This window comes from Falco rusticolus, chromosome 4 (genome assembly GCF_015220075.1).
Source record: "Falco rusticolus isolate bFalRus1 chromosome 4, bFalRus1.pri, whole genome shotgun sequence".
NCBI lineage: Eukaryota > Metazoa > Chordata > Aves > Falconiformes > Falconidae > Falco > Falco rusticolus.
Window position 1 is genome coordinate 25,931,840 of NC_051190.1, and position 123,218 is coordinate 26,055,057.

Below are 123,218 nucleotides of genomic sequence, written 5' to 3' on the forward strand. Positions count from 1 at the left end.
CGTTAATCCTGTGCCCAGGGGCTCCGTGCGCTCCCAGGCCTGACCTGCCTCCCGTGCCCGGGCAGGACCCCCCGCTGCCCTCCTCGCCCGTGGCCGTTGGAAAGGCAGCCATGGCAGGGGGACCCCTGTGCCGCCGGCTGCTGCAAACCAGAGTTTCCACATCCCTGTTCCTCCATGGTGCCCAACCCTGTGGTGGGGGAGGCAAAAGCAAACCCGCCATGCCCGCAGCTCTGCGCATTTCAGGGCGCCGGTTTTGGCTCGGCGGGCAGGGCAGGACGCGGACGTTGCGCTGCACATTCTTCTGCTCTGCAAGGAGCAGCCCCACTTGGCAGGAGCGCAGAGGGAGCCGCAGATATGTGAGGCGGCCTCGAGCTCCTGCTGCAAATGCCTGGCTCAGCCCAGGAGGAGGGACGGGCTGCATGCCCCACTCAGCCCCACACAGCCCCACCACCCAGTGTCCTGGCTTGGTCACAAAGGTCCCGGTGCCCTACAAGGCCACCGGGGCAGGGGCTGCCCCATCCCGGGCCTGTGCTGTGTCCCCGGGTCCTGGCGCTGGGTGCAGGAGCCTGGCAGGAGGGAGCTGAGGGGCACAAAGGGACCTTTGTTGAGGAGCTTCATTTGTTATCAAGTGGTAGCAGATGTGAGGGAAGCCCCTGACCTGCCTGGGCCCCCGGGCGCGTGCGGAGCCCCAGCCCCCAGCCCAAGGAGACCCGCAGCAGCTCAGGCCCCCCATGCAGCCGGATGCCGCCAGGCTGCAGGATTAAAGGGCAGATTAGACGGCGTTTTGTGCTGGTAACCCAAATGTCCTGGATTGGCAAGTGGGGGTGGGGAGAGGAGATGGACCCAGCCATCCCCGAGGGGGGGTCACCCTGTAGTTGTGGGCTGCGGAGGGCAACCTTGGGCTCCAACTCAGGGGGCGTGGGCCAGCACAGGGTGGGCAGGGGCCATCAGGACCTTCTGTCCCTTTGCCACAGGCACTTACCTGGGTCTGCAGCTATGGGTCTGCAGCTATGCCCATGCCCTGCAGTCAGCAGTGCACTGCAGCCACCAGCGCACCATACCCACCAGTGCACTGCAGCCACGGGTCCCTGTGCACTGCAGCCACCAGCACACCATACCCACCAGTGCACTGCAGCCACGGGTCCCTGTGCACTGCAGCCACCAGCGCACCATACCCACCAGTGCACTGCAGCCACGGGTCCCTGTGCACTGCAGCCACCAGCGCACCATACCCACCAGTGCACTGCAGCCACGGGTCCCTGTGCACTGCAGCCACCAGTGCACTGCAGCTGCCTGTCCCTGTGCACTGCAGCCACCAGCGCACCATACCCACCAGTGCACTGCAGCCACGGGTCCTGGTGCACTGCAGCCACCAATGCACTGCACCCGTGCAGCTGCCTGCCACACCGCCCGGCAGTGACCAGCACGGTAGTGACCAGCTGAGTACCAGCCTTTTGGACCAACGTTGGTTTGCCAGAGCCGGGACCTCCTCAAGACTTTTAGACAGTAACTCATCTGGGAGAGAGAAATTTGGGCGTGATTTTGTGCGGGCGACGCTGCGCTCTGCTCCGACCAGGTCCCATTAGCATGTCAACGCCTTCTCCATTGCTGGCCCTATTTCTTATCTGGTTCATCAGCATCCTCAGCAGTGTCAGGCACCCTCCGCACCTTTAACGTCTCAGTCATTGAAGTCATAAAAAAGTATAAGAGGACAAATGTCACTGGCCATTGTGTCTACAAAAGTGAAATTAGGCAGTAGTCAGGGCTTTATGCAAAGAAATTGCAAGGCTGCTCCAGCCTGGTTCCCAGGATCAGGCACCACAGGCTGGCGGTGGGCGACTGCAAGGGCCAGGCTGGGTGGCGGGCTGGGGGCGGGGGAAGGGCCCTCCGCAGCGGGGCCGGGGGCCGCGGCGTGCCCCGGGGGAGGGTCTGCCGGGCCCGCCAGTCCCCGGCTGCGGCCCCAGCCGTCCCCGGGCGGCACCGCCGGGCGCCGGGTCCGCCCCGAGGAAGAGGAGGCCCCGGTAGTCTCGCTCGCCGCTCCCGCCGTGGCCGCTGAGACCCGACAGCTCATTACACGCCACGGCTGCGCGGCGGCGGCCCCGCGGGGCGTCCCCGGGCCCCGGCACCTTCCCCCGCGCCGGGGAGGGGGATCCCCGTGCCCCGCCCGCACACACCGGGCCGGCCCCCTCCCCCTCCTCCTCCGCTGCCCACCGCGCTCCCGGTGCGGCCCCCCCGCCCCGCCGCGCCCCGCCCCGCCCCGGGCGCCCGCCGCCGCCGCCGCCGCCCCCGCCTCCGGAGCGGGCTGGGCGGGGGGGCCCGCGCCGCGCCGTGCCGTGCCGTGCCGAGCCGAGCCGCGCCGAGCCGAGCCGCCCGCCCCTCGCCGCGCCGCGGAGGATGCTCGGGCCGTGAGCCCGCAGCCGGCAGCCCCGGCGCCGCGGAGCCATGGGCAAGGACCAGGAGCTGGTGCAGGCGGTGAAGGCGGAGGACGTCGCGGCCGTGCAGAAGCTGCTGCAGAGGCCCAAGCCCGGCAAAGCCAGTGAGTGCTGCGGCGGCGGGGCCGGGCCGGGCCGGGGGGCGCCGCGGGAACGGGCCGGCCCGGGCGGGGGGGCACCGGGGGGCCGGCGGGGCTCGGCGGCTGGGGGCACGCATCCTGCCCGCTGCTCGCGGTGCCCGGCTGGGATGCCGCCCTGCCCGGCCCCGGAGCATCCCCGGCCCATCCTCGGGGAGGGGTGGTGCCGTGGACGTGCCGGGGACCCCCGGCGGTGGCTCGGGGTGGAGGGCGGGCGGGGGGGGGGGCTGGCGGACGAGCATCCCCGGGCGCTGCGCGGGAGCTCGGCGCTGCACAGGATGGCCCCGCCGGCCCCGGTGCAACCCCCGGCAGGGCCGGGTACCGGCCGGGCTGCCCTTGCCCTGCGCCCGGGGGCAGGTCCCGAGCCCCGGGGGGGCCGGTGCGGGGCTGTGCACCCGGGGGGCTGCCCGGGGCAGGGGCAGGGGGTAGGTGCGTGTGCCCGGAGCGTGTGCGCACGGGGCGTGCGGGTGTGCAGCGGGGCTGCCGGTGCCCGCACACGTTTGCACGGCTCCGTGTGTGTGTGTCAGGGTCTGCGTGCGCGTGTGTGTGTGCCTGTGTTTGGGTGCGTGTCTGTGTTTGTGTATCGGTGTGTACCCTGGCATATGTGTGTTTGGATGTGGCTGTGTTGGTGTTTCTCCGTGTGGGGGTGTTTGGATGTAGCTCCACGGGTATCTCCCCGTGTGCATCTCTGCGGTGGGCTTTGCACGTCTCTACGTGTGCACCCGCGTGTGTGTGCCCAGGCGTGAGGCTGCGGGGGTGTACGTGTGTCTACGTGTGTCTCTGTGTGGACGTGTGTGTAGCTCCAGGAGTATCTGCTCTCTGTACCACAGAACTGCTCTGTTGAGGCGCTCCGCCTGGGGCTGAATTATTCATGGTGCTGATGCAGCCGCAGGTTTCAGGCCTGGTGCGTGGGGCCGACCTGGGGGGCCAGGGACCGTCCTTGGGCATGGGCAGGGACCACAGGGAGCACTTGTGTGGCATCAGCTCACTGGGCACACAGCCCCTTCGCCACCGCGCCCTGTGTCCCTCCCTCCCAGGGCCCAGTGCTCCCCGACCCTGGGCACCCCCGTGGCCCTGCAGCCATGCAAGGCTGGTGTGGTGCCCCCGTCCCTGGTTGTGCAGGGTTGCTGCTGGCTGAGCAGGGTCAGTGTGGTGTCCCCTGTGTCCTGGTGCTAAGCAGGCATACCCCATGTCCCTGCTGTAGTGCAGGGCTGGCGTGGCATCCACCACATTGTCGGTGCCACACAGGGCCATTGCGGGGTCCCTCGTGCTGTGCAGGGCCAGTGTAGTGTCCCTCGTGTCCTGGTACCGTACAGGGCTGGCATGGTGTCCCCTCTGTCCCCAGTGCCATCATTTCTGTTGCTGCCAAGGGACTGTGCAGGGGGAGGAGAGGCTCCAGCTTAAAGCCCCCGTCATCCCAACCTGCTCCAGGTGCTGCTGCTGCCGTGGCCTCTGAGAGTGGCATGTGGGGATGGGGATGACACCTGGCCTGTGCCCAGCGCTGTCCCCCACACACCCCTCTCCAATCCCTGCTGGCCTGGGTGCACAGCTGGTGTTGCTGTGGCAACGGCCAGAGGTGCCGGAGTGCCACCACCTCCTCCTGCATCCCTCTCCTTCCCAGCCCTGCTTTGCTGCATCTCCCACCCTGGCCGCTCTCCCGCTGCAGAGCCCTCCAGCTGCCGGGCGGGATGGCCACGGGGACCAGCGGTGCTCCCCGTGCTGGGCTCACAGGCAAGGGACAAGGGACACCCAGGGAGGCCGAGCCTGGCCAGCCTCCTGTTGGGGAGATTCCCACTGTGGGCCTGGATGCTTGCCCTGTGCCCTGGCTGGGCTGCGTGTCTCCGGCTCTGCTGAACCCGCTGGTGCTGGGCTGCTCTGGCGTCGCTTCCCTGCAGGACCCGGCTCTCCTGCCCGGCAGCAGGGTGCATGTGTGGCGGTGGGTGCCGTGCCCCCAGCCTCGGGTACCTGAGCACCTCTGGCTGCAGTGGCAGGGCTGGGGGAGCGGTGCACGGTACAGGGTGAGAGCACCAAGCAGGGACTGTCCCCGTGCTGTGGCATCCCCATGTTGCCCTGTCCCCTCCGCACGCGAGTCCCACGCGTGCCTCCGGCACTCTCTGCGCTGCGTGGCACCAGTAAGATTTGTAACTTAGCTCTGTTATCTGGATAATATCCTATTCATGTGGGGTTTAATAAAAGATTTTAAAAATCCCTGCGTGAATTAACACGGGTTGCTATGGCGATGTGGGGCCCGATTTAGCATGTGGAGTACGAGTTTGTGGGGCCCGGGCTGGCCGCAGCGCGCACCGCGCTTGCTTCCCGGGCATCCATAATTGATGAGGTTGTCTGAAAGTTACGCAAATCAGATGCAGGGATTTGGCAGCAAACTGTTTCCCTCCTTGTCCCCTCCTCCCTGGTGCTACCTCGAAGAATTGTAGTGACTTGGCGTTTTCCCCTCGGTTCCCCAGCTCGGGCACCATGGGATGGGACGGGGCCCTGGGGTGTCCCCAGCAGCAGCCCTGCCGGCCGCACCGTTCCCAGCCCGGGCACCTGGGGCTGTGGGCAGCGGGGCACGGGGCTGCGATGCGCCGTGCTGGGGAACCATGGTTCCTCATCCATGCTGTGTTGGAGCAGGCTCCTTCCCGGTGAGGCCAGTGTGTTTGTTCACTTTGGAAACTGCTCCTGTGTGGTAGCCACTGGTGCCGTAGGAGAGACCTCGAGCCAAGGGTCAGAGCTCCCTGCCCCAGCTTTGCCTCATGCCAGGCTGCGGGGGCTTTGCAAAGTGCTTCCACATGCGGCAGCTTGGTGTGGCTAAGGAGATGTCCCAGCATGAGGCCCCGTGGTGCCAGGGCGAGCATCTGGTGGTGGCAGGGGCCGGCTGCAGTCTGGCCGTGCAGGTGGGAGCCAGGGCAGTGTCCTGTGGGGCTGCACTGCCCACCGCATGCCTGACCCCTGGTGCTGTCATGGTCCCCCAGGTTGCAGCTGGGGCTTGTGTCCCCGTGTGTTGCTGGAGCTCTGGGTACCTCACTCCGGGACACCCGGGGCTGGGTGAGCCATGCTGCCTGGCTGGGCTTGGGAGCTGGGCATGGTGTCCCACATCCCCTGCACCCTGCTGTGCTCGGCTAACCCAGCCCAGCCTGGCCCCACTGCCCAGGGGTGTGGGTGCCAAGGTGTGGGCAGCTCTCGTGGTGCCCCTGCCCTGGATGGGAGCGCCCCGTTCCCACGCTGCCACCTGCGCAGGGCTCTGCATCCTGCCCTGCGTGTTGCTGCCAGTACCCTCGGCATCCCAGGGCTTATCCCAGCCAGCCCTAGCTTCGCTGCTGTGCGTGGGGAGCAGGTCCTGCCCTACCCGGGGAGGGACCCCAGTCCTGCTGGCACCACCAGTGCCGCCCAGGCCCCATGGCTGCCTCCGGCCATGCTGCTCCCAGCTCCGGGCCAAGCATGGCAGTCAGAACCCACTACAGTGAAAAGACCAGGACAGGAGCCAGGCGGCCCCCGGAGGGGCGTGCGTGGTGTGGGCAGCCTGCCTGGGAGTGGGCAGCAGGGCAGGGACCCCAAAGCTCAGCAACCACCCTGAGGCTCCTCACCCTCTGGGGAGCTGCCATCCTGTGAGGACCCATCCCTGGGTGTGAGTGGAACTGCAGCCGCTGGGCAGGATCGCTGCTTCACCAGCACTCCGGGATGTGGGGGCAGCGGGAAGCAAGAGCCAGACCCCTTGGGGACATGGCCTCCCCAGGCAGGGCCTTGCTGGCTGCTCCTGCCCTCTGGCACGTCCTCCTGCACAGCGGCCAGTTAATTCTGGGTTTTTTTTGCTTGCATTTGATTGCATTAATAATCTCCTCTGATAACAGTATTTAATAAAACCAGGCTAATATGGCGCAGTTAGGAAATGTCTTTGACATTTTACAATTCAATTTCCATGCAGTAAAAGGCAGGGCAGCTGCAAATCCAATTGTGGTGCAGTGCCCAGGGCGCGTGTGGCCAGCAGCCGCCGGAGCTGCCTGGTTCCCCCCCGGCCCTCGGGTAATGCAGGAAGGTTCCCTGGGCCACAGCTGCTTCTAATGGCCCCCACTGCCACTGCCTGGGCACGGGTGCTGGGGCAGCCCCCCCTTACTGGAGGGGAAGCCTGGGCAGGAGGGAGCAGGCGGTGCTTGCCAGGATAGCGGAGCCCCTGGGTGCTGCCAGCCTCTGGAGCCATTGGTGTGGGAGAAAGGGGCTGTGGTGCCAGATCCTGTGGGAAGCTGGGGAGCTGTAAAGGGGTGCTGGGCCCCCCGTGCATTCACTGTCCCATGGCTGGGTGCTGCTCCAGCAGTCCCCTTGATCCCCTCAGCGTGGGTTAAGCGGTGAAACTCCAAGGCGGTGGCTGGGGTGTGCGGGGCGATGCTGTCACGATGCTGTCATGGGGTGATGTTGGTGCATCCCAGGCACGGGGCCTGGGGCTGTCCGGGATGGCAGTCGGGGCCGAGCAGCTCCTGCTGCTGCTGTGCTCAATGGTGTGTCAGCAGGTCCCTTAAACTTCTCGGGGTTCCTAGCCGGTGTGTGAAACCTCACTACTGGCAGGACTTGGCAGGCTGACGCAGGCTGGTGTATGCCAAGTTTCCTTACAGAGGGGGATTATTACTCAGCCTGGGGTGACATCTCATTATTTTACATTTTCTTGCCTCTCCAGCTGGGCTGGAGTTGTGGGTGCAAACCCTCCTCTGCCCCCTGCGCCCCCGGTACAGCTCCCATTTTGGTGCCACCGTGGGGTCCCTGTCCGCAGGGGGATGCTGCAGAGGACCTGGGGCTGTTGGCCACAGTGGAGCAGCAGGGCCATGGGCTGGCAGCTCTGCTCCCAGCTCGAGACTCCCTCGCTGGCCTGGATTTTCTCGCGGCAGTCCTGAATTCACCTGGCTTTACACCAATTAGCCCTTTGCCAGCGGCAGGTGGCCCCTCGTGCCCAGCAGTCTCCCGCAGCCGCCGGCCCTGGCTATCTCCCGCACGAGGACCTCACTGCCAGCTGCTGTGATGCTCCTTGCTGCCCATGCACTGTGGTGGGGTGATGCTCCCAGGGGTGGCTAGGGACGTGGCAGGACCAGGCTGCACCCGTGGGTGCTCAGGGTGCTGGTGGTGCAGCAGCGTTGGGTGCTGTGGGTTCCCTGAGCTCCCCTCCACAGCCAGCGCGCTGCCAGCCCATTGTGGTTTCCAGTAGCCAAGCTGGCGTCTGGCTCCTCTCCCCTGCGCTGTGCTCCCTTTAACCCTTCCCTCCCCTTCCCAGCTGCCGGGAAAGGCTGCCATCAGCCCCTTCCCTTGGTGCGCCCCCAGCCCCTTCCCGCTCCCCCTGTGCCTGCGGGGCACCGCATGGTGATGCCTGTGGAGTGCGGCTCTGTGGTGCTGTGCCAGGGCCTGGGTGGGTGCCAAAGCGGTGGTGGGCCCTTGGTGATGGTATCGTGGCAGGGGGGAGCTGTGGTATTGCCGGTGGGGTGAGCGGTGGAGGGGGCCGCCTGGCTCTGGGGCGATGCTCAGGGCTGTGCTTGCCCATGTTTACCATGGCATGTTTCATCCCAGTGCCAGTGTGGCATGTGCCGGGAGCGGTGTGTGCTGCTGCGCCGGGGCTGGGCATTGCCGGGGCTGGGCGCCGCTGATCACCCTGAAGAGCCGGGGCTGGTGAGCCCCTGGGTGGGTGCTGGCTGTGAACTTGCTGCACACTGCCCTTGCCAGCTGGTAGCTAAAGGTGCCTTTCGCAAGCATTCAGGCACTGTTGGGAGACTGTTGGAGAACTAATCTGTTGGTATTTAGTATTTAATGGCTGATACTGTTTCTGCTGGGCCAGGCTCCCACGGGCGAGGGAAGGGTGCTGGGAAGCAAAACTCGCTCGGGAGCACCTGGGCTCATGCTGGTGCTGCTCCATCACCGTTTTGTGACCCATCTGTGGCTGAGTGTGCCGTGAGCATGGGCTGTGCCAGGCTGGTTGCAGAGCCAGCATGCAGTGCTGATGTCCACCTCTGCCCCGGGTTACCATCCCACCCCGCAGCTGGGACACATGGGACTTGCTCTCCAGTCCCCTCTCCCCAGAGGGACAGGGCCAGTGCAGCCTGCCTGGTGCAGGAGCGATCCCACCGGTGGGCCGGCTCTTCATGCCGGGCTGTGAGGGATCTTTAAGCCGTAATGAAATGTTAATAGTATTTTCCAACTCAATACGGGAGTAGAAAATGAGGTGTTTAACGCTGGGCTCCGCAGCGACAGGAGCAATCAGCCTGAGAAATGGGAAGCCAGGGATGCAGCGCTGGCCTCGGCTTGGCCTGACAGCCCGGTGCTGCCAGACCTGCTCTGCTGATGGACAGGTACCGGTGCCTGGCATGAGCCTTTGGCCAGGGAAGCAGGGTGCCGGGGTGGCATAGGAGCACGGCTGGCAGAGGAGTGCCAGCTCTGCCTGGGTCTCCTTGGGTCTCACCAGCAAGGTCACTACCTGGTGGGAGCCGAGCAGACGGAGGTGGTTTTGGGGCTGGGGTCCCCCGGGGTGCAGCAAGGTGATGGGACCCTGGCTCTGTGCCCTGCCACAGCCCGTATCAGCTGGAGGAGGGAGTAGGTTGGAGATGGTGACCAAGTAGCTGCCGTGGGCACAGCCCAGACACTGTTTCTCCCAGCACCATGCCTGCCAGCAGCGGGCCACTCTGCACCAGCCCTGCACTGCCAGCATGCCTGCGTGTGCCCCTCTGCACCTGCGTGCATCTGTGTGCGTGCATCTGCCCCTGTGCGTCTGCGTGTGTCGCGTGCTTCTGTGCATCCCAGTGCCCACATCATGTGCCCGTGTGCATCTACCCTGGGCATCCGTGTGCCCGCATCTGTCTCCACTGGCTGCTTTGGCAGTGCCTCCTGCCCGGCCTGGCGTGGGGCTCAGCACCGGGGATGGCTCTCAGCAGCAGTGGCAGCAGCTGGCTGATCCCTTCCAGATGTGGCTGCCGGGAGCCCAGCTCTGTGCTGCCTCCTCGCTGAGGCCCACATAGGTTTTCGGTCCGTGGCTGCCGGAGCTGTTGGAGCAGACAAAGCAGCCGCCTGCCCGGCTCCTGCATTGCAGCTGGGCTGTTTACGGCACGCTCCTCGTGGCTGTGCGGCTCCGCAGCAGCTATTCAGCTATTCTCCTGGCTGCCTCCGCTCCGGCGTGCGGATCCTGGGGCTGCCTCTGACTAAGCCTCAGCCCCTGGCAGCAATGAGCCAGGCGGTCCTGCACTGCCCCTGCCAGCCCCCTGCCAGCCCCCGCCATGCTGGAGACACTGGGGATACTGGGATGGGTCCTGAGAGCCCTGCCCTTCCTCTGCAGCGCTGCTAGGCTGTCGGTGGCAGTGTGAGGCCTCTGGCTGGGCTGCCAGTGCTCAGGGCAGTTGCATGGCATCGCCTGGCTGCACATCGCTGCGCTGCCCATGCACCCTGGCAGTAACTGCATCGTCACTGAGCTGCCAGCCCGTGCGCCCACAGAGCTGCCCATTGCCGTGCCGGTCCTGCTGCGGGCACTGCTGGGAACGCCACAGCGGTGCAGGGGGGGTGTGGGTGGCCACGGTGCACCGGCACGTGCAGAAACCAGGCTGTGTGGACGGGGACAAACGATGGCACTAAAGGCAACATGTTTAAAATAGACCCTAGGGCCTGTTTTACCCACGTACGGTGTGGGAGCTCAGCACTGCAGCAGCGCCTGTTGCCCTCTGATTTATCTGGGCCACCTGCATGCACACACATGCACATGCATGCACACAGGCACGTGCTCTGTGTCCACCGGGGAGCTCCCCGCCACTTCCCAGCGACATTGAACTGGGTTCGTGGGAGGCCAGATGACAGTGACTGCTAGTTAATGATGCTTTAAGATACACAAAGCCACTGATCCCTCTCTGCAGGCCAGCATGGCTGGGGTTGGCCCTCCCTGGCCCCGCAGAGGAGGCAGGGATGGGAAGGAGGTGGGGAGGGTGGGGATGGGCAGGATCATCTCTGCCACGGGGTGGAGGTGAGTGGTGCCAGCATCTGCCCCTCTCTGCTCCCGTGTCCTGGGCGGCCTCTGCTCAGGCACTGAGGATGTGCGGTGCCAGTTGTGCTGGGATGTGGACGCAGTGATGGATGGGTGGATGCAGACTGGCAGTGGCCCTGAGCAGCCACATCCCATCCCCTGCTGTGGCAGCCTCACTGTGCTGGTGGTGACTCGTTCCAACCAGGCTGATTACTGAAAATTACCTGTTTGCCACCACCCCAGCGTGGGGAGAGCAGGCTGTCAATTAAGGCTCTGTGGAAGCGACACCAACATGCATTTCCGCAGAGACGAGGGTGGGCGTATGGCTGGCACCGGGCTGGCAGTGATGGGTGCGATAGGGCTGGCGCAATGCTTGGTGCTGGTCCCGTGGGGCTGAATGTGACACCTCCTGTCCCACCTGTGGGGCCAGAGCCGATGCATCGCTGCACTGCCTGCCCCCCTGCCTGTCCCTGCTGCCAGCTTCCCTGCATCCCCAGCTACACGGGGCCGAGTCACCGGCAGCCTTTGCAAGGCAGGGCAGCACGGCACTGTGTGTGGTTCAGGGGTCAGTGGGTTTGCTGGCAGCCCGGAGTGGGCAGGGGGCTGCCAGGACTTCACAGGCAGCAACCCTGTGCCCGTCGGAAGCATCTGCAGAGCCGGGGGGCTGCACGGCTGACCCCCAAACTGGGGCTGAGGGAGGCCCTGCAGTGCTGGGGGCGTCTGGCTGATGCAGTGTGGCTCGGCCAGGCTCCACAGCACCACACAGCAAAGGTCAGGTGAGGATACGGCTCGGTGATGCAGGGAGAATGGGAATGCTCGTGGGAGCCACTGGTGGGCACCTCTGACCCGGCACGGTGCTGGTGGGCACCATGGGGTGCTGGGTCACCTGGCCAGCTTCAGTCCTAGGATTTTAGTGGGTGGGCTCTGCCTTGGGTACCCACGTCCCCTGTCCCTGCCTGCCCAGGCAGCCCGTAGGCTCAGCCACTCGTCCTCCCTCAGAATCAAAAAGTTTCCCTTTTTTAAACAAAAAAATCACAGAGGAGTCCCCACTGCCTCTTGAAAGCTGTATTTAAGTTGCTTCATCCCGGCCTCAGGGGACAGCCCTGCGCTGCTGCAGCACCATGACTCAGGCTGCCATGGCCTATTGATTTTGAAGGGAAGATTTCTCCGCTCCCCAGGGAAGGTTCCGTGCAAGGGCTGGGTGTTCCAGACCGCCAGCAAGTGTGCGGGGCACAGGGCCAGCATCCCCCAAAAGTGCCTTGGGATTTTGGGAATGGCTTGTGATGGGCACTGGGGCACCCAGCTGTGGGTGTCCAGCTATGATGGGCCCTGTGGTGTCCAGCTGTGGTGAGCAGTTGTTATCCAGTTGTGATGGGCAGTTATCCAGTGGTGGTGGGCATTGGGGTGTCCAGCTGTGGTGAGCAGTTGTTATCCAGCTGTGGTGGGCATTGGGGTGTCCAGCTGTGATGGGCAGTTGCTATCCAGCTGTGGTGGGCACTGGGGTGTCCAGCTGTGATGAGCAGTTGTTATCCAGTTGTGGTGGGCACCAGGCTGTCCAGCTGTGGTGGGTTCTGGTCTCAATGGGTCCATCCCATCTCTGCCACCTCCTTGCCCCAGGCAATCCCTTCCCATGCAGCCAACAGCCTTAGAGCTTCCCGGTGCATTATTTATACAGTCAAAATCGATCAGAAGATGATAACAGCTTCATTAGCATCTGAACATCGCTTCGGCCTCGGTGCTTGGCACGACCTTGGCTGCAGGAGTACAAGCTTTTTGCTGTCTGACAGTGGTGAGGACTGGCTCCCTGCATCCCCATCTCCATCGGACCCAGCTGGGGCTGTTCCAGTCACCTCCGTGGGGCTGTGTGTGGCCACACACTCTGCCCGTGCACACGCCCCCATGGGGACCCCACAGCAGGGACCCCCTCCTTGCTGTGAGGAATAAGACCACTTGTGCCAGGGCTCCTCGTGCAGCGAGTGCTTGCAGCGCCTGTTGTTTGTGTGGCGCTCGTCAGCAAGGATATAATTAAGAGCAGCTATTTTGGATGCTTCCTTTATCCGGCAGCTCACGGCAATGCTGCTGCAGGGTCCTCCCCCCTCCTCCTAAACAGGAGCTTTGCCTTGAATATCTTTCCTGTGGATACTTGGTGTCATCCTGCTTGTGGGGTTCCTGGGGGTCCCTGTTGTGTGTGCAAGGGGACACGTGAGGTCCTGCTGGCCACATGGGCTGTGGAGGGGGGAAGTGGCAGGGATGGTGGGGCCAGAGGAGAGGGAGACCACTGCAGTGGGGTGATGGAGGGGATGGGGAGGAGAATTTGAGGGGTTGCCCTGGCTCATTTGCCATTGCTGCCAAGCTGGGAGGGGGCAGTGACGGCTTTCCCCTCATTAAGTAGATGTTGATTTAGCGGAGGCTGGAGCCATCTGCTCGGAGCAGCCGCCGGCTCCCAGTGAGCTGGCGCAGCACTGCTGGGGGGAGCTGGGCGAGGATGTGCTTTGTCAGCGGGGGCTTGGCCGGGAGCCCCTGCGCCCCAGACGGGCATCGATCACTGCTGGCGCTGTACTGGCTGCAGATGCAGGGGGCTGGTGCATGAGCACGCCAATAGGTGCTGTGTGGCCCCGCTGCTGGGAAGGGAGAGGAACTGAGCAGTCCCTCCATGTGTGGCCGTCGCCTCAGATGTGTTCAGGGACAGGGCTGGAGCAGCTGGGCATGGAGGTCTCCCTGTGGCATGTGCCAGGGTGCCCAGAGCTGTGGCTGGGCAGGGGGTCTCCCTGTGGTGTGCACCAGAGTGCCTGGAGCAGCGGTTGGCCGTGAGGGTCTCCCCATGGCGTGCACCAGGGTGCTTAGAGCAGTGGTTGGCCATGAGGGTCTTCCTGTGGCACGCACCAGGGTGCCTGGAAGCAGCAGTTGGGCACGGAGGGTCTCCCTGTGGCATGCACCAGGGTGCCCAAAGCAGTGCTTAGGCATGAGGGTTTCCCCGTGGCGTGCACCAGGGTTCCTGGAGCAGCAGTTGGGCACAAGGGTGTCCCCATGGCATGCACCAGGGTGCCCAGAGCAGCTGTTGGGCACAGAGGTCTCCCCAAGGTGTGCGCTGGTGTGCCCAGAGCTGTGGTTGCAGGGGGTCAGGGTGATGCACAGCCAGACCCTGGGGTCGGACAGGGCAGCTCCCTGGTACCCGCCCAGCCCTGCACGTGCAGCCGATGCGTGCGTCACCTGCCATCGCAGTGCCCGCCCGGGGCTGTCGCTGCAGTGGGGCGGCAGGCACAGGCCGGCACGTGCCAGGGGAGGCCGGTGCCGGCGAGGAGCTCGCTGCATGCAGAGCGCCAGGCGGAATTCAAGCGTGCATTTAGCTACCGTGATTCTTGTCTTTAAGTAAAGGCATTTCTGGGAGTAGCGGCTGGGCTGAGCTCCCCGCGGCGGTGTTTACTCGCAGCAGACGCTGTTTGTAGTCGGTGTCTATGGCAGACGGCAGCGGCAGGAGCCGTGGGCTGGAGCCGGACCCAGTGGTGCCAGAGCTTGCTGGAGGCAGCGCAGCGTTCCCCTGGCCTGGGGCCTGCCTGACCCTACTCAGCACCATCAGGCCTCTCAGGATGCTCACAGGGTGCAGGGCGCCCCAAGAGCTGGGGGGGGGGGGCGGCTGTGCCATGGGGCTGCGATGCAAGGGGAACCCTGTGCTCCCACGTGGCATGACCATTACCTGAGCAGCCCATGGGGAGCAAAGAGGGGACACTGGGGTGTCACCAGTGTGGGGCTCAGGCGATCTGAGCAAGGACCCCAGTGCTGGGGTTGCCATTGTCCCTCTGTGCTGCAACATCTGCCTGATGGCTCCGGCATCCACCTCTGAACGGACAGGGCGGGACGGTGCCCGTGGGTGCTCGTGGGTGCTCGGTGATCTCTGTCACCCTGCCAGCGATCCCAGCAGGGAGGATGGCCAGGGACATGCTCGGTGCCTGCTGGCAGCGTGGCTGTGCAGGAGCCCTGTTCTCCTCCCCGCCGTGCCTGTCTCCTTTTGTGGCTGGTATTTTTAATTGGCAGCGCTCTCAGCTCCTTTCCCTCTCCCTTGTTAGCGGAGCAGTTTTCCTTGTGCGTCCCAGATGTTAACAAGCTCTCCCATGTCTCGGTGCCCCCAGACAAGCTGCAGATCCTGCAGTGGGGCTGATGTGGCCCTGGGCTGTGGGTCTGGCAGCATGTTGGGGTGCCCATCCTGCTCCCCCTGCCCAGGGAACTGGGAGCACCCAGCTGCAGCAGGGCTTGCCAAGAGCCTGGTTGGGCTCCATGCTCTGGCTGCAGCGCTGCGACCTTTTTGCCAGGCTTCCAATGCTGTGCTGTACAAGTGCGCTCCTTCGTTACAGGAGGGGCTTAATTCCTGGGCGGTGGGACCATGAGGTAAGGGTTTTGCTCGCAGCCCCTCAGGAGCTTTGGTGGTGCTGGCTGATGTGGCAACTGCTGCTTTCCCTGCCCTGCCTGCTGCCTGTGCAAAGCTACTGTCCCTCAAGGGTCCTGGTGCTGGTGCAGACACAGGGTTGATTCTCCACTGGTACCATGCCAGCTCCCACCGTCTGGGACCTTGGGCTGGCCCTGCGGGGATGCCAGCCGCTGCACCATCATCAGTACCACCATCCACACCTCACCATGCTGCCAGGCAGCTGGCAGCACGCACCCCAAAGGAGGACATGAGACCACCTGGCTGCTCCCCAGGGGACCCAACAGACCCATGCTGCACCCAGAGACCTTTTCCCGGCAGCACTTGAAGTCATGCTGGGGCCTGAGCTCACCGCAGCCCAGCACGGGGCACTGGTAGGCTGGCGGCCACTGCCAGAGCTTTAATGAAAGTCAAACCGCTGCGTGGCTGGAAGTCACTGACTAAGCACTTGGCACGGGTGTTGATGGAAGTGCTAAACAGATTTTGGCAGCCACAGCCTCTCCTGCAGGTGCAGGGAGGAGAGATTCACTGCTACGGTGTGTTCGGCTGATGCTGGTTTGGCCAGTGCTGGGGGCTGCCGGCACACACCTGGGGGTCGGTGTCGCGGGGCGTAGCAGTGATGCCAACGACGTCACCGCTGCACCCCGCAACGCCGATCCCCAGGCATTGCTCCATCCCAGCCCCTCGCTGGGAGCAACCCGTGGGAAAGGCCAGGCACCGCAGACCTGCTGACATCCGTCCGTCCGTCTGCAAGGACCGGTTAGCCGGAGAGGGGCCCCTCTCGGGGCCGGAGATTGGAGCCAGTGCCGGGCACGATGCCGCTCCTGCGCCCGCCGGCTCCTTTTGTCCACTGGCCATTTGCATCCCTGGGGGGTGGCTCGGCCCCCTTCTCCTGGGATCTGCTTTTTGGCGCGGGGCAGCAGCGGAAGCGGTCCTGGGCTCCTCTCCACCGGCACTGAATGGCACCTTTGTTGGGGAGCCTGGCGGCAGCTCGGGGCTGGCGGGGACCCACTCGGCCCCGTCCGCTGCGGTCGGTCCCAGTGCCGGGGGGCTGTGCCCGCCGGCAGCGTCCAGTCCTTCCGAGCACAGGGATGCTGCAGCAGGAATGGGATGTGGGGGCTGTTCCCTGGGCCTGGCCACCCCGATGGGGATTTGTTGCTGGGGTGGTTTGTTCGTGTGTTAATTGAACTGTGGGCTGCCGGGGCAAGGGAGGCTGCGTCATCGTGTGGGGCTTGGGCTGGTGGCACTTGGTTTGCTGGAAGGAGGGTGAGTGGGGCTCCCTGCGGGTACCCCACAGTGACCCTGTCCCTCTGCATGCCCTGGGGACCCTGCAGTGCCCTGTCCCTCTGCATGCCCTGGGGACCCCACAGTGCCTGGTCCCTCTCTGCACACAGGGACCCTGTGGTGCCCCTGTTCCTCCCCACACCTTGGGGACCCCATGACGCCCCATCCCTCTGTGCACCCAGGGGACCTTGTGGTGCCCCCATTCCTCCTCACACCGTGGGGACCTCACGGCGCCCCTGTCCCTTCCCGCACTGTCATCCCACAGCCACCCTGTGGCACCACGTGCGGTGCTGGGGAGGTGGTGGATGGAGACTGATTGTTGTGGCTGTTCCGAAGTCATGCTCTGTAGCTCTTGCCCATCAGCACCAGTCCGTGTCATCGTTAGCAAATGTCCTGCAGCTCCGACTGTCGAGTGGCCGATGGAGCGCGGGAGGGAGCCGGCACTGGGTGCCAGAGCTTGGGAGTCTCTGCATGGGCAGGGAGAAACCCCTGCCACTGCCGCAGCTGCCCCTCGAACCATCCACCACGTGTGGCCCAGGCAGCATTGGCTCAGCCTGGCACCGCTCCCCGGGCTTGTGGGTCAGGGCCGGGCACAGCCGCCTTCCCTGCTGCCGGTGGCCCCCGTGCTCCATTTGCTGACACAGCCCTTTGTGCCAAATAATTGAATACCACAGTGGGATGCTGACAAGGAGATGCAGTACAGGGGGAGCGAGCAAGGCCATGGTCATGGTGCACCGGGAGCGTCCCTCTGGCCCTGCATCTCCTTTCCCTGCCTGAAGTCACCCCTTCCAGCCGGCTTCTCCCAGCGAGTGCTTGTCGCTGGCACTTGTCCCCCGCACGCTTCCTGCTGAGCTGCCGGGGAGGGGACGGCCACCCCTTCTCCCTGCCGGGCCGTGCAGCCTTAGAATTATAAGCTCAGGGCAGTGCCAGTGCCGGCTCGCTGTGGTGGCCACGGGGGCTGCTCCGTGGTTCCTCACCCCGGGGCTCTGCCATGCTGCAGCCACGCTCCCCTTCCTCCTCCTCCTCCTGCTGCGGCTCCCCGCTGGGGGCTGCAAGGAAGAGCAGGCTCACTGGAAAGCCTAACTGGCATTTTTCGGTTAAATCTTATGTAAATCTGGCTCCATCCTTCCTCGTGGTGCTAATTGGATTGCCCCGAGGTGGGTGGTTTATTTTCCCACGCAGGCAAGCCTGGGGCGGGAGTGGGGCAGTGCTGGGGGGGCTGCAGGGGCAGGGGGCACGCTGGGGCACAGGGGAGCGTGCCGAGCTCCCTGCTCTGCCAAAGCAGCCTGGCCCGGTGGCTCGGTGTGGCACTGGGGCCATGCCAGAGCCCCAGTGAGTCGAAGGAGCCAGGGAGGGAACCCCAGGCAAACCCCCCGCAGCCCAGGCAAACAGAGACCCTGGTGCCGGGAGAGTCCCTCGGACCCTGCTGCCGCCAGCGGGGACCCCTCCACCCCGAGCCCTCCGGCCTGCAGCTGCCTGCAGGCTCGGGCAGCCCTGCACAGCACCATGCTGCGCCCCAGCCCAGGCTGCAGAGCTGCAGGGAGCCGAAACCTTGGTGGGGAGGGAAACCTGGAGCTGCAGCCGCGTCACCTCTCCAGGGCACCCTGGGTCCCTGCCCCAGCGGCCTCCCACGCTGCTCTAACGTGCTGTCCCCTTCCCTCCCTCCTAGAGCTCCTCGGATCAGCAAAGAAAGTCAACGTCAACTTCCAAGACACCGACGGGTGAGTGGGAGCCCCGTGCCCGGGCATGCATGCAGCGGGGTGTGTGGGCAAGGGTGCACATGCTGTGGGGTACAGAAAAAAAGGGTGCGTGTGCCATGGGGTGCTGTGGGCAGGGTTGTGCGTGCTGGGGGATGCATGCATCACAGTGGGCAGGACTCTCGTGTCTGTGTGGGCATGCTGGGCTCTCTGGAGCGATGCAGTCCAGATGTTGGGGTCCGGATGGACGAGGGCTCTCATTCCTGTTAGCCAGTGTGGCTGAGCCTTGCCTGCACCCCTGAGCCAGTGGGCTGGCGTGTAGCAGCTGTGGGCGTCAGGGGAGGCAGGAGGTGAGGGCTGAAAGGCAGAGGGAGAGCTGTGCCCTGGGGGTGCCTGGCTGGCCCTTCCCCAGCTCTGCTGCAGGCTCGGGGCTCTGTGGGTGCTGTGCAGGGAGCAGCTCTGCGGGGCACGGGGCAGGTGAGCTGTGACCCCGCTGGGCTGCTTTGCAGCTGGCATCAGGTGGGGGGTAGCAGGGGAGGGGGCTCTGCGCCTGCTAATTCACACTCATGAAGCTGCTGGTGCAGGGTGGCAGCCGGAGCACCGTGGAGAGGGGGCAGCGGTGGTAGTGGGGAGCACTGCTTGCAGAGCTGGCCAGCAGCCGCTCCCGGCCCCCGGCTCCCCCTGCCCCGTGGTCCCCCCATGGAGTGGGGCAGCAGGATGCGGGCCAGGGTGATGCCACTTGGGTCCCCAGGGACAGCTCTGTTGTGGCTGTGGAAATGGCAGTGAGCGGTGGGGCCAGATAGGGTCAGGAATGGGAGGGCATGCCCTGGTGACACACAGCCGCAGCGGCCTCGGTCCCTCCTCATCGTCACCCTGAGCAGGGCCCTGGCACCGGGGCGGCGGCAGTGGTCATCCCCTGGTACCTGCCGGTGCATTGGCTCTGCCAGCCTATGTGTGTGCACGTGTGTGTGTGTGTGCATGGGTGCATGCAAGCGTGTGGCTGTGCAGCTGAGTGTGCGTGTGCATGCAAGCGTGGCTGTGTGAGCCAGCGTGCATGGCGGTGGGAGCGCGCATGCCAGCCAGCGGTGGGGCGGCCGCATGGTGCTGCCTGCGTGGGGCAGAGGCTGGAGGGCGCAGTGTGGGCAGGGTGAGGGGGTGCATCACCCCACAGACCACCTCGTGCAGTGGCTGCCGGAGAGGTTGTGGAGGGCTGTGCGTGGCAGCAGGGCTGGGGTGGCAGTTGGGAGCTGCAGGCAGGGCCCCTGCTCATAATCCTGCCTGCAACTGCCTGTGGCTGCTGGCTGGCTTGGGGGTGCAAGAGCAGCCCTGCAACTGGGGAGCAGCCTCCAGCGCTGCTCCTGGAAAGGATCTACTTTGGGAGAATGCGGGTCAGAGCCAGGCTGCAGCCCATGTGTGCTCTGCTGTGCCACTGGTGTGCTGTGCCAGCTTGGCCAGCTGTGGGGCTGTGCCTCCGTTTCCCCATCTCTGCTGTGCTCGCTGATTCCTGGGCTGGTGAGCACCGTAGGTGTGCACCGTGCTGGTATCCCCGCGCTTGCCCGGGGGACGATGCCCTGCCCAGCGCGTGGCCGAGTGGGCCATGCCGGGGGAAGGCTTCGAGGCAGCCCCGGGGAGGACTGCGATTTGCACCATCTTGAGCGGATTTGAGCAGGGCGCTGGAGCGGAAAATGTTGACATTTCCCGGGCAGACGTTGGGGATCGGCCTCCTGCGCGAGCTGTCTGCTCACATCGCTGCTCCCTGCCGGGGGATCGCACGCGGCAGCTCCGTGGGGAACGTGGTGGCTGGAGTGTGGTCCCGGGTGGGGATACGTCCTCCTGCCTCAGCTGGGGGTCTTGGTGATGGGGGGCAGATGGGATCGCTGCCCTACTGTCTGCCTCTCGGGCACTGGGCAGCTGTGGGGGCTGGCAGGTCCCGCTGGGGTCCGCAGCCTGTTCCTGTGCTTCGGTGACACTGGGGTGTCCCTGGGGATGGGACGGGGATGCTGTGTGTGCCCAGGACCCGGAGCAGTGGGGTGGCGGGCACCAGCGCAGCCGCGTGGAGGATGCTGCCGGCGGCAGCAGCAAGTAGGTCAGCTCCTGGCCTGCTTCCCAGCAGTGAGCCTCCTGGCTCAGCCGATGCCGGGTGCTGCGAAAGCAGAGCGGGGTGCAGGGCTGGGGGCTTTCCCCACCCTATGGCAAGACCCAGCAGCAGACAGGGGCACCGCTGCCATCTGGCAGCCTGGGCCCCCTGCCTTGCGATGGTGCCCGTGGTCATGCTGCTAGGGCCAGGCTGGAGGAAGTGGGACAGCAGTCCCCTGGGTGGGACCCCCGCCCCATGCTTGTCTTGCCCATCACCTCCAGCTCCATCGGGTCTCAGCGTCCCCAGGGAGCATTTCATCTGCATCCGTCTCACTCCAGCATCCCCTGATCCGACCCACCAGCTGCCGCTCCCAGCTCGGCGGCATCCCCAGCCCTGTGCCCCACCACGTGGGCTGGGGGGGTCTGTCCTGTGGCTGCAGCATCCCAGGGTAAACTAAATAAAGTGATGAGCTGGAGAGCAAACCCACATCTGCCCTGGCACATCCCACCCTCTGGCCCTTGTTGTATGCCGGGACACGGCCGGCTCATGCCTCGGCCCCAGATGGTCCCTGCGGCAGCTCTTTCTCTGGATGCCCATGGAGGGATGTAGAGGTGGGGTGGCCTGGGGAGCTTAGGGACACGTGCATGTGGGAGGCAGAGTGAGTGCCCTGGGGTGCTGTGGTGGCTGCAGGCTTGAGGCCATGCTGCCAAGGCTACGGAGGGACAGGGACGACCCCTGACACCGTGGCCGGTCCCCAGGTTCTCGGCTCTGCACCATGCGGCGCTCAACGGCAACACGGAGCTTATCTCGCTGCTGCTGGAGGCGCAGGCTGCGGTGGACATCAAGGACAACAAAGGTGAGTCCCTGGGCCCTGGCTGTGGCCCCCTGCCCCGTGCCCCTCTGGTGCGTTGGCATGCCCGAGGGGCTGACAGGTGCTGTCCTGCACGCCCGCAGGCATGAGGCCCCTGCACTACGCGGCTTGGCAAGGCAAGAAGGAGCCCATGAAAATGGTGCTGAAAGCGGGTTCCTCTGTAAATATCCCGTCGGATGAGGGCCAGATCCCCCTGCACCTGGCAGCACAGCACGGGCACTACGACGTGGTACGGTGGGGCCGGCGGTGGTGGCTGGGGGGCTGTGCTGCCCTCGCTGCCCTCGCTGAGCTGGGATCTCACTCCTCCGCAGTCAGAGATGCTCCTGCAGCACCAGTCCAACCCCTGCATCATGGACAATTCGGGGAAGACGCCCCTGGACCTGGCATGCGAGTTTGGCCGGGTCGGGGTAAGTCCTCACAGGGCTGGGACCCCCGAGAGGAAGAGCGGGAGGGGATGGGGGCATAGCGAGGTCCCTGGGGTGCTGGAGCAGCCCGGGGGCACAGGGCAGCCCCTGGGATGGCTCGTGGTGGGGACCTGCGGTGCCACCGCTGCCGGGGGTCTCTGGCTGCTGGAGGAGGGGGAAGAGTAGGGAGGGGAGGTGGGGGGCTGGGGTGGCCACAGCCCCGGCAGGCGGCTGAGCCGCCCTTGCAGCCCTGCTCCGTCTGTGTTTGCTGAGCCAGGTGGTCCAACTGCTCCTGAACAGCAACATGTGTGCTGCGCTGCTGGAGCCCAAGCCAGGGGATGCCACCGACCCCAATGGCACCAGCCCCCTGCACCTCGCCGCCAAGAACGGCCACATTGACATCATCCGGTGGGTGCCACGGGTGGGGAGGGCAGCGCCGGTGGGTGTCCGCGCCCCCTCCCCCCCCCCCATTGCTGACTCCGCCGTCTGCCTGCAGGCTGCTGCTGCAGGCTGGCATCGACATCAACCGGCAAACCAAGGCGGGCACGGCGCTGCACGAGGCGGCCCTCTGCGGCAAGACAGACGTGGTGCGGCTGCTGCTGGATGTAAGGGCCCCCCAGGCACCCCCACCTAGGGAGAGGCTGCGGGAGGGGAGTGACCCTGCGGCTGAGGGTTGCAGAACAGCGTGTGCAGCTCTCCCAGGGCATGGGGGTGAGGGTCCCAGTCGGGGACACAGCAAGGCAGTGAGCTGTGCCCTCCAGCTGCTGGTCCTGGGGTGGGCCGGGGGGGTCCTGGAGGGTGGCAGGGGGCAGCCTCCTCCCAAGCCCGCTCCGTGCCGTTGCAGAGCGGGATCAACGCCCACGTCAGGAACACCTACAACCAGACCGCTCTGGACATCGTCAACCAGTTCACCACCAGCCAGGCCAGCAAGGAGATCAAGCAGATGTTGCGGGGTAGGGGGGCCAGGGGGGTGCCGGGTTGGGGGTGACAGTCCTTGCAGGGTGGGCGGCCAGTGACGCTTCCGCTCTGTCCCCACAGACGCCTCCGCCGCGCTGCAGGTCCGGGCCATCAAGGACTATTGCAACAACTACGACCTGACCAGCCTCAACGTGAAAGCCGGGGACGTCATCACCGTGAGTGCGGCTGGGGGGGGCCGGGGAAACCCCGCTGGTGGCACCGGCCCCTGACCCGGCCCCTGCCCGCAGGTGCTGGAGCAGCACGCGGACGGGCGCTGGAAGGGCTGCATTCACGACAACCGGACCGGCAACGACCGTGTGGGCTACTTCCCCTCCAGCCTCGTCGAGGCCATAAGCAAACGAACAGGCAAATAATCCGCGACCCCCCCCACCTCCCCCCACGGGGCTGCTCCCCAACACGCAGCCCCAGGGAACCCTATTTCGGTCTGGCGGTGACGGGGGTGTTGGGGGTGCAGCTGGTGAAGCCAAGCTGGGGTGATGCCCGCGTCATGCATGTGGGGTCAGTGCCTTCAAGTGTGTGGGGCTGGTGTCCCTGTTGTGCATGTAGGGTTAGTGCCCCATGACGTGCATGGGGCTGGTGTCCCCATCAGGCGTGTGGGGTCGGTGTCCCCATTGTGCATGTGGGGCTGGTGTCCCCATCAGGCGTGTGTGGTCAGTGTCCCCGTTGTGCATGTGGGGCTGGTGTCCCCATCAGGCGTGTGGGGTCAGTGTCCCCGTTGTGCATGTGGGGCTGGTGTCCCCATCAGGCGTGTGGGGTCGGTGCCCACCTGGTGCAGGTGGTGCTGGTGTCGGCAGCCCAAGGGTGCTTGCGGGGCAGCCCCAAGGCCAGGCTGGCTTTGGGCTGGTGGGGGCATTGGTGGTGGTGGCAGGAGGTTGGTGCATGGGGAGAGCCGGAGGCGTCACTGTGGTCCCGAGGAGATGGTGCAGTGGTGCAAACACGGGACCTGGTGCTTGGGGTCTGAGCAGCAGGGCTGGGCATCGGTGCCAGGGACCCGGCGCTGCCCCACAGGGATCCTCTCCCTGGTCAGGGATCAGATCCTGCTCCCCTGCCCTGCGGCTGCCTGTCCCTGTCCCCATCCCCATCCCTGTAGGCTCCTGCTGGTGTGCGTGGTCCCCTGGGATGGCCCGTGCTGTGCCCGCTGCCAGGAGCAGCACAATGGGGCTGATGCTTCTGCGGGCGGCATTGAAGGGCCCCACACTGACCATCTCACTCCCCTCCCAGCCCCACACGATCTCGGGGGCAGCCACATCAGTGGGGCACGGGCAGGGAACAGCAGCATTTGATGAAGATCCCAAGGGAGCAGCGGCAGGAGTGCCTGCCAGCTGCCGGGCACTGCCACACAGGCTGCGGAGCTGCTGGACAGGCAGGGGTAGAGGCTCCCTCCGGCCATGGGTCCTGTGCCGGTACCGCGGGATGAGCTCCGTGGCTCCTGGGATGCAGCTGGCTCCGCAGCAGTGCTGGGGGGGTCGTAGCCACCCCACCACCTGCAGCCCTGGGTCTGTGCAGCGGGCCAGCAGCGTGGGGCGCAGGCGGTGGCTGCACCAGGGCTTGGATGGCCAGGCATGGGATGCTGGCACTGCAGACCCCAGCCCAGCTGTGCCTGCAGCCCCTCTGCTCCGGGGATGCCGTCGCGAGGAGCAGGACCCCCAGCAGCCCGGCTGTGGGAGCCCCGCAGCTGCAGGAGCCCCATAAGCTGCCACTGGCTCGGGCATAGGGCTGCTCTGGTGCCCGTGCCCCGCTGGGGAGCCATGGGTGTCTGCGGGATGTGCCCGTGGGCTGTGCCCTGCCGCCAGGCTGGGCCATGCGCTGAGCTCCTGCTGCTGCTCCTCAGCTCGGCTGCGCAGTGGTTGGGTCTCAGTTCTGGCTTCTCCACGTTCCTTTGGTTGCTTTTTTCATTTGCTGCTTTTTTTTTTCCTTTCTTTTTTCCCCTTTTTTTTTTTTTTTTTTTTTTTTTTTGGCGGTGCTAAGCGTGTCTCTATTATTTTGATTCTTTTCATTTTGTCTCTTGTTATGTTTTATTATCAGGTTCATGGGAGACTGTAACAATCCCCCAACAGTACCAAAAGATCCCGCTCCCGGCTTACGGGGCTGCTGTGCTAAACGGTGACGCCTCGTCCCATCCGTTCCATTCCCTGCCTCCACCTCCACCTCCACCACCACATTCCCATCAGACTCTTTTCAGTTCCTTTGGCTATCACAGGCTCTCCCCTAGCAGTGCCGACGAGCCGCGTTATGGACAAGGTAGTTCACCGCTCGCTTCGTGCTCTCGATGGATTTCTTTCTTTTCCTTTGAAGTGTCTATCGAGTCTTTTCTTTCTGCTCGGCCTCTCTCCCTCTTGCTGTGGTGTGTTTGCACGCGGGTGCGTGCAGGCGTGTGCAAGTGCGTGCACGTGGGTGCGTGTGCATGTGGACATGTGTGTGTGCATGCAGGTGTGTGCATGTGTGTGTGCATGCAGGCAGGCGTGTGCGTGTGGGTGCGTGCACACATGCATGCCATCGGCCCCCTCCCCTGCACGCCCTCTCCAGCGCTGTGCAGCATCCGCAGCCCACGGCTCCGCTGCCACAACATCCGACCCCTCATCACCCTGGTGTCCCTGCCTGTGGGGCAGGGCTGGGGGCAGCGCTGTGCCCGGCTGTCCAAGCTCTGTCCGCAGCCCCTGCTCTCCTGCCCACCCTCTCTGGGTGCATGGGGACCCCCAAAAGCACTCCCCAGGCTCGGTGCCAGGGGCAGGGCAGGGTGGTGAGGTGCCCAGCCAGGAGCCACAGGTTCAGGGACCCTTTGCCCGCTGCAGCCCCCGCAGCCAGGTGTGCAGCACGCAGCGAGCCACTCTGGCCGGGCTGGGGCTGCGGCACCGGGCGTGCTTTCCTGGGGGATGCTCTCGGGGCTGGCTTAGCGCAGGCGGTGCCCAGCTAAACCCTGGGGCCTGTCCCCACGGCATGGGCAGGTGATGGATGCTGTAGGGCTCTGTGTTGGGAGCGCCCGGAGAGCAGCTATTTGGTGGGAGGATTGCAGGGGTGCACCCTGTGCCATGCCCACCGGGGCTGCCACTGGCTGCCTGGGGGCTGGGGGGGGGTTATTGCATGTGCCCGGTGGTGGTGGCGTGGCAGGTTGTGATGGGAGAGCACCAGGCTGGCCATGCTGGTGATGGGGACAGGGGAGCAAAACTTTTCTCCGAGGTTTTCCCTCCCTGCTGGGTCGCACGGAACCTTTTGCCTGCACAGGCAGCGTGGGCTCCTCTCGGTGTGGCCGCGGCACGTGCAGCTCAGGGACATCCCAGCCGGATTGCGGCGTGGCAGTTCGTTCCCCCTCGCGCTCCTTTGGTGACTTTATCACCTTGTATCATCCACCGCCCCCTGCTACAGCCTGGCTGCTAACGGGGTGAGCGGCTTGATGAGTGAGGTCGGCCCTGGCAGTGGCAGGGTGGCAGTGCCCTGTGCCTGGTGGCCGGCACTGGGGCCAGGCTGAGCCGGGCTCCCCGGTGGCTGGCAGCAGGACTGCGGCAGGGCCGGGCCGTTGTCCATCTCATCTGATGCCATTTTAAACCCCGGGCTCAGTGCTGGGTGCCCCCGGCCAGCCCCGGTGCGAGCAGGACCCGGCAAACGTGGGCAGCACGGTGGAGCCGCTGGAGCAGCAGTGCTTTGGGGGTGACCCTCGAGCCGTGCCCGCTGGCAGCGCCGCATCCTCTCACCCACTGCGGTGTCACCCATGTGTTGCCGGCTGCCATGGGGCACCCTGGGGAGCACAGGGGGGACAGCACCCGGTGCCAGGCCCTGCGCAGCCCCCACATCCTACCCCAGATGGGTGCAGGCAGCCGCAGGGGCATGGGCAGTGCCATCTTGGCCAGGGGACAGTGCGATGGGGACTCTGGTCTTCCCTGCTTGAGTTTTCCTGGTTCCCTTTGCTCCTCTGCACTGGATCATGTCCCCATCCTGCTCTGCACAGGGGTGACGCTGTCCTTGTCCCCTGCCTAGGCTGAGCTGGGGCACTGGGAATCCCTCCACAGATTCCCAGCCGGTGGCAGTGAGGGGATGCCCTGCAAGACGAGGTCCCAGGGCTGGTCACTGTCACCCTGTGCCAGCAGTCTGGGGGGACAGGCCCCCAGGACAGCAGTGACATCTCTGGGCATGGCTGAGGACCCCCCACCTTTGCTGCGGGGTTTCCCCTGCGTGCAGCAGTGAAGGGCCCTGGGGCCACAGGTTGCCTCACCCCGTGCACACCGCCGGAGCCCGAGCCATGCATGCCTGACAGCTGCTCTCTCTGCTCTGCCATCAAGGGTCCCGCGGGGCCGACATGAGCCCATCCCACCTCTCACCATCGCAGGGCGGATCGGCTGCGCCAGCTCCCGCGGAGGAAATCTGGGTGCTGCGGAAACCCTTTGCAGGTGGGTGCGCGCTGCTGGGACCCTCCTGTCCCTGGGGGGAGCAGGTCCCAGGATGTGGTGGTGGCTCTGGCAGGGCATGGCTTCGCTGCAGCGTTCCCCGGCCCGGCCGTGGGGCTCGGTGCCCTGACAGCATCTCCTCTCTCTGCGCAGGTGGTGACCGCAGCAGCCTGGGCAGCACAGGCAGCGTGGCCTCTGCCCGCAGCTCGGGGAGCGGGCAGAGCGCGGGCAGTGGGGCGCACGCCCTGCACGCTGGCTCTGAAGGTGTCAAGGTAAGGCAAGCCCCGAGGTGGCTGTGCCAGCCTGCAGTGGCTCTTGGCTCCAGTCCTGGCACTGGCCCTTGCCCCAGGGCAGGTGTTTACTGCCTTGGCAGCTGCCCCTGCTCCCCGCTGGGATCGATGCTCAGCTGGGTGCTGTGAGGTCCTACCAGCACCCAGCGTGCCACCAGCCACTACTGTCACCAACGGCAGCCACCATCGTGTCCTTTGCTGGCTGGACCCCGGTGTCACGTCCCACTGGGCTGCAGGGGCTGCCCGCACGTGCTGTGCCTCTGCTGCTGCCGGCAGGTGCCTCCGCACCGCACGGTGCCCCCCGTGCTGGCTGCCAGCAGCATGCTGTCCACTGCAGCTCCACGCTGCACAGAGCCCCTGCCTGCCGCTGCCAGCACACAGCCCCCTGCACGCCCCTGCAGCATTGCGTGCTGGTGCCGGCATGTTGCCCGTTGCACCCTGTGCGCTGGGCACTGCCCATGGCAGCACCCGGTGCCGGGGCTGAGACACCCGTGAGCCCCCCTCCCCTGGCATCCTGCCCGCGTTGTGCTGGAGCAGGCTGGGCACGGCATGCGCCCACCCCTGAGCCAGCAGCGTGCTGAGGGCCGTGGGGGGCTCCGCTTTGTGGGCAGGGAGGGCCTCCCAGCCAACGCCGGCAACCTGTGCCAGGCACGCGTGGGGCTGCATTCGGGGTGCCGCCGGCTCCTGCTGCCTGCCAGGTGCCATCTGTGCAGCTCCCCGAGCCGGCTGCATCCCTCCCTGCCCACCCGCGCCCAGGCTGGCGGCGGGGTGGCCGCCGCAGCACCCGAAGCACCCGCAGCACCCGTGGCATGCGCCCACCGGCCCCCGCCGCCTGCCTCACTCCTGGCTGCTCCGTCTCCCCCCTTCCCGGGGTGTTTTTCAGCTGCTGGCAACGGTCCTTTCCCAGAAGGCTTCTGCGCAAGAGTCTGCCGTGGGCGATGGGCCGGCCAAGGCGCAGGACATCCCTGCAGGTGCGTGCTGCTGGCCGCCCGGCTGCCGGAGCAGGAGGAGCCCTGGCCCTGCCGCGGGCGTGCCGTGGATCCAGGGATTTGTCTTTTTTTTTTATTGCCACGGCACCCGTCGCCAGAAGAAAAACGTGTGGGTAAAAAATGACTCTGTCGCCTTTCGGCTGCTGCCAGGCCTTCTCCTGCCTCGGTTAGTGAGGGCCCCGCGGGGGGCGGGGGGCGGCGTGGGCGAGCAGGGGACGGCAGTGCTCCTCCCCGGCCCCTTCCCTTCCCTGGCCCCCCGCCAGCCCCGCCGGAGCCTGAGCTGGGGTCCCCCCCTCCGCCACCGCCATCCAGGGGGCTGCGGGCGGGGGCTGCCCTGGCAGCGGGGAGCATGGCCATGCCGCGGGGGTGCCCATGCCGTGGGGGAGGCACAGGCTGGTGTCGGCGGGGGGCGGGGGGGGGTTGCAGACGGGAGATGCACGTGCGAGGAGGATGCACACGTGGGGGATGAGTGTTGGGGGATGCCGGGGCTGTGGAGATGCACACGCAGAGGGGATAGAAACCCAGGCAAGGGGGGATATGCACGTAGGGCGGGGGGGATGCACACATAGAGGGGGAATGCAGACGTTGCCGGGGGGGAGGGGAGGGGGAAGCACATGTTGGAGAGATGCACATGCAAGTGGGATGCAGACATGAGGGAGATGCACATGGCAGAGGGATGCACATGTGAGGAGGGTGCCCACGCAAGTGGAATGCAGATGCCAGAAGGATGCACATGCAAGGAGGATGCACAACACACACACATGCACGCGGCGGGGGATGCACACACACGCATCGGATGCACACATGCATGGAGGATGCAGTTGCAGCGAGGGGAGGGGGCTACTCTTGCTGGCCCTGATCAGAAATGGGAGGCAGAAATTTCTGGGCAGCCTACATCACCCCCAGGGCTGCCAAAGGCACCAGCTGGAGGTGCCTGTGTGGGGGTCCTGGGGGATGAGGCAGCTTATGCCAGCCTGCCCTCCCCAGCCAGGCCCCTCGCTGTGGGGCACAGTGGTGGGATGAGCCTTGTCCCGGGTTGGTGGCATGGCCAGAGGAGTAGGGACAGAGGGCTTTGGGCAGTGGGACCCTCTGGCCGCTGCCTGGGGGAGGTGGGCAGCCAGGGAAACCCGCTCTGGAGGAGGGGGCCGGCTGGGTCCCTCTGCTTGGGGCTGCACTGGGTGCACTGCACACCCCAGCCGGGCTGGGGGCTCGCCTGGCTCTGGGTGGGTGGGCAGGGGCAGGAGCACAGGCTGCCCCAGCGGTGCTGTGACACTCGGGAGCTGTGCACAGCGTGGTGCTGGTGGCCGGGCGCCCTGCAGAGCCCGGTGCAGGTGCAGTCCTCACCAGGATTCGGTGGTAGGGGCTGCACCCCAGGGGGGCATGATGCCCTGCATACCCCTGCCCGTTCTAGGGGAGCAGACCCTGTGTCCAGGGCACCCGGGGTGCTCGGGGCTGCTGTGCCAGGGTGGGTGTTGCTCCCCCGTGCCCGCCCTGGCCCTGCCAACCTGGGGGCCGTGGCCGTGGCATCCCACCCGTGGCGAGGGCTCGGCTCCCCAACTCGCTTGTCGAGCCCGGGGGTGCGCAGCCCCGGCCCTGCTGACTGCTGCCTCTCCGGCAGGTTCGTCGAGGTCGCAGAGCGTGGCCAGCTCCCCGTACGCCCCCCAGCCCCCAGCCGAGCCCCAGCTGAAGAAAATGGAGCCGCCATCGGAGGGGAAGGTGAGTGGGAAGCACTGGGGTGGCGTGGGGAGCCCCACGGTGGAGCACAGTGCTGGGGGAGGGACCATAGGCATGGCCACATCGTGGGACCCCCTCACCCCCAGCTGCAGGTGCTTTGGCAGCCCAGTGATGCGACCATCGAGGCTGGCATGGCTCTGGGTGCGGTGCCTGTGGGGTGCTGTGCTGTGCCATGAGCCAGCACTGTGAGTCATCCCTGCGGCTGCTGCCCCCCCCCCCAGCGGCACGGCACCAGCCCCCTGCACACCCCCAGGGCACAGGCGCGTGCCAGGGTGCCACAGGGCCATGCAGCCCCTCTGCAGTGCTGGCTCCCCGCTGGGGTCTCCTGCAGGCACCCGGATGGGTGTGGGGACAGCCTGAGGGAAACAGGCAGGGGTGGCAGCCTTGGGGACAGGGACCTGCCATGCTGTCCCCCTCGCCCAGAGCTCAGAGGCCGTGTACCAGTGGCTCTGTAAGTTCCAGCTGCAGCTCTACGCGCCCAACTTCATCAATGCTGGCTACGACATCACCACCGTTAGCCGGATGACGCCAGAGGTGAGGCCGTGGGGCTGCTGGGGCTGGCCGGTGCTGCAGGGAGGGAGGCACGGCCAGTATGGAGCAGCACTGACCCGCCTCTCTGCCCCAGGACCTCACGGCCATCGGTGTCACCAAGCCGGGGCACAGGAAGAAAATCGCCTCTGAGATCAACAACCTCAATATCCCCGAGTGGCTGCCGGAGTACAAGCCGGTAGGGGCTGCACGGGGCCAGGGATGGTGAAGCCACGTCCCAGGTGGCAACTAGTCCCCTCCACCGTGTCCCCTCCAGGGAGGGGGTTGCACAGGGGGATGAGGCTGGGAGTCAGTTCACCACCACCAGACGATGCCTGCGTCCCATGGTCCCGGAGCTGTGCATGTCTCCTCCCAGCAACTCGGGGATGGCATGGCTGGTGCTAGCTGTCACCGCATGGACATGACACTGTGTCCCCTGCCCCATCAGCTGGACACAGCAAGGGGCTTCCCACGGGACCAGGGCTGGGCATGGCCCTGGGAGCACAGGGACAAGGGGAGTCCCTTGGGGCTGTCCCCCGGTGAGGTGGGATCACCCGCGTATCAGGAGTGCTGCCATACTGGGGGGTGCCAGGGCCAGACTCTGCTGCCAGCTGGCGCTGAGCTGTGCCCTGTGCCCCCTCCCCGCCCCCCCCCCCCCCCCCCCCCCCCCCCCCCCCCCAAGGCCAACCTGGCGCTGTGGCTCTCCATGATCGGCCTGTCCCAGTACTACAAGGTGCTGGTGGAGAATGGCTATGAGAACATCGACTTCATCACCGACATCACCTGGGAGGACTTGCAAGAGATCGGCATCACCAAGCTGGGTAAGGTTCCGTGCCATGGCGCTGGCTGTGGTGGCCTTGGCCCATGGCAGCAGTGCTGATGCCCCGTGCCACCCCTAGGCCACCAGAAGAAGCTGATGCTGGCAGTGAAGAAGCTGGCGGAGCTGCAGCGTGCTGAGCTGGGCAAGTACGAGCCAGGCACGCTGAAGAGGAAGGCAGCAGCCGCGGCATGCCCGGAGGTGCTGGCCATAGAGTCCCCCCCGCCGGAGCCACCCGAGTGCCAGTCGCCCAAGATGACCACCTTCCAGGACAGCGAGCTCAGCAGCGAGCTGCAGGTGGCCATGACCGGTGAAGCCCCTGAGGAGCCCCCCGAGAAGGCCGTGAACACCGCAGCCCCCAGCTACCGCTCGCCCCCGGGGCTGGGTGGACGCACCAGGCTGATGAGCAGCTCGCAGGAGCTGCTGGGGGATGGCCCGCGCACCCCCCCTGCCTCTGCCATCTCCAAGAGCCAAGAGTACCTGGCGGAGGGGGCCGGTGAGGGTCCCCCTGCACCACCCAAGGAGGGGCGCCCGCCCCGGCACGGCCACCCCGTCAAGCGTGCCAGCGTGCCGCCGGTGCCTGGCAAGCCCCGACAGCCCTTCTCGCCCTCGGCCGGGCAGCTGACGCCACCGCAGACCCCCGGCAAGCCACGACCCCCCTCCCCGCAGGGCCTGCCAGCACCCCACGCTACCGCCAAGGTGAAGCCCACCCCGCAGCTGCTGCCGCCGGGTGAGCGCCCCGCGTCGCCCCGCTCCCTGCCCCAGTCGCCCACCCACCGCGGCTTTGCCTACGTCCTGCCACAGCCCACTGAGGCCGAGGCGGGGCCCCCAGGGGTGCCCGTCCTGCCCGTCTCGGTGCCGGTGCTGTGCCTGCCGCCGGCAGGTGAGGGTGAGGAGGAGCCAGGGAGGCCGAAGAAGCGGGCGCACAGCCTGAACCGTTATGCCGCCTCGGACAGTGAGCCGGAGAGGGATGAGCTGCTGGTGCCGGACGCGGGGCCATATGCCACCGTCCAGCGCCGTGTCGGGCGCAGCCACTCGGTGCGGGCACCCGCCGGCGGCGACAAGAATGTCAACCGGAGCCAGTCCTTCGCCGTCCGCCCCAAGAAGAAGGGGCCCCCCCCGCCACCCCCCAAGCGCTCCAGCTCTGCCATCTCCAGCGCCGGCATGGCCGAGGACTTCCCCAAGGAGGGTGAGGGTGAGGTGGGCGCCGGGCCCCCCACCGCTGAGGGGGAGAGTCGCCGGGAGCAGCGGCGGGCCAGCGACCTGGGCGGCAGCGTGGACACGGGCAGCGCTGGCAGCGTGCGCAGCATTGCAGCCATGCTGGAGATGTCCTCCATTGGTGGTGGGGCCCGGGCGCTGGCACTGCAGAAGCCACCCGGGGCCGGGGCGCCAGGGCCCGCCAAGGCACCTGAGGGCTACTACCTGCAGCCGGGGGCCCCCCTGGGCAGTCCTGAGCGTGCCCGCGTGGCCACTGTCCTAGCCACTGTCAAGCACAAGGAGGCTATTGGACTGGACGGGGAGGTGGTGAACCGGCGCCGGACCATCAGCGGCCCTGTCACCGGGCTGGTGGCAGCTGCCCGCCGCGAGCGTGCTGACAGCATGCGGGCAGAGGCGGACGCCGATGGCCCCGGGGAGCGGTTGCGGGTTGAGCGCGGCGGCTCCCCAGATGGCATTCCCTTCGCCGAGGAGGGCAACCTCACCATCAAGCAACGGCCGCGGCCCCTGGGTCCAGCTCGGGGAGAGGCGGGTGAGGGGCTGTCCCCAGCCCACCGCCACGGGGAGCTGGCCAAGGTGGAGGCCAGCGCCACGCTCAAGCGGCGGATTCGGGCCAGGCAGAGCCAGCAGGACGGTGTCCGCTTTGTCCTCACCGAGTCCGACACCGTCAAGCGCCGGCCTAAGGCCAAGGACAAGGAGCCGACGCTGGAGCCGGCCTCACTCGCTGTCTACCAGAATGGCACCGGCACCGTCAAGCGGCGGCCGGCCTCCGAGATGAGTGGGGCTGAGCCACCCCCCACGCCGCTGCCCACCGCCCGCCCCGATGGCCCCGAGTACGCCCCGCCGCCTGCTGAGCCCAAGAAGCCCTTCAAGCCGCCGGTGTCCCCCAAGCCCGTGCTGATGCAGCCGCCCCAGAAGGTGCCTGGGCCACCGGTGCCCATCCCCAAAAAAGTGCCCATCCCGAGCCCCGGCAGCCCAGGTAGGTGCCCTGCCATCCCCCCTGGCTGGGACGGGAGACCCCCGGGGTGGACACTGGGGATCCCACAGCCCTGTCACCCTTCTGCCCCTCTCCCTTCTCTCTGCAGAGGTGAAGCGGGTCCATGGCACGCCGCCCCCCGTGTCCCCCAAGCCTGCACCACCCCCCACGGCACCCAAGCCCCCCAAGCCCCACGCTGCCATCCAGTCGGTGAGCGCCAGCTCCACACCGGCCCCGTCCCCTGCCCGGCAGCTGGGTGCCACCGCCACCAAGCCGTCCAGCACGCCGCCCTCGCTCTGCTCCAGCCCCGCCAAGCCCCTCTCGCCCAGTGCGCAGCCCCAGCAGGTGCCAGTGAAGCCGCCTCGTTCCGCCATCGCTGGGCCCTCCGTCGACAGCGCCGGCCCTGAGCTGGTGCAACAGAAGCTGGAGGAGACGAGTGCGTCCCTGGCCGCGGCGCTGCAGGCGGTGGAAGAGAAGATCAAGCAGGAGGACAGTCAGGCAGCAGAGTAAGGAGGTGCAGGGCGGTGGCGGGGGGTGCTGTGGGGAGGGCACAGGGTTATGCTGTGCCACTGGTCTGCATGGGGATGGCGGGGGTCAGGGGCGCATGGGCATCGTGGGCAGGGGATCAGGCTGTGCCACCACGGTGGGAATGGGGCTGTGCTGGGAGCATGCTGTGCTAGAGCATCCCAGGGCCCTGGCTGGAGCTGTGTTGGAGGGTTGACGCTGGGGGACACCGTGTCAGAGCAGCATGGGCAGGGGGACCTGGGTGTGCGTGTGTGCTGGGGGCTGCCCTGGAGAGGGGACACTGAGCTGGAGCATCCTGCGGCTGGGCTGGCCCCAGCCATGCAGTGGCCCTGGGGAGGGGACGCTGGGGCCACGGCGCTGAGCAGAGCTGGACGTGCGGGCTGTGGGGCAGGGGGGCCGTGCAGTGCCACTGTCCCGTGCGTGGCACTGACTCATCCCCGCCACTCGCCCAGCTCGGCCGTGGAGTCAAAGAGCACCGTGAGCATTTTGGACGACATCGGCAGCATGTTCGACGACCTGGCGGACCAGCTGGATGCCATGCTGGAGTGAGGGGCGCCAGGGCCCCGCGAACCTCAGGGCTTACGTGGGCACAAGGGCACAACGATCCACGACCCCCCGGCCCCACCGCCCTCCCCCCGTCCCCCTTGTACAGCCGTCCCCTCCTGGACATCCCGTCCCTCGGGGTTTGCACAAAGAAGAAGATACCTCAGGATTGTGCTCACGGACTCGGCGCCGGCTCTGGCAGGACTCCCTTTTGCAGAAGCAAAAAAAAAAACAAAAACAAAAAAACCAACAGAAGAAACAAAGCAACACACCCCGGACCGAAACACCTCCCTGCCGGGGCTCCGGGGGGGTTTCTCGCCCTACCTGCCCGGTGGCCGTCGCTGTGCCCATGCCCTGCCGGCCCCGGTGCCGCGCGTTGCCGCAGCCCGAATGTAGCACAAGCCCTGCCCGGTGCGGTGGCCCCGGCGGTGCTGGCTGGTGGCCGTGCTGGTGGCGGGTCCGGGTGGGCAAATGCACTTGGGTTTCTTTTCTCCTCTTTTTTTTTAATTTTTCCTTTTTAATGGTTCTTTCTTTTTCCGTTGTTGTTGGCTGGGGATGGGCAGGGCGCAGGATCGCAGCAGGCTGGGGGCTGCCCCAGGGAGGGATGCTGCTGCCCGAGGGGCACGGGGGCCCAGCCGTGGGGCTCCCCTTCGCCAGGGCTTCGCCTCGGCCACGGGGTTTGGGTGACGGTGGTGGCAAAGCGGGGAGCGAACGCCCCGTCTTGGGGCCCTCGGCGGCGCGGGCGGGGGGCAGCGGGACGTGCCCCTGCCCGGCCCCTCCCTGCCAGGGGAGAGGACGGTGATAAGCTATAAAGAAGTATTAATTTATTGGAGGGGAAGAAAAAAAAAAAAAGATATAAACCAATTTCCCCCACCCCAAAAAAAATAAAAAGAATAAACTTTAACAAATATATATTTAAAAGATTTAAAAATATTAGCAATTATATATAAAGCAGTTTAAAAGAAATCAAGAGAAAACTGGATTTTAGCTTGAGAAAAACTATTAGATTATACTAAGCTGTGTGTCTTGTGGCAAACTCATTCTAAGAGTAGCACAATATTTACCTTTTCTCTGGGTGGAAGGTACGTGCAAGCAGTTCTGTTCGGGTCTTTCCGTTGGGATTCAGTGTCGCGTCTTTATTTTTACACCGTTAAGAACTCAAAGGATGTGCCTTGTTTTATGGAGGTTTTTGTTAATTCTTATACTGGAGGTGTTTCATTTCTGTTGGAGTGTCTTCAGGTTCTGGTTTAATTTTTTTCTTTTTAAGCATTTGTTTGGTGTGCGCGTGTGTGGGGGTGGGTGTGTGTGCACGCGGGGGTGCGTGTGCTCGCGTGCGTTCTGCGGGACGCACCGCTGTATATTCATGTATAAACTGGAGTTGGAGTCTGGTTCAGTCGCTTGAGTCCTGATGAATGCATTTTTTGCTTGTGGTTTCAAAACGAAGTGTTGCTGTTCCTTTCTTTTCTTGAGACGTACAGAGTGGTCTCTCCCTTCGCCTTCCTCCTTCCCTCTCCCCCCCTTCTCTCTCCCCCGCCGCCCCGTCTCTCCCGTTGTGGTCGCTGATCCAGATGTGTTTGGCACAACTTTGAAATTTCTTTTAAAAAAAAAAAACAACAAAAAGACTTTAAAAATAACAAAAAAAAAAAATCACCCGCCTGAAAATATCTGTTGAAAAGAAAAAAAATATGTATCTAAAAAAAAAAAATCCATAAAGTTCTACATGATGGATATATACATATATATATTTTTTATGATTAAGTTATGGACTCTGTATCGTATCCCATCTGTCAAGCTATGCATCTTGGTGCTTCTCCCTGCTCTTCTGTGCTTAGATTTCACCTCTACTCGTCTTATTCTTCCTATTCTGAATAGTAGATGGCTCGTGATGCTGTGAAGAAGTTTGCTCCTATACGAAGTCTGGCAACAAATATTTAAAGAAAAATAAAAAAATAAAACCCCTGCCACGCTGCCACCACTGTCTGTGTCCAGAAAACATCAGCTGGTACGTGCAACGACTCCCGCTGCGCAGCTGGGGCTGGGGCTGGCGGGCGGCCGGGGCAGGTCCCGGGCCGTGCTGGCACCGTGGGCACGGGCTCTTCGGTGTGGTCGTGTCTTGCTGCGTGGTCTGAGGCCGCCCTTGGGGTGCCCCTGCCTGGGCCAGGCTGGGTGCCGGTGCTGCAGGGTGTGTGGCAGCCTGGCTGGCTGGGAACTGCTCTCTCCCCAGAGGTGCCCAGTCCCTGCGCCCCATTTTTCACAGCAGTGCTGTGGCCGTGCCCGCCGCTCCGGGGTGGCCAAGCACAGGCTGGATGCAGGAGCTGCCGCAGGACCCGTGCTGGCCGCTGGCTCCCCCAGGAGCCTGCAATAACTCACGCCGGCCAGGAACAACTCTTTCCACTTTTATTGTCAATGAAGAAATAATCAAATCTATATTACAATCTTAAAAACAGTAGAAAATGTGAGTAAAAATGCAACGGAGGGTTTTTCTCTTTAATGTGGAGACCATTATTACAGGGTGGTGAACAATGGGCTTGTGTTATTTGAGAACTAGCTGTGGCATAAAAATCGTACCTGGCTACTCAAGAAAACACCTCTTCCCAGACAGATCAGCCTGACATCTTGGCAGTAAAATTAAATACTAGAGACAGAAAAGGTTCGGGGTCCCAACCCAGGGCAAGGCCTAATGCTCAGTTCTACCATCTACAAGGGGACCAGCCTCCCAGCGTCACCTCCCCGGCCCGGCTGGCTCACAGGCTGAACTGTTCAGTCCCATCACTGGCCAAGGCTGCACTGCGTCTGCACCGGTGCCCCATGGGGCTGCCCAGCTCCGCCCAGCCCTGGCCCCACAGGATGCTCCCCAGCTCGGGGGACGCAGGCAGAGGAGGGCACTTGGCTGTGCAGAAGGTGCTGGCACCAGAACGGCTTCCTCTGCATTTCCAAACACGTATGGCGGATCTGAGGGAACATTTGGAGCATCCGTGGGCCAGAGCCATCCTGAGAGCTGCCAGCCGTGGTCCTTGCGGGTGGGGGAACCGGCCGATGGGCAGCAGCAGGCAGTGGTCGGTGCGGAGAGGAGCTGCAGCAGTTACTTCATAGTGGTGTTAGTCACCCAGCAGGCCGACGGAGGGGAGGAGTTTTTGGTCTTTCAGTGTGCAGGACTAGTGTGGCACTCTCGCTAGCACGTCCAGACCTGCGGAGAAGAGACAACAGGAACCCATGGCAGTGACTTCTGAGCAGCTCTGTGGGTTTCTCTTCACCCCCTTTGGAGCTTCCCTTTGGGCCTCCAACATCCACAACACCCTCTGTCAGGATTTAAACCTCCCACCCATTGAGAACCATCCTCTTGTTTCTTTGAAGACACCTCCTAACTCCTTTAATGCCCTAGTTCTAGTACTGGAAGAGACCAAACCAACGCTGAGAAGCCTGAGGAAACTGACCTTTACAGTGCTGTCCACGGCGCCAGAGAAGAGGCGGCCCCTGGAGACTGCGAGGGCGGTGACGCTACCCTGGTGTCGCAGCAGTGTCTGAGTACAGATCATGTTGTCCATGCTCCACACCTGTGGGCACAGGGGAGGGTGAACCAAGTGGACAGCACGGTGCTCTGGCACAACCCCGAGCACTGGCAAGGAAGGGGGCATGCCGCGTGCCACGCCACGTGCCACAGGGTTCAAGCCCGGGGACAGAAATTAAATACGAGGCCCTGTGGCATGCAGGGATGAGGAACCCCTGTCCTTCCTTCCCTCAAGGCTGTCTGTGTTTTAACAAACACACAGATGCAGCTGCACAGCCCCAGACACGTACCCTGAGAGACCGGTCATACGATGCACTGAAGACTTTGGTTTGATCCGGCGTGGAGATGACAGCGAGGGCATAGACTGTACCCACGTGCCCGGTCAGCGTGCGGACTTGTTCCTTTGTCTCTATATCCCAGACCTGCGGGAGGAGCGCAGGGCTTGGAGATGGCACTGGGCTGCAGGCCACCAACTTCTCCTCCAAGAGGTGCTTCCACCTCCATGCGCACTTCTAGGGTGGGTGCTGTGCACCCACGCTCCGTGTTTGCCATAAAGGGGACAGGCAGAGCCAGGTGCCCACCTCCTTGCCCCTCGCCCCCTGCCTCAAGCCGACAAATGCATCAAACCCCACAGCCCTTACATGGATGAGGTTCTCGTAGGTGCCACACACAATGTGGTGGTTTGTCACAGCGATGGAGTAGACGCTGCCTCCTGACGTCTGCAGCACGTGGACACACTCCAAGTTGCGGATGTCCCAGATCTGAAAGAGATGCCGAAGCAAAGGCAAGATGAGACCCGTGCAAGGACTCCTCTCCAGGAGGGAGCTCCCTTGAAGCAATTCTCCAGCCCCATATGGAGTCAGCCTGGCTCCCTGTGTGCCCAGATCACATCTTCAAGGACAAATCTGTCCAGCCAGAAATGTTGACTACTGATTGAGCATAGCTGCGCAGCTTTGAACTTCCAGGCTGAAAAAGTCACACCCTTTGTGTGTGACTACGCACACACATGTGCACACACAACCCAGTCCTTGATAGCACTAAAAACTGATGCAGACAAATTATCAGGGATTTATTAACACTGAGGAGGGCAACTTCAAATTCTCTTTGTGTCTCCCAGATGCTGAGAGGTGAACTATTCATCAAAGCCTGAGCCAACACAGATGAGGGCATTTTAGAAACCACATAGAGATTTATGGTAACTCTGCAGCCAGACAGTGACCTTCTCCTCTTATCAGCAGCACTGTCAGCGCAGATAACGCTGCGGCAGCTGTGGAGGCAGCATGAGGTGCCACGGCTGCGAGGCCGCGTTTTATCTTAGCGAGCATCCTCCAGCAGCTGCACTCCCAAGGACCAGGCAGAGCCCAGCCTTTGTGCCTGCAAAGATGCAATCAGCACAGTAAAATCTAGTGTGTCAGCAACACTACAGCAGTGCTTTCACATCCTAGCAGCTACCTTTTGTCCTGCTCCACCTACCCATGCTGCAGAATACAGACAGACAGAGGCTGATGGTTTACAATTGCCACGAGTCTCAGGGTCCCACCTTGATTGTTTGGTAAGATCCGCTGTAGAGATAGTTTTGAGAAGCCACCAGCGCTCGCACCCAGTGATTGAGACCTGTCAGCTCCTTCTTCAGTTTGAGCTCGGTACCTACAATATCCCAGACCTGTGGAAAGCACCAACACAGACAGACAGGAGAGTCTCAGTGGGACCGGGCAGCGATGGGGCAGAACAGGTCAGCCTCTAGCTCGAGGCCAGGTGCTGCCCAGCCAGCCAGCACAAGGCCCTAACAGCTCACAATGGGGAACCTTGGGTTGGCTCTCCTCCCCGGGGGGGAATCGCCTGGACCCACTGACTTGCAGATAAAACACACAATAACTATGCTTAACAAACATGTTCCCTGGGGACCTGGGAGAGCCAGCTTGGAGACTGCATTATCCCTGGCAGAGCCACAGGCTTGACAAACTTAAAACCAGATCTACAGTAAGAACTGCTCTGGACTTCCACTCCCAGCCTGCCCACAGAAAGCTCCATTCCCACAGCTCCCAGGAAACCGTGGCCAAAACCCCCAGCACGCAGGGACTGACAGAGCTCACCCATCTGAACTCACCACTCCAAGCAGCACTGCTGGCCTGCTTGGCTCATCTGGCAGAAGGTGGCTGAAGACAACAAAAACAAAAGGCCCCAAGTTCTTCTTCTGCTTAGTGCCATCTCCTTGCTCTTCCAGCCCTGAGTGCTCCTCTAGATAACTGAACCACTCCAGGCCCCAGATAAAGAAAAGAGCATGCACCCTCTTACAGATGGACGGTCCCATAAGCCTCTCACCAGGAGCTGGAAGCAGAAGCAAGGGAATCTAGCCAAGGCTCTAAAGGGCAACTTGCAAAGCTGTTCCCTGATTTCTGCATGCTTTAGGTACAGGATGCAGATTCAAGAACCTTTGGAGGGGGTTTCAAAACAGGCAGCCTGAATTCCCAGCCAATTCTGGACTCCAGACCAATTCCAGATGGTCTGAGTAGGTCTGTTGGAGGCCCAAGGACACACATACTCAGGAACTGCCATGATACTCCACTTGCAGTCTCAGGTTTTCACAGTTAGTAGAAACAAAATCCCAAAACATCTTTTGGTTTCGGCACAGAGCACGGGCTAAACCTCTGCAGCACTGGCTGCTCTGTGTAGCTGTGCTTCTTCTGTAGAGCTCAGAAAAGCATAGTAACAAGGTCACCTACAGACCAAAATGCCGCTTTTCTTCTTGTTTGGATACTGCTGCTAACAACTGGTCCCCAACCAGACCGAGAGGAGTCACCCCAGAGCTCTACCTTGATAGCTTTGAGAGAGCCGCTGAACAGCATGTTGTGCGAGGAAACCAAAGTGCAAACAGGATTGTCATGTGCTCGGATCGTGTTCACTTTCTGCAGGTTTTGAATATCCCAGACCTGCAAAGGAGGAGAAGAGTGCCCATGAGGGCATTGTACCGAAGCCCTTCCTCTTTGCCTCTGGAGGCAGGCAATCGCACACAGGTAAAAACACAGGCCCTTTTGTACGAGCCACTATCCTGGCCTGATCAGGACTGACCACCCTGCCCCAGCGCCGAGCACCAGCCTCCTGCTCACCACACTGGAGCAGGAGCGGGAAATCCAGCCTGCAGGGAACACCCAAATCCAACCCATGAGAGACTTGGCTGAAGGCAGTGGGTAAAGCACACACGGGTTATCAGTCTTACGCCACTGGCAGCTGAAGAGCCTTATAGAAAAAGGGATGCAGGTCCCTGCTCTACACCAGCCTGAGGCTGGCCGGTAGATCTCACATCCCAACTGCGAAGCAGAGCAGGGGTCCTGGGTACTCACAATTATGGTGCAGTCAGCAGAGCCGCTGTACAGCTTGTTCCTGTAATGTCACCAGAAAACAAAAGGAGGTCAGCAAGGGAGAGCAACGCATGCAGGGTCCCAGCTCGTTCCCAGGCACCGTGCTGGGCGAGGAGCTGCACTCCCACGGCCTCGCTGGGCCAAGACTAAATACACCAACGCCTGGAGCGGAGCCCAGGTCTCGTGGGGAGGCCAGGCTGGATTGGTCCTTTGAGCAGGAGGCCAGGCACCCTGCTGGTGATGGGGGAAGGAAGCCAGGACAGCAGAGGAGGCCAAAGAGATACTCGCTTTGTCGATTTTTCAAGAGCAAAAAGAGGCGAGATGTGCCTCTCATGCACAACCTTGGCATGTCGAGGACCAAGGATGGGAATCAGAAGGACATGCTCAGGAGCCCCAGTGCTCTCCCCCTGCTCTCCTGCAGGGGCAGGCGCCCCTCTCCACTCACCCCTGGATGCAGAGAGCCAGTACAATTCCATCATGACCCTCCAAGGTCTTTTGGCACTTGTATGTAGTACAGGTATCCCACACCTAACAGGAAACACAAGTCAGCAAAGGGTCACACGCCGGCAGACAGAGCAGCTGGGGTCCCGGCCAGGATGTCAGCAAAGCCACAAAAGCACCGAAACAAGGAAACAGGCTGTCACCTGGGCACCTGCCTTCCGGGCTCCCAGACAGAGATAAGCTTGTCTAGGAAAGGAAATTTACTGCAAAGGGTCAGGTTGAAGTTAATGAGACACTGGACAGCAAAGCAGCACGCTTCAGCCCTCTCCAGCTCTGCCTTTCACAGCCCAGGCCAGCAGAACACAGGGATTCGGAGAAAGGAGCTCTCAGACTCCTCCTTTAGCAATTCACACCCTGCCCTAGGGCTCCAATGGCACAGCACAGCCTCCTCTGCCACTGCAAAGGTTTTCCCCACTGGGCACACACCACTCTCTCAAGAGGGAACACAGGAACATGGTGCCCAGAGGACCCAGGACAGGGGAGAGAGCTGTTTTCTTTCAATAAAGTACAGCAATGCCCATTTTCTTCTGCGTGGCTCTTGCTGTCGCTCAAAGACCAAAGACTCAAAGACTAAACCAAAGCTCTGCTCCCGGCAGGGCTAGTTGTGGTAGCCCACGTGGCTCCCCAGCCCAGCCAGCAGCCACCAGCAGCCAGTGCGGTGACACTGGGAACTGTTGTTTAGGTTGCAATGGAGCAGTGCTGTCAGTTCGAGTTACTGAAAACAGGACAAAGAAAAACAAACACGCCATAAAATGGAAAAAGGACACATCTGATCAGGGAAAAATATTTTTTTTCTAAGATGGCTTTTTATAACAAGGGAAAATAAAATCAGAAGCCAAATAGGTTTGAATGCCCTAAACACCATATAAAGCAAAACCACCAGCAGCAGGAAGGAGATTCTAATCAGGGCTTTGCAAAAACCACTGTTTCTTTCTCAATCTCACTATCACATAACATTTCCTTACAGAGAATTTTGCCCAGCTATAATTGCAAAGAATCATTTAAGATTCTTTGGGAAGTGACATCCCCCCACCCCCAAACTGCAACTCCACTTCTGTCCCACCTGAAGCACATTTTCAAATGCAGAAGATATACAGAAGAGGCAAGCTCTTACCTTAATGGTTTTGTCTGAAGAGCCACTGAAGAGCAAGTCTCCTATGGAGTAAACGCACAAACACCAGACAGGGCCCTGGTGTCCCACAAAGGTCCCCTTGCACTTGAAGATCTGCTGAGGATCATAGGCTACAGAAACAAGAGGGCAGGTGAGAGGTGGGAGAACAGTGCTGCGCCATGTCACGCTGAGTTCGGAGGGGACACAGCTCCCTGCACTGGCCTGGCAGGTGCTCCTTGCGCTTCACGTTGTTGCAGGCCAGAAGGAACTGTGAGACCCTCCCAGTCTGGCTGGAAGATTTTGTGTCCCACCCACGCTCATTGACTTAACGCTTCGAGCTTCGGGACTCATCTCCCTAATGCAGCTCCCAGGCTGGACTTAGGGAGGCCAGAGATGCAGAGCCCATCTGACATCCCTCCCCAGCAGCTAATAACCCTGCAGCGCTGTGAGTTCCCCTTCAGCCAGTGCTTCTGGCAAACTCTCCCACCAGTATTTTCTTCCTGCAGCAGTGCTGGCCCTGTGAACAAATTACTGCTGCACCCAAAGACAACTGTTACTTTGCGTATCTGTGACCTCACCTAAAAGGGCTCATTGGGACATCACCCCAAACCCAGCCTGAGAGGAGAAAAGCACATGCATACTCACATCCAAGGATGCCCATGTTGAGCCGAGCATTAATGTGGGAGAGCTCATCCTGAAAAACAGAACAAGCTGCATGAGCTGCGGAGCCATCAAGACCAGCCTGCCTTCTGGGCAGGGTTTTAAGACTGCCCCCTCCACTGCTAAAACCACCCCTGCCTTTGGACAGGTCTTGACTCCCTGTGAAGGCCCTCCCTCCGCAGCTGACTCATGCTCCCATCAGGAGTCCCCTGCTCTAGGACTCTATGCTTACACCCCTCAGTCACCTCCCTCCAGAGACCACAGGGCTCTGACAGCAACTCACACCTGCACTCAACTCTTCAACATTCAGGCAGGCACAGAAATACCTTTCAGAATATACTGTCCTTGCTCTGCCATTCACCAGACTGCTAAAAATAATCAAATCGGTTATGGGGACTGCTTGCTCAGCTGGGCTTTTGAAGCCCACCTTGCTGGAGAAGAACTGGAAGGTCTTTTTGTAGTCTCCTTCCACAGTCCAGTCCCTACTGCATCCATGGGGATGCTTAGGGAAACCAGGTACAAGCAGTGGGATGCAGTCTGCCTGAACTAGGGAGGAATGCCTATCCAGCATCAGTGCTTGAATAATGTCCAAAATCATGAGACAGCTCTCACTCCCAGCTTGTTAGCAGGGATCTGCTTATCTTCCCACTTCCTTTGCAGGCACGGAGAAGGGCATATTGTCCCTGTATAAAAGGTACAGGAGTGCTAAGGCTTTGGAGCAGAGGGCTCTCTCCTTGCTGCAGGGGTCCTTTCCTCTCTTAATACATTTCCAGACCAGCAAGAGGCTGAGAAAAGGCAGCAGAACCAGTTAAAAAGGCAGCCCAGATGCAGTGACCAGAACGTGCTCACTGAGCTGCCTTTAACTCAGCCAAGGGGAAACCTTCACCCAGACAAACACAAACCAAACCTCGGGTGAGCCGTGCCAGCAAGCAGGAGGGAACCACAAAGACTTCCCCCACTGCAGGAGAAACCTAACTAGTAGTGGAGCCAGCCAACTGCACGCGATCCCTTACTCCGCCCCAGGGCCCAGCCCCCTCCTCACATTCAGCATGGAGGCATCCCTGCGGAATTCCATCAGGTCCTCACTCAGCTTGCTCTGGTTCTCGTCCAGCACATCTATGAGAGATGGACAGGCCCATAGTCACGCAGAGTCAGCGACAGCATCCAGGGGAGCAAACAGAGATCACCCACTGCCACCCAGCCTCTGAACCAGGCGAGGCGGGAGCAGAACACACTGTTGTTATCAGCAGGGAAAAGCAGGAGGGTGACTGCTACTCAAATGCAAATTGTACTTGGATGCTGAAGACCCAGCAAATTTTGGAGGCAGGACAGGGCTAGGCACAGCAATGGTGTCCAAGAAGCATGCTCGCTCCAGGACGGCTGCATTGTTGGCTACTCAACTTGCTGATTATTAGTGGGGCCTGTGCCCATGGACTTCACAGAAATAAGTCACAGGACTTGCAATGTGAATGGTGACTGCAGGATTAAGGTCCCGTGATGTTCTGGCAGCAGAGAAGTCAATGGAACCCCTATTTGTTCCTCTGTAAGGAATATCTGAACCTCCTGAAACCTACTCAGCACCAGTTTAAAAACTGGAATGAATCCTGTAATGCGCCAGCCTAACAGAGAGCTGCCCTGTCCGTAGAGCTCTGACCACAGCGCTTGCCTGGTGCAGACTCACCAAATTTAAGCTCCAGGTTCTTCTCCAGCTGGTCAATTTTCTCTGAGAGCTTCCCCAGCATGGAGCGCAGGAAGGCAATTTCTTGGTCCTTCTGGGCCATCGCCACCTGCATCTCATGGAAGCGATCATCTGTCTGCTGCAGGAATTCCTTCAGACCCTCAAACTTGCACGTTTCCAAGTGGGTCTCATAAGTGTCTTGATTTCCTATGAATGTACACCTACAAGGGAAGGCAAACACTGGCTGAAGCAGGGCTCACACTGGAGACCTCCTTGCTCAGCTAGCTCCTCAGAGGGAAGTCTGAGGACTGCGTGGGCCCCCAGCTGCTCTGCTCCTCCTAACAGGAGCAGTGGCAGTGCAATTCACCATCCCGCTGGGTGCAGGCAACTTGCAGGGCAACACAGGTGGCCAAGCAGCTCCCATTCTTCAGGCCAGGGCACTGGCCCCAAACTGAATTGTCTGTCTGACTGTCTGTCTGTCTAGCTAGTTGCAAGGAAAAGCAGATCTTGGGCAAGAGACAGATTGTGGCGTCAGTTCATGCGCTCACCAGGAGCCCAATCTAAGAACTAGCAAAACTAATGGAAAAAAACTGCAGCTGACCTCAGCAGACACTGCCTTGGGCCTGCAGCACAGCAAGGAGTCAGGGCTGCTCTGTCAGGACTTGCCTTGCTCTGCTTCTGCCAGGACATCTCCCCCTGGAACAGTAACCTTAGCTGTGCATCCTGCAGGGAACCCCCAGCCCGGGCTGCACTCCTGCTCGGGTGACAACCAACCCTCTCAGGCTGATCAGCACTTCCCTTGCCCTGGGAGAAGGACTGGTCTGAAAGTCACTGCCATGGTGCTCGAATTATTCTTGTACTCATCCTCCTCCCTGCATGGCCCTGGCCACATCCACTGCTCTGACTCTCCTCCAGCTGTTTCTTCTGCCTACACACCTCACCCTCCTCCTCGGCGGACAGCAGGGCTTACAGCTGGGCAGTGTGACCTGCCTGTTCTCAACATGAGGCTCGGGGGCTGCCTTCTGCAAGCCCTGCAAGCCTCCTTTCAGTCTCAGGCCAGTGCACAGGACAGGGTAGAGCTGCTCAGAGTCCAGGGGGCTATCTCAAGGCTGAAGTAACCAAAAAGCAGCTCAGAAATGAGCTCAGTACACCCTTCTCACTGAAAAGCATCAGCTCCTTACCCGTATTTGGAGTGGGGACACTTTATGTGCTCGCACTCTTTCAGATGTGCCTCCAGGTTCATTTTCAGGAGAGGTGGGCAGTTTGGGTTATTGGGGCAGCGAACTGGCCTGTAATCACAGCTGCTTTCATGATCTCTGCCCATGGAGAGAAGCAAAAGGAGGGAAAATCAGCGATAAGCAAAAATTAATGAAAACAACACAGATCCGTCAGGAAAGGAGCAAACCAGCCCTGTGAGACTGTCAGGTGATCGAAAGCCTCCTGTTCTAAGACTGCAATTACAGCTTTGAATTCTCATTTGGCCAGTAAATTGAGAACAATAATAAGCCACATTTACGCAGGGAATATCTGCTGTAGCTGATCGGCTGAGCCTTCAGGCAGCTATCAGCCACAGGCAATAGTCACGTGATACAGTGAATGCATTTAGGATGGGGAGGGAGATAAGATTTCAGATTCCTGGGATACATTTAGGATAACTCCTCTTACAAAAGAATCCCAAGGTCTCTGCTTGACCGTAGCCACAGTTTTTCAACCCAGATGGGCAGGTGGCTGCTTTCACAGTGTATCCTCTGGCCCAATGCTGAGACACCCAGGTAAGCTGCAGGCAGAGAACAGCATCCTTTCCCTGAGACCAGTCCCATCTGCCACCACCCTAAGACTGAGACCCAGCGGTAAGAATTGTCCCTTCCAGTCACCCTGCTCATTCCCACAGCCCTGCACGCCCCAGAAGAGGACTGCTGGCAGGACCTGCACTGTCCCCAGGAGCCGCAGGGCAGCTCAGATACAACAGCAGATTGCTGGTGGTGGAGCCCTTTCCCTGGAGAGGCTGCACGCTGGTAACAAGCCACTTACTTCCTGGCACTCAGTTTAATTGTAAACGGACATCCACGGGGGTCCACCTCGAAGGCAGCGGGCTTGCTGCTGGCTGCAGGCCGGCAGCCATACTTGCAGTGAATGAAGAGCTCCCCGATCTGCTCAGCCACCGCAATGTTGTTAACTACTACGGTCAGTTTGGCATTGTCCACGGGGCACTTCTCTGCCAGGTAGGGAAGCAAAAGAGAGTGTCAGCAAGAACTGAGACACTGCAGGAGCATTTCCAAGAGCCTCTGCGTGGAGATTTTATTCTTTTGCATTCTCTGGCCGAGATGGCCAACTCCCAGATGGGTGGCAATGGACCCAGCCATGAATATTCATTCACAAAAGGTCCGCAAGTGCTATCTCTGATTTGTTTTGGGGCTTGGTGAAAAGTTAGTTTATGTTAATCCATGATAATTTGAGCTAGCTGCCAATCAAAGAAGGCCACGCTAATTGAGACTACCTTGTGCTTATTGGAGCCTGAGAGTATTCACAGGCAGTGACCGCAGCCTAGCAGATGCCCCATACATAACCTATTCCCCCCTCAGGTCTGGGGCCCAGCTCCTCTGCTGCTGGCAGGGTGCTGCAGCCCAGGGATGCTGCAGCAAAGCAAAGACAGGAGCTCTGAGGGTAGGAGCAAAACTGAGCAACTCAGAATTGCAACTGCAAAGCCTTTTGATACAAATCTGTTGGTTGGGATAGATACAGCACAACATGGTTATGGGGGATTAGCATGCAAAGCAGAGGAACACCTCACATGTGGAAGATGAACATCTTAAAGCAGGAAGAGCTGCTGTTTTGCTGGACTCCCTAGGGAACCTCCTCAGGGCTCGCTGTTCTGGTAATACAAATGGCCTGGCTTTGTGCTGAACGGCTTTCCAAAAGGGGCACAGGCTCATGCTGAATAAAGTCCTTTTTGTAGTGCAAAGTCTAAACCAAGCAGGAGCTGGTTAGGCCAGGCCAGCAGCCAGGCGCTTGGGCTCCATCAGGTTTCTGGAAGAGCTGGGTGAGCTAAAGCAGCTCTGTGTGCTGCTGTGCACAGGCTCAGCCAGCGGCCAGAGAGCTGGCACTGACGGGATCGGGGAGGAGGGGTTTGATGGGTCTTTGCCAAACACAGCCCCCTATTCCTTAGACAGGCAGCCACAGAAAGCTTTCTGTCTGAAATCAATGGGTCAGCTCTGGGCGAGACATGTATTATCCTGGGATTATCCATTGCATATTCCAGGATTTGAGAACATCCTGTGCCCAAGAGCCAGGCCCAGCCCTCCAGTGCCCATGCTACAGCGTTTACCATCAGAGCTCGGAGCTGCAGAGCCACCCATGCCCCAGCCCTTCACTGCTGCAGTGGCAGCCTGTGACCAGCAGCTTGTTTTAAGACCTTCAGAGATCTTTCTGCGGGTTTCTTGTTAAGCGAAGGCAAACAAACCAGAAAATAACAAGCGTTTTGGCTGCATCACACAAGTGTAGTTCTGTACTCACCAGATGTTAAGGCACATCTTCTGCAAAATGTGTGCTGTGGAGACAAAGAGGAACAGCAGTGTCAGCGTAAACAATATTGGACAAATTATTCCCTGTGGCTAATGATGAGAAAGGTGGGAGATACCAAAGCCTGTGGCTCAGGGGCCTCAGCAGCTGTTCTGCTGCTTTATAGCTCAGCATGCTCTTGAGTCTGCACCACAGGGCAAAAACCAGCTGCTTGCTCAGGCAGCTAAAAGTGCAACATGGGTCCTGTCGGGTCCTGCTCCTGAAAAGTATTAAGCACGTCATTTGAAGCTTTGAGGGTTCTGCCCTGTTCAGGCTCAGGCCACGATCAGGGTGCAAGCCAAAGCCATGGACATGTTCTGCAACACTCCGATATTCCCACCTTCCAACTCTGCATGGGGCTTCTCTGCTTCACCCTCCACTTTAGTCCATGTCATTCCTCTCATTTCCCTGAGAATTCCTCAAGGGGAAAAGCAAGGGGAAGCCTGGCCTCTCCCTGTGCTTGGCCAGTCAGCCCACCACCTATATCCCTCCATAGCTCTTCTAACACAGTCGAAGCTGTCCTGCTGTCAGGTGGATGAGACAGCTGGTTTGTAAGCCCATTAAACGCACTGTAATTTTTGTCACTTTAAACAGCTGTCTATCCCTTGATTCTTACAACAGAAATGTATAGTAAGAATTTAACTTGATAAAAGTAGCAAATACAATTTAACATGCTAATGAAAATACAGAAAGGAACAAAGGCTGCAGCATTTTGCTGATCCTGAACTTGCCTCGTGGGTTCTCTAGAGCCTCCTCAGCCACGTTCCCCTGCCACAGGGCCAGTGCTTGGCAGCAGCGCTGGAGAGGCTGCAAGTCACCCTTCAGAGCTGTTATCTGCTGCCCTGCTCACACGGCCTTTTCCTGCCCTGCACAGCTGCACCGTGCTCTCTCCAGAGCTGCCAAACCAGGACTGCAAATGAAGCCAGTCTGCTTCCTGCAGATTTTTTTTTTCCCATCTTAACCAGTAAATCTCAGTGTCTCCATGAAGAGCTGCTTACTGAAATGGTGCAGCGAAACCACACCAGCTTCCAGCACCTTTGGGGATAGCACCCTCACTGCAATAAACAATCCTGCTCTCTGCTTTTCTTGCTACAGCTCCATCCTAGTAATCAGAAGCAAGTCAGAAGCATTAGAGAGCCCGTCACGAAGCCATCTTTCTTCACATGTAGCACAGAAGCAGGAATAATATACTGTTTCTATTAAATCCCAGTAAAATGGAATACAGAAGAACATTCATAATAGTCTCTGCCTTTCATTAGAGGATCTCAAATCCCTTTGCAAGCATTAACTAAATGAAGCTTCAAGCCATTCTTGTTTTATAAGAAACTTTCTTCACAATGGAAGAGCAACTATTCCCAGGGTGCCCAGGAGGCAGCAGCACTCTGCAGAGCCCTTCAGGACAGGGAACGAGGAGCCTTAGACCTTACTGAAGCCACACCAAGGAGACCGACCGAACATGGCCAGGACAGCTCTCCTGGGAAACAGCGCAGAATTTTAAGCAAGCCCCAGGCTTCTCTGGCTAACTGCAGAGTGCCCACACACCCCACTGCAGACTGGTTCAGAGCTGCCTTGTGGGGAAATGTAACACGTCCAGCGCCTCTGCTCCTACACCAGCCTGGCTTCCCCGCGCACGGGCTGCCTTGTCTTCCCTCGCTCAGGCTGACAGTCACTGGGGAGAGTCAGGGCCTGGCTATAGCTCACGTGGGACATCTGTGGAGCCCACACTCGATATTTGGAAGGGTATTGCCTTACCCCACAGGTTGTGATGACTGGATCCTTAAACACACTACAGCACAGTTGGCAGCACAGCTTCACGGACGGTTGTTCAGCAAACACCAGTGGCTCCTGAAAAGGAGGAGAGAAAGGGACAGAGAAAGCACAGGGATTAGTCCAAATGCAAGAGCTTCCAGCTCTGCAGAAGGAACAAAACAGCTTTTCAGCAGTGAGCCCTGGGGAGCCTGGGCACAGGGCACGCTAAGGATTTCATTATCTCAAAATAAACTTCAGTATGGACCTGCTGACCTCCAGTATGTAAGAGGCAGGGGAAGAATGAACTTGGGAATGGCCAGAGACTCTCAGCTCATCACAGACTGGGGGCCACCAGCATCGGGCAGGATCAGGACTCAACAGCGAAAGGGACAGACCAACTGCTTTGCCAGAGTGACGTGAGTAACCAGAACTGTGTGAGCTGCTCTGTCTGGTACTTGGTTGCACCGAACAATGTATTGTCAAAAATGTCCCCTGTACTAAGCCTGAAGTTTAAGTGAATTTTAAACCAGCTTGCCCTTTTGCATTTCTGAAACATCTTCAAGGAAGGGCTCTTTCATTCTCTTATGAAGCAGAAACAACATTGTTTCTGCCACAATGGGCCCATCTCTCCAGTTTTGTTTACCAACTAAGACTGCCAGAATGCGGGTTCTGAGCACGTCCTCCTGGAGCAGCACAGCTCTCCTCTCCACACCAGAGCAGGGCTTCACATTTCAGAGCATTTCAAATCAATCACTGCAGTTCAATCTGTCTTTTCATCCTGTGCTGCTCTCAGAAATGCAAACACAACCCCCTGGGTTCTCAAATATGAAACACACACTTTTATCCCAGATCTGTGGCAAAATGCCACCTGACCTTTTATGCATCCAGTCTGGTGTTAGTTACTGGGTCACAAGCTAAGCTCAGCTTAAAAGTGTCCTCCCCCAAAAACAGTCACATGTGGACAATTCCTTGCACCCTCCTGGGGCTTACAGTCAAGTCAGTGGGGTGCCACACAGCCCTAAATGCAGGATAGGGCTCTTTATCAGTGGGGAATTGTATTAGTCTTGCTGCCTGGGGCTAGACCACCAGTCTAAAGACTTGCAACCCCCTACAGCTCTGCAGCAGAGCCAGGGAATCACACACAACTTTGCAAAGCCTTGCAGCAGAAAAGCCACACATTGACCCCTCTTTACAGATAGGGATATGGTACACAACAAAGCAAAGTAACTCACAGAAGTTGGTGCTGGAAGCAAAATTAAAACCACGAGTCCTGACAGCCAGGGTTTTAGTTGCCAGACATCACGAAAAATCTGCCCATGATAGCTCTATGTACTCACAAGCGTCCACTAAGTTTCTCTTTTGACACTGAACTTCCTAATACTGCTCCTTCAGACAATCCCAAATACCTACTGGCTCCTCCTCTTCCTCATGGAGTGAGAACGTCGAGCGCAAGGACATGTTGGACTCAGAGTGCAATGAACGGACGGAGATAGCAGAGTCAGAGCGGCGTGGGGTGCTGATCGGAGGCTTCAAAGAGATAAAAACCGGAATTATCACAAATAATTCCCTCCCACTCCAAAACCCTATGTACAGAGACTTCAAGTTCAGTCCCCCCCTCTTCACAAAACTCAGCTGCTCCATTTGTTCATCCACTCTGCCAAGCTGCATTGAGTGGCCCCCAGAAGTAGTGCGTCTCACTGCTGCATGCCCTTCCCAGCAGCTGGGAACACTGCACCATGCCCAGAGACAGGACAGGCATCATTCAGGTTTAACTTACTAAACCAAGTCGACATCTAAATTCCAAACACGTAATCTTCTCAAAGGTGCATTCGTTTGTACACTTACCGTGCTCACCCGCAATGCAATGATTTGGAAGAATTAATCCTTCATAGAAAGCTTTGTAAATCTCCCCCAGAGACAGCTACCAGCTTCTGCAATTTCTATAATCTCTGTAGCAGCACTTGTTGTTTCACTCGCTATCTAACTTCTGCCAAATTTCTTTGCGTAAGTGTGGAGACTTCCTTCTATTCAATTCAGTAACAGACCGGCTTTGTCGCTTCCTGCTGGGGAGGGGAGAGCTCAGTGGACATCGTGTGTGCCAATCAAGAAAAATCCCACTGGTTACAGCAGCCTTGGGATTGGCTTTGAGGGAATGCTGCTGCTGGAATATTAACCAGCACCACATCTCTAAGGGTGGAATATCAACCAGCAGCACGTAGCCAAGATGCAATTCATTGTCAAAGTGAAACCGGAGACCCTTCAGACCATGGGGTGACTGGGTTTGGGGGTCCAGCACGGCTGGTAGCGCAGCCACTGCTGGGTTGCTCTGGAAGGGATGCTGCTGGCAGACTGGGAAGAGTGCAGAGAGACACAATAAAAGTTTTGAATGAGCAGAATGGATGGGCTGACAAAGAAGTGGAAGAATAAGCCATAAGCTTCAGACACTTAGCAACAAGAGATGACCAATGCCCAAGCTGCCTGCGCCTGTACGTATCACACCTATATGTGGCTTGACTGTAGCCTACATCAGTCACAAACTCCTAGAAGCACTGGCTGGAAGGAGTGCTGGAAATCACTGGTCCCACTGCCTGCTCGAAGAGGGACTCTCCCTGGCCCTGGATCAGGTCAGCCCTGGCACTGCCCAGCTGGAATGGGGAAAGCTGTGTGGGCGAGACTCCACCGCCACGGGCTCCTGTCCTGCATCTCCTTGTGAGCAAAACATTTTTTCTCTCACATTCAACCTGAACCTCCCGAGCTGCATTTTGTGTGCTTGCCCTGGGTGAAAGCATGTGACATCAGACCCAAGGACTGACAAAAGCAATGCAGGAGACCAGTGGGGCAATCAGGAAATTCAGCAATGAAAGATGCAAGATGAGGTCCAGAGACTGCTGCCTTCCCCAGAGACAAACTATACTGCAGTCTGAGTGCAGTCCTTGCTGGGCTGCAGAAGAGGAACAGACCAGGATCCTGCTGGTTCTTCACACTGCTCTGCTTCTTAATTTTTATGATACTGGGATCTTAGGAGCTCAGAAATGCTGCATCTGCTTAGAAGGCAAAGCATAAAGCTCTTTTCCTTAAAGACAGCATATTTATTGGCTAAATATGTAAACCTTGAGCAGGAATGATTCTAACGAGGTAAATCAAATTTATGTGTATCCATTAATTTTATTATTTTCCTCCACTAGTAACAGAAGTTACTAAAATAACAAGAATGACTGTGCATAGTCCCCATTCTGGAGGTGACACAGAGATCAAGGCAGCAAAGGCAGGCTCTGCATGGAGGCAGTTTTATCAAAAGCAACACCCTGTGCCAATCACCGATGGCGGGGGGACAGGACACCACAGCCCAAGAGCAGTGCCAGGAGGCAGGGGTGTGAGACAGCTTTGCTAGGCCTGTGCAACACTGTGGACTCTGCATCCTGGGTGGGCCAATGCCGGTGTTAACTACGCAGGAGAGAAGTTGATGTGCTGAGAAAGGTCACTCCTGCTGCAGAGATAACGCTGAATGGCAAAGGTGTGTGCTCCCTCTCTATGCATCTGCAGCCTTTGCTTCTGCCAAGTAAACAAGGCTGAAACTAGAGAACCCTCAGCTCCACAGGGTCAGCCACTGCACCGCTTCCCACTCCTAACCTGGCTATTTAGACTGAGCTTTGCAGGACAGTCGCATGTAGAGCAGCCAGCACAAGGATCTGACTGCAGGGTGCTGTTGCACAGCAAATAGGGAGCGAAGAACACAGGACCCCCACTAAGGGCATCTGCCCAGGCTGGGGTGGGGAACCCATACGCCCCAAAGCCAAGGAGCACCAGGCCGTGCTGCTGGGTTTGCAGTTCAAGGCTTGCAGAGTTCAGGGGCAAGGTGGCACAAGTGGCACTGCTTTGGCCAGGCGTGGATTTGGGAGGATCTGTCAGAAGGGTCCCACCTCTCCACAGCTGTGCCAGGGCTACTTCTGCACTGAACATCAAGTTCACCTTCAAAGAGCCCACAGATGGAGTGCTCAAACATCTTCTGATGGAAAATGGATAGCTTGCGGCTGGCCAGTAACACAGTCAAACCTCTGGTTCAGAGGTGAAGCTCCCTGTAAACAACTGAGACTGGACAGCCAGTCAGCTCTCCATCCATTAATATACATTTGCCCCAATATTCAGCTGTAATCTTTAGCTGCAGTTCCCATCACGTCAGCTACAAAAGCAGCCTCTACATGAAGGCTCTAGTACAGCCCTCATTTCTGCTCCCTATAGGCATAATGAGGCTGGGAACTCGTGACACTGTTTTCAGGAAAGATGACAGCAGCTGCTCAATAACCCTGCCTTGCACACAGCACACGCTCCTCTGCTTTTGGTTTCATTAACAGAAGTTTTAAAAAGAAAGAAAAAAGGGTGGCAGAGGTCACAGGAGAGCTCTGACTCGTCTCCAGCTGTCTCTGATGGTTGACAAGCCCTTGGCAGCTTCTGGAGAAGGGAAGACTTAGCAATGAGGAAGGGAAATCCCAGACTATTTCTCGACAAAGCAAAGGAAGCTTCCTAAAAGGGTTAGTGAGAGTTTGTCTGGAGCAGCAGGCAGAGCAGGGCTGTGGTACTTCTGGTTTGTTAGTACCTCACACTGCAGGCTGCTTCCTGAACCGCTCATTAAACCTCTTGCTATTGTTGCTTAAGAATATTTAGCACTTCAGGGAAGGTGAGCTGAGACTGTCCAAGAGGACTGAGGCTCGGTCCTAGAAAAGATCTCTCCTATTCTTGGCTGCACACCTCAGTTCATGACACTGGAGTTTTCAAAGGAGTTAGGGAGCTTTTCCATCAGGCATGGCTAAATATAATGTCCCCAGCACCCCCAACTCCTCTGAAAAAATCTTCACCTATGCTCTGTGAGAACTGCACAGCTTGTAAAAAGGGTGCAGTGAGCACAGTACTGAGCCTACAGGATCAGTGCTGACAGCCAAGGGCTTCCTGGAACAGTGGCCCAGCACCATGGGGTCAGTGATGTGATGGAGAGTTGCTTTTGCCAAGGACATGAGGCAAATGTTCAAAGGACTTTTTGAAAAACAAAACAAAAAACACATGCTCACATAAAACACAGCAAGATCTCTGAGCAACAGAAGGAACTTTATAGGATGCTGACAATAAAGCTCTTTGCAATCTGGTGTCAAATTTATTTTAAGAACTGTTGTAGCTCTATACTGTTGCTGACCTCAGTCTCTGCCAGTGCCCAACTTCAGCAGCAGCAGTGATCCATTTATCCCTGGCTTGGAAGCCAGGTCTTGTAACCTGACAAAGTCTACAAATGCTTACTTAATTTGAAGTGTACTACTAACATGCTTAAATCTAAAAAGGAGCTTGCAGTTATGAGATGTGGCTGGAGCACTAGGGACAGGGGAAGGTCAAGACCTCAGAGATATCCATCCATTCACTGAGGTTTGCTTTGCTCTTGCTGTTCTTTATTTAATTGATTTAGCCAATTTAATTTCTCTTTAAGCAGCTAACCCTGAGGCCTGTTGGACCACTAAATTCCCCCAAGAAAGAAGTTACTCTGAAGTGAGTGTGATGAATGAGAACGCTGGATACAAAATTGAGAAGTGCTTTTCTGCAAAGATACTGTGAAACGTGGGAATGGTTTGTGTGAGAAGACCCCGATGATGTAATCCCCAGGAGCCAAGCATAGTCTGTAGTGTCTGACATCCCACTCCGCAGATTTCAAACCTGCTCCCTGTGGTCAGAAGCCCCATCTGGAGGCAGAAATAGGAATGGATTTTCTGGTTATAACTGCAGGGCCAGCTGTGCTGCTGGATGGTCCATCCAACACGCCCTGATCGAGACTGACCGGCCTCAGCCACAGCCCCAGACATTGCTGGCAGTAGCTCTGCTTTCTCCCAAGCTCAGGAGACCCAGAGCACAGGGTACACCCTCAAAAGTAGGCCTGCAGGATTTGTGTAGCTCCTGGGTTTTGTAACCACATACCATTCTCAAACAGTTTGAAAATAAGCACCAGCATACCAGCCTAACACCCCAGGTCAGAAGTAGCCTCTGCTTCCCCACTGCACCAACCACCAGGCCAGCCAGGAAACACTGAGGCTGGTCCTGCCTCCAGTGCAGACATCTGCCATCTGCCTCCGACAGAACGAAGTGCATTGGAATGATAAGGGAGGCAGAGAAGTCCAGAGGAGCACCAGACTTCCCTCATTTGTCATATAATCAGCTAAGCCAGTCAGCAGCAGCACCTACCATGCCATCATCCTCATCTCGTGGGGAATAGGTGAGGGTGCTGGAGGAGGATGGTGTCCGACGATGCTGTTTAAAAGTATTGGTCCCGTCAGCTTTAAAGCCAAAAAAAAAAAAAAAAAAAAAGGCAAGCATTTAGGCTCCTCGGTAACATTTCCAGCTATGGGTCAGTCTCTGTAGCTTTAAGTGTTCCTCAGAAATGGAAAAGACTAGGGATTCCCCAACTCCATGACCTGGACATAACAGTGCAGACAGAACAATCTTGATCTCTGATAGCTTGCTGAAATGCATGCGGCCCTTTGAAGGCTGCTTACCCAGAAAAGAGCACAGATAATATTGTACCAGGTCCACAGGTTAAAAATATTATTAAAAGGAAACCTTATACTCCCACATATCTCGGTCACCAACAAAAATTGCTTCGATCAAGGGAGGTCTGGATATTCTGGTCATGCAAGGGAAGCATGCTAAATTAAACATGATATTTGTATAAAGATCATATTACTTTATCATATCTTTATCATATTACACATGACTTTACATCAAATTTTGAATGTAAATATTAAGGAGTCCAAAAAATCTAGAGTCCTGGACAAATATAATCCAAACATTTTCCTTGGGCCAACGTTCATTTCCTTATCTAAATCAGTGTCAAATGCCACCGTTTGTCTTTACTAAAAGGTAAGGATATTTATATTCCAAAATGAAACCAGACCTCTTCCCACATTCACACCACATGTCAGGGCTCAGACTCCTCACCTGCTGCGCTTTGAGGAACAAAACGCAAGAATTTTAAATGAGGTACACACTTGCACGCCCTCCTGTCTGAGCTAAAAATGGCCACGGGGGTTTTACCAAAGCATCCAGAGTGACTCAGGCAGGCAGGGAGTGAAGACACAATTTTCAGCACTGGTAATGATTGCATGAGGAGTCACAGAGATAAATAAGGTTTGGTACTGGGCTTTGTTGTATCAAACCCTGTTGTTCTATCCCAGTTACAGCTAGGGCTTCCCAGTGGTACCGTTAACTCTGTGTAATGGGAGAAAAGTTCTGTGCATGCTCATTTCCATCATGTCTGGTGATCAGATGCCATGATTAAATAACACTTGGGCTGCGTAATACTAAAAACAACACCTCGGCACCTGTCTATAATGAACACAATGATTCTCCCAAAAGCCTTATGATTTGTAAAAGAGCAGCAACAATAACAAAAAACTGGTAGGAATCACACACAGTGCTTTGGGGAGAAGCTCTGTGCATGAAATACACTCACCCTTTGTGATGGTAGTCACAGCAGAGTAGGCTGGCCCAAAAGTTGTTTCCATTCTTGTCTGAAATATTGACAAAATGAAGGTCAGCGCGTATCACTGCAGCACAGCCCAAAGGCTTGCTACCTTTCCTGAAGTGGTGAAAAAATGTACGTACATATTTCCAGCTTTTATCTGTGAATATTTTAATTTTCAATAGCAGAAAATAACATTTTCAGCAGGCATCTCCATTTCCCCAAAAGAAAGGATGAGAACAGAAGAAGCAGCCCTAGCCCCTGTGCTCTGCCAACAACATTGATCCTTACCCCGTTAGTGTTTTCGGAAGTAGTGATGTTTGTTGTGCCACTGGAGAAACGATTGTAGCGAGCGTTCTTGTTTGAGCTCATAATCTAGGCCAGCATTTGTTAGTCATGGGAAGTTTGCTCTGTGGAAGAAGACAGGCAGAGAGTCAGGTTCTGTGTACGTATTTTCCGGGGCTCAGAGAACACTCTCGTGTAGCATTATGTCCAAGTATTTACCCAGACTCACATAAACCTGGATTTTCAGAAGCAAGTGGCAAGGACAAAGTCCGGTTCCATCAAATCATTCCTGGATGAGTGTTCAGCATTTATAAAAATACAATTCTCTTTTAAAATAACTCCTTAATTGCCTGAAGACTGGAATACCCATAATCATTAGCTGCTTTTACAAGTATACGACTGTTTTAACAGCAAATGAGACTTCTCAAGGATACCATCCCACCAGCCACGTACGCATCAGTCTTTTCAAAATGAGAGTATGTGCCAGTTGTGACTGACAGTCTCAGCGGAAAAGAACCCTGCACAGGCTCCGTGTCTGTCCTCTCTCTGTCCCCAGTTCAAGTGTAGTTCAGAAAGCAGGTTGCCTGTCGCTTCCCAAAACACTTTGCAGAGCAGTGATTAGGAAGCCAGGCGCTGAAAGGGAACCCCTTCCACGCGACACAGCAAGGAGGAACCCAGAGCGGACCGCGTCATGGCAGGCAGAGGGATTTCAGCTGAGGCCACAGACACAAGAGTGATCTTTCAGCCTGCCAGGGAGCTGAGTGCACAGAGGGCAGAAGAGGACTCTGGGTGTAAAGCTATACCAGTAAAACCCTTATCCCATTAACTGTGAAGCTCAAGCTGAGCTGGCCTGGACTCCACAGCCCAGCAGGGAGCTTGTTCACTCACGACTTTGCAGCTCAGGCCACCTTCTCAGCACACGATAGAAACATCCCATTCAGTCACCTGGGGCTGTGCTTTAGCACGAAGGGTTGTGACTGCCTTCCTCCCCCCAGGACTACCCACTGCCAGATGAAAGACGAGGTGCCCTGGAAGCTCAGCAGCCCCTCACCATCAGCAAGGGTGGCAGAAAGGGATCCCTCCGAGGGAGCCCCTGTTCTGGGCAGGCTGTGCAGTGCTTCCTGGCACTTCCAGCCAAGGAAAGCAAAGTCTAAACTTCCCTGCACCCCACAACTTAAGGCTGCCTCATATTCAAAAGCATGATGAGCACAAGCCTTGTCCTGTTCTTACAATGAATTCGGTGGGAGTTTTGCTATTTAATTCAAAAACCCTGGGCTGTACTGCCAAACACAAAAGCAAGGGCTAGGTCTTAGCACAAAGCAAAAGCGCCACATTTGATTTAGTTGTATTTGCATTAAAGGAGTTCTTTCCAGCACAGCCTGAACTATGAGGACAAGGAAACCATGAAAAGAAACCTTACTTCAAGTAAGATGTTTTTGAATCTGGATCTCACTCCCAGTTTCTGCTCAGAAACAACAGCAAAGTCTGGATCATCACCCAGAAAGAGAAACCCTCTCCCCCAGAAGTCAGCAGATGGGCTCATTTCTCTTCCTCCATTGTTTACACAGTTTTTTACAAAGTTCAAGTTTGCAAAGTCAAGTATTACACAATAGTAATCTTCAGAAACACATGGAGTTTGTGTTCTTTAACCTCTGTTGAAACCTGATGCTGGCTCTGGGGTACAAAATTACACTGTTGTCCCAGTGAATTGACAAGATGCTCTCAAAGAGTCTCCTCCGGCGCCAAGGCACCCATAGGAAGGAGCTGCACACCCTCTCTGCCACCACATGGAGATGCTTCTGGCTTCAGCAGAAGTTTCCGTCAGGGAAGACAAGGGTTCAGCAGGGCACTGAGCTCTCCTCCCAAGCTGTCCCTTCATCCTTGCAGCTGAAAGGTCTGTCCCAGCCCTCCCAAGGAGATGGGAACCCTGCACTCCAGGAATAAGCTACTCAGGAAGGATCATGATTAAGAGACCTCTTTCCGTCCAAGTTACGTCTTGGTACTCTCACTGCCAGCAGCAGAGTCCAAGGGCTAAACAGACAGGACATCTGCAGTCAGAAGAGACAGGCCAAAAACGGTTTACTAAGACACAACCCAAATCCTTTTTTGCAGGACAAGAGCCAACCACCAGTGAAGGGCACCTCAGAAAAGCCCCGCAGATGCCTGCAATCAGCCAGTGCAGAGCTCCCAGTCCCTGCCGAGACAGCACCGCTCCAGCCAGGCTTTTGCACTCCCGCTGCTCACATTTCCAACTTTGGGGGAGGTGAAATGTCTTTGGTGTTTCTAGCAATCGGTTCTCTCTTATCTGAGGGTGACAAGTCCTAAATCTCCAAGTTCTTTATAAAGGAGACCACTGCGATTCCTCCACTTTATAGAAAGGGAAACTGAGGCTCAGAGGAAAACATGATCACACAATGTAGCTGTGACCTGGGACCTGCCCAGGGCCTCCTTAGTCCCAGCCCAAGAGCATACCCACCTCCCCCGTGAGCCCCAGCACAAGGCTGCTTGCACACAGGGCCGGTTGCGTCCTACCCTCACACTTTAAACACTGCAGAGGCGATGCTCAAGCTGTCCTCGGCCGCTGCTCTGCTAACGGCCGACAGCTCAGCCCCACCTGACACAGCACTTCTAGCTGCTCGCTGCAGTTTTTTTATCGGACAATTGTCAGGCAGACAGATTACAGCAGCAGCACGCTCCAGGGAATCGCTGCTCAGGTATAAACTCTCAAGACAAAGCTACAGTCTAAAACAGAAAAAACCCAAAACCCCAACAAAAACCCAAACAAACAGAAACTCCCAAATTAAACCCAAGCCCATCTTAAAAACAGGGATCTGGAGAATGTTTTCCACACATTTGAAAGCACTGTCCTGGCTGTTTGCAAATGCCAGATCCCTCAGGAGATGCTAAGCAGAGTTGCTGGAGTTGCCTCAAGAACAGCAGGAGTGAAGCAGTGTTGTGCTGCTGCATCGTGGAGACCTGCCGAGTTTAAAGCTGGGTTCCAGCAAGCGCAAAGTTTGGCACTGGCCACCAGGACCATTTTATTCCTTTCAGTGGCTCTTAGAGCACTGAGAGCAGAAGGCACAGGGAGGATGGGTGGTGGGGAGGAGGGCAGACAAAGCTTTTGGGTACCACACTGGGTGTGGCCCTGTGAGATCTGAACCCCATTCAGCCTCTCACCCTCTTGCAACCTTGGGCGAGCCACTGGAGCTCTCTGCTTCCTCCCTGCACAAGTCTCTTTAGTTCACCCCCTCTGCACACCATATCCGGGCTACAAAGCCTGAAGATGAAAGCATCTCTGGATGCCCGTGCAGCGCCTAGCACAAAAAGGTCTCCACCTCAGCTGGGGCCTTCAGATGATGCCATGCTCATACATAATGTAAAGCAAGTACTGCCATGACCGATGGCAGAAACTGCCATATTTCCTGGGATTTCATGTCTTGAGTTTGCATGATCTCACGTCTAATAACATGCATGTACCTCTAAAGTTCCCCTCCTCTATAGGTTCCCTATGTCTAACAATACAGATAAGCTCACCAATCTCTCCTCTAGAGAAGGGATTCCGCACCCTCCTCCTCCCATGTTAGGGTGGAAATAGAGTGACTCACTTTTCAGGGTTATGAATTAATGATCCCTTCTTCAAAGAACCTCAGCAGCATCTACCCAAACACCCGCTATCCTGCTTTACTCACAAGACAAGAGCAGGGATATGCTCCCACCTCACCAGCCATGACAGCACTAAGGGAACCTCGCGTATCAAATATTCCTACTGAGTTTTAAGGCAAACAATCAGTCCCAGATGGAAAGAGAGAAAGCCCATCCTTATGGGGGACTGTGGGCTGTCTAGAGACTCAGGCAGAAGCTTCATCGCCTTCTCATTTTCAGGGTATGTATTGCCCTCAAACATAACAGATGGAGAGTCAAAAAAGCAATGGGAAAGCACTCACTGTGGAGCAACGAGACAGGAAAAAGCAAGAATGAGGACAACTAACAGTTTGAGCAGTTTTGTAATATCATTAAATGTAGGACCAGACGTGCAACAACAGTGACATACAGGCACTTGAGCTACTGCAATCAGTGAGTTAGAGCCTGTCAGCCAGGGATGAGCATGACCCTTTAAATAACTGCCTTTGAAACTTCTGTGCAGGCTAGGAGGTGTCTGCCGCTCTTGGGGTAACCCAGCAGGCCACAGAACTGCTTACAAGGAGACACATCTCCAGGTTCCCCCTGTCCCAAAGCCCCACTGAAACGGGTGCAAAATGCCTTCCAATTTCAACAGATCTTGGATAAATCCAAAGCCAGGCAGGGAACATGGGCTGGAATACAGGGATTTTCCACTCATTGTTTATAAGTATGTCCTGTGCTCTGCAGCTTGGCTGAGCACCGTACCTGTGAGCAGCAGCAGGGAGCTCGGTTCATGTCTTCTCTGAACAGAAAGCAGAGGAATGTGAGCAATGGGAAAAATGTTGAGTAGAATACCTGCCAGGCTGCAGAACACCAGCTGGCACATGAATATCCAATTTCAGCCCAAATCTCTGCAACCACCATACATAGGAAGCATTTCAACAGAGCAGACACCTCTCTAGAGCACTGTCTGACAGCTCCTTCACATCTCATTCTTCTAAGAGGTACTGAGAAAGGCTTTTTCTAACTGATATCAAAGAAGTTAAAAGAAGGCAGAAAAGAGCTGGTGTTGTCAACATTAATACCAGCTTCTTACAGCACCTGCAAAAATCTCCACCAGATCTCTGAAGCCTGGCTTGGCATCTGAACCCCGCCAGCTACGCCGTCCTGTGCTCCCAGGCCTGGGGGACAAGCATCCCTCCTGGGTGGATGGTGTCCCTCCCTGGGGCACCCTGCACCATCCACGGGCAGCTCCTTCCCCTGCCCTGACTGCAGGCAGGGCTGCTCAGCCTGCAGGGACCCAGCAGAACTGTGTCCTGAGGGGGTACAGGCTATAAGACAATGAAAGTATCCAATATTTTGTGTTACAAAACAACACGCGGTCTGTGACCTAGAAGGAAAACTAAGATTTACTGGCAATCACAGAATCCTTTGAGCTGCCAAGTCCTTCTCAGAGGACCAAATACAAAGAGGCTCCAGAGACCCCCTGAGCACCTTCAGCAGCTCCGAAGGGCAGGAGGTCAGAAACCCTCTCGCTGGAAACATTCTCCCAGTTTTCAGGCTCAGGACTCTACACGTTCCAGTTATGATTTACAGCAAAATGGGCTGCAGAGGCACCCTGACACCTGCAGCGAGAAAGCAGGCTCCGTTTGCTCTGAAAAGACAAGAATTGGTTTAAGAACTTGTGTGTCCCAGCAGCACAACAGCACAGGGCTGCCTCCTAAACCTGAGAGGCGTGCGCAGATCCATGCATCTGGAAGACAGCTCAGGAACACAGCCTGTGGTCCAGACTGTCCTTGCCTGGAATTATTTTTTTTTTTAATTAACATGCAACTTTAGTGTTTTTGACAGTAAAAAAAAAAAATGGGGGGGTGGTGGTGCGGGAAATCTACTCTGGAAAGAGGAAGCTGTGGGGACCTGCTACTCACTAAATCACATGGCTGATAGTAACCAGATGCAAGGGAGGGAAGGGCTAGGTTTCCGCATTTGCACACCATAGGCATCAACTCAGGGTTTTGAGGCTCAGCAAGAAGAAAAGCCTAAAGATTCCTACTTTAGTAATCCAGGTAAGGAAAAACCCAGCCACCAGCAGTTGCAATGACAGCTGAGGAAAACAGTGCTCTTTCTCCCCACTGCAGAGGCCAACAGGACCAGCAATGGGGCGGTTTTCTGCTATTTCATGCTGCTGCCAACCCCATTGCTGCACCTCAAAGCAAAGAGGGAATCACCCCCGGGACCAGTGGCCCAGCTAATCTTCTGGCTGTGCTGAAGAGTTTGCCCACATGAGGGGCCCGGTAGGACCCGTGTCGGTACCTCAAGGGTCTCCTCTCCTCTCAGCTTCCAAAGTGCACACACACCCCTAGCTAGCCCCAATATTCAACAAAAGATCCTTATAACCAACCTCAAGATCAAGGGCAACGCTTTGAGGGGGACATGGCTTGAGGAGAAGGGATAGCAGAGGATCCCACCCTTCAAACATCACATAGCCTGCCTGGTCCTGATTAGGAGCCAGTTCCTAATGTGGGAGCCACACCATTGCGGGCACAATGGCACTGCTGCGGCTTGTGCTCCAGCTGCTCTCTGATGTGAGACACTGGCACGGCACTGGATCCCACAGGTGAACCGTGGCATCGCCGGGGAGCGGCTGGCAGATGCGATGCCCCACGCTGCACAGTGTCTCTTAGCCAATAAACCTGCAAGTGTTTATGCAACCTTATGCAATCAACAACCCATAAAGCTCAGTGACATGTCCTACATCTGCTTTGTTATTCTCTGTCCCCCCCCAGTTCATTGAGGCTGTCTCTAAGGTTATGCTGGGCTGGCAAAATCCTACACAGCAGGAGCGTTTGCTGGAGAGCGAGGTCAATGCCTGCAGCTGGCCTCATGAGAAAGGCAGGCATGGGGTTATCCTGCTCCGGCTGGGAACAGCCTGTGGGTGACATGAACTTCCTTATTTCACAGCTTGGGTATTTATGGCATCACACACAAGCTTCTGTTCCTCTTACAACATTGCAGCCAGAACAAGAGGGGTTACGCATCCTTGAGAGTATTGGCACATCACTGGGGAAATACTCTTACAAAAGCTAAAATGCACCGTGCTGCTCACACAGCCCAGCTCAACGGGACAAGGGCAAGGCAAGCGGGAGCAGAGAGCGGGGAGGGGGGTTGTGGAGTACACCCTCTTCCTTGGCTCCTTCGCCAGCTCTCATCCAGGGCTTTTCTGGGAGAGGTAACAGGGCTAGTAAATCCAGCCCAGTTTGGGCAACAAGCTCTCTCCACCTTGTCCTTCGGCAGTACCAAGGTGCTGCCCACACTTTCTGTGAACTGATTCTCAGTGGCCCAAGGCAACCTGCAAGGGAACTGCCTCAGACCAAAGCACAAACGAGACAATTCACGAGCTCAAACGCCAACTCTTCTACAGAGACAACCATGGGAAAGTCATGCTGGCTTTCCTGGTCAGCGGCTCTGGTAGAAATAGCACTCCTAAATGCTGGCGAACTGCATTAACAGGGCTCAAAGAACATGGTGACGAGGACTGTCAGCATCTAGTCTGACTTGTAGAACACAGGCCGTAAGAATGCGTGAGCTGCAGCAGATTGCGGAGATAGATCTCTCTCAGGGCGGTCACCAGACAGGAAGCAGAGGGTGGAGATCAATGGTCACTCCTCAGGTTAGAGAAGATCACACAAGGGTTCACCCAAGAACTATTGCTGAATAAGCTTTTTCAAGGTCACAGGCGAAGATGTTGAACAAAGAGCGAGCAGTGAAATTGCCAGGTTTTCAGATGACACTAGGCTCTTTTGAGCAGTCAAATTATCATGCTGATGGATAGAAACACAAAACTGAGACAAAAAGGTTGAAGATGAGCTTTTATGGAGATAAATGTCAAGCAACGCACCTAGGGAAAAACAACAAAAGCAGGCCGATGCGATGCGATGCTCTGACCTGGCAGCTACAACTCCGGAAAGAGACGCTGCAGTCTCTGCAGAGTTAGCTGCAATTCTCAGCCCAGAGGACAGCAGCAGACAGAGAGGCCAACAAAATGCTGAGCAGCATCACAAAAGCTGTGGAGAACAACCATGAGGATGTCATTTGGGTGCTACATAAAGCCTTGATACACTTGTCTCCCGAGTGCTGTAGCAGATCTGGTCTTTGCTTTGGAAGAAGACCACAGCAGTTAGAGAAACTTCAGGGAATTATAAATGCAATAATCAATGGGATGAGGTCCCTGATCCAACTACTGTGGGTGGTAGGAAAATATGAGGCAAGTGGATGGTAGAAAGCAGTCAGGTTCATGTGCCCTCCGTTAATAACATCTATTTTTGCAACTGCTGAAGACAGAACGGGGGTAGGCAGAACAATGCTACCACCCAGGAGGGCATTTCTTACACCCTTAGGATGACCTCTCTATGGCCAGGCTTCTACATCGAGCGGTGCAGTCAGTGCTAGAAGAGCACAAAACGTGAACAGAAGTTCAACCCTAGTGACAGAGCATGGCACTTCTATCTGGTGCGTCTTTGGTTCTGTGGCACAAAAAGTCTTTTTACTGTTGACATGTTTTTGCATTGCTCTTAAAAGTCCTAGAGACTTTTCTGAGCTACTTGAAGTGAGACCATAATTGTACTGAGCTGTCATCAATAAAAATAAAAGTGATATTTTTAATTGCTGCTTCTTTCACCAGCGCTTGAATTGACTGCAGAGACGAGAGAGCACATTCAACAGCTGTTTGAACACTGTCATTCCTTTGTGCAAACGCAGTTCAGAAAGGGGAAATCATTTTATATTAGGTGCTTTTCCTAAAGGGTAATGAGTTCTTGAGATAGAAAAACTTTTTGCAATACTTCACGTTAAAACCTGAAGCAGTAACCTTGAAATGTGCCTGTACCTGGATCAAAAGTGATTGCTCTGGTGGAACAAAGCATCTCACTTTTCCCAAAAATCTAAAATCAAGTTACAAGTTAGAACAGAGGCCAATGTTCAATGCTGTTTCCATGACACAAAAGCTACACTTGAAGCTTTACTCCCATTTTAGGAAACCCGGAGGCATTCACCTACTACACCATTTTTCTTATGCATAAGGCCACAGACCAGGGTTCAGTAGCACCCAACCCCTGCAACCGAGATTGGCTTGTCTTGGCTCAGGACCTATGTGGCCGCTGTTAGGGTGGCCAGGCTGGCAGAACCAGGCACACTCAGAGCTCTTCCACACAAGGACTTTAATCAAAAGGTGCTTTAAAAGTCAGCCCTACCATTACAGTGCTGCATGCTGTTCCTTTCACAGCTTGTGATCTTTCTCACATCCTCACTCAAAGAACAGACCCATTCAGGGACCTTCACATTATTAAATTGTGGATTTGTTTAAGAAAAAAAACCACAACCAAGCCCTCAAATAACCTACTGCTCCAAGACAAAATCGCAGTCCTGCTGCTGTTTCTTGAGGAGGAACGTCCATCTCCTCTGTGCAAGGCAGATCATGATATAAGATGTCAAGCTTCAAAAGCTAAGAATATCACCTACACAAATCACATCAGAACTGGTGCTAACTGGTGTTCCTCAGCCTTGCTTGACAGAGAGAACAAGCTGCTGCCAAGACCCCACAGGGTCCTGTGGGCCAGCTGAGGCTCTGCTGCTGGCTTCCCTGCTGCAAACCAGCCTGCAGGGGTCTGGTAGATAGATGGGCTTGCAACTCATTTGAAAAAAAAATAATAATCTAAGACATGCCAGGTCAACAGCAAAGCCTAGGCGATGGAGTGATTCAGCTTCTCAAGGCTGTGATGGACAGACTTGCCCACGAATAACAGAAACTAACCCATTCTCAGCCATCCTAGACCAACCTTGGCCAGTATTCCACCAAAGTTCAAAAGCTTATTCTTATCTGGCCTGGGAAAGGAGTTAAACACCAATAAATGTACAGAGATCTTAGCAGACACTGCACCCAATGTCCTCCAAGGAAGCCAGAGAACGCTTGTCTCACCTGCTGCATTCTCCTTTCCAGAAACCACCGTGCTACACCCAAGGTAATCAAGTTTCTGCTATCCTTCATTCCTCAATTGCTGTGCAGTCACTGAGGGCTCTTCACACTGCTTTGCCTTACAGGTGGCTGCCTTCCCTGGAAGGGTTTAACCACTCCTATCACATTATGGGATTCTTCCAGATTAAAGTCATAAGACAGCTGAGCTCATTACTGTCATTACTCAAAATGCACAAAGTATCACTTCCACCCCCTGTTCACCCCAACATCCTCCAAGGCTTTGAAACTTCATAACACACTCTTGCTTGCCCTCTGGGTGCAATCAGACCACTTTAAATACCCATCTGAAATGCATCAGCTCCTTCACAAAAAACCCCCAACCCAAAACATATATATCCAGTAACCTTTTTTTTGCACAGTTTCCTTAGACTTTGCCACTGAGAACAAGCAGGATAGTACAACATAAGACAGCTATGTCCTGTTAGGGAGAGTTAACCAGCAATTGGGAAAGGGAGAAAATCGTAGTGCTTCCTGGGTAGCGTGCGAGCTGGGCAAAATACCATCAAACTAGTGATGTCCTGCCCTTCGATAAACAAGCATTGAATCCTTGATTCTGAAAGAAATTAGTGGATGTGGACACTTCCACTGCGGTAAATGTACTGACAACTCTCAGACAGAAGCACTGTTAAGCATCCCATAACCACCTAACGCCATGCTAGGAAAGCTGGTTTAAACCACTCGCCCAGCATACCATCAGCAACTGTACTTTAGCCACGATGGCTTAGGATGCACGGGAGAGGCAGTGAGAGGTACCAAACTCTTCTCACAAACTTGACTTCTTTGCTCACAACTTTGCTTAAAGAATATTGAGGATTTCCCATCTCTGAAATGACCAGAAACAACCTCAGAAAACACTTGCTGGGTTACTGCACAACTAGGCATCGTTACACTTCCTTCCAAAGGTCACTTTGAAGGATCACAAAATCAGCATAATACCACTCCAGCTCGCTGGACAGGTGACAGGTAACCACTTCTGGAGTCAGATTTCAGATACCTCCTGCTTCTTCACGAAGATCTAGACACAGGGATGAAAACAGCTCCTCACTGCTGTCTGTGACTCCTAAAGCACCGCAGACCCCAGGGAACACTGCTGACATGGCCCTGACATCAAGCACCCAGGGCAAACACTCTACCTTGAAGGAAACTCACCACTGGCTGTCCAAGCTGGCAAAGCCCGGCAAGACGCCACCGTGACCAAGTTCCTAAGCTGCAGGCAGGCTTTTCCTCGGTCAAAATGTCTCTTCCACTATCTGTGTGCGTGTATGTGTGTATCGCTCTTAAGTGATGTAAACAGAAAGGCATGCAGAGCAGTGGGCGATATGTAAATTCAGCTGGAAAATCCCACAGCTCGGCCAATCTCCGTGCTGCCTCGCAGCTTTGCCCTGGCTGCTCCCAGACTGAAGTCTAGCACAGAAAAAAACACCACTCTCTTAGCACACACAGATTTATTCCTCTGATCAGAAAAATCTCCAGGGACAGGTCGGTCCATCGCTCACTTTAAAGGGAGTTTGAGTTTCTCACCCTCTTTAGACAGTACCCAAACTATTCGTAACACTTGAATATGAAGCAGCCTAACAATCAGCAGCACAGTCTTTCCTTGTACAGACAAGCCAGGGAAACCCCCTCGACTAAGAATCCCCACAAAAAGGCGGAGCTGGTGAGCAGGGCTCACCTGAAAGACAGGCACTGATGGTGGGGGGTTTCTACTGCCAGGACACCCACCCCACACAGCAGAAAACCATGGTCCCACAGCAGAGGCTCTCCCAGGAGCAGGCACTGCCCCACTCCAGTCCCCAGGACACCTCATTAAAAGCAGCACGGTAACTCTGATAAAGCTCCGAACTCAGGCCGTGCTAAAGGCAGAGTGGGAGCAGTCTGTAAAAGGGTAAGTTGGAGTGCTGCTGCCCTGGACTCCTGGGGGAGTTGCTGTGCTTAAAAGAAAGGCAACACATACCTCTGTGCAACTGCCCACCTCCTCCCTTGCCCCAGGCAGCTGCTACATCCCCTGATCCAACCCATGGGCAAGGGGACACCCAGCGTGTGCCTCATCATGCCCACAGCAAAGGAGTACAGGCAAGGAAGGGAAGACAAGGGGCATAAAAATCGGGAGAGAAGAGTTCTGACAGACAGCTTTGTCCACGTAACCCAAGCATTGAGTTAGTGACACCAGGAAGCATTTTCTCTCAGTGCCTTTCTCCTGGCACAGCTGGGCTTGGCTGAGACAACCTGAGAGGCAGGTATGATCATGCTTCAGAAAGTGCCACAGTCATGGCTAGCAGGGACTAGGAAGGTCCTGTGGAACAGGCAAACTCTCAGCCCATGAGGTGACTAACTGCTGAACACCAACTGAAGCTGCAAAATGCTCAGCACTGTTCAGGACCAACTCCCGCCAATGCACGGCCACTTCTGCGGCAGATCACGGCAGGGCAGAGCAGGCACCAGCACCGTCACACGGCACTCTGCAGCTCCGGCAGCAGCGCTGTGTTCGTGGAGCCCCAGGAAGGGAATGGCTGACTGCAGAAAGGTTTCAGCCAGGGGACACAAACTTACCTGTGGTGCATCACGAGTGGCTTAAGGTCATCTAAGGCTGCGCTGCCACAGGAATGGGCAGTTGTGGGCCCAGCCCCACCACACTCACACTGCAGTGTGGCTGGTATCACCATGTGATACCTTGGGTCTGGGAAGCAAACTGCCTGAAAACTTTGGATTTGGCGTTTTTTTTCCCCTTGGGTTCAATCAGCATCAGGAAAACTCACGTTTGGATGTTACCAGTGAAGGTACCTGCATTATCTGACTGAATGTTCTGGTCACTTCAGTTTGGCTTAAGTTTCCCACTGTCACCAAAATTTAACCTCCCTCATCATGAAACATTCTTTTCTGCAGGGCAGTTTCACCTGCAAGCAATCTGCTGCTGCACAGTGCAGCCAACCAAACCGCAAAGCTGCGGCTTTCTGGCTAGATTTACCCCGTCCCTTCTCAACCTTACTTGAAGCAGTAGTGCCCAGGGTGGGGGACCCCAAGACATGGAGGGGGACCCAGCAGGCTGCAGGCAGCTCCCTGCATGATGCTTAGGAAATCCCAAAACTCTTTGATCTTCCACTCCTCAGGTGCGCAATGAGGATAGCGCTGCCTGTTCTCTCGCACCTTGTCAATGGTGACAGCCAACTCTTTGGCCTTGTGGTTAGTAGATGTCTGTACAGTACTTGGACACTATGCAGCCCAATTTTTGGTGGTGCACTGGGTTTATCTTCACCACAACACACTTTCTGTGAACTACCTCCTCTCCTCGCACGGCTCCCAGGGAGCCCTGTAAAGTCTGTCATGGAAGTGGTTGACTTTCTCACACCACTTTCGCTCAGCAAGGGCTTTCTGGAACCATCCTTCACTCACACAGCCCTCTCCATACAGACCCAACAAATGTAATTGTGGCTGTAAGCAAGAGTCACTGACAGACAAACGCTTGAGGCCAAAATGCAACAGCTATTTAACAGGAACACTAACTGCTTAGTACAGACTGGAAAGAATACATCACTGGGGGGAAAATGCACAGGGAGGCAAAATTAAAGTGCTGGGATCGAAACAAAGTGTTTGGCAACATTGTCAAAGTTGAACCACAGTTCTGCACAATACAGTTAACCCCCGGCGGGCACAATAGCCTGGACCTGGCTTGCTATGTGTGTATCAAACCCCACCGTACCAGCTTTCTTCTCACAGCTACTGCCCCCCAGCAGAGTCTGTCTGAGCCATTGTCTTTGATACCAACGGAGCTCAAAAGCACACTGAACTGAAAGAAGGTCCTCACTTCTGGCTTTCATGCAACACAACAGGATCATCAGATCACAGTTAGAGATCAAACAGGCGAAAAATGTTTGACAGCAAGTCTGTTGGAGGAACAGCAGCTGCAAGCTGGTGGCAGAATAAGGCAGAACTTAAACACCATGTTTGAAATGAGAAAACAACAGCACAGTTTCATTGCCCACTCCAAGATGTGCAATTGTCTTGGGGCATGATGGAGATCTACCACCAAATATCCTATATTGCATAATTGTGAAACCAAAGCACAAGGAAATGAGGTTACTGGAAGATCAAGAGAGAATCATCAGCAACACGTGCCCTAAGTCAGGCAAGTAATGGAGCAGAAAAAGAGAAAACTAAGCACCCCCCGTGATGAGATATGTCAAACGGCAAAGGGGAGGCAGCCGAAGTGAGGAGAGCAAGCCGTGGCCAGGACTCACCGAGGGCCAAACACCACCGGAGAGGAGACACGGGCTCCTCTGCGCACCTGGGCAATCACGCTGGCACCTACACGGAGTTTACAAACCACCGACCCCACCGCACCAGGGAAAGGGACGAGGCGGCAGAAGACGCGGCAGCGCTGCCAGGCGGGCGGCGGCCCCCGCAGCTGCCCCGAACAGCCCCGCCGCGCCCGGGGGAGCCTCCGCAGGCACCTCCCCACCACGGGAACCCACCGCCCAGCGCCCCCGGCCCTCACCGTCCCCATGGCCCAGCCCGGCCCTCCCCTCACAGCGCTCCCTCCACCCCGGGCCCGCCCGGGACCCCCCACCTCTCAGCCGGGGGCTCCCCCCAGCCCGGCCTAAGCCCGCCCGTACCTAGCAGCAGCGGCGGCGGCCGGAGCGCCGGTAACCGGCTCCGGCACATCGCGACCCCGGGCCTGCTCCCCGCTCGTCTAGCGGCTCAGCTGCCGCCCGGGCCAGAAGCCCCGCGCTCCTCGGGGCTTGTAGTCCGGCGGGCCGCCTCCCGCCCGCGCCTCGCCGCGCCTCCGTGACGTTGGGACTACAACCCCCAGCAGCCCCCGCGGCCCAGCGCTGATTGGACCTTTTCCAGTCACTCGATGCTACAACCACTGCTGCTACTGGCTTGGCGCGGCCTTCTCCAGGGGCCAATCAGGCGGCAGCAGACCACCGCCTCGGGCCACGCTGCGCCGCGCGGCGCCATTGGAGCGAGGAAGAGCGGTGACCAATGAGCGCTGGGAGGGGCGGGAAGGCGATCACGCCAACCGCTCGCCATTGGCGTCTCCTCAGACAGCGTGGCCAATAGCGCCGTGGGGGCAGTTATAAAGTCTGCCGCGGGGGCAAGCAGCCGGCCTTTCCAGGTGGGAGGTGAGTGCGGTGTGCCTGCGTCGGGGCGGCGGGGCGGGCCGGGCCGGGCCGGGCCGGTGATGATCTCTTTCTACCTTTCTGACACCTCGTCTGAGGGCGGCGGGCGGTCGCGGCCCCTGCTGACGATCCACGGCTGAGGCCCGAGGCAGGCGCGGCGGGGCCGGGCGGGGCGGTGCGGCCCGCTCTCACCGCGCTGCCTTTTCTCTTCAGGGCTCGGCGGGAACCGGATCGCGGCGGCCCGAGGGGCTGTGAGGCGGGGACGGTGAACAGCGACGGAGGACCCGGCGGCGGGCGGTTTTCCTGTGCGGTGTGGCCTGAGCGGCGGGGGGTGCGGCTGCTCCCGGCCTTCTGGGCTGGTAAGACGCGGCCCCGTTCGTTCCTAGCGTATTGTGCCGGGAGGTGGTGCTGAGCTGGCCCGGGTGTCCAGCCCCGCGCCCGTAGGCCGCGTCAGGAAGCTGCAGTCGGGGGTAAGGCACGGAGGGGCCTTGGGCGGGTGAAACTGGGGCTGGAGGAACCACTTGGTGCCTTGGCATTGCTGCTGTGCCAGCGCGGTGTAGGCTGCAGGCCTCGGAGCAGAGCAAACGCTGCAGCTCCGACTACAGCTAAAAAAACGTGCTTGTCTGGGGTTGCTGTGTCAAAGGAGGAAGCTGCTGTTTCTCAAGCTGTACAATTTGGGAGTCGAGAGTTTTAAAGCACAAAGAAGCAGTCACAGAATTGGCTAAAGTACAAGAAATCAAAAGTCATTGACGACTTCTCTGCCACATGGGGTAGCTTAAGGTAAACACCATGGCAGGTGGTGTTGCAGCAGTATGGGTAACTGAGAGCATTCACAGAATCAACTCCAGTGCTAGACTGTGTAGACGGTTCATATCTTTGATACTCACTAGCATGGATTCTAACAAGTTGCTCAAGTAATGATCTTTCTCCAACATCAAATCAAGTTCAGGCTTGTAATTTTTAAATTGTTTGCTGTTGTATTTCCACTTTGGCTTCTATATTATACCAATTTTACAGCTTATATATCTAATAAAGTTTTCAAAATACTTGTTTTGCTTTTGCTTCTGTTGTTCACAAATACCATGGGTGGTGTGTAAAACCACATACCAACTTTAAACTTTGGATTTGGGCAGCCAGCAGACCATGTCTGCTGTTACTATTCACTTTAGGGGAACCAGGACACCTTAAAACATGCTCCACTCACTTTAGAATCATAGAATTGTTTTGGTTGGTAAATACGTGATTGGGTCCAGATATTAAACTAGTCCTGCCAAGGCCACCACTAGATCATATCCCTAAGTGCCACATCTAAACATGTTTATTACCACCAGGGATGGTGACTTCACCCCCTGGGCAGCCTGTTCCAGGGCTGCACAACCCTTTCAGGGAAGAAGTTTTCCCCAATACCCAATCCAGACCTCCCCTGGTGCAACCTGAGGCTGTTCCTTGTGATCTGGGAGAAGAGACCCCACTCCCCCCTTGCTACAGCCCCCGCTCAGGCAGCTGTAGGGAGCGGTCAGGCCCCCTGAGTCCCCTTTCTCCAGGCTGAACACCCCAGCTCCCCCCGCCGCTCCTCACAGGGCTGGTGCCCCAGCCCCGTGCCCGTCCCTGGGGCGCTCCAGCCCCGCGGTGTCTGGGAGCGGGGGGCCCAGCACCGAACCCGGGGTCCCCGCTGCGGCCGCACCAGTGCCCAGCACAGGGGGACGGGCACTGCCCTGGGCCTGCTGGCCACGCGGTTTGGGACACGAGCCAGGGTGCTGTTGGCCACCTGGGCACACTGCCGGCCCATGCCCAGCCGGCCGTCAGCCAGCCCCCCCAGGCCCTTCCCCCCAGGCAGCTCCCTAGCCGCGCTGCCCCCAGCCTGTCGCGCTGCGTGGGGCTGGTGTGACCCGTGTGCAGGACCCGGCAGCGAGCCCTGGTGACCCTCACCCAGCTGCCCTCAGCCCAGCCTGCCCAGAGCCCTCTGCAGAGCCTTCCTGCCCTCCGGCAGATCAACGCTCCCCCTCCGACTTGGTGTCATCTGTAAACTTCCCGAGGGTGTGCTTGCTCGAGGGTGTGCTCGCTCGATCCCCTTGTCCAGACTCGATAAAGCCATCACATAGGACGATAAAGCTAAAGCCATCAAACAGGACGGACCCCAGCACTAAGCCCTGGGGACACACCGTGTGACTGGTCGCCATCTGGGTTGAACTCCATTTGCCACCGCTCTCCCAAGTTTTTTATCCAGTGAGCAATGCACCCACCCAAGCCCTAAGCAGCCAGTTTCTCCAGGAGCGCCCTGTGGGAAACGATGCCAAGGGCTTTACCTGAAGCCCAGCCAGCCCCCACCCACGGCTGGGTACCCAGAGAGCAACGGCTCCTACTATTAAGAGGCTGAGGCAGAGAAAGCATGAGGGACCTCAGCCTTTTCCTCATTGTCACTGTCCCCCCGCCCCATCCAATAAAGGATGGAGCTTCTACTTAAGTCTTCCTTTTGTTGCTAATGTATTTATAGAAACATTTTTAAACTATCTTTCACAGCAGTAGCCAGATTAAGGTAATTCTTGTTGCGTGCACTGGAGCACCTGAACCCATGCTGGTAATGGAAGGTTCTAGATGGGTTCATGAATAAGCTGAGCGACGTGAAACATTAAAACAGCACAGGTGTGCAGGTTGGACAGGCGAAACACCACTGTAGCCACAAAGATTATTAAAAAAATTTATTAACAGGAATGAAAAGCTGTAAACAAGAGCCAACAAAAATGGTAAGTCGCATGTAACGCCAAATCCTCTGGCTTGTTTGAATGCACTGAACAATTAATTCTTCATCGCTTGGTGGCAGTAAACGCCCATGTAAAAAGATGCCAAATAACAGTCCGAGGAGGAGCTTTGGGGCAAGGTCAGTGTGCAGGCACTGGGAGACCAGTCCTACAGATGGGACTTGGAACTGGGAGGGATGGGGCCGAGCCTGCCTTGGAGTTTGGGTCTAATGCCACGAACGCAGCTGTGATGTCTGCTGCGGCAGAGCCAGCTCCCAACAGGCATATTTAAAGTACTCCAGAGGGCAGCATTTACATCTTCCTTATTTAAATTAGGTTTTAAATTGCATTTAGTCCCACACTGATGGAGTAAGTTGAGAGCTGTCAGCTTTTTCTTCAAGACCGGCAGGACGCAAGGCTCTCCTGCCCTGCGAGGAGGAGGGAAGGCAGCGCCCTGATGGGAGCACTGGGAAAACTGCTGCTTATCTTTGCCTTTAGGGAGGGTCCCTGTGGGGCAGCGTGTCTGCGCAGCGATGGCACCTCGGGACACCTCAGATACCTCAGACACCTCGGGACGGGGGCTGCTGCTGCGCTGCTGGGGTCAGGCTGGGAAAACGCGGAGCCAAAGGCAGTCGGGGCACGGAGCTGTGCCGGAGCTGCCTGGCTGCTGTTCCCTGCCTCTGCCCGGTCAGCCCTTCCCGGCACAGCTGGGATACCAGCACACCAGTACCTAGGAAGCTCAGAACCATGGAAAATCCCTTTTTTTTTTCTTAACCTCAGCCAGCCAGTGCGTGCTACGCAGCCCAGGATGGGGATGGAGGTGGCTGTAAGATAAGCAGCTATATGTAGGGACACGCTGGTCGGGCAGCAGCCACAGGAGCACAGCCAAGCTCACCAAAGCAGCTTGAAACAGCCCGTCTTACAGATTCCTGCACACTTCTTGACAGCGCCTGCCTGAAAAACTTCCAGATCCTTCCCTGTGTTCTGTTGCTACTTGCAAGCAAACTTAAAGGAGTGCTTGTAGCAGGCATTGCCACCTTTTAGAGTGGGTCAAGGTGAAAATTTCAATCAGACAATTGAAAGACTTTGTCTCTCCCTAAAACGCTATTTAGGAAAAATGCTCCATTCTCAGTAGGTTTATTTTAGGATCCTTTTTCGTACTGTTACTGTGCTGGACCCCCTTTAAGCAGTAGCTGCTCACTTCCCTGTAGCTCACCAAGGAGCTCTGAATTGCATGCAGTAGAGGGTCTTTGGCCACGTCAGGAATGCAGCGCTGGAGCTAATGCCCTGAGCAAAACAAGGGGCAGGGCCACCTGAACCAACTGCTGGGAGAGCTGGTGCTTGGCTGGGGTGCTGGAGAATGTGTTATTTTATTTAAGGATGAAGGATGGGTTACATTATTTAAAGTGTTCCATTTAGGGCGGCATGGGGAGGTTCAGTGCAGCGGGCACCTGGTGTGTGTGTAATTTTCAAAGAAGAAAATGGCCAAAGGCCAAACACTTCAACCAAATTCAAATTTGTACTTAGGAGTGCAGCTTTTTTTTTTTTTTTTTTTAAAAAAAAAAAAAAAGCGCACCAAATGCCTGACACAGACCAAAGAGGTGAGCAGTCCATTGAAGAGAGCTGGCAGGAGAGTCTGAAACCTGCAAAATCAATGCCTACAGCCTTCCCCCAGCTTTCCTCAGTTAAAAGCTGTCCCAAGAGAACTTTGGAGATATCAAAGCATTGTTGCAGTCTAAAAACGCTACCACACTTACATGAAAGTATTTAGAATAAGCTGCAATACATTAGATTTCTTCTCAATTAAAGTACTAGGAACGGCAGAACCAAAGCCTTCGCCAACCAGTTAAACATTCAGGAAATCTCTGTACAACAGGTAGGTCAGCAGGAGCTCACTCGGACAGACAGCTAAGCTCTTGTCTTCTGCAGGGGAGAGGAGAAACCTTCATCGAGGAGGTGTCTTACACCATGCGCAAGTGGGACAGACAGAAGTAAGCAACTACAAAAACGGTTACCCTGAAAACGAGCCTTCCCTGCGTGCCCCAGGCCAGGGCTCTGAGCAGCTGCCTTCCAGGTACACGGGGGGAAAAAAGGGAATTCAGGACTTTTTCCTACCCAGATGTTTGGTGGGGAGAAGGCGTTTGTTCCCCTACCTCACACCGTAACTCTTACTAACGTTAAAGATGCCCCACCGTGCTCCTGGCTGCTGCTGAACAAGCGGAGACAGCCGGGTCTACCACCTGCCGCTGCGCCGGAGGGAGCAGCAGTGAGACCCCAGCCCCCAGCAGACCCTTCCCAAACGCCCACCTCCCACCTGCATCAGGATGAGCCAGGTGGGAGCGACCGGCGAGGACAGCCAAAGGGCTCACGGTGCAGATGGATGCGATGGGGGTTCAGGGAGCAGCGCCTGGCATGTGGCTGCAGCACAGCCAGTGCCCACCCCATCCCAGAGAGCTTTTTCTGCTGCTGCTTCATTCCCCATGTCTCAGCTTACCTTCTAGGCAGATACAGACACGACAGACAGACATGCACACATTGCCCACGAGGAGGGAGCGCGGCGCACAAACACTTGGCATGAGTCTCTGTACAATGCACCGAGCGCATTAGGACCTGCAGCAGCCGGAGCCTCTCACTTCCTTCTTCACGTAGTCGTGGAGCTTGAATTTGGGCTCGTTGGGCAGCTTCATGGACCTGTGCTTCAGTTCCCTGCGGGCAGGGGAGAAATGTGTTACTCTTCTGCCCTACGCTGCCTGCCCCAGCGTGGCTGGACCCAGCTTGGTCTAGATGGTTGGCTAAAGCTCCCCTGATGAGCGATTTCTCCTGTGAGATGGCAAGGACTTGCCAGCTGAAGGTGGGAGACCAAGGAACAAAAAGGTGGGTGACAGTGCCAGCCTTTATCTCCAAGACTGCTGTCCCCACCACGGGCGAGGCGCCCAGCACAGCTGCCACACCAGTCACTTACTTTGCAATGGCTGTGAACGCTAATTCGACATTGAGGCCACTTTTTGCGCTGGTCTCCATAAAGGGCACTCCGTACTCCTGTGGGACAAGACACATCGGCGTCAGAAATGTCAGCTGGGGTGTTCCCAGGGGCTCCCAACTCGCGCCAAGCCCGATGGAGACCAGTGCCGGCCACAGGAGCTCACACCCTGCCCTGGGAGAGGAGCGCTGCCGTGGGGGCCAGGAAAATCTAGTGAAGGTTCACAGGTCGGGCACTTCTTACACAACTTGGTAAATAGTTTTGGAAGACAAAGAAGCAGCAAACGTTAGTGGAAGCTTAGAGGAGGAAGAGCAGAAGAGGAGGGACAGCAAAAGGGAAGAAAAGCAAAGTACTCCCAAGAGGTATTTTGGGCCAGACAAAACCATTTAACTGCCATTAAAGCCAGTTAACCATTTCACTGGTGTACATCACCAAGTATGCACTGGTGTGCTCGCACATCCCTGGTCAGCGCATGCAACAACTAGCTCCATTGCAGCAACGGATACCTCACGTACCTTGGCTAATTTTTCTCCATCTTCCCTTTTCACCACTCTGTCCTGGGCTGAATCCACCTGCCGACAGTAACGACAAAGAGCAATTTGGGATGATTTGAGAGGTCACCAGTAGGTGACCCCTACATCCCCTCAGACCCTCCCCCGCCTGTGGCTGCAGCCCGGCTCCATCACAGGACCACCAGGTGAGGAAGAGGAGGCTCTGGCAAAGCCACGCAGCCAGGCTCACCTTGTTCCCCAGTAGCATGAGGACCACGTCTTGCTGTGCGTATTCATGGATCTCTGTCAGCCAAGCCTGGAGAGAGACAGCCAGAGAGGGGGGTGGGCAGCAGCTCTGGAGGGAGGAGGAGGATGGGGAGCTGCCCCAGTACCGGGCACCCTCACTGGGAAAGGCTGTCGCCCCAAGCACTACCGGAGGGCGTTACGTGGACACAGGGAAGAGGGGGCTGGGGGTCAGAGGCAGAACGAAAGGCCCAGCTCAGAGCTCAGCTGTGCGGGTGGGGAGCTGCAGGCTGGGAGCAGCCGGTCCACAGCCCCCGCAATTCAGCAGCACCCTGGGGAGAGGAGCTGCCCCTGCGGATCGGCAGGAGAAGCCAGCCAGCGACCAGGCTCCGAGGACACCCTTTCCCAGAGAGCCCTGTGGGCGAGTGGGCACCCCAGGGTGCCACTGAGTCCCCGGGGACCCACTTTGCCAAGCAAAGCCAGCGCTGTGCCTGCTGACCAGGTCCCCGTTTTCAAGGATAATGCAGCCTTTCATTCTGCAGCCCACTCTGTCTGACCACAGCCGCTTGTAGGACTTCAACCCAAACTCCCCCTCAGGTGAGACAGTCCAACTGTACCTTCTTTTGGAGGATAAGGCTGAGGGTTTGCTCTGGGACGTGCCCCATGCCCGTGTCCTGCACATGCTGCCCTCGTGCTGAGCACGCTCATCCCGGCAGGCTTGAACCTGCCTCCCTGAGCCATGGGGTGACTTCCCTGCCCTCTAATCCATCCTAATCTAATCAAACCTGCCCTAATTCCCTGTAATCCCTGACCCCGCGGTGCGAGCAGCCGTTTGCTGCCTCCCGGGTGGGCAGCGCTGCTGCAGCCCGTGCCCCGGCTCCCAGTGCCGACACAGGGCTTGTGGCAAGTGCCAGGTGGTCCCCACTCCACCACCGCTCCTTGCGCAGCAGCACCCTGCATCAGCACCCAGCATCAGCACCCTGCATCAGCACCCTGCCAGCCAGGGAAGTGAGGGATGATGCAGGATTAGAGCCTGTCACGGATGACACGCAGAAGCCCACCACATGTGGACGCAGCCCTGGGACCCCATGGCAGCCCAGCTGGGCTCAGGCCACTTGGCTCCATTGATGGGCTGGTCCAAGGGACACTCAGTCACTTCTGACAAACCCTCTCGGCTCCCTCCTGGCACTGCTCCCCCTCCATCCCTCTTTCCAGCACCTTGCAAATGCCTTGGGTGCTCATTCTTCCCTGTGGGGCCGCGTGTGCCCCACGGACATCCCTCCCATGTCCCCATGGGGCTGGGAGAGCTGATGCTGCAGGTGGGGCCACGTTACCCAGCAGTGTGAAACCTCCAAGTGATTATCAGTCTCATTGCAGCATCACCACCTCAGTGCAGACCCGCAGCCTGGTTAGCAACCAGCACTCGCTCTCCATTACGCCCGGCAGCAGATGCCTCTCCTTGAGCCAACCAGCTCCTCACAGGCTGGAAAATGCCACCACTGGCCAGTCCCAGCTTGCTGGAACCATTCCCAGTGCCAGTGACACGGGAGCAGGGTGGCAGGACTGTGGGCACAGGGCAGTGGCAGGCGCGGGGCTGCCGACAGAAGGATGCTCCAGGCATCCAGGACCAGGGAGTCAGGGGGTGGCAGATCACGGCTCCCTGCTCAGGGGTGTTAACGCCGCACAGCACCGCCTGCACTATTGAACAGGGTGGTTTTGCAGGCGCGCAGCCTGCTCGCTGCAGACACACAGGGTGTACTCTGTGTCCAGGACATGAGCAATTACGTCCTATTCATTCAAGGCTAATTGCTCCCCGGCCTCACGGCACTGCCAGTGCTGGCGTGGGTGGCCCCCAGCAGCCACACGAGGAGGGGACTCCGAGGCCAGTCCTCCTGCTCACCCCCCCCCCCCCCCCCAGCAACATGGCCACGAGCAGCATTTTTTCTGCTCCCACTCCCAGATTTAACAGCCCTCTGCTCTGACACTGCTCCCCAGCACCCCTGAAGCACCCATGCGGGGGCTCAGGGTCAGCTGGGGGGGGCTGAGTCTGTGGGAAGGGGCAGGCTCAGGCAGCACAAGGAACTCCGCAGAAGCCGGCAGGAAGGGCAGGTCTGCTGGGGGCCAGGAGCATGCAGCAGGATGCGGCCCCCTCGCCTGCTCACGCCTGGCACTACGGCGGGCAGGGGCAATGTGGTGCCCAAGCCCAACCCGTTGGGACCCGAAGGTGCAGAGGAAGATGAGGGAGCATGCCACTCAGTAAAGCTGCCCATGCTCATTTACCACAGCAAGCTCTCCAGCCGGTGCTAATTACACGCAGCATTAATTTGCTGGTGAAGTGAATGTGTCACCCCTTTTCTTTGCTAAGAAAGGGAAAACCTTCTCCACCTGTCCTCTGGTGTCCTTGTAGGCAGACCCACCGTGAGACAGGTGCTCGGCATGAACTACAGCCCTTCTGGAAACAACTGTGGCTCTGACCCCCAACATGTGCCTCCTGCAGCACGTACCCCTGCCCAGCGCTGACCCACTGCGACCCAGCCCGTTGCAGGCGAGGGACACGCGGCAGGCGCTGGGGCGTGCTGCCGTACCTGGATGTTGTCGAACGACGCTTTGTTGGTGACATCGTAGAGGAGGAGCAGGGCTGCAGAGAGAGGGATGGAGCGTCAGTGCCAGTGCTGGGCAGCAGCACGACCAAGCCCATGGCTCAGCACCAGCTCTGTGCCCCTCCCCCACTGCAGGTCATGCCTGGGGATGTGGTTTTAAAGCCCCGCTGAGGTCCCTGCTGTAAAATCTTAAGCAACATGCTTAAATCTACCACAGGGAATGCCTTAAACTCCCAGTGTTTGCACCTTGACATGCAGAGGCTCCTCCATCCTTGACGGCTGCTCCCTACGGGGAAACCACTCCAGTGATTGCCGACTCACCTGGCCTGGAGTGGTGGCCCGGGGCCCTGAGAGCCGGGAAGCGGGGTGGCCGTGCTTACCATGGGCATCGCGGTAGTAGGCATGGGTGACGCTGCGGAAGCGCTCCTGCCCGGCCGTGTCCCAGATCTGGAAGGCAGATGGGAGCAGAGGGGTCAAGCCACGACCCGCCGCTGGGCAGGCAGAGGGACCGCCCGGCACCAAAACCAGCACCAAACCCAATGGCACGGTGCAACCCCAGGAAGCTTCTTCAGCCTTTTGCTTCTAGGGAGAGTAATAGGAAAAATGACAAGTGGAACAAATATTGAAGCAGCACCTCCTTGCTCCTCAGCACGGGGAGACGATGGTGCGTGGCAAAGGGCTCCCGACATGTTCCTTAATCGAAAAATCCATCTAGCAGATGGATGTGTGGGGACTCGTTAATTTAATTTATCAGTTTTTAATGCAGCAATACATTTGCAGAGTGCTACGGTGGTTCTTAGAGGAAGATCAGCGCTAATGTCTTTATTGAGCTCCGGGCAAAGGGGTCAGAGAAACAGTTGGGTCTCAGGGGGGGCTGGAGCCGCTCTGGCTGGGGGCGGGGGGACACAAAACCTGCTGTGTGTCCTGCAGGCTGGATGCAGGCTGAGCCAGGGATGTGGATCCCTTCGGAGGATCTCCATCCCTCTCACCATCCTCTGGCTCTCCCAAAGCAGAAGCCACCTGGAAACGCCGGGCAAACCCCGCAGGTGCTGCTCTGGGCTCACCGACTCCAGCTGCAGTCACCGAGCAGTGAGGGGGCAGGGGGGCCGGGACGGGGGTTGCCATGATCCGACCAGCTCCCAGCTGGCTCCTGCCGAGGGGACAGAGCAGCTGAAACAGCTCATAAGGCTGTCCTGGGGTGGGAGAGGCGAAGGCAAAGGATGGAGATGGGGAACCTGCTTCTGGGGTGCCTCTCTGCCAAGGGGCTTTGGCCAGCCCCAAAACACCCAAGGAGGGGGGACGGACGGGGGGGGACGTGAGGGAGCTGTTACTGGGGCCACAGGGACGTACCTGCAGCTTCACCTTCACTCCATCCACCGTCAGCACCTTATTCTGAAAGAGAAGGGAAAGGCTGGTGAGGGGCAAGCATGGCTGTGGGATGCCGAGGACCCTGGGGAGATGCACACCCCGGCCCCCATCCCAGGCAGCATTTCCTCCCAAACCCTCGGGCTGAACTCCCCTCCCCGCTTTTTAAACTCGCATACATCGGTCCCGGTGCCTGTTGGAGACATCTGCACCCTGGCCCAGCCAGAAGCTCATTCCCTGCACCCACTGCAAGCTACAGATCTGTTTGGATACTTAAACCCTCGCGTCTGCAAGGCTGATTTAGTGCAGCGTGCGGCTCGGGCTAGAAGACCTCTGGCAATAAATTAATAGCACCAGCATCCCATCTTAATGGCCTTCAAAAGGCACAGCCAACTACTCCATATTCCGTCAGCAACTTAAAAATAACTCCTCTTCCTGCCGTTTATACTCATTTTTCTCTCCATGAGCACTGGTTTCTCTCTGTTTTTGTTCCCCCCACACTCACAGTTTTGCTTGTTTTTAGCAGGAAAGGTGGGAAGGAGGAGATGCCCCTCCATGCTGCCCTGCGGGGCTTTCCCCGAAGCCAAGGGATACTTGGGAGCACCAGGAGCTGCCCCGCAGAGCAGGGAGCAGCGTGGGGCCGTGGCGGGGAGCCCATCGTGCCCCTCTGGGTGGCTGTGCTGGCCAGCAAGGGCAGGGAACAGATCCTGACTGTGTCACAGAGCGACTGCCAGCCTGACAAGCTGCAGCAGGCTCTCCAAATACTAATCAAACGCAATCCTAAAGATCCAGCGGTCCCTGGGGAAGGAGCAGAGAAAAGATTAATTTGCCTGCTAGATCCACAGAAATTAGCACAGTAATTAGTAGGACGTGATGAAAACACAGCCAGGGAACAGCGCACCAGTGGGACGGGGCAGCTGTTTGCTGCTCTGGTGATGACCAGTTTAAATCCCATTTACTCCACAGCAGGCACATGGCCATGGGATGGCCAGGACTACCCAGAGCCTGGCTGGGCTCCACCAGCTTGGCCCTGCTCCCTGCCTTCCCCAGCACCGACCGGCAGGAGCACGGGCTCTGCCCTGGCTCACAGCCCCCAGCACTGGCCACACCACCAGCTCCAGTGCCACCAAAACCCTCCCAGGCAAACGGCAGCACACGTGTGCCGGGAGCCAGCCCCACGCATCCCATGCCACTCGGCACCAAGTACCAGGCACCTTGGGATGCTGGTGCCCAGCATCACCCCACCAGGACGGTGCCGGTGAGGGTCCTGTTGCTGTTTTGATGTCTTTAACTAGGGCAGAGGGAGCATCTCGGCTCTTGCACATCTACACTCACCAAACAGCGAGGATACGGGCGAGGAGGAGAGGGCAGGAGTGAGCCAGAGTGCTAAATTTACAGTCTGCTAAAGCAGGCGCAGGGGAGACGATCACGGTTTATAAATACCTTCAAAAGCAACAACTGAGACGAGGGAGCAAAGTGATTCACAGCCTGGGAGCGGTAAAAATAGGCAGCCAGGCTGTGGGGTGGGAGAGCCAAAAAGCACTCGGGGAGCCAGCTGGGGGCTCGGGACTGGCTTGTCGTGCCCCATGCACAGACCTGAGGCTTTGCCCAGGGCACGAAGCCGGGGCTGCTGAAGGCTCAAAGTACTTTGAACCGAGGGTTCCCACTGCCACGAGGTACTCACCGGCCCCTCGGCACGCCAGCTCCTGGGGGAGCACGGCCACGAGCCATCCCTGGGGTGGAAACACAGGCCACAGTGAACGCTGCTGAGAAAATCCAAGCAGAGGAGCACACCAGCAGACAGAACCATGCTGCCGGGCAGCCGTTTTGTGGGTGAGACAGGGCAGATTTACTTTCTGCAGAAGATCTGCTGTCTGAGCTCAGCTTGTCCCCCAAAACACCGGGTCCTGCCTGCAGGTCCTGGTGCCGCAGTGCTGGCACATGCCGTGAGGCACAGGGCTGGGAGCCCTGGGCTCTGCACGGTGCGATGCTCATCCAGATGCTGTCCCCCACCAGTGGCAACCAGCTGCCAAGCCACCAGCCGGGGACCATGCCAGGGGCTGCAGAGGGTGGAAAACACTCTGCATTTCCCCACTGGCCCCAGAGCTGCTCTGGATCTCAGCACAAGCACCAGCAGCCCCCACAGGTGACAAGGACACTTGGTGTGATGGTTGATGACAAGGGACAAGGACACTAGGAGCTTCACATCAAAACCAGCACCAAACAAGTGCCCTTCCCTGCACAGCCCCACCAGCACCTCCACCTCGGAGGAGAGTGCGCACCCAGGGGTGGCTGTGCCAAGGTGTGTGGCCGTGTCCCCAGTGTGGCCATGTTCCAGGGGTGACCAGCCAGTGGGAGCCAGGGGGAGGGAGGGAGAACATGGCCCCAGCCCTGAGCATGGACCAGCCAAGCCCAACAAAACACCAGGTGAGCAGCCAAAAACGCTGAAGCTCTGATGCTGCACCTCATGCACTGACCTCCACTTTAGGAACTTAATTAACAGTAAAGCTGGCAGCAGCAGGATTCATACTAATTGCGACTGACCTACATTCTAGTGGGGGGAAATGCTCAAACCTAATTAAAGCCTGCACGTGGACCCAGGTGCTGCTGGACCAGGCTGGGGAAAAAAAATGGATTCCCCAGGGTCTGGGTGTGGAAGAGAGCAGTGCTTCAGGGTGAGCAGTTGCAGAGATACTCCTGCAGGCAGCGGCCACAGCCAGAGCAGCAGCTCCTGCCTGCACCCCTGCCTGTACCCCTGCCTGCATCCCTGCCTGCCCCTGAGCACAGGGCAGCTGCAAAACAGCGGTGAAGAAGGCGAGCAGAAGGTGGGAGGAGTGGGGTGGGAAAAGGCAGGGGCTGCCGTCAGCAGCACACAGCAGCTCCCGCCAGTGCCACGTGAACCAGATGCCCAAGTCTTCCCCCACACCACGGCTAATAAACTTTCTAGCTTCCAATTATTACTGGTTTTTTTCAAGGAGCTGCAGTTCAATTCCATGCTCACAGCCCTTCAAAGGCACAGCTGGGGGGTTTAACTACCAATAAGCATCCAAAGACAAAAGACTTATGTGTGTCAGTGCAGTGAAACATGAAATACACTGCCAGGCCCAACAGCAAGGAGAGCGGTTGTGCTGCTCAAGGTTCATTCTCAATCTTGCACAGTTTAACATAATAGAGGTAATACTCACAGCAGGCCACCCGCTACAAAAGCGGGCAGGAAAGCCACCCCCACAACTCAGCTCTGTTGTTGCCCTTCACAATTTCAGTTTTTAATGTGTCCTTTTTCCTGGGGAGTCAACAATGTTATTAAAATATCTTCTAGCAGGGGATGCAGTAGAATGCCTGGAGTGCCTTTGTCGAAGGAACATGATGCTCGTAAGTTAAATAATCCTCAGGACGTCAGATAAATAAAGCTGGAACCTTACAGATGCAGGAAAAATTAAATTGCCAAGTGCAGATGGTCCTCAATTAAGAGCAGCATTAGCAACACACCAAGGGCACTGCTGGCTGCAGCCCTGGCGTGATCCCGCCCCAGCGACTGCACAAGAGCAGCGGGTCAGAGGCAGAAAGGAGAGAGCAAAGGTGCCTGCGGTGGAGCAAAACCTGCTGCTCCCTGAAACACGCACCCTGCCATGGACGATGCTCCCACCCAAACCACTGCCCCCACTGCCGGGCTACTGCCCTGCTCGGCTCTCCAGGCACTGCTGAGTGGCTGCACTTTGGGTAATGCCGCTCCCCTGGTGCTGGTGAACCTCACCGGGAGCAACCGGTGCCTCCCGGCACAGCTGCAGGCGCCTGAGCCCACACTGGTGAAAACTATAACCCAGGGTCAGCAACCGCATGACAGCCTGGCCTCCCCCAAGCTTTTCCACGCATTAACTCATTAATTAAAAGCCTTAAAAATTAAATTGGATACATGGATTAGCTCACTTCATAATTAATCTGACAAATGGAAAGCTGCTGGCTGACATCATTCAGGCTCCAACCAGGGGAGCCCCTCACCTGGCTCCCCGGCGCCTCTGATGGGTGCTGGCTCCAGCGATGCTGCCTAGGAGCACCCACCAGCACCCACCCCCCAGAGCATCCCCCATGCGGGTGGGTGCTGCTCAGATGGCACATCCCAGGCACAGCCGCATAAAAGCGAGAGGAGATGGGCAGCGCTGGGGGCCTGGCTGAGGGACCGCGGTGCGCCCAGCCCGCAGCCCCGCTTCTCCCCAAACTGTTGGCGTTGTTGCCTGGAAAGGAGGAGAGGAGAGGAACCCCGGGGCTGCGGGGTACCAGCAGGGGTGAGGGTACCCGTCCCTGTCGCTGCTGCCAGGGGCTGCAGCTGTGCCAGCGCCTGTGCCGCAGCAGGCTGATCCCCAGTGCTGGCGGGGGTCTGGCCCCTGGCCACCTCCATCTCCACTTTTATGATGGAAAGAAAAAAACCCCGCCAAATGTCATTAGTGTGCTTTGGAGGCAGCCCCTGCGGCCAACCAGGGGCGAGTTCCTGCAAAAAGGGGAAAAAATTGCATTAGCGAAAATACATCAAACCTGACCGAAGGCGGCTGGGCACTGGCTGGGTTAATTAGCGGCAGTAACGGCTCTGCTGTGGGCTGCGGGGCTGGCAGTGCCCTGGGCTGCGGGGCTGGCAGTGCCACCACTCAGCAAACCTCACCAGGGTGCACACTGTCAGGTCCCCATCGCTGTGGGGAGCGGGCAATACTTTGGGCATCCCTTTATGTTAGGAACCCAGGAAAAGAACTGCAGCACAGCAGGGGCGAGCTGGCTGAAGGGACGCTGGGGGACCCCAGTCCTGTGCCAAGGCAGGACCTGGATCCAAATTCCCACTCGGCAAAGCCCAAGGAGCCCCTGCTTCTGTGTGCACAAAATGCTCCTGTGCTGGGAGGAACTGCGCTGCAGTTGTGATGGGGCTACAGCAGACAGACAAACACCACCTCCAAAAGTGGCTGCAAAAATAGATTAAGGATCGATGTGGAAATCTGCCCAAACCAGCAGGACACTGCATTAAATTTGCTCACTAAAACCCTGAAGTTTTCCCACATACGTGTGTGCCACTGCCAGCAAGCTGGTCCTAGTGGCTCAGCATCTTCTCCAGCCACAGCAGCCTGGCTCAGGGACAGCCCGGCCCCTCGCCAAGGTCAGGGCTCCAGAAGCAGCCCCCCTTTCTGCTCCCTTGCTACAAGCAGGTCTGTAAAACCTTGGTCCCTCAAAATTAAAGGAGCCAAATTGGGTGATTTTTGAAACTGAAAATGAGAACATTTCATTTTCATTTGAGAAAACAAAAAAAACCAAACCAAACCACCAAAATGCAACCCCAAAACAAAACCAAACTGGCCAACATAGCCTGCCCAGAGGGGGGGTGCTGGGATGCTAGGACATGGGTCTGCCTCGGGTATGGACCATCCGAGCAGGCTCCACTGTGGAGCTGGAGCTTCTCTGAGTCTCCAGCCATGCATTATTTACGGCCTGGGTACAACCCCGGCATGGCACAGGGAGGACGACAGCAGCTCAGCACGAGCCCAGGGCCCCCGGGGGGGCACCCGGCAGGTTTGGCCTCTGCACCCCCAGCTGCGGGCTTCAGCAGCTGCACCCGGCAGCCCGGCACGGTGCCAGGGCGAGCACCACGCACGGCCATGCCCAAGGCCACCACAGCGAGCCCGACCTCCAGGAAAATGCTGCCCGGGGATTTTGTTGGTGCCACTGCCCCGGCAGCAGCTGGTTTTAAAACCTCCTGTTATTGCTGCTTGGGGGGTACCCGAAGGGATGAGAGCGGGAGGTGATATTGCTTGAGGACCAGCACTTCCGAAATCATGATCTCTTCAGCAAGACAATCAGTAACCAGGAATAAATATTTAAGTTTCAGCAACCATAAGCAGAGACCAGAGCAACAAGAAAGCAGCGCTAAGCTCTTCTCTTGACTTCGCACAGGATTTCAAAGCCTGGTATGGCAGGGCTGCTCATGGTGCAGTGCACGCATTCCTCCTGCCACGAAGCACCTCGCTGGAGCATGCAGCCAGCCCACCACCCCCAGCTCGGGAAAAACCCTTTTCAGAAGCACATTCCCTGCAAGAGAGGGGAGAGAACAGCCTGGCACGGTGCTGGAGCCTGCGGAAAGCTGCTGGGGATGGGGAGAGTGGGGCAGGGACGCGATATGGATGCAAGGATGTGCCACGGTGTGGCTGGATGTGGCCCTACTCCAGCCGTTCTGAGTTCCACTGGAGAATGGCCCAGGTACTGGGAAACATCTTCAGTGATCACCCTCCTCCTCAGCTGCGGAGCAGCTGTCCCATCATCAGCAATGTGCCCAAGCAGCCCTGCACGCATCCTTGGGGACGCCTGGGGAGACCCGGGGAGGCAGTGCACCCCACCACGGCTCCCTGTGCCTCGTCCCATAAATCCTCTGGCCACAGAGAAAACCTGACCATTCATCTTCCAGGGCAGGTGATTAATTTCCTCAGCAGCTCTGTGCATTTGCACTCTGCAGCTAAGAATAGAAACTTCTGACTTGTTTTTTTTCCCCCCAGGACTTGCACACTCCTGCCTGCAGCAGAGATGCTCCAGCACAGCCACGGATTCCCGGTGCCAAGATCCTTTCAGAAACGGTAGCGTGTCGGTGCTCACCGCTCAGGCCAACAGCAGACCCCACAAAAAGCAGACTAACGTGGCACCTTGCAGCAGACAGCACTTCTGATCTGCTCTGCTGCTGGAGCTGGCCCTACATGCCCTCCATCCTCCTCCTCCGAGGGGTCACCCCACCGTGACCCCTCTCCCGCTGCATGCCGGGTTCTGGCCAGGGCACAACCATCCCCACACGCTGCAGGCGAGGTGGGAGAAGCCACAAGCTCTGCCCTGTATAAATCACCCCAACCTGCGGTCTCCAGGTGGGCACAGACCCTCTGCGTGCCCTGCAGAGCCCCTCGCCTCCATGGGCAGCGCAGCCCCTTCCCCTCACCCTGTGGCACTCAGCGAACCCTGAGGGACGTCTGCAGCACTAGTCTTTGTCAAAAGCCAGCCATGTCCACTACATTAAAACACTATTAACATCTCCCTGGCTGCCAGCCCTGCAGGAGATAAGAGTCAAGGCTCTTGTTAGAGCAGACACACTGAAGAATTAGTGACTTATCATCTTCTGTTCACATCAGTCTGCAAATAAAAGGTTTTTCTGGCAAGAAGAGAACCCTGTCTTAGGGACAGATTAGAGGTAAGAGGATCTGGTTAGGATCATGGATTTCAAAATAAAGTCAGGCTCTGCTTCTTGGCATTGCCCGTGGCAGCCGTGTCCTGCAGCCAGCCAGCTCCCGGCACTGGTGGAGCTGAGTGGGGTGGGTGATGCTTCACTCCCCAGCCTGGCTGCTCCCCTGAACAGCAAGGAGTGTGCCTGGGATGACCAAGGGCACAGTTCCTTCGAGTAGGCACAGCCAGACCAGGCTCAGGCTAGTGACGCTTTTAAGCCCGACAGGCAGGAGACGTGGCCGTGCGAGGCTTTCAGACGTCCCCGCCACGCTGGGGCGAGCCTGTGCCCCCAGCCCCACAAGCAGCTAGGGAAACTGGGGCTTCCACCCTTGAAAATCCACAAGACAGGATCTGCTACGGCTGCCCTGGAGACCAGCCACACCACCAAAAAGGAGCAGGCAGAGGAAGGCTGCAGCCCATCCCTGCAGCTCCCGGGACCTCGGGTCCCGGCATCGGATGGAGCCCACAGCTGCATCCCCCCTCCCCACCTGGGGCCAGGCTGTGGCAGCTCCCCCACCACCCTGGGCTGCATTACTCACCCCTTCCATCTCTTTTTTTTTTTTTTACTTTATAATAGAAGAGATATTTTTAAAATTATTTGTGCTTACTTCTAAACCAGGCCGCCTTGGAAACAAAGGGGGCAGCGATGGCTCACGCAGACCTGTGCCAATGCCGAGAATAAGTAACGTGGCGCTCAACGTATTTATCTTCATTTTCTTCATCAAGGACATACTGCACTGCAAAGCGGAACAGGAATCTCTACAGAGCATTTATTGCGATATCATTTCTCATTTACAGCAAACACAGCGCCTGTCAATGCCGTGAGAATGAAAAATAGGTCATCAATTACTGTTATATGGGGAATTGTTTAATCTGGGGGGGAAATAAAGCCTTGCACAAGTTTTACGATCTTAAAGGCCTTTTCCAACCTAAACAATTCTACGTCGAAGAAGCCAGTCCTTGTGCCAGAAGTGCCGTTGTACCCAGCACTCCCACCCCAGCTGCCTCACTGCTCACCGGCCTCCCACCCTGTGCTTCACACTTGCCACAGCCCCGGTGACCACAGCCAGCCACGGGCTATGCACCCTGGCCCCACATCCTCCATCCTCCGCCACCTCCAAAGATGATAAATAGGACGATCCCTGCAGAAAAGCCACCCCAGAAAGGAGGGGACGTGATCTCAACTCAGCCTAGTTGTGTCCAGCCACAGGGTCCCAGGAATTGCATTCGAGCCCTGCACCAGCTGTCTCACTTCCACTAGGAAAGATTAATTTTTCCTGGTGTTATGCTTGGTCCAAGCATTTACCATTTGGCTTATCTCTGTCTAAAGAATATCATAATTTGGTTTTGGAGTTACAAAAGCAGCCCTCTGGGCAGCCCTGCCTGCCCTCGGTGTGATCCTGGCTATAAAACACAGCTCTCCTGGAGGCAGTGGGGTCACTGTGGTGGGAGGAAAATGCTGCTGAGAAAGGCTCGGCGCTTCCAGCCACCAGGATCTGCCGTGCACGGTGCAGCATGGTGTGTGCAATTAGCTGTACCTGTACCTGCAGGTTACAGGGCTTCTTCATATCAGAGGGACGGCACCTAAAGGGATGGAAACCTGCCCAAAGTTTCAGAGAAGATTTTTGCAATCCAATTAAAAAAAAGTCAGGTCTCAATATCCAGCAGCAAACATCCTGGCAGCATCTGGCAGTAACACAGCATCTTCTGCAGGCAACATTGCAAAGAGCATTATTGAATAGCACTTGTCATCCCTAAAAAAAAATAAAAAATAAAAAAAAAATTCCCCAAAAACCTGACAAACGAATCTGTAGCTTTTTATCACACACATGCACACACATCCTTCAGCTGCAGCCAAGGCAGACAGCTCCTGCTGCACAGCAAACCCGAGTCCAGCTGCAAAGGATGGAAGGAAAACAGAGTAGCTGAACAACTGTAATGGGATTTTCTAAAGTCCGCAAGAGTCCAGTGAGCGCCAGGGAACGGCACATGTCAGGCCTTGGTGCTCATGGACGCCCCAGCCCATTTCTGTCGCGGTGCAGCAGCTCCTGTGCACGGGGCAGGGCGGTGGCAGCAAGGGCTGAAGCGCGGTGAGCCCTGGCCCCCTCCCCACAGCACAGGACCCCCCCTCAGCCCTGTGGTTTCTTTCCAAAGTCCAAGTGACCAAACCAACCCTAAAACTAGCACAGCTCCTGCTGGCAAACTGACACCCTAAGTGCAGACGTTCTCCAGAAAACACCAGATGAAAATCTGCAGAGAAGCGTGGGCAGCCCCTGTCACCGCAGGGTCACTGTCACCTTTGCATGCTGGACGTGCTGACCGTGCTGTGCCGGCACGCTCACACCAGGGCGAAACGTGCCCTGGAGACAGTGAGGTGCTGAGGAAGCGTGGCACGCTCGGCACAGCGCCAGCACTTCCACGCTGCGCTGCCAAAACCACCCCAGTCAGGCAAACCAGTCTGGTTAAACCAACACCAGTGGTTGTGCTCCCAGCACCAGACAAGGCTGTGCCGGGCAGCAGAGCACGGCTGAAAGCCAGGACCGTGCGGGGCAATCACCCGGGGAGGTGAAACAGCCGGAATCCTCCCACCACGGGCACCGGGCGATGCGGGCGGCAGCACCAGGCTGGGAGGGCAGGGCAAGCGTGCTCCCGGACAGCCAGGCGCTGCTGCAGGCACAGGCGCTGGCAAATAAAACGGAACCAAAACCCACACACAGGTGCCTCTGTTTTTTTGTTGGACCAGGGAGATCCCTCAAAACGCTCGACTGCAGCCAGCAACTCAAGCCAGAGTGGCCAGTCCTCCAGAGAGGATTCCCATGTCTGTGCCGAGCCGCAGGGCTGATTCCCTGAAGAGTCAGCCGGGCCCCGGGGCTGCACCGCTCCCCACTCCCCTCCCTCAGCAAGACCCCCGGCACTGCCAGCCCACCGAGCCTTTGCAAGCGGTTTGACCTCATGCGTGTATTATTCAGGAGGGAACAACACATCTGCCATGCATTAACGCTTGCTCGGGAATTAAGTTATTTTAGGCATTGTCAAGTACTTCTCACATTAATTCATGCACATTTATCAGTGCAGCACATTAATATATTTAAGAAAGTTCGGGCTGAACTGCAATCCTACTTGCCGAACCGCGGCCCTGCAGGGAGCTGCCTCGCTGAGCTGCGATCTACCCTGAAGCAAAGGGGTACGGCACGCACCCCTGTTGGGGCAAGACCCAGCTCTCCAAGTTCAGCTCCTCATCACTAAATTGAATGCTCTCAGTGCTGTGCACCATGGCACAGGACCACGGCTGGCACCGCTCTTTGATTTTTGTGCATGTTCTGCATCCCGGAGCGGGGTGATGCTGCAGGAGCTGGTCCCTTCCCAGGAAAGGTGCTGCAGCAGAGTGCCAAGCACAACGCTCAGGCCTGGGAGTGCTTGTCCCCTGCAGCAGATCATGCTCCAGCGCCGTTGTGCTGGCACATTTTGGGTGTTTCTAGCCCTGCAGCTCTCTTGGGTCAGCAAAGCCTGAGGAGAGGCAGCAGCAATGAGCATCCCAGCACATGCTGCTGTTTAGCCGAGCACCACGTACCTACTGCAGTGACAGCAGGGACAGGGAGAGAGGACGGTCTCCTTCTTTTATTCCCCCTCCTCACAACACAAACCTCTGGTCTGGGGCAGAGAAAAGTGGGGTCACCCCTCTTAGGGCTCTGGCTCCCCCAGTTCTGCCACTGCTGTTTGCTGCTGTGCCTGCACCGTGGCAATGTGCTGCAGGGATGCCCCACAGAGATGCTCCATGGCAATACACTGCAGGGATGGGCTGCAGGGATGCCCCGTGGCAAGGCACCACTGGTATGCACCACGAGGATGCACGGCAGCACCCCTTCTCCCAAACACAGTGCAGCAGGGTTCACTGGGAAGCAATTCCCAGCCCTGCCCTGGTCCCATCACATCAGCCACATTTTCCGAAGCCATGTCGGCAAACTGGCAGGTCTAGGGAAGGAGTTGGGGAAGGAGCCTCCTGAGTGGGAGGACAGCGTGCCTGCGGGGCTCAGGGCCCAGCACCGTTCAAGCCGCTCAGGGCTGGCTTCAGGTCGCGTCTGCCTCGGCACTTAAAGGAAAAAGAAAAGCCCACTCATCTTAAACCTGGGATGCGTGATCTCCCGGGAACGCTTTTCTTTCCGAAAGCACTGACTCACGGGAGCCCAAGGAAGCCCACACCCACAGCGTGACGGCTTGAGATGCTGCACAGCCCCGACCCCACTCCCTCCACACCCCATGAGCACCCAGCACCCCACGGCCCCTCAGACCTTATGGAAACACCCAAGAATGCACAGTTACAGCAGAAAACAAATGCAACTGGTGATGGCTGCCAAGGGTGGCATGGCACAGCCGTCACAGCACTGGGGTCCCCCTCCCAGCCCTGCCCTGCTGCTCTGCCCAGCCTGGAGGGGCTAGCGCTGCCATGCTGGTGCCACGGGGGTGCACGGGCACACGGCACGGTGGGCTCGCTCCCAGAAAGCCGCAACCCTACCAACCCAGCCGCTGCCAGTCCTTCCCCGAGGCTGGCACAGCTTAGGGCTGCGTGGGCTGGCCGGCGCTGCTGCCAAAACCCGCGCCGCGCTCTAAAAATTGACACTGAGAGTAGCAACAATCCCTCGGTGTTTCCGCTGAGGCACGTGGCAAACGGGGCAATGCCGAACACAGTGAGCCGGCGGGGGCTCTGCAGCCAGTGGGGTGGGAGGGCAGGTACCCAGCCACGCTGGCGAAATGATGTCATCAACCCCGGAGAAACAGCTACCGCCCTGCAGCCCCCAAGAGCTGTGTGCTTAAGACTGGGGGGGGAGTAAACCCAAACAAATGAAAGCCCAGCCATCTGGCTGCACAAGTAGTGGGAAGGGCTCCCTGTGCACCCAGGAAAGGGACTGGACTGACCCTGCACCACCTGGGGCACTGAACCCCTGTTGCAGGATGGATGCTCATCCCAGGACCAGCCCCCTCCAACAAGGGGCTCCCCAGAGAGGGTCTTTGCTACAAACACCGCAGCACCGAGACTGGGCTGAATTATTCATCCAGCCATGAAAGTTGTGTTTTTCTTAGTCACAGGCTCAGAGGAAGCAGTGAGGCACAGAGGCGCTGGCGGGGACCTGCTGCCGTCGAGTGGCATGAGGGAAGCAAAACCCGGCAATTTGGATCAAATTCAGCATCACTGTCCAACAGAGGGAACGGTCATTGCCAGTGGGGGTCTGAGTTCACCGTGGGCGCTGGGACTCCCTGGATGCCTCCAGCAGCCTCCTACACTTGGCTTTGGGGGGAAGAAAAAAAAATTAAAATCATTAACAGGGAGTTGTTTCAAGGTTGAGAGCAAAGGGCACAGGCGTGCCGACACCAGCTGCTCTCCCTGGCACTACCAGGAGCCGAGGTCGGTCCAGCCCCATTATCGAGGAGGAGCAGGAGCATCGGCGCTGGGGCAGAAGCCCTCGCTCCTGGCACACATCGCACACGGCGGCGGCTCACTAATAACCACGTTAATGCCATAAAATGATGCGCGTCGGATGGCGGTGGCGGGGGGGGGGGGAGGGGGGGGCAGCCGCACGGTTGCCGTGGCAACGTACATTCGCACAAGCAAAGCTGGAGAAGCCAAAGCCTCCATTTCCCCAGCGTGTCACTTGGACCCAGAACATCACGGCTTGGCAGGGAGAAGGGGAACATCCCGAGACACGGGCAGGCTGGAACAGGGCTGCCGAGGGCTGGCTGGCCACAGGCAGGCCGCTCCACAGCGTCTGACCCAGGCAGGTCTGGCTGCACTGATGCAGCTGGGCACAGCTCCCCTCCTTTCAATAAATTAAATACAAAACCCCCACGCAAAATGAAACAAAGCCTGTCCAGGTGTTCACAACAGGACCGGCTGCATCCTCAGAAACGTGCTGCTGGCCTTACAGCCCCTAGAAGACAAGCTTTCCTGCCTGCTGACCCACCTGCAGGCAGCACTGACCCCAGACCACAAACCCCCTCCCCAGGCTGAAACCCTGAAGCAGCACCGAGGCCCCCAGACCTTTGTCAGGCTTCTCCCTGCCCCGAGAGCCGTGGACAGGGGGTAACGGGCATCACCCTTTAAAGCAGAAGGGCCACAATCTCCCAACACATATCAGTTATGATGAGGGAAAAATACTTTTTCCAATGCAAGCATAAAGATTTAATATTTGCTATTGCTTTTGAGAGGTTCTCCAGTTCTTCAGGGCAATGACTCTGATAGAAAATGCTGTATGCCTCTGTTAGACTACCAAAGAGGCACCGCTCCGCTGGAGACCCCTCGCCCGGGGAGCAGGAGCAGCCCCACCTCTCCGGGATGCAGCCAGCAGCACATACAGCGGCACCGCGGCTTTGCTCCCCTTCTCACTGGGCTGTGCGTGGGGCCCCACCAACAAAATGTTTTGCTTCCAAGGGCTCTGCAGGTATACGAGCCCTTGATCCCTAAATTTCCCCATTGCCATAGGAACACCGTCCCCCCACTGCCAGCCAAGGACAAGAGGACAACTGCCCAGACACACACCATGTGGCGGCTCCTTCCACCATGAACACAGCTCCAATCCTCTTGGATGGGATTGTTTTTTCCTTTTTTTTCCCACCTGGCACTTGCTGTTCCAGGCTTTGGAGCAGCCGATTGCTGCCCTTGATTTGCCATGCTGATGCTCAGCGTTACCATTGCAGAGCCCAACAAAAGCCCCATGGGTGGGACTGACCTGGCCCCTACCTCCACAGCTCATGTCTCTGCAGCCTTTGCAGACATGAGGAGGAAAGCGGTTCCTTGGGAAGAGGGTGAAGGGGTTTCAGGGAAGGATGATGCACAGTCAGCACCTGGTGAGCTCGGCAGGCACAGCTCACCCTGCACCAGCATTTCGGGACATCCCGCTGCAGCCCTTCCCAGCACTGCCGCCCTTCCCAGCACTGCCAAACCCGGGGCTGGCACATCGCTCTTCCCCGCGTGCACACGGAGATCACCAGCATCCACCCAAAGTCGGCTGGGGGCAAATAATTAATCAGTGGTAATGAAATGAGTCAGCAGCTCAGCAGAGAGGCAGCAAGAGCTCAGAGGGGATCACGGGGGCTGAGCCACGTGAGAGCCATGGGGCAGGGATGCCCCTAAATGCCCATCATGGAGGTGGCAGTGGGGGGCAGAGGCACCCCAAAGCCCACCCCCCCATGAGCCCAGCCACCTTCCCTCTGTTTTCAAAGAAAAACCCAATTCTGCACAGCTGAATTCAGTATTTTATCGCAAATAAAAGATGAAAGTGAAATTAAACCAAATCTATTCCATCAAATATTCAAACCATTTAGACTTACTCTAGAGCCGTTTAAATGTTTTATTGGCTATAAAATGCTCCCTCCCAGGCCCCAGCACCACGGGTGGACCCAGTGTAATGCCTGGCTCTGCACTGGGGCAGCTGATGCTCCAGCACCTGAACTGGCCACCCCAGAGCCAATTCCTCGCCTGGGACCATCCAGAGAGGTGCAGGCACACCGCATCCGTGCGCCCACAGCCTTCCTCCAGCACCAACCTCCTCCTCACCCCGCTCCTGCGCAGGGAGCCTGCTGCACTGCAGCAAAGTGGGGAGCGGGGCGTTGACCCACACCCCCAAAGACGTGGGGAAACGCCACCGGCTGCCGCAGAGGGGCCCCCAGCAGCAGCTCCACTGCAGCCACCCTCCCCCAGGGAGATGGGTGCTGCAGCAAGGATGCTTGCATGAGCGAGTCCATCACCCCGCACCCGTACCCAACTCTTCACCGGGCAGTTTGAAGCGCGGCCACCGAGCTGCCACCAAAAACTTACAACGATGAAGCAACACTTCCCTTCCCACGCCGCTGCAGGAAAGGGAGAAAAAAAGATAAAGGCATGGGAGGGCAGGCAGCTGTCCCCACAGCACGGTGGCATCCCCACACCAAAGACAGAGGACACACATGTCACCAGCCCCACGCAGCCAGGACTGCCCCTGCTGATGGCCTGGCCACCACGGGAGCTGGTGGCTCAGGGAGGGGACACTGCAGTGGCAACACACGTGCCCAGGCACCGCTTTGCAACCTGCCTCTGTGCTGCAGCGCAACTGGCCTTGAAAAAAAAGAAAGGATAAGAACTTAAGTCATTCTGGTGAGATGCTACAGGGCCCGGGAAGCGACTCAGCTCACGCTTTCCATACAGGCTGCAGGTGCGCAGGAGCTGCATTTTCCAGCTGAGTTGGCACCACGTTGGTCCCCATCCTGTAACGGGGTTTTGAGCTCCTGCACAGCTCTAACAAGGAGGATACAGAAGAAGGTTATAGAACAGCTTTACAATGTAATTCCTTCCACCAGCAGCTCCCAAGTGTGTTTTTTCCATCCCTGTGCCCTGGCTCTGCAGCTCCTAAGCAGCCAGACCTCCTGCCCTCTGTTTAAGCTAATTCCTTTTATTAAAATAAAAGCTAACACCTTTTATTCCAGCCATCCTGGACCAGGAGAGACCCGTGGGGACACCAGCTGTCAGCATGCACCAGGAGGCCACCAGTGCCCTTCCAGAAGCATCTTCCACGAAACCCCACATCCCCAGTGCTGTCGCTCTCAGCTGAAATGGATGCAAAATTTCACACCCAGATTAAACACCCGAGCTATTCTGGGTGGTGTTTCCCAGACACCGAGGGGGCGGGAGAGCCCCCGGCGCACCGGGAGCGGGGAAGGCACCTTCACACCATCCTGCAAACTGGTTGAGACTTTTCTTAACCAGGCTCTGGGTCTTGATGCCGCTCCAGCTGCTCATTTAAAGAGCAGCTCAAGCACTTCCCTGCTTTGAAGACATTCATCTTATTTCTTTTTGGCTTCTCCAAAGCAGGAATCGAGGCTGCTGTCCACTGGGATTCCCACCAGCACACGGGTGTTTGCAGCTTACCGGTGTGCTGCAGAACTGGGGCACACTGAAGAGGTTTATTATTTTTCAAATGCAAGAGCCAAAGAAACATGAATAAAATACTAGCAGATGTGAGAAAGCGGGTGCAGCCCGCCACAGTGCTGCTCACAGCATCTCTTGGCAACTGAGCCCCTGCATGCAAATGACAGGCTTCACTGACTGCAAAGCTGTGTCCCTCTGCAAGGGAGAGCAGCAGCTGAAAGCAAAGCAGGGCTCGGTTTCCCAGGAAAAATGGTTATTTACTCCCTCGAGAGCCTGTCCTGGGAGCGGGGAAGAGGAACCAGTAGCAGCTGTGGAGAAGCTGTCATCCTAAGAGTCCGACACGACATTAATCGATAAAATCCAGGTGCGTTCCAGCTAACAAGCGCCTGCCCTCCCTGTGAGAGCTCTCCCGGATCTGCCTCACCTGCTGCCGGGCTCAGAGCACCTGGTCCTTACAGCACCGGTGCTGGCATCTCACCTGCCCCCCCAATGCCGGGCAGAAGGGGTGGAAAGCATTGCAGGAAAGCTCCTCCGGCCACACGGAGCCCAGCTTTCCTTACAGTGAGAAATGCAGAAGTATGAAATCAACTACCAGCTTCTATTAAAATTCATACAGTAACCGGAGATGCAGAACAAGCCGATTTCAGACAAAAAGCTGCTGGAAACCCATAGCCAAGGTGGGCGCAGAGGCACCCCCTGCCCGCCCTGCCACGCCAGTGGCCGCACACGGCTCCTGCCCCGGCAGCCCGGCCAAGGGGCATCTGGCCCAAGTGACCCAGGTCTCCCAGGGGAAGGCCACCTCCCCTGCAGGGGTCCCCTGCGGTGCTCGGGCTCACAGTGCTGGGGACCAACCCAAACCCACCTGCCTGCAGCCCCTGCTGCCACACCGCACGGCAGTGTGCCAACAGGAGAGGCTGAACACTGCTTGATGCCCAGAGGCCCTTCCCTTGAACATTCAGGGCTAATTTTGTATAGAAAGACATGCTAGAATTAATTTATTTCCGTTTCTTTCTTCTGGCCTAAGCAGATCCCCTCCCACTTTTTCCAGATTGATCCATCGGAAAATTAGCCCTGCTAATGCTCCGTGCCAACCACCGAGATAAAAGCCAGCCCCTGGCTTTCAGACAGCTCCAGGTTGCACCAGCCCTTCAAAGAGAGGCACCACCGCAGGCCGGGCTGCAGCAGCACCCCAAGGACAGGGATGCAGGCACCTGCTGGGGACCCACAGATGCTCAGAGCATCCGCACCTCCCTCCCCTGAGTGCGCGGAGACCCAGGACCAGACTTGCCGAATCTAGACCATGGCCAGGGTTAGTTTGCACACCCTGCGGGGCTGGAACAAAGCTTTTCATCCCTCCTGCGAAGTTAGGCTCACTGAGGGAGCCAGCAGGCAGTCAGCAGCTGCTGTTTTGCCGACGGAAGGTGTGCGCGCACACACACACACGCACTACAGAAAATAAACAGGGATGCAACAAACCTCTTATGCAAAAAAACATATTATGTACTGCTGATTCCGCCCTCAGAGCAGCACAGGGCTGAATGTGATCAAGAGTCCTTAAAGCTCAGGGTCACCAGTGACAGTTTTTATTTACAGCGCACAGCAGCCGTCCCAGCGGGCAGATTAACTGCGGCACGGCCAAGGCTGGAGCAGGGAGCGCGGCTGGCTCGCTGTGCCAGAGTGGGCTGCAGCTGCGGTGGGGGAAGCTGTGCGTCCCCGCAGGGTTACAACCAGCAGAAACCTCTCCTGGGCACACTGGTGCAAACTGGTGGGCACCAAAGCCCAGCCTTCAAAGGAAAGACTCCCTGCGCCCAACTGACCGCTCGGGAAGCCCAAAGCTGTGCCAAAGCTCTCTCCTCCCGCAGCACCTGAGCATGCTTTGTGCCAGGAGGATGTCGGTTTGCTCCCTCTCCCTGGGGCAGCAAGAGAGGAGTGATACTGGTCCATACCTTGGAGAAAGCACAGACACGCCGCCCTGCTCCAAACCCCACCAGCAAAGCACTTCATAATGGTTTCATCCCACCGATTAACACAGAAACCATCTCCTCTGCTAATGCAAAGGAATTCACCAGCCCCTCTTCCCAGGGGGTAAAGGATCATCTTTAATTTTTTTTTCTTTTATGTTCTTCTCCTTTCAGGTCAAATTAGTACAACGCTCCTAACTCGCCCGACCCTGCGAAGCTCGGGACGGGGGGGGCTGTGAGCAGGGGGGCAGCCCCACGGAGCCCCGCTGCCAATGGGGAGGGGGCACACATTGCTCTTTGGTTTCTCGCTTTGTCAAGACATTGCTCCCCTTAGTTGGCTGTTAGAAGACAGAAGTACCGTTGGCTGTGCAGCGTTAACTTCTGTCAAGGTTTCGGCGGCGTTCCCAAAATTACAGCAACAGGCTGCTCCTTCAGTAGCACCGAGAAAAATGGGATTCATACCCCTGAGTGATAAACCTGCTCTTTTCCAGGAGACCCTTCTCCCTGAAATCCCAGCGTATGAAGTTAGGAAGGCACGCACGACGTGCCCGGGCAGCCGCGCAGGCAGGACCCCTCCTGCCCTCCCCAGTGGGTCTGGGGGGAGACTGGCCCCACCGCTGCCCACCTGCTGAGACTCCCCAGCCCCGGGAAGGGGAAGACCTCACACCACGCTCCCGAACAGTCGCACCACGGCTCACAGTGGGGAATAATTAACCCCCTCATTATCCAGCAATGGCTGGGAACCTCGAAGGTGGTGCCTGCGATGGAGACGCGGGAGGCAGAGAGGGGTTTGCCCTGCCAGGGGGGGGGGTTCCCTCTAGAAAGAAAGAAGTTTATGTCATTCTAAGCGAGCCCCCTGCTCAGACGAAGCCCCCACCAAGAGCAGGACCCCTCGCCCCAGGGCTCTGCCTTGCCCTAGCAGCACCCATGGTGAGGGGGGGGCTTGCACCAGCAGCGCAGCCTCAGCCAAACCCTCGGTGCCCTGGACACCCTGGCACTGCCCTGGCTGAACTGGGAGGGCTGATATGTTCCCGAGGAGCTGAAGATGCTCCTCCAATAAACCCAGTTCTCAAAGGAAGGAAAGCCAAAGGACTCAGCACCTCCAAAGCCAGAAGCCAGTAGGTACCATTTTGATGCATTTTTTAATACTACAATAATCTTTATTTCCCTAGTACCAGGAGTTTATTTTCCAAATAAATTTAGATCAACATCCTCCTTTGTTTAAGAGACTATGATAAACACACAGTGCGAGAGGTTCTCCCTAACATAAAACAGTAGGAGGGAAATAACCGAGGGGGCCCCTAGGAATTGTAATGTCAGATTAATTTTAAATGGATTTCTATTCATTTACATTTGCTCAGGCCTACATAATACATTAGGTTTGCATGTATCTCATTGTTTGACAGCCTCAAAAACAAGTGGTTGATCCTGAAGCCCACAGGGACCAGTAGATGGACTGGGAGAGGAGGTGGAGAGCGGCTGGGTGGGCAACGGGGGCTGCCCAAAGTGGCTCTGTCCCATCCCAAAGCGCTTTGCGGAGACCAGCCAGCATCAAAAGGAGCGGAAACAGTCCCAAAAACAACAGCGGGAGCCGGGAAGCTCCATCCCCACGGCTTCCCCAGCCCTTCCCCAGGGTGCCAGCAGCTCCCAGCTCCCCCGGCCGAGCAAGGTCACGCGCGCACCGGAGTGCAGCTGCCGCATGCTTTGGCCTTGGGGAGGTCCCTGCAGCCCCTGCCACCAGCAAGGCTCAGCGACCACCACAAACTCCCCCCAAAAAGCCTGATGCACCGAAATAACACCCCCTGCTTGCTCAGCACCTCTAGCACCGGTCCAAGGCAAATACAGCAAAAAACCCGCGACCGCCTTCCCCAACCACAACTGCCCATGGTCACAAACAGCCTCGCTCGCCACAACCAGAAAACCTGATGCCAGATTCTGGGATTAGAGAAAAGGAGCTGCGATGTCACAGTTTTTTTATTAGATAGAAATCAAAACCAAAACGTGCTCTCGCAGCAGAAGCCTCCAGCGTTACCACCCCAGAGTTCCACCTGCGTCGTGATGCAAACGGTGAGAGGGGCACAATTGCACAGCGCCTGCAAACAGGATTACCTTAATGGAAATGGAGATGTACAATCAAAAAACTATTTCCATGTCCCTCCCAAAATTATGAGTGCTTTACAAATATGACAATAATGAGGTTTTGGGCATACGCATGATCTTCCCCACTGTATAATCTGCCCATTTCAAACCGATGTAGCTCTAGCAGCTCTATTACAGAAGTAAATTAACCCTAATTTGATTGCTTCTCAGTAGCAGTCGTTTCAGTGTTCTAATCAATAAGTCACAGGATTTTATAACTGCCCTTGGTATCAATCACTTCAACCAGTAATAAAACGCTTTTCATTTTAAGAACACCTGAAATACCATGTAATTACCTTTGTATAAAATCATGGACTCCAATTTACCAACTTCACCAAGCCGCTGCTGCAGCCCGCAGCATCACTGCACCAAAAGCTTATTTGCAGAGAAGAAGCAAGCTTTAAGAAAGAAGCTTTTTTTCTAAAGGCTTTCTGAGCCGTCCCTCATCTCTTCCACTTGTCACTGTACCAGCAAGTTATTATTCACACCCCGGCGAAACAGCAGGTTACAAGAGACACCCAACTCCCGGAACCCCCCTGAGAAAGGAGGAGATCTGGGATCCTGCTGAGAAAAGGCTGCAGGAAGATGCAACACTGGTGTGTGGCATCACCATCAGCTCTTCCCCGTACCAGCACCACCACCGTAGCACCAAAATGGAGCCAAAAGCCATCGCACGGCGAGACACCGCAGCCGGTGCCCTGACAGCATGGCAGAGAGCACAGCCAGCGGGCACGTCCCTGGGCCCGTGGGCCGAGCCTCCCCCGGGAGCCTGTGCCAGCAGGCAGACATCTCGGGGGCGGCAAGCTCACCGTCTGGGGGAGAGCAGATGGCTGGGGAGCTGCTGAGGGACAGGGAGCACCTGATCCTCAGGCCAGCCACCCCAGCCAGGCACACTCTGGCAGCAAAAACTCCCTCGCTTGCTCTTCATAGATGCTGTAAGGTTTCTTTGATGCCATCTCTGTCAAGTCACTGTCCCCATTGCTCTGCTGTCCCACCCCAGGGTGCCCGTGGCAGCACTGCAGCCCCCTTCACCAGGGGCTGCCAAGACCACGGCATCCCCCAGCCCCAGCTCCCCAGCAACGCACCACCGGGGAACCACAGTCGAGACACGGCTTTGAGGATCCCAGCTGGCACCAAGATGCTCCCACCTGGCAAAGGATGCTCTGTGCACACCAGGGCATTGCAGGACATAAGGTATCTCCCCTTCTGCCCCCCACTCCCCATGTTATCCCTTCTGTCGAGCAGGTCCCCGCTGTCCTCACTGTCCTCGGGGCTCCCAGCACCAGCAGCAGGGTGCTCCAGGTGCTACCAACAGAACAGCTCTGCCCCAAGAGCTCAGGGACCTCTCAGCATGACACATCCCCTCCGTGCCAGAGGCAGCGGGGCCACCCCGGCACTGCACCCCACATCAGCATACCAAAGCTGGGCTGAGGAGGTGTTTCCAGGGGATTTGGGTTTACTTTTGGGGTTTTTGTGTTTGGTTTGGGTTTTTTCTTTTCTTTTTTTTTTTTTTAATATGAAAAAACCACCAACTCTTATACAGCACTGAAACAGACTTAGGGAAACATTTTCACTGGGCAAATGCTCAGGCCTCAGCAGTTTTTCTTACATGAATCATCCCCAGGGCCCGGAGCAGAGGACATGCTCCCCCATCCTTGTGCAAAGTGGTAACAAAGAGGCTGCTCTGCTGCTACCGCCATCAGATGATTGCTCAGCCCTGAGATGCCCCAGCTGGAGCTGACACAGGTTGGGATGACAAGGTTTAAGTCCTCGGAGCAATGTTTTGTTACTCTTCTGCAAAAGCCGTCACTCACCTGCCAGACCACATGGGCAGTGGCCAAGGAGCCCTCCAGGCACTTACCCTGAAATCGATTCCAACCGTGGAAATGAAGCTGCCAGCGAGGAAAGCGCCGTCTTTGAACCGCACCAGCAAGCAGGTTTTGCCGACCCCCGAGTCGCCCACCAGCATCACCTGCAAGGGAGAGAGGGCAGGTGGCATTAGGCACCGGCATTCGGGAAGGGAGCCCCACTGCAGCCATTACCCATCTCCATCCCAAAAGCCCCATCCTGAGAGCAGGCAGCAGATCCCATATTCCTGAGGAGGAAAAAACACATCCAAGAGCATCCTTGGATGCAGGGGAGGGTGGGGGAGAGAACGGGGGAACCCACAGCGGGATTATCCCCACCCCGCACCACGTGTGTCCCTGAGCTGAACTGGAGACACCTTCCCCCTGACCAGCACTTTAACAGATCCCCCGTCGGGGCACAAACAGCCCCAAAAACTAAGAGGTGCTGCCCAGGGGACCAAAGCGGTGACAGCTGCAGGGCCCACGCGGTCCCCAGCGCACCCACCAATCACCCTGCACCCCACCACATGTAGGGCTTTCTGGAGGGTGCCACTGCCCACGGGGTGACTTTGGGGGGGCTCCCAGCCATGAGTGCCAACTCCAGGGATGCACTCTGCCCTCTGCAAGCAAGCTCCTGTAGCAGGACCCGCACAGCCTCACGGCCACCCTCCCAGTCCTCAGCAGATGCTGAGAGAGCAGCTCCCAGTGCTGCCTGCCTCAGTTTCCCCACCCAGCAGCAGCCCTGGGTGCAGACAGTGCAGGCACCCACCCTGCCACAAAGAAACCAAGGCAGAGCTGAAGCTGCTCCCAAATGCAGCTCCCCAAAGCCTCCGCTCAAACCACAAGCCCTCCCGCCCCCCGGGGCTGCTGACCCTGCTCCCCTCGGCAGGATAACAGCTTCCCACCATGAAGGAATCCCGGACCATGTAGCCCAGCTTCTGCACCCACGCTGATTTGGCCTCGCACTGCCACGGCAGGGTTCCCTCTCTCCCGAAAGCGCTGTCATCAGCCTTCCACAAGCCACTAGCCCACAACTGAATGTAAATGGTTTTAAGGCAGGCGCTGCCCTGGGTCACCCAACCCAGGCAGGAACCATCACAAGCAGCAGACGCCACCACCATGCAGCAGCTCAGCCTCCCGAGAGGCAACAGCAGCCCTGGCCGCAGCTGTAACTTGTTTTGGGGTAGGGGGGCACTGCCGGGGAGAGGAGTGGGTGGCCGTGATCCAGCCATGGTGTTCCATCACCCACCGGGTCTCCCGCAGGAGCGCCACGCGCAGCCGCACGCCAAGCTCTGGCACAGCAGGGTTACGGGAGCCAGCAAGCCCACGAATGTATCTGTGCAAAGCCAAGGGAAGGGGGGAAAATAAATGTATTTAACTTTTAATACAAAATAGTAGTATTTATTTTTTCTAAACTTTCCAGACCTCTGTTCTAGAGCAGGGCAACCCTGAAAAGCAGCTTCTCCCCACCCAGCACTGCTGACACCTCTGCTGGGGCACGCAGCAGCCCCCAGGGCCAGGCTCAGGCCAAGGGGTCAGCATCCAGCCCCCTACCCGGGACTTGTGTTGGGCCACTGCCTCCGGCAGAGCTCAGGAGCCTCCCGAGAAGGGTAAGAAGAGAGTAAGTTTAACAAACCAGGTTAATAAACCAGGTTTTTACTAAATATGAAGCGATATCTCTCTGCCACTGGTTCAAAACCAGCTGGACGCTGGACCGTTAGCAGAGGTTTTGGCTACCTGGCGTGTTTGGGCTCATCCAAGACCTTGTTTGGCTCATCCCCGCGCCACGGCGACAATCCCCAGGGAAAGCCCCAGCCTGGGCAGGGAGAGGCGAGCACGAGGAGTCAAGGACCAGTGTGCACATGGGGATGGCTCCATTTTAGGGAAGCTGCTGAACCGTCACTGCAGCTGTATCAGGACCGACCGCCTACCAAAGCCACCAAATTCACTTCTTGAACATTCATCACCTCCTGCTCCACGTCCCGAACCTTAACGACAGCCATGCCGCTCGCCACAGGCACCGAGCTCCCGGCACAGTGTGCCAAGGCTGGAGTGGCCATGGCAAACACCGTCGCCTCCAGGCTGAATCCCCCGCGCCCGGTTACGAGGTCATGCTAGAAAGGCAGGGGGGTCACCCCGCACCGCAGCCTCCGCCAAAACCGCTCTGGGAGCTCCAAGCGGGGCTCGCTCTGGGGAGCACGATGGAGGTGGGGGTGTGAGGACAGCTGGTCTGCGACTTGCTCGCCAGAACCTGAAGCGGGGGAGAAGGAGCCATCTGAGCCCTCCAGAGAAAGCGCAGGCTGGAGATCCTTCGGCGGCCGTTGGAGGAGATTCAATGCGACTCGAGGAATACTGTCCCCCCGCTTTGCAACAGCGATTTTTTACCTCGTTAAAGAGGACCCAGGAGGTTACAGCAAGTCGTCCGAGCAGAAGCCTTTTGTCATCACTTGCAGAAGTCCCGCAGAAGCAACGCCGCTGCCGGGGGCTCTGCAAGGGTAGCCCCCCGCCCAGCCCGGCCCCGCCGCTCCCAGCAGCCCCGCCGAGCCCCGCCGAGCCCGGCCCCGCAGCAGCAGCAGCAGCAGCGGAGGGTCGGGATGCCGGGGCTGGCAGGGAGGGATGCCCGCCCGCTCCTTGCCGCCGGCAACTTCTCCAGTGGCTGCAGGAGGGCTGCACCCGACCTCGCAACCCGACGGGCCCCACACCGGCACTGGGCTACCGCCTCCGCCCCCCCATCCCCGCACCTTGAAGGCGAGGTCGTAGAACTCGCCGCTGCTGCTGAGCGAGGGCCGCCCGGCCGCCGCGCCGCCGCTGCGGGGCAGCTCGGGGACGGCAGGCGCGGAGCCCCGCGGGGCACCGGTACCGGCACCGGCACGGCCGGAGCCCTGTGCGGCGGGGGGCAGCGCGGCGGAGGGCGCGGCCCCACCGCCCTTGCTGCGAGCCGCCTTCTTCCGCGACATGCCGGGGCCGCGGCGCCGCGCCGGGCGCTGGGGGGGCAGCGGGCTGCACCGGGCACCGCCGCCACCTCCCCCCGGCCCGGCCCGGCACGGCACGGCCCCGCCGCCAATGGCAGCGCCGCGGGGGCCGGCCCCGCCCCCCGCCCCGCCCCGCGCCCCGCCCCGGCCCGGCCCCCGCCCGCCCCGCGCTGCGCCCCCGCCCGCCGCCCGCCCCGCGGGGCCTGAGGCTGCGAGCGGGTGGGGGGGCACACGCGGGGGGGTGCACACACGAAAGCAGCAGTGCAGGGGGTTGCACACGCAGGGACGGAGGCAGAGTGCAGGGGGTTGTACATGCAAAGGGGGTTGCACACACAAAAGCAGCAGTGGGGGGTGTTGCACACGCCGGGGGTTGCACACACGCAGGGGGATGCACACACGAAGGCAGCAGTGTGGGGGATTGCACACGCGGGTACTTGCACATGCAAAGGGAGCAGTGTGGGGGGATGCACACACGAAGACAGAGTGCAGGGGGATGCACACATGGGGGATGCACACACGAAGGCAGCAGTGTGGGCGATTGCACACGCAAAGGGGGTTGCACACGTGAAGGGAGCAGCGTGGGGCCTTGCACACGTGAAGGGGGTTGCACACACAGGTACTTACACATGCAAAGGGAGCAGTGTGGGGGGATGCACATGTGGGGAGATGCACACATGAAGGGAGTAGTGCAAGGGGTTGCACATGCAAAGGAAGCAGCACAGGGGGCTGCACACGTGAAGGGAGTTGCACACGTGAAGGGAGCAGCACAGGGAGTTGCACACGCGAAGGGAGCAGCACAGGGGGTTGCGCATGCAAGGGGAGCAGCACAGGGGGTTGCACACGCGAAGGGAGCAGCACAGGGGGTTGCACACGCGAAGGGAGCAGCACAGGGGGTTGCACACGCGAAGGGAGCAGCACAGGGGGTTGCGCATGCAAGGGGAGCAGCACAGGGGGTTGCACACGCGAAGGGAGCAGCACAGGGGGTTGCGCATGCAAGGGGAGCAGCACAGGGCAGTTGCACACACAAGGGGCTGCGCATGTGAAGGGAGCAGCGCAGAGGGTGCTTGCATGCACACACAGGAGCATTTGCACCCCCGGAGGCAGCATGGGGTGCCCCACACTGTGCCTGCCCCCCCCAGCCGCTTGCCGCCCCAGCCCTGCAGTGAGCTGCGGAAGGGCAGGCGCCCAGTGGGGTGTCAGTCCCGCTCCCCTGCCAGGCCCGGGCCCCCCAGCTCCGGGTCTGCCACAGTCCCAGCACGGTGCGGGGGTCCCTAGAGGCAGGCGGGGCCCTGCCAGAGGTCAGGTCTGGGGGCTGGCACGGAGCCGGGGAGAGCCTGTGGAGTGGACAGAGCATGGGCTTCCCAGTTCTCCAAAGGTGGGAATCCATGTTGTTCCCAGCCAGTCTCAGCAACTGGTTTCAGCAGCACTGGGCAGCTTTCTGGCTGCAAATGAAGCGTCACCTGAGGCGCTTGCGAGTCTCCGACTGAAATAGATGTGTTCAGGTGTGTGACACGGTTCCAGCGGCGCAGCCTCACCCTGGCTGGGGAAGGAGGCTTGAAGGCTCCCGCCAGGGCAGGGGCACACGATGAGCAGCTGCGGTGGGAAGCCTGGCTGGTGCGGTGGGAAGCCTGGCTGGTGCGGTGGGAAGCCTGGCTGGTGCGGTGCGTGTGTGAAGCAGCACCAGTGCTGGCAGGGATGGGAGGGGGGCGCAGTGGGGCTCAGGCAGCCCAGCACCCACCGGGCCACAGCTCGGCTGCCCGCCATGGGGATGCTGAGGGGTTGCTCTCACTGTGGGCATGGACCAGCTTTTCCCTTTGCTGCCCTGGAAGCATTTAAATCTATAGTTAATCCTTGTTCAGTGGCCCTGGAGTGCTCCGGGGGAGGAGGAGGAGTGGGCAGCGGAGCTCTGATGGCTTTGGCCATGGGTGAAGGAGATGAGCCAGGACAGGAGCTCCCATGTGCGGCTGCCGGACAAGATCCCCCTTCTCCCACCCCAAGCCTCAGGCACAGCCCTGCTGGCCGCGGGGAACATCAAGGAGCGCTGGGTTTGCAGCACGCCTCCAACGCGGCCAAGGGCAGAGGAGAAGCTGTCACAGAGGAGCCTTGTCCCCCTGCTCCCCTTCGTGTGCTCTTCATCCCCACCAGCTAGCTGGGAGATGGAAGACCTGACTCGTCAGCACAGACTCGATGCCAGGGTTTTGCACTATAATCTGATTTTCGGGGACAGCTGCATTCAATAGAGGCTGAGGCCTTGGAGCAAAGTGCGATGCTGGAGCCATCTGTGGGTCTGTAGGGTTTTAATTAGTCCCCATGTAGTGACAAAGCAGCACTGGAGCTTTTCCCCAGTGCTACCTGCCCGGAGGAAGGGGCACGCACCCCCGGCACCCCACACCTTCGGGGCAGCCTCCCCCCCAGGCTGTGACCACTGACACATGGGGACTTTTCCCCTCTCTCAGCCATGGTGGAAGATGATGGAAATCTCCATCAACAGCCTGGTGTTCAGGAGCAAACAGAGCCAGCTGCTTATCACCACCGCATCAGGGCAACGCCAGAGGAGGATGGCCCCTTATCGGGCAGCAGCAGGGAAGCGTGCCTCGTTAATCCTGCCTTTATCAAAGGTCATGTGCTCCAGCACCTGCAGCGGTGCTGATCCCTGCTGCCCCTGGCCCCCTGAAACCAAGCTCAGAGCATCACGTCCAGAAGCGCCGCAGGGAGAAGCATTTTCAGCAAGTTTCCTTCTTTTAGAAAACCTGTGTGCAGAGACACAGTCTGCTCAGAAATCGCAGTCACGCCTGGAGATGTTGCTCCTTATATAGTTACAGGAACTAATCAGATAACTGCAGCTGAACTAAGGGGGATATATTTACTAAAAATAGATTCAGGGAACAACAGGCGCCTGAAGATACGGCGTGCCTTGGGGAAACAGGACTGCGGTATCTGGCAGGGCTCCGAGCGGGGCCGGCTGTGACAATGGCTATCTGTTATTCTGATACATCTACGTATCAGTCGTTTTGTTTTTAAAGGCAGAAAATCAGCTTGTCCCCATAAGGGCTGTCAACCCAAGAGGTCTGTCATCTTGCAGTGTGCGGGGGGCTGTAAATGCAAGCAGCGAGAGGTGGCCAGTGCCAGCCACTTGTGCCTGTGCCAGCAGCCGAGCAGCAGCCCAGGGCCGGCGGGGGACAGCACCTGCCCTTGGCTCGGCCATCCTTGCCTGGGGACAGAGCTGCACACAGGGCTGGAGACACAAAGAGCCTGCCTGGGGCTGCGCACCGGGCTCTGGCCAGCCGTTCTGCACAAACACTGTGCTTCGGGATTTAAAATGTAGCTGTTTTCTTTGGCATGGAAATTTGCAGGGCTCTCTGTGTGCCAGAAGTTGCGTGCCGTGCTCGGAGCTGAGCAAGATATTTCGGTGTGAGGCCATCCTTCCCTCCTCCTCCCGCTAGTCCAGGTTGCTCCTTCGCTGGCTCACGCTGCAGCTGCCCCTGTGCTCCCGCGGCCACCGCTGCTCCATCCCCCAGGCAGGGACACCTGCCTTGTCCTGGCCAGGCTCTAGCGATGCCTCTCCCAGCAGCCTGGGAGCGTGCGGACCCTGCTGCCCTACTGGTCCCAGCTCTTGTCGTTGGCTCAGATGGAGCAGAGGTGTCTCTTCAGCAGGCAGGCTGCAAGGATGAGCTATTCCCACCAGACACAGTGTCAGCTGAGCCATCTCAGAAGATATTCATCTTCTTTGCCTGGTGGTTGCAGGAAAAGCAGTGCAGACTCCTTCCGTGTGCTGCTGGTAAGGCGGTTTGGCTTGCCTCTGCTGTCACCTTTTGCAGTGCCACCAGCCAAGGTTCAGGGGACTTTCCTTGGAATCACATGTCAACCTGCCAGCTATTCCCACTCTCTGCTCTGCTACAGGTCCTTTGCCAAGGGTACACACAGCTCCGACTCCAAAGTGGCTGCAGAGACTGGGCCTGAAGGCATCACCTGGATGGGAGGGAGGGCAGCTGGGGACAAAGGTGACGCCATGCTCACGGGGCTGACTTGAAAACGAAGAGCACTTGGTTTCACATTGTGTACGAGCAGACATACCCCAGCGATGCCAGGCAGAGGGGACAGCCTGCCTCAGCAAGCATCTCCCCGCAGAGCAGAGTCTGTGCAGGAGCATGGGGTGTGTGGGGGCACGGGGAGGCAGAGGGAGCGTTTCCAGGACATGGGACACGTGCTGGGGGTGGCTTCCAGCACCCTGCCACGCTCGGCGGGCGAGGGCTTTCTCTGCTGCCTCGGGAAGGGCCCAGCCCACGCAGTGCTGAGCAGGCACTGTTCCCTCCCTCGCCATTCATTGTTCTTCTCTCCCCACTGCTCACTTACCTTTGAACACTTCAATCTCGTTGCCTTTGTCAGTGTCACTGGCTTTTAATTGAAATTCCTTAGACATCTTCTCATCAAGGAGGCCCATCAGTTATTTTTGTGTGGGAAGGAATTGTTTTCCTTTTGCAGCTGTGAAAGTTAAATTCCAGCGTTTTGCTGGGAGACTGCTTCACTCTCTTCCCTTTCTTATATTGCCAAGCCCATTCTTATATTGCAATCCTCCTTCCTTTGTCTGGGTATTTAATTTTCTGTCTCTCCTGTGCACGGTCCCTGTTTCCATCTCGGGCTCCTCCACTTCTCTGATCTGTCCTGGAGGGCAGCTTCCACCTGTGGCTGCCTCCAGCCTTTCATTTTCATCGTTTTCCCTGAAAAGCACCCAGGAGGTTTGGAGAGCCCAGCCTGTTACTAAGTCTTTGCTCCTTGGCATTCAAATCTGTAATTTATTTTCAAGGCGAGCCTTGCTGAATGCACCATGGGGCTCTCACCTGCAGGCTCACCCAGAGAGCTCTGCACTTCCTTCGACACTGGTGGGACCCCAGGAGGTTTGGGGGTCGGGCAGATGCAGCCCACCAGCGTGCAGGGCAGCTCTGGCATGCTACAAACCAGCCCTGCAACCAGGCTGGCACATTTTTGCGTTGCAGAACTTGCTGCTTTTAGAGCAACTGATGGTAATAGCAGCAACGGGCTCCCCAAGGGGGTTTGTAAAGCACTGAGCTGGTTTGGTGCTGTTATTTCAGCACAGGCCCTGTCTCGGCACATGAGCCGTGAGCCTGAGTGCTGCTTTGCCCACCCAACTGCCCCTGTTGGTCCCCTTTCCCTCTCCAAAAGGCAAAGTCAAGTGAAGAAAACACCTTTCCCAGCATCCTGCAACCCCTGGCAGTGTTCAAGAGGAGGACCCACACCAGCAACAAAAGCACCCCCCAGACCACTGCCAAGGCATCATTCCCACAGGCAACAGGAGGATGGGACGGGGTCTCTGCCCCAAGCGCAGCCTTGCAGGTCGAGTCCTTCCCCTGCTCCAGAGCCCGGCAGAGCTGCCAAGCCAAGGTGGCTCAGTCCCCTCCTCTGGAGCAGAGCAAGAGCCCTTTGGTGTAGCTGGCTGTCCTGGGCTCAAGCTGGCAAAGGAGACATGGGGCACAGCTTCCCCCTCTGCCCCACTATGGGGCTGGCACCCTGAGGTTGCCCACAGCATGGCACTGGGAGGCGGCAGCAGTGGCCGGGGCTGAGCAGGACATGGTGCAGCTGCTTATCTGGTCAAATACAACAAACCGCAGCAAATCCAGGGACCACCTGGCACCTGGAGGGCTTTGCTCCCTGCGGGTCAGCAGCCTGCATCTCTGCCAGCAGCGTACTAGGACACAAGTCCTGCCCGGCATGTCCTCCAGCCCTGGCATGTCCCCACAGGCATTCCCAGGGAACCACGGTGCTGCCCTGGGCCCCCACTGTCCCCTCCAGCACACAAAAAGGTGACCGTGCCAGATCCTAATGAGCCTGCACTGGGCTGAGGCCAGGAAATTAATTTTCCTTGTGCCAAGATTGGAACGAGCCAAAGTTTCAGCCAGCACAGGATCGAGCACAGGCAAGTCCCCCGCTCCAGTGGTCACCCACGAGAGCTTTCAAACGTGATGCAGAGTTGGATGTTCAAAGCACTTTTGAAATGTGTCCTACTGAGACAGAGGGAGAGCTGAGCAACAACTGCTCAGCCTCCCAAATATGAGATATTTTCAGGCTATTTGGTATATTTTAAATGCTTTTCAGACACGCCTCAGTGGCATCAAATATTTCAGAAATATAACATCTCAGCTTAAAACTATCCAAGATTATTTTGTAGCCATATACAGACGCATCCTGAAATGGGGAAGAGTTAGTGCGTGGTTGTGGTTTCAAAAGCAAGCGTATAAACCTCGCAGGGCGCCTCTGTTATTTGTGCACACTCAGCCATTTCCATCCCAGATAGGTTCACACACGTCTGGGAGCATGAGCCCAGCTGCTGCCTGCAGCACTGCCTGCAGAGTCACTGCTGCAGAGCCCGAGGAGCTTGAGCAGATAAAACCCTAAAACCCCTCATCTTTGGGAGGGGCGAGTTAGGCACCGCAGGGCTGGGAGCTATCCGGGGCCAGCCCCAGCTCTGGGATGCGTGCGGTGCTCTGAGGCCCTGTAAAATAAGAAGCAGCGGCAATAAGCAAGCATGGGAACGCGCAGAGGCTCATAAAGCTGCTGCTCCAGAGAATAAGCAGCTGCTAAGGGCTGGGAAGAAGCTCCCACTAGAGCCACTCGTTGCATCACTCCCCGTGCTGGCCTTGCCTGCACCTCCCCTGTAGCAGCATGTGCCAGCCCCTCGCTGGACAGGGGTCCCGCTCCACCGGCATGTCCCTTGGGAAGAAAAGCAAATCCACCTCCTGGGAAAGCCGCGGGTGCCAGGGAGCAGCAGCAGAGCCCCGTTTGTGGCTGTTGCAGAGGCTCCTGTGCCCCGGGAGAGATGCAGACGGGTGCCTGCAGCTTGTTCAGCCATTCATCAGAGCAAATTGGTGGCAGATTGCTGATTAGACACGGGCAGCACCAGGTGGTGTTTATCAGCCTAAATCAGCCTAAGGATCAATAGCTTCTGTCTTCCTGCTTGTCCTCTTGACATACCTGCAACGACATTCCCTGGTCTGTGCTGTTAGCACGTGGCAGTGCTCCAGGTAATTAATAATCTGGATGATCAAGATGCAGCTTAGAGTTTTAATGGTGCTTGTTAATGTTTTCCAAGGAAGGCTGAAAATTTCTTCTTAGAAAAACTCTTGGAAGTTTGGGCAGTTACTTTTTTCTTTAAGATGATCATGCACGAGCAGCATGGCCAGCACAGAGCCAGTGTTTCCAGGCACTCTGAGCTCTCAGAGATCTTCAACAGATCTGCTCAGGCAGCCTCCTCTTGCCTTCCCTTTTCTGCGATTTCAGTTTCCTGGTCTGTTTAAAAGTGTTTCTTCTTTATTGCTGGAAACATATTCTTCCCCAGTGAAGTGAAGGGTCGTCTCAGCTCAGCAAACATTTTGTCTGCAAGTGATTTGCTTTGCGTTAGTTGTCCTGCAATCAGAGGGACAAATCACATCTGAGCACACATGTGAGTGATCCACTCTGTCTGGGGAAGGCAGGGAGTGAGGCACAGCCCCATGCAAGCAGCTACAGCCAATTCAAAGCCAAAAACTGCTGGCAGGCAACTTTCCTGGGCTGGCTTCTCAAAAGCAGATACGTTGTGGTGTGACAGGCCATGCCACGCCAGCATTTCTGCGAACACCTTCTGGCCCCACTGGGGTGCTGGTAGCCCTGGCTTTACCAGGCTGGAGGTGAATGGAAGGAGCCTTAAACTCGGCCTGTCCTGAAGGTTTTGAACCCGTATTTCTGCCTGTGTGCCTCTCACCGGCTGCCCACTGGCTTCAGCTTCATCAGTGTGTTTACTGCACTCTGCTTTTCTGGGTGTGAATGGTCATTTGCAGAGGCTTCCCCTCGTCTCATTGATGACATCTGCAGTGCAAACAGGACTGTCCCGCCCCAAGCTTGGTACCAGGCAATGCTTGTCCTGGGCTCTTTGCAGCAGGCTGGGTGCCTTCCCCGTGTGCAGGGCAGGGTGATGCCACAACGGTGGGTGCAAAAGATGAAGGAGAGGGGACATGGCTTCCTGAAACCCCTGCGGTGGGGACATGAGCCACCCTGGCTGCTCCCTGACTTTTTACCCAGCTAAAACCCAGGATGGCATCAACTCATCTCAATGAAAGATGCCAACTCCAGCACTGCAATGCCTCCTGACAGCGCTGCGACATCAGCATTGCTATAGCAACGGGCCCAGAGCAGCAGTGATTCAGGGGGACCACGCTGCGGCAGGATGGGTGCCATTGCCCCCTCGCTGCCCACTGCCCCAGCTGTGCATCCCACCGTCAGCCTTGGTGCAGTGGAGCCAGACCCTCATGGGGCACCCACAGCGCAGAGCAGCCTTCCTCCCAGCTCCTGCAGCCAGCGCTCACCAGCACCTTCCTGGCTGAATTCATTATCATCTCCCTGCGCTTTGGACTTTTCCAGGAACGAAAGAAATAAGAAACGGAGGATGTTTTGTCCCTGCTGCCAGCACTGACACACCTGCAGCTGGCAGGGGGGATTTCAGCAGCAGCAGTTCTCAGGGGGAGGTAGGGTACGTGGTGGCCAAAGGAGACGTAAGGCCAGCCCGTGGCTGAGAGGCGCCCTGCCGTGCTGGCCCAGCCGCCTGGCCCCTGCCCCAAAGCTCACGTCCTCCCTGAGCAGCGACGTGTGCTGCAGCCTGCGCATGCAGAGCACGCAGCATCCTCCGCGCTGCCAGCACGTGGCCGGCTCTTGGCCGGGCCTCACAGCGCCAAGCACGCTCCCGGGAAGTTTCTGATTAACAAGTGTCCGAGGACAAACCCCTTCTCCATCCATCCTGTCTCCAGCCAAAGCAACCCCTCGACCTTGGCCTTGCTGGCGTGCAGGGACCTGCAAACAGGAAAATCCTGAGCAGCTACAAACCCCTCCAGGGTGCACAGCGTTCCCGGGGAGCTGACCGGGGGGACAGGTGAGTAGGATGGGCAGAGAGCACCCACAGCCGGAAACCAGGAGCCTGCAAGTTCAGCCTGATGGGAATGACCCTCCATCAGCTGAGGACCCCTGAAAGCCCTGAACGTTGAAAAATATTGAGAGAGAAGTCATGAAGTTCTGTTTGCTTCAACGGAGTGGTAAAGAGGAGCGGAATCGCCACCAGTTAGCTGCTGAGCAGAAAGTGGTGTCACTAAAACTGCCCAGCTCTGTTTTGCGTTCACACTAAGTCAAACGGATGAAACTGATCAGCGTGAATAAATTCATTTCCTGAGCTGAAACCGTCCACAAAAATAATGCATAAAAAGCCCATCAGGGTCTGGTGCTGGTGCTGCTGACTCAGCTCAGCCCAGAGCGGCTGAAAACCCAGCGCTCGGTGACAACCCTGCGCCTCGCCAGAACGCAGCGACCCCAGGCACAGCCTGGGGAGTGGGGGTCCCTCTCCCAGCATCCCGGGAGAAGCCGGGTGGCAGCATCGGTCCCACCTGGCTGTGGGCACAGCTGTGTCAAGCGATCCCTTCTCACCTTGTCTGCAGCATCCTACCCCCAGCGACTGCGGACGTGCAGCAGGAGCCGTTTGCTGGGCAGATTGCTGCTTCAGTCATCCAGCACGGGTTAAATTCTGCTCGGGACATGGTGTGAGATGACTCTGCTCTTTATGGCCGAGCTGGGATCGTTGCCCTGCACAGCCATCAGTCCGTCACACGTAGATTACACTGACCAGATGGATCTCGTGCTGCTCTCGGTGCATCGGGTGGGAGGTCGAAAGCAGGGATGGGCTCAGCCCCATCCACAGCGGTGTCCGCTGCAGGCGGTGGGGACAGGGTGGGCTGCATCCCATCTTTGGGGGACTTCTGCTTGCCGGGCTCCGGCTGGCTCGCTTCAGCCTTTTTCTCCCGTTTTTATTGCAGAGGAGCGCGGGGCGGCGGTGCTAGAGGGCGCCAGGGCCCCGCCAACCGGCCCCGCAGCGCCGGGAGGCCGCGGTGAGGGGCTGAGCCCCCCGGGAACCGAGGCAGACCCCCGGGATCCGGGGCAGCCCCCCCAGCCTGGGCAGGCCCCGCCGCGGCTGCTCTGTGCTCCTTGCACCACCCTGCCGCCGCAGGGGCTTGGGTGGCCATGCGGGGTTGGATCCAGCTGCAGGCAACTTCGTGATGGATTAGGGACAGGGCAAGGGGCACAAGAAGCTCCATCTCAATATGAGGAAGAACTTTTTCACCTTGAAGGTGACAGAGCGCCGGCACAGGCTGCCCGCTGAGGCTGTGGGGTTGTCCTTCTCTGGGGACATTCAAAACCCACCTGGATGCAACCGTGCATCCTGCTGCAGGTGACCCTGCTTTAGCAGGGGTTGGACTAGATGGTCTCCAGAGGCCCCTCCCAACCCCGACCATTCCGTAATTAGAGATCGGGAATGCTCGTACTGGGAGGTGAAGCAGGAGCCAGACCTGTGTGGAAGGAGGTGGCTCCTGCTGGAGTCACTCTTTCCAGGTACCACAGCATCCCTCCTGGTGCAGAGCCAGGGGCATGCAAAATGCAGCCACAGAGCAACAACCTGCAGGGATGGCAACAGCCGTTTCCTCCCAGGAGAAGTAAAGATCCTCACCTCCCCTGGGGTACCCGTATCCCAGCCAGAAGCACATGGGACAGCTCTCTCCCGCTGGACACCTGCTGAGGACAAGGTGTGCTCCTTCCATCATGCAGGAGTACTTTCTCAGCAGGGAAATAACAGCAAACTGAGAGTGATGGCCATATGTGACTACAGCTGCCCTCCAAAGGGACCAAAGCTCATGGTAAGGGGGCAGAAAGTTCAGGAGAGGTATTTTTTCTTTCTTTTTTCAAACTACAGATAAAGTACAGCAGATACATGCTGCTGGAGGCAGAATGTTCCCTATCCTGGCCCAGCTATCCCAGCTCCAAAGCAACCTCCACCTGCACAGAGCTTTCCCTCCATGGGCCACGGACCCACCTGGGTGACAAGATGTCCCCACCGCTCCTGCCCACCCACTGCCCCATGTGTAAATGTGACAGAGGACCTCTGGGTGAGAGAAAAAGCAGCAGTGGGGGGAGCAATGCAATGAGGAGACTTGCTCCCGGTGTGTTTTAAAAGCAGCTGCCGTCGTGTCTTACATGAAGCCTGGTGCGGTGGCCACGCAGAAGATTTTTGGTGAGCACGGTGGCTGCAGCACGGCTACGGGGAGCACAGCCTGCTCTGCGCCAGCTGCTCGTGGCCCCTCTGCACCAGGGCACTGCAGGCGTGAGCAAACTAGCGCTTTAATGCACAGAAATGCAGTGCTGGAGAGGGGGTGCCGCAGCGTCCAGCCACGCACAGCAAGGGTCCAGGGCTGTCCAGGTGCTGCTGAAGACTTCTGTAGTACTTTCAGGATCTGGCTGGAGGGGCCCAGAGGCAGCAGCGACATTCCTGGCCAGCCGCAGCTCTGTCACGTTTTGCTGACCACAGTGTATCTGCCGCTGCTGATGTTCTGGGTGTGTTCAGCCTGCAGGACTGGTGGGACAGAGAGAATTAACACCCTCTTAGTTGGGGTTTTAATTCTCCTTCAAGTAAACAGTGTTGAGAAACTCTCCATTTGCTGGCCAGTAGGAGGAACCAGAAAAATCCCTTCCCCACAAACAAGCCATTCCCAGCCTCACAGTGAGCAACAGCCTCCCAGGCCCAGAGTACATTTTCCACTTCCATAATTTTCTGCAGTTTGCCTTTTAAAACCCATCTCGATTCAGCAACAAGACCTTCCTCTGAGATCAAAAATCGTGATTAGATGTGAACAAATTATTGTCATGCAGCTGTATCCAGATGAGCTGTCTCCTTTCCCACTCACTCAATTATTTCCTCGTTCATTGCCCTCTTCACAGCTTGGCAGCCCTAGCTTTTGGGGGAGAGCCCTTAACTTCATTACATCTGCTGGATTACATTAGTGATCTAATCTGCTGATTACAATCCATACACAGGATATTTTCTCCTTGCTGTTATCTGAAAAAATATGGGCATCAGTACAGAAGAAAAGGAAAAAAAAAAAACCTAAAAAGCAATTTACAATTGAGGGAGCGGAAATAAATACATCGTAGTCACATGAGGAAGTAGTAACCACTGGGCTATTTTGGGCACAATACATCATGCAAAGGATGATGTGTCTTTCAAGCAGATTTCAAGTCCAAAAGGCACAAAATGTTTTTGGAAAGTAAATTCTCACATATATTAAGTACCATGCCAATGAGTGAAATTGGATGCTGTCAGGCTTATTTAAGGTTTGTTCAGCAGCTGGATAAGGAAAGCCAGAGCCCCAGCTAACCTCACCCCTTTGGTTTCAGCAGGACAATGCACGTACCTAAAACCACACAGGTGCTCACGGATTTTGTTGGAGCAGACTGTCCCAGATCACGCACACCAGGCAGAGCGGGAAGGCGGTGAGCAGCTCTGGGGGTGTAACGCAGGCTTTGTAACCCGCAGCAGATGCACCCCCAGCACCAGTGGGTCAGTCCCTTGTTACCTAGAGAATACGTGTCTGAAATCACAACTGGCTTAAAAAATCCTACGTGATTCAAAACCAAATTGACCCTCACCCAGGCCTTCTTTCCTGAGCTTTCAAAGGTTACAGTGTGCCCGAGGTGGAGGGAGCTCAACAACAATCAGCTCTTTTAGGTGAAGGAAAGACGCCTGTGTTTCACCTGCTGGCAGGACCGCAGCAGCATCAGTGCAGCGCACGGTGAAAACCCGTGACCTGGCCCCAACGCGAGCGTGTGCAGGCAGGCATCCTCACGCAGGCATTTTACACTCATGGAGAGACAAGGTTTAGGCACGGCCGGCCACTACCAGAGGCAAACATGCCCCCACGGCCGTCCCCTGCCCCAGGTCTATTCTCAGAAGAGGAGCAGCAGGGGTAGCAGGCTCTGAGGCTCCTGTCCTTCTTCTGGTACCACCCTGAACAATTGTTCTGGCTCCCTGCTGCTCGCACTCCTCAGATGCTTGCGAACAGCTAGCATGTCTCGCTCCCACCCCTTTTTGTTGTGGTTTCTCCCTTGAAAGCTGCCAGGCAGATTTCCTGAGCCCACCAGTTGACAGGGCACCACGACACAACACCTGCTGTAGGGTGTCAGAACAGCAGCTCCCCAGCACGCTCGCTGTCGGAGCACGGGGAATGCCAGTGGAGGCAAGGGGTGCAGCTCCAAGGGGTGACAGGAGCTCTGGACAGAAGGCAGCCCTTGCAAGCTGCTTTCGACAAGTACAAAACGTCCCTCACCCTGGCACTGGGGGGCTGTCTGTTCGAGGGGTGCGACCTCGCAGCGGGTGGGTGACTCACCTGTACGGCAGAGGGGCAGCCCTTCTCCCAGAGGTGCTTGCTGGACGGCACTTCCAGGGGGATTTGTAAAGACGGTAACTGCTGCAACAGCCATGACTGAACAGGCCGTGGCTTCGGTTTTGCAGGTGGGCATGCAGTCCTGGGGACTCCCATGGACATGAGTGGGCTCAATGCCGAGGCTGAGCTGGAGTGATTTGCTGCACTGAGCTTAAATGTTACATATTTCAAAGGGTGTGCATGGCTGCAGGAATCAATGGAATCACATAAATAAAGAGCAAGATGTTTTTGTTCTTATTTAGCAAAAACCCTGCTGAAAGTTTTGTCTGCATCAGCACATCTCAGGAGAAAGTGCCTGCGGCTGGTACTTCGGGTATCAGCCCCCACGGAGCAAAGCAGCACCTGCCTCCAGAGGACGTGCAGGATTTAACACTCCATCTTTAGGTCTGTGACTCTCAAATGTCCCTCCCTGGGCCACTTGCCACAGGGAAGCATTGGGCACTGTGCACTGGTCCACTGCTTCCCCCCAGATCTCCTCCGTCTTTCTGGGGGTCAGTGCCAGCTTTCTCCTCCCACACAGAGCGCCACATGTTTGTGCTTGCTGTGTTTATGGGGAGAAATTCCAGCCGGGCTGCACAGGAACCACTGGCTCTGGTTTGCAGAGCAATCTGGCACGGAACGAGTTCAAAAGCAACTTCTTCCATGTTTTAGTCGAGCTTCCTTGTATCCTCCCCTCGGCTGATGGCAGGGGCCATGCTCCACACATACCATCAGGCAGTAACACGACACATAGTAAACACTAACAAAGCAGGGTCCCTGCGAAATCACCAGCTATCACACCTTCCTCTCCACCACTTTCAAATGGGACTGGGTTTGGTTTTGCAGAGATGCCCTCTGCAATGACAGAATTACGCTTCCTCTGGTTGTACAAAGGGTTTATTTCAGTCATATTCTTCAGGCACTTTAAACCAGAACTGGTTCAAATCCCTGAGGAGCCATCACAGAATGCCAGGATTGACCTCACCAGGTCTGGGCCAGCACAGGGTGCAAGTGGCACAGAAACCCCGTGATTTGGCTACTATCAGCATTAAAAAAACCCCCACACTGAGAAGTACCTGCCTTGTTCTCACCTCTCTCCAAGACACCTGAATTACCACCTGTGCTGCAGGCGTGTAACACGCGCTGTGCCCTGCAGCTCTCGCTGGATGCAGCAGCTTGCAGCAGTCTTGGAATGGGCACCAGCCAGGGAACTGAGCACCAACAGCCCCCAAGGAGGGAGTGATGGGTGCCCTGCTGCCCCCTGCCCATCTCCCGGTACTCTGGGACAGCCAAAACCCCTGTTGCGAGAACGCCATGCTGCACTCACTGCCTGCTGGCCTGCTTAGTTTCTGAGACGCCCCCCCTGGGGTAACTGCTGCTTCCTGGGATGCGTGTGTCCACCGGGATGCTCCTGTCCCTGGGAATCTCTGCCCCTATGGGACCCCTCTGTCCCCGGGATTTTCCTGTTCCTTGGACCTCCCATTCCCCGGGGATGCTCCAGTTCCTGGGACCCCCCTTGCCCCCCATCTCCTGGG

At 57.7% G+C, this 123,218-nt stretch overlaps 3 protein-coding genes, 1 long non-coding RNA gene and 1 other non-coding gene across 9 annotated transcripts; 3 read left to right on the forward strand and 2 right to left on the reverse strand.

The window, feature by feature from the left end:
* The first annotated feature begins 2,331 nt into the window (after positions 1-2,331).
* Positions 2,332-36,227, forward strand: CASKIN1 (CASK interacting protein 1). Of its 2 annotated transcripts, XM_037386892.1 has the most exons (21): positions 2,332-2,536; positions 17,915-17,966; positions 20,778-20,875; positions 20,974-21,119; positions 21,202-21,297; positions 21,572-21,702; positions 21,791-21,899; positions 22,139-22,247; positions 22,333-22,427; positions 22,500-22,617; positions 24,298-24,513; positions 26,547-26,654; positions 26,805-26,923; positions 27,825-27,912; positions 29,549-29,646; positions 30,088-30,198; positions 30,290-30,391; positions 30,875-31,013; positions 31,092-33,203; positions 33,310-33,706; positions 34,178-36,227. In XM_037386892.1, exons 1-21 carry the CDS (start codon positions 2,443-2,445, stop codon positions 34,272-34,274), a joined length of 4,635 nt encoding a protein of 1,544 aa, XP_037242789.1. In that variant the 5' UTR covers positions 2,332-2,442; the 3' UTR covers positions 34,275-36,227. The 2 variants fall into 2 exon arrangements, with proteins under 2 accessions (XP_037242789.1, XP_037242790.1); XM_037386893.1 differs by lacking the exon at positions 24,298-24,513.
* Positions 36,228-36,651: 424 nt separating this feature from the next.
* On the reverse strand, positions 36,652-72,597 carry TRAF7 (TNF receptor associated factor 7). 4 transcript variants are annotated; one of them, XM_037385181.1, is made up of 21 exons: positions 72,432-72,597; positions 58,176-58,294; positions 57,876-57,933; positions 56,609-56,700; positions 51,803-51,919; positions 50,396-50,488; positions 48,599-48,632; positions 47,117-47,300; positions 46,267-46,401; positions 45,089-45,306; positions 44,450-44,523; positions 43,393-43,441; positions 42,751-42,878; positions 41,581-41,663; positions 41,118-41,157; positions 40,590-40,706; positions 39,317-39,439; positions 38,418-38,537; positions 38,067-38,198; positions 37,703-37,822; positions 36,652-37,455 (listed from the first exon to the last, which is right to left on the reverse strand). In XM_037385181.1, exons 2-21 carry the CDS (start codon positions 58,254-58,256, stop codon positions 37,441-37,443), a joined length of 2,013 nt encoding a protein of 670 aa, XP_037241078.1. In that variant the 5' UTR covers positions 58,257-58,294; positions 72,432-72,597; the 3' UTR covers positions 36,652-37,440. The 4 variants fall into 4 exon arrangements, with proteins under 4 accessions (XP_037241078.1, XP_037241079.1, XP_037241081.1 ...); XM_037385182.1 differs by lacking the exon at positions 72,432-72,597 and adding an exon at positions 68,971-69,041; XM_037385184.1 differs by lacking the exons at positions 56,609-56,700; positions 58,176-58,294; positions 72,432-72,597.
* A 156-nt stretch (positions 72,598-72,753) lies between these two features.
* LOC119147775 lies at positions 72,754-73,986 on the forward strand. The gene is made up of 2 exons (XR_005104146.1): positions 72,754-72,941; positions 73,152-73,986. It is a non-coding gene; the product is annotated as an uncharacterized LOC119147775 (long non-coding RNA).
* LOC119147912 lies at positions 72,993-73,083 on the forward strand. The gene has a single exon (XR_005104225.1). It is a non-coding gene; the product is annotated as a small nucleolar RNA SNORD60 (small nucleolar RNA).
* A 1,636-nt stretch (positions 73,987-75,622) lies between the features above and the next one.
* Positions 75,623-108,478, reverse strand: RAB26 (RAB26, member RAS oncogene family). The gene is made up of 9 exons (XM_037387047.1): positions 108,173-108,478; positions 105,446-105,556; positions 83,341-83,382; positions 82,371-82,437; positions 81,976-82,028; positions 79,398-79,463; positions 79,172-79,228; positions 78,639-78,715; positions 75,623-78,382 (listed from the first exon to the last, which is right to left on the reverse strand). The coding sequence occupies exons 1-9, from the start codon at positions 108,386-108,388 to the stop codon at positions 78,280-78,282; spliced, it is 792 nt and encodes a 263-aa protein (XP_037242944.1). The 5' UTR covers positions 108,389-108,478; the 3' UTR covers positions 75,623-78,279.
* Between the last annotated feature and the right edge of the window lie 14,740 nt (positions 108,479-123,218).

What these genes read in the sequence shown, in the direction of transcription:
- TRAF7 (XM_037385181.1), bottom strand. Translation starts at nt 58,256, where the DNA reads ATGAGCTCAAACAAGAACGCTCGCTACAATCGTTTCTCCAGTGGCACA. An exon ending in CAGTCATCACAACCTGTGGG is followed by an intron (nt 48,633 to 50,395) that starts GTAAGGCAATAC and finishes TTGTCTCCACAG; the next exon opens with CACACATTTTGCAGAAGATG. An exon ending in GCTCTCTCAAAGCTATCAAG is followed by an intron (nt 39,440 to 40,589) that starts GTAGAGCTCTGG and finishes TGCTTTCCACAG; the next exon opens with GTCTGGGATATTGTAGGTAC.
- CASKIN1 (XM_037386892.1), top strand. Translation starts at nt 2,443, where the DNA reads ATGGGCAAGGACCAGGAGCTGGTGCAGGCGGTGAAGGCGGAGGACGTC. An exon ending in GGCCACATTGACATCATCCG is followed by an intron (nt 21,703 to 21,790) that starts GTGGGTGCCACG and finishes GTCTGCCTGCAG; the next exon opens with GCTGCTGCTGCAGGCTGGCA. An exon ending in TGGTGCGGCTGCTGCTGGAT is followed by an intron (nt 21,900 to 22,138) that starts GTAAGGGCCCCC and finishes GTGCCGTTGCAG; the next exon opens with AGCGGGATCAACGCCCACGT.
- RAB26 (XM_037387047.1), bottom strand. Translation starts at nt 108,388, where the DNA reads ATGTCGCGGAAGAAGGCGGCTCGCAGCAAGGGCGGTGGGGCCGCGCCC. An exon ending in TCTACGACCTCGCCTTCAAG is followed by an intron (nt 105,557 to 108,172) that starts GTGCGGGGATGG and finishes TCTCCCTTGCAG; the next exon opens with GTGATGCTGGTGGGCGACTC. An exon ending in CTACTACCGCGATGCCCATG is followed by an intron (nt 82,029 to 82,370) that starts GTAAGCACGGCC and finishes CTCTCTCTGCAG; the next exon opens with CCCTGCTCCTCCTCTACGAT.